Here is a 144,179-nt window from a genome sequence, read left to right as displayed (position 1 = left end):
TCTGTAACTATTTCATTGACAATAGGTTCTTTATTGGTAAGCGATCTAATGTTAAGAAGGCCGAATTTTAATATTCGAGGTTCATCTGTTAAAGTATTGTTGTCTAATTTTATATTAATCAGATTTGTACCAGATGTGGCAAGCGGTGCTCTGTATTTATTTGTTCGGGGAACAGATACAGTTGAAATGTGTTGATATTCTGGTAAGATTGACTCGAAGTGCTGGGATATAAGTGATCTTGACATATCACGGCAGCTAATAGATGGACGGTTAAGCCGATCCGTCTGTTGTCTGACTTGTACCCTGGATAGTCAGACTGTATTCGAAGTAAGACTATTGGTCAGATTTATAGAGAGAATCGCACTTCCTTCCTGAGATGGATGGAGGCCATCTCTCTTTAGCAGGTCAGGTCTCCCCCGAAAATGCTTCCAATTGTCTATAAACCCTACGTTATGCTGAGGGCACCATTTTGACATCCAGTCGTGAAGAGACAATAATCTACTGTAAGTTTCATCCCCCCGGTAGGCGGGGAGGGGACCAGAGCATATTACATTGTCTGACATTGTTTTAGCAATTTCACATATCTCTTTAATATTATCTTTGGTGATCTCCGACTGGCGGAGTCTGGTGTCATTCGTGCCGGCGTGAATAACAATTTTAGAAAACTTACGCTTAGCATTAGCCAGCACTTTAAGTTTTGATCTAATGTCTGAAGACCTGGCTCCCGGTATACAATCGACTATGGTGGCTGGTGCCTCAATGTTTGCGTTCCTAAGTATCGAATCTCCAATGACCAAGGCACTTTTAACAGACGTCTCAGTCGGTGTGTTGCTTAGAATATCGAACCTGTTTGAAATTACCAGGGGGGTCTTGGGTGGGCACCGGAAACGACTTTGCCGCCTGACAGTCACCCAGTTAGTCGGCCCCCTTGACTCAGATGATGGAACCGAGCTATGTGTATTACGTTTAACACTAGGCGCACCCGAAACAGTGTTTGTAGCATTAGCGGTATTAGCGTTTGTAGCATTAGCGGTATTAACGTTTGTAGCATTAGCGGTATTAGCGTTTGTAGCATTAGCGGTATTAGCGTTTGTAGCATTAGCGGTATTGCTGTCATCAACTAGCGTTTGGATGCGCGCTTCTAGTTCTGCAATCTTCTCCGTCAGCCTTACTACTTCAATACACTTAGCACAAGTAAACCCCTCTGTGCTGATGGAAGAAGCTAAACTGTACATGTGGCAAGTAATGCAGGTTACAATAACAAGCGGAGTCTTACCGCTTTCATGTTGGGTGATGGCGTCTTCGGTCACCTGGACGCGGTCCGTGAAGCTACATCGCGAGGGAAGCTCACTCGCAGCACGCCCCGATCGCTTGCGGACGTCTGTGGTCAGTGTGATGTGAGGCAAGCTGAATCTGCGACGGCCGGGCAGCGGCTCCTCCACGGCTTCCCGATCGCTTTCATTCTGGGCGATGGCGTCTCCGTTCCCTCGAGCGCGGTCCGTGAAGCTGCACCGCGTAGGGTGTTCGCTTTTTGCACTTCTCGGCCGCTTGTGGATGTGTGGAGCCTGGGTGAACTGGGCGCTGTACTTCGCGTAGGATCTGCGATAACCGGGTATCAACTGCTCCACAGCTTCCCGCTCAGGTGAGGACAGGTCTGAATAGCATACAGTGGATGAGTCCGCCATTAGATCGGCTGTTTGTTGATGCTAGCACATTTCCATATCAACTGCACATTTCCATATCATTTCCCCACAAAACTAAACAAATTGAACAGCATAATGTCTTGCGTTAATAATAGGGGAGAACCGGGACAAAAGTAACAAAGCGATTTTCTCAGAAGACTCATAACATTTGCATCCCAAACTATGACAGCATCTTTACAACCCTTGACGGAGCTGACAAATATGGCATTATTTACTCACAGTTTTCCGTGTGTAGATCCAGAAAGGTGTTTTCAATCATAAGTAAATTCCTAAAGCGGTCATTTCGTTTCATCAATCTTCAGGTTATTTAGTGCTCTAACACATCCTGAAGTTTGACTTATCAAGAGTTTTTCAAAATAAAAGTAATTCGGGTTTAAATGTGAGGAGATCCTGTCGGGTTGAAAGTAACACTTACTTTTGTCCCATTTATATTATTCTAATTTTATTTAATTTCATTTTCATAGACTTTAAACTGTTGAATTTAAGTTTGTACTGTCGGGTTGCTTTTGAAACATTTCATAAAACTGAAATTTAAAATGAAAATGTAATTTTATAATTTTTTACAAAGATAAATTACAAAATATGTTTGCAGTTACATATTAACGATGTCATAGTCATGTATAGTTAATAAAAACAAGTGAAACACAAAAATCTATCTTTTGTTGTTGTGTTAAAAAAATGAACAATTCACCACTTATGTTCAAAGTGAAATTATACTGAAGTCATTTTACATTTGTTCAAAATTACACCTGGTATTGATAGACCACACTTGTGAGTTATTGACCACAGCAAAAATATATCTCTGTCTGAAACATTAACTTTAAAAATGAAGTTTTTCTGAAAAATTGTACTTTCACCCCTTCACATAACCGGACACCTTACTTAAGTGTAGAAAATACATACAAAAATAAAAAGTGGATTGTATTTTATTTAATTCTTTCCTAAAGAATCTATATAAAAATAAAAGAATAAAGTATGTTTTTAAAGAAACATGTATTATATATTATAATAAATATAGAGATGCTGTCAAGGTTGTTTTGTTAACGTAAAAATAAAGAAACCGTTAACTGTCAGAAAACAGTCCGTGTGTGTTTGAGATTTTTTTTTAATGACATGTTATGTGATGTTGCTGGACTGAGATAGACTGCTTTCTTTAGGTTTATAAGCAGAACAATGAAACTTTCAAGGAGAGGTTGGTGAAAGCCCTCCAAGTAATTCAGTGTTTTTACGCTTCTTTTCAATCAGATTGGAAGTAACGAGTAACTAACTACTTGAGTAGTTTTTTCATCTAATACTTTTTTTACTTTTACTTTTGAGCTTTAAGTAAAAGTAGGCAGCCATAGGCCATTCAAGATAGCCTCGAATGACTCAAACATCTGTCCAGAGGCGTTACAAACATGGTTGCTGAGTGGTGCTATTTTTCTAAAGAGACTTTGGTGTCTTTAGGCTTGTTCAAAACTATACTAGCCTGCCATCCGACTGGTAAGATCTGCTGGTTGCAGGTGAAGTAAAGACACGGCTATCAAGACAGACACTTGCTGCTTGCCGTTGTGACGGTTGTGCTGATGAAAGTCAAACAAATGATCTAACCAAAATGCATTGCATTCATCAGGCAGCTGTCAGTTATTGGCACATAAATGTTGATTGTTTAATGTCCATTTATTGACAACAGCACCACCTGCTGGCAGGAACAGGAACTTCACAGCTGCATTTGGTAGAATGAACATGTAAGATAAATGGTATTTTCCTGTACTGAGAAAACAAATGAAAAGTGATAATGATCAAATCTTTCAAGATTTCAACAGATCAGGAGAAAGAAGCTCAGATCATCTCATGCAGTAATAACTGAATGAATGAATCTTCCATTAAGTTTTTTATTTAAATATTTAAATAAGTGTCTGTCAGAAGATGACATCTAATGCAGGAGGTCTCACATCAGAGCAGCAAACAGGGAGAAACCACCAAACCCTATAGACTCTTTAAAATAATGCGAGACATTTTTGTCTGCATGCTTCCATAAAAACAATTAACATCTGAATAACCTTTCTGTTTAACACAAGCTCTTTGGACAATAAAACTACTAAGAAAGGACCTTAACCTTTAACTGATTAGATCATTGATGGCAAACAAAAAAATTGTTCTTCTATGGCATTGTATCATAAAAACCTATACTGATATAATTTAATGAAACATTTATGATTTATGTTATTAGCATAAGAAAGTAATCTGGTCAGGATGCATGGTTACTTTTAAACATAGATAAGAAAATAAGAGGATATGCATGTAAAGCACACAATAATATAAAGTAGTGACCTCTGCTGGTGAACTCTTAAAACTACAGGACTACATTTAAACTACAGGAGTTCGAGTATTAGTTAGTACTGTGTTAGTTGTGTCATCATCTCATCAATGGCAGGGCTGCTTAGTGACATTTCTCTCCTGGTACTTCTGAAAAACATTCCCATCGGATTGGATTTTCCATGTCATTGTGGCATTTTCATCCAATCCCTTCATCTTCAGGATCTGCTCCATCTAAAGATCAGATTGTGTTACTGCACACTTTCAAGGCACAGATTGTGTATTGTTGTTAAAGGCGGAGTCCACAATGTTTGAAAAACGCTTTGGAAAAGGAGACGAGCCAACTACCAAAACACACTTGTAGCCAATCAGCAGTAAGGAGCGTGTCTACTAACCGACATCCTTGCCGGGTTGCGTATGTGTGGGGCGGGTCTATCAACAGAAGGTCCAGATTCTATTGGGGTAGGGGCGTGTTTGTTTAGGTGAATTCAAATATCAACATTGGATTTCAAACATCGTGGACTCCGCCTTTAAGAAGAGAACTTTTTAATATCTTTCAGTTTGTAAACTATTACTCTACACTGTAAAAAAATATTTGCTGCCTTCAATTTTTTTTGTTCTCTTTTTATCACCTCTCAAATATGGGTAGGTTTTTTCAAAAACAGCAAATTTAAAGCAAAAAGCTGAGATAAATTTTTTGTAAAGGAGTTTTGATAGAGATCAGATTCAGAGCGATGATCAAAACATAGAGAGACATACAGCTGTTTGCCCTAGGGCGATACTTCTGGGTTTTATTTGTTGCAGATGTACCTGGTGGATAATAGTGATATTGCGGATTGACGAGATAACTCGTCTATGGCGGGGAAAGGGTTAATATCTTCTCAGTAAGTCATGTAAGCACTAAGTCAATACATGTTGCACTATTGTTGGACTGTGCGGAGACTGTGTTAGTTGTCCAATCAGAGCAGAGTAGGCTACTGAAAGGTGGGGTTTAAGCAGACTGAGTCGTTGAACGGCTTTGCACGAATCACTTGAGGATCTCAGAGAAATTCGGTAATATTAAATTTATATTTTGCGAAAATTACAGTGTTTTTTTTTACCTTGCATGCATTTATACCTGTTGTTGCGGACTCCTTAACAATATGAGCTTAGAAATTGGACCTGAATGGCACTTTCACAAAAACATTTAAGACAGCAAAGATTGTTTTAAAGTGTATCGGCAAAAAGTATGAGATTCACCTTCTCTAAAACCTCTGTCATCACTCCAGGATCGTTCACATTCTGATCTGATTTCACCTCCAATCTCAAGATCTGTCTCTTCTTTGTGGAAGCTGTGTGTTTAAAGTTGTGTTTAATTCACCCACAAATGAAAATTCTTACATTAACCTCCTAAGACCTGGATGTCCACACAATAAGCCCCTTGAAGCAGGGGAAAAATGAGTTTTAAACCGAAAAATTGTCCCTTATTTTCTGTTTCCCCACTTCTTAAACTAAAATAACAGAACACATTTATGTGAAACTAGTTAATGTGACTACAGAGGTATAATCTTCAGTTTATAAAACAACAAGAATATTTAAAACCCCAAAAAAACCCGACTTTACTTCAAACCAAAGGTGGTGACAAGTCACACATGGTCAAGTCCAAGCAAGTCTCAAGTCTTAATCATCAAGTCTCGAATCAAGTCACAAGTCATAGTTCAGATAAATCAAGTCAAGTCAAGGGTTCACCCTAAGCAAGTCAAGTCACTATTGAAAGAAATCAGGGTAAATTTTTTGATAGGTCTAACATTAGCATTTGGTACAGAAATCGAATCAAATGAATAATAACACTGTCATTCGTACTCTTTATTGTGCGAATTAAATATAATTATTATTTTTAGAGCTACAGAAGTGATATCCCTTGATAGTGGAAGATTTTCTTTTTCCGGGTGGATCATCAAGACTATTGGTCATCCCAGTTGTCAATCATTCTGATGATATGTTGACGTAAGGCCCTAGGTTCGCTTTCTGCACATGTTCAATTTCAGGTGTGGGCTACGGCTTCAGCCATTCATTAAAGCTCGCGTTCTCACCGTGTTTTTTTTAAATGTCTGAGGTTCGCAAGAGGAAAGTGTCTACGAATTGCATGACAAGAAGAGAAAGGCTTTTGAAGAAAGAAACAAGACCAGAGTGTTTTTGGGAGAATATTTCACACGCTGGCGTGTGCTGAAAGCACAGGTTGGGCTTCCCACGTGAAGTTTCTACTCGACAAGTAAAGTTTCTCATGCTATTTAGATTAAGATCCATTTAAAATTACTGCTAGTAAAAGTTGATGTAAGCTATGATTAGCGATGCTAGCCCTGGCACAAGTCGCAAATTGCACAGACATAGTAAACATCTCAATGTATCAGCCATGCCAACAGCAACTTGTAAACAGAGCGAAGAGAAGATCTAGGCTTTGTGCATGCTCTCTCTCTCGTGCACACGTTTAATAGGCGTTCCCTCTCGGGAGCGGGTAGAGTGTTGCGTATTGCATTTTTATAAGTGGGTCTGGCGATTTAACAATACTGACTCAATTGACTCACACAACCCGGATCACTTTAGTGAGTGACTTACAATAACCCAGATCCTTAAAAGGAATTGAGCTTGCCAGGCCTATAGTCTACACATCAAGCGTTCTGATCGTTAGTGTGAGCGCATTGCGCAGTGTGAGCGGAATCACACCAGAGCGCGTTTCAAAAGGAGAGACGTCAACTGCGCGAGCACTCACCTTCATCTGCCTTCGTTAAAACCTTTTAATGCGTGCAGCAGGGCTAAGTGAATATCTATGGTGCACACGCGACAGATCAACCAAGCGATATCATAGGCATGTGAGAGGGCTTCATAAGGCTCTGAATAAAAAACACAGACTTTACATTATGATGGGTTCCTGTGTTAAGAGAGTGCTTTACTTTACCTCCTACTTTGCTCAAAACAAATGCATTCTAATGACGAAAGCGCGCCCGGGCTCAGATTGATCAAAGTACAGTGTGAGTGCGTGCATGGAGTAGGGAGGGGGGACGATTGTGCTGGGGCATGGTTTGGATAATGTGAACGTGGTGTTATCTCCTTAAAGGCAGGGTAGGCAGGAATTATCTAAAAAACTTTTTTACAAGTTTGTTTGGGCTGTCTTTGTATACAAATACATAATTAAAATGCTCTGAAAAAGAGAGTGTGGGACTCGAGTGTCTGTGGACCTCTCATGACTGTGTTAAACACAGTTAATTATTTCCATCCGGGACGAAACATATGATTAGCTTGCTCAAATATCACTCTCTCTCGCGACCATGGCTCCACCCGTTGCTATGGGATCTGCCCAGACATGCGCACACCCGATTGATTTGAACGTGCACGAGGCAATAGGAAGAGCAAAAGTACAGCAGAGAAATAGCATTCACAACTCACAGAAACTGCATTCACATCTTACAGTACCTGCATATCCAGTCAGCGAAGGCAAAAAATGAATAAATGAAGCAATCAAACGAGAGGAAATATCGCGTGGCTTTTCCTCGAGTCGATGATGCGGTATTGTCTCCGGAGTGTAGTCCTCGTCAGAGTCAACAATGCTTTCATCACAGAAACTCTTCCATGCAAAACACTGGCTGAGTGAGTGAGTACTAAAAGCCATCCGTTTATAAAAGCCATCTGTTTATATTCCTAGTGATAAAGTTAGGTGTATTATTACATGTGATTGTGACTTGATGTTATTACATGCACCGCGCTCCTTCCTCTCCGCTTGTCTGAGGTAATTCGCGCGTTCATGTGTTTTGGGGGCGTGGCTTAAGAAGAAACCCAGAAGGGAGGGGGTGGAGTGAATGGAAAAGTTAGCTGTGTTTAAAACAGTGCTAAGAGGTCTACAGACACTCCATTTTTATACTCTCTTTTTCAGAGTACTTACATTTTACTTATGTATTGATATATAAAGTCAGTTTAAACAAATTTGTAAAAACGTTTTTTTAGATAATTCCTGCCTATCCTGCCTTTAATGCATTCAAGTTCATCATAATGCCAATAGATGTCAGTAGCTACATTGGATGGGTCTCATTTAGACCTAGTGACGGACTTTTCAACAACCTTGAAAAAAATATACAGTTAAAAAATGAATGACCTCTATTAGAGCTGGGTATTGTTAGGAATTTCACAATTCGATTCAATTTCGATTCTTGAGGCTTCGATTCGATTCAGTTCAATATTGATTTACTTGCTTCAATATCGATTCAATAATAAGTAAATACACAAGCAATTAAGTACCTGAGTATATTTTTAAATAATGTGTGTAGTATTACTAATGTTTGATCACGTTGATGGTGAAGGCTTGAAAGAAGTGCTGCTGTTTGCCATCTTTGATCTTTCTGTTTTAATAAAGCGCGTCTTGTACAACGCTGAACGCAATCACTAGAGTGTTGCCCACAGCGGTGCCACTTGCCGGGGGGGGCTGAATCGATTCATAGAATTTGATGAATCGATATTGAATTGAGAAACAAATAATTGCAATGCATTGATGATTCGATATTTTTACCCAGCCCTAACCTCTATCCATTAGAACGGTATCCCTTTTAATTTAACGGCGAATTTAAAACAATTATTTATCAAACAGATGGAATTTGAAATAAAGGCCTGGCTTTAATAAAAGCCTGCTTCAAATAAAAGCCTGTTACCTTCTGCAGTTTAGGTGAATAAAGGCCCCGGTCTTTATTTGAGGAATTATGGTATGCAACCAAGGCCAAATTATGACAAACAGGAAAGATTAACATTAATTTAGTGCATTAGAAAGAGATGACTTTCTTACCTTTCCTTGTGGTTCTTGACATTGTGGTTATCCTGTTGGATATTCTTGCATTGCATATTTTGCATCTGGCAAATCTTTTTTTTTTATTGGCACGGTATAGTCAAAACAAGACTATTTGTGGAGCTCGACTAACGTTACTGTCTGCCATGTTTGGCGCGGTTTGAATTATGCAGCGTTAAAGGCACAGACGCTGATTAGTGGATGCTGATGTCACAATAATAATTGTTTTTTTATTGATTTTATTGCTGTTTGTTTATCATAAGTTTAAGTCATTGTTGAGTCTTCCCCTTCAAAACAACTCTCAAGTAACTTGTTCCCAAGTCAAAGTCAAGTCATTTTCATACTTTAATCAAGCAAGTCCTCTAAAATGCGCCCATGAGCTTTCTGGTCTGAAAACGAGGTGTGTTCAGGCGCATTGTTGGTGCATTGCTATTTTGAGGCAAATAAAATAGACTACGCCACTGACCAACTAAAACCTGCCAATGAAGAAATATTACTTTTGTTATTTAATGAGCGCATATGCGCCTATAAACGGCAACGCGCATTTGCTTATTACAATTTTTTTAATGCTACCCCAAAGATTTATTGTATATGATGACTTTGTACCTGTGGATATGATGAGAAAACCGTTTTTATGTTATGCTTAAATTTCAAAACACCCACGGCGCTCTTCTTGTGCTGAAACGGCACATTTATAAATGTTTTATCTCCTGTTTGTTACAAATAAACTATTTTAAAGTACAAACCTTTTCTTGCATATTTGTAAATTATTCTTTGAGATTACTGATCATGTAAGCTATCCATACATTTACAACAATTAAAAGCCTGCTATTTTAACTTCCATGACTGAAAGAAAACGACTTTTAAAGGTTTAAATGAAGAATTTTGTTGCAAAACGAGAGAACTCCGTTTTTAACATTTTTGTCAAATTATTATGTTATCATGTTATTATTTTGTTTTATAGTGCTACTTAGCTGTATTTTTTAAGTTATAAAGGTTTAAAAACAAACCAACTGCTGAATTGATATTAACTGGAATGCACAACCAAAAAACGAGATTTCTGAAAAAAACTGAGTTATCTCATTTTGCAACGAAACTCTTTAAATACCAACAAATTAGGCTACTATTTAAAGTATTTTTAAAGTTCAAAGCTTTTCTTGCATATTTGTAAAATATTATTTGAAATAAGACTGATCATCTGGGCTATCAATACATTTACAGCAATTAAAAGCCTGCTATTTTTACTTCCATGACTGAAAGAAAACCACTTTTAAAGGTTTTAATACCAAAAAAATAACAATTTCATTACAAAAAAAAAACAACGCAATTTTTAATCTTAAAATGGTGGTCTTCTTCCTCCGCTTAGTTTTTAAGTTTACAAATTCTGCCAAAATATGGAATCGGGATGGCGCCAGCGCAACTGGCTTGTAAAGGAGATGAGACTCTTACTGGTTTATTGCACATTGCGCTTAGATGGTTAAAATATGGCCCATACAGGCTTTTGTTCTTATTAAACAGTGATATATTAAAGCTGGTGTAGTTGTGTGTTTGTATATTTTGATAACAGATGCATTTTTGGTTAAGGCCCACCTGATTTTCTCTGGCCCACCCATATTGTGAATCCTGGCTACGCTAGTGATGCAAACCCCTCATTTTAAAGAGCTGAACCATAACTTAATTGTTCTGATGACACGCACGTCCTCACTATAGCATGAACTAGCCCTTTAATTTGATTATTCTTTTAATAAAATGTTAATAATATTTTATGACATTACACACATAGGCTGTAAGATAACTATAAAATACATACATTAAAACTATTTATAAAAATATTTGTTATAAATGAACAATGACACGTTATTGCTGATGGTTACATTTTGGATGCATTCATGAACATTAACTATAATCTAAAAAAAAGTTTATAAAATGCAAAAACAAATATCACACAAACCCACTTTAAGTCTTACTGGAAATACATCAAATACATTTATTGTATTTATTTAAATAATATTAAAGGATTTTATTGCAGAGAAAAACAGACAATTATTTTTCTCCAGTGAAATACATGATAAATACTCACCAATGTAGCAAATAAAAGGGTACAGATCTGTACAATACCGGTCGTACCATCCCACATTGGTAGATGCCACACACAATGGAAAGACATCCGCATTCGGCTGTCCAGCAGCCCACCTGATGAATGTGAGCTGGCTTTCATCAGACCAGATCCAGAGATTATCATTAGTCATCCGATAAAGTCCAATCCAAACCCTTTGAGTTCCTCCAAGTGATATCACCTTTTCATGATCTGTCTGATCTTTAATGGTGGCTAAATCTGTGTAATGTTGTCTGCAGTACATCTGAGCATCAGACCACTTCATTAATGAAGGCACAAAGATAAACTGATAACTCTGTGAGGATGAACCATCAAACAGAGCTGAAGAAAGAAGAAACACAACAAATATTCATTTACACACCTCGAGATTTCACTTTAACACAAATGCTTCAATCAAACATCATTCACATTTTTAAAAAGTTAAATTTACTGTAAAAAACACACACATTGGTTTGTTAATTTTTGTTATTATAATCACACTGATCAAGTTCTTAACAAATAAAATAGAAAAATGACAAATGAGGAAAAATGACAATAAAAGAAATGAAAGTCCTTCACCTGATAAGAGGACAAACAGTAAAACAATCTTCATGATGAAAATAAATGATCACACAAATCCTTCAACTGCTGTAACTTCAGATAGAAGAACACTCGTGTGAAGTCTGTTCACTTTAAAATCTCTATTAGCATGTTGACGTCAAGTTTTACATTGAAAATATTATTCAAAGAGTCTCACACATCACAGTCTGACACTTCACAAATCTGATTTTATAAACACAAAATTATACATAACACACATAATATATTTCAATCAGTGGCATTGGGAAAATATGATAAAATGAAAAAACTGAGCTAAAAATCAATTTCAACATTTTTACAATTTTGAGACGAGAAAAGAAAAAATCATCATACTGAACAAATGAATTTTGACAGCATAAAATCTTGTCCTCTGTACAAAATGAGATGAAACAGATTAAAACATTTCTTCCTGTTATTAATTTACTGCAAGAGTTTTTGTATAAACTTTTACTTACAGTAAATATATATTTGTGATTTATGCTCCTTCATTTCTCATCTTAAAACATTCAGGTCATCAAATTCAGAATGAATCTGAATATCTTAATATTTGAAGAGTTTGGTTCCAAAACGCAATAAATCCATTTTGACAAATTTTGGTAAAAACGTGTTTTCTATACCAAGAAAGTGACAAGATGAAAACAACTATTTTCTGTCACAAACTTTCACACAGCATCTTTAGGTTATAAAAACATAAAAAATTCAAATCCATAAGTTGATTTTCAAAGATTTATTATAAAAACGGATTATTTTTTCCACAAAATGCAATAAATCCATGACAAGTTTTTATTCAAAATGCTATAAATCTATTGAATCAATAGTCTATATAAATGTGCATTCATCTTTACCATTTTATATTCATTTAGTTGACTAGTTGTACACACTAATTAAAAATATAAACATTAATGTTATTAATCAAAACACTTACTTTGTCATATTAAGAACCCTGTCATTGCGGTTACTTGACGTCTTCGCTTAACGTCTTTCACAGCGATCGACTGTAAAATGTTTTTGGTCCTGCTCGATTTTCGTTGACTTTGAGTAAAATTATGTACAGTTTTTCATAAGATCCTCCGGGGTCAATGTGTTAGCATGAGAAGCTTGATGCTGTCGGGAGAACAAGCACCCGTCTCCCGAGTGCCTCTCAGGGAAAATATTAGATGTTGATGGCTTACGTTTCTTTCCCATCACAGAAAACCATCACAGGTTTAGCGATGCAATTAAAGTATTATTTTGTTTTGTTTGTTGATCACGTAGTACAAAGTAGATGAGGAAAACCAGGACTCCGTGTACTACGCGCGTCCGCCATTGTTTTTTTACATTGCGTGAACGGTGGGCTGTAATATCAGAAATGGATTTATTGCATTCTGTAAAAAAGTGGGAGTGGCGTTTGTCGCATTTTGGGAAAAAAGGGAGACAAGATGACAGAATAACACGGCGGATATTGGATTTTGCCTAAAATTAAGAATTTACTTTTAACTACTGACCTGATATAATACTGATTTTGGCAGTAACTCATTTTTTTCAAAAATGGCGTTTATTGCGTTTTGGAACCAAACTCTTCATTTACTCTTCATTTTATTAATATGAAAACATTATTCAACATTTATTTTCCTTTCATGTACAAATATATAACGCTGTCTTCCAAGAAATGAGTTAAACATTATTTGACTGATGGAGAAAACAAATGATTTGTTTAAGATTTAATGATGCATGAGGTGTTTGTGAACTGACATGAACATCAGACATCACAATCTTTCATTCTTAAATATGAAAAAAGAGATTTCATCATTGGTCATGTGAATGAAGATGTTAAAGAGATCCTACATGTGAGGTGAAGTTTTAGTTTTTATATTCAGCAGTTGTTTTATATTTTCGCTCATACACACATATAGGATGTGTCCTTCATTTAAATTAATCTTCTTAACAAATGAGTTTAAAGCAAAACATTCTTTTACATTTCAGAAAACAAATGATCTGTGTCTAATGTTTAATGGTGCGTGAGGTTTCCAGTCACGTTAGGTCAAGTTTATTTACATCACCCTTTAAAACAATGTTGTATTGTAGCAGCTTTACATGAAAGAAGAAGAATTCATAGGAAACGACACAAGGATTAAAGGAACAGTATGTAAGAAATGTATATCAATTAATCATAAAATGGCCCTTATATGTCACAAGACATTAAGAAATAATTTTCATTTCAAATACTTATATCACTGACAACAGTGGTCTGGCCAGGATATTGGCATTTAAAAAGTGGAGTTGCAGCCCTCAACTGATGTTTATGTTGTCATTTTGTGTATTGGTCACCAGTTGTGTGATTGCAGTATCAGTTTTAGCCACAAGTTTTGTGATTGCAATACAAGTTTTGCCACAATCCTACATACTGTTCCTTTAAATGCAGTGCACTCATTATTTTCTTGCACGGATGTTTCAAGTGTTATGTCATATTTCTTGAGGAAAATTTCCTATTTAATTTATTTTAACATTTAGCATTGACCATAAAATATGTCCGTAAAATCTTCTGGCCTGAGAGTCTGGAAAGATGTCTTTGCATCCCAGTGTTGCCACGAGTTCATCTTAAAGTGTGATTTATACTTCAGCTACGTCATACACTGACTGTGTGTAGCTCTCCGTAGCTTGATGCGCACCACTTCAGAAATGTAAAAAACGTTTCCATACCACCTGACCGCACGCACTCTGATTGGTCTAATACAGGGGTTTTCAAATTGGGTGAATGTGAGCCTCCCCTTTGAGTAGGTAAGGACAGCCAAGCCCCCCCTCCCCAAAATCCCGTCCGCCTGCCCTAACTCACACATTAAAAAAAAGATTTTTAAAGGTTGTTTGTTTTGTTGCAATTGCAAGGCATAATACTGACATACATAGGTAACTCTTTGACATAACTCATCCAATTAGTTTTTTTTTTTGAGTGCACACACCTCTTCAGTAATGCCATCTTTTGTGTGTTCCAGGCAATGATGACATTCAATATCTGATTGAAAACATTTTATTTCCACAACTTTTTTAAAAAGTGCATTCATAAATTATTCTTTGCAACAGCAAATAATTTCCAACTTCATGGAGGCCTAATTGAGGCTTAAAATCACTGAGCATCAGTTGACAAGTCAACAAAACATGCTTAAAAATAGAACAATACAACAAGCGCCAAAAATACAACTAACGACACTCCACGGCTGCAATCGGTGCGTGTTTCTGCACATATTTGAAGGAGATTGTCTCAAACAAAATCAGCACAATGGACATCTCTCTGATCAATAAAAAAACAACGCTGTTTGTTCACGGAACACATAACATCTAACAGTCAACTGTATTGCAGGTATATCAGATCGAACAGCTTAACATAGTTTCATCAAAAAAAAATTTACGATTTCAGGCACATAAAACCTTAAAAAACAAACAAAATGCCATTCATATAATGTGTGCTAGGAGCGGCATCAACCCCATGGCCCAACCAATTTATGCATTCAACACAACATAACTTTGACTTTCAATTTTATCGTCAGTATCAGTGGGAACAATGAGGCCTCGCTTTTGATGCGCAGAGGTGTTCGATGCGGGGCTGCACTGCAGAGAGAAATAAACGCAAGTCGTCCTCCACCTGCAGCATTGATCTGTATTTGTTTTTAATCAGTGTCAGTGCGGAAAACCCACATTCACACAAGTAGGTGGAGGTGGAGGTGAAGGGGATTAGGACTTTCATAGCCTTCGTGGAGATCTGGGGGAACTCGCTCTCCACAGACAACCAGAAACGCATGATCGGCATTTCTCCCAGTCTCTGCTTCAAGTCCATATTCGAGCTGAGCTCGATCAGGGCCTCCTCCTCTTGCAGGCTCAGTCCATCACCGGGTGTGTGGGGGAAAGAGAACGGATTTCTTACCCACTGATTTCCCAATGCGTCCTCTCCGAAATACTCGCCAAACTGGTCACGCAACCCATTTAAATGCGCAGCGATGATCGGTTGTACAGAGTTAAGAGGCAGCCCTGTCTTCTCCGCGACATCCTCCAGGGTTGAAAACATTTCCAACGAACCTCGTTCAACATGAGCACACCACAAGTCCAGCTTTTTCCTGAACCCAGACACTTGGTCGTGTGCTGAAAAGACGTGGCAATCTTTGCCCTGGAGAGAGGTGTTGAGGGAGTTGATCCTATCGAAGATGTCGGAGAGATAGGCCAACATAGCAAGCCAGTTCATGTCTGCCAGATGTTTTGCCAGTGGGGAGTTAATCTCGGTGAGAAAGACGAGGACTTCTTCACGCAAATCGCACAGCCTGGCGAGGACTTTGCCCCGAGAAAGCCACCTGACCTCGGAGTGGAAGTGAGCGCCCATCTCATTGCAGAGGATTGAGAACAGACGGGCATTTAAGGCACGCGATTTAATTAAATTTACAATTTTGACAGCATCATCAAGAACGGCACGCAATTCGTGGGGCATTTTTTTTGTTGCTAATGCCTGGCGATGTATAATGCAGTGCTTCCACACAGCCGCGGGGGCAACTGCCTGAACCCTTTGTACGAGACCGCTGTGACGGCCAGTCATTGATCTTGCGCCATCAGTGCATATCCCACAACACCGACCCCAGTCAAGGAAATTAGCCTGGTAAAAGTTGTTCAAGGCTTTGAAAAGTTCGTCAGCTGTTGTGCGGGTGGGTAGGGAAACGCAAAAAAATCTTCCTGCACACTGAGCTCTCTGATAAACCGAACATCACAAGCCATGTCTGATATTCGTCGCTGGATGGTATTATCAGACATAGGGATCGAGTCAAGTTTAGCAGCAGCTGCTTCTCCCAGCATCACTGAACACACATCTCTAGCTGCAGGGAGTAGTAATGTTTCGCCAATGTTATGGGCTTTGCCTGCCTTTGCTATACGTAACGCAACACGATAAGATGCTTCTGTCGCCTTCATGTTAATAGTGCCAAATGACTGGATCATGCTTTTTTGTAACTGCAAATAATCACGCTTCCTCTCAAAAAACTCAACAGGCTTGTTCACTAGATTTGTGTGTTTAGTTTCAATGTGACGCCGAAGTTTGCATGGTCTCATGCTATCATTCGCTAGCACCTCCTTACAGACCACAGACTGCGGCAGCGGTGCAGCCTCAGACCCCGACCAGGTAAAACCTAACTTTAAGTATTCAGGATCATATTTCCTTTTTGCTGGGTCCTGTCTCCTCCCTTAATGCTGACTTCTGTTGAATTGGGACAAGGAAACGATGCATTTTAAAGATAATACACGCACGCACAATTACAGAAATCAATAGAGCTGAATACAGATGTGTACAGATGTGTGCCGTTATTTTTTCTTCGCGCATCGCGCCTCCCTTGTGGCTCTTTGGCGCCCCCCTGGGGAGGCGCGCCTCACCTATTGAAAACCTCTGGTCTAGTAGATCTAAAATAACTGTCCAGAGGAGTTGCAAACATGGCTGCTGAGTGGCATTACTTTAGACTTGTTTGAGTTATACTAGCCTGCCACCGACTGCCTGGTAAGATCTGCTGGTTGCAGGCAGGAGAGGAGTAAAGACTTGCTGCTTGCCGTTGTGATAGGTGCGGCAATGAAAGTCGGACAAATTCTTGCCACATAAAGTTGAACTCACTTTTAGTTCATGAATGCCGACTGTTAAGTGGCTGTTTGTTGAAAACAGGAACAAAAAGTGTTTAACTAATTGACACTTTACAGCTGCAGTCATGTGACTTTAGTCTCACAATGCGCTTCACAACAGAACCAGAAGAGAAGACAATGCTGAATAAAGTCGTAATTTTTTTGGCTTCAACACATTCTAACTGACCCACTGATTTCACATGAACTACTTTAATGATGTTTTTATTACCTTTCTGGACATGGACAGTATACATAGATGTTCAATGAAGGGTCAACAAGCTCTCGGACTGAATATAAAACAACTGTTTTCCGGAGATGAACGGAGGTCTTGCGACTTTGAGCGACATGGGGCTGAGTCATTGGTGACATTGTTTTCATTTTGGGGTGAACTATCCCTTTAAAAGTGATAATGATAAAATCTATTTCATTTGTGAAGTGAAACCATTTCAATATTTTAAAAGATCAGAGGCTTTGACAAAATGTAAGGGGCTTCAAGCCCACAAAGCCCCACAACCCCACAGATTTTTTCCACCACAGCTCAGGACATCTGATGCAGTAATGATTGAATAAATCTTTCATTAAGTTTTTTATTTTCATATTTAAATATGCGTCTGTCAGAAGATGACATCTAATGCAGGAGGTCTGACATCCAAACAGGAAAAACCAAACCTCATACACTCTTTAAAATAGAAGAAACATTTTATCTGTATGCTTCCTTAAAAAATCTTTAACATCTAAATAAACGTTCTGTTTCACACACAGTTCTTTAGACAATAAAAACTACTAAGAAAGAAATCAAACCTTTTACTAAAATGATCTATCTATGCCATTGATGGCAAAAAAATGTATGGCATTGTAACATAAAAACCTAATTTAATGAAATATTTATGCTTCATGTTACTAGCATACGAAAATAATCTATAAGATGCATGGCTACTTTAAAACAGAGCAGCCTATTAAATAACACAATAATATACAGTATAGACCCCTTAAAATAATCCACATTGCTAATCATAGTTAGCCCATGCAGCAATAGTTTACATTAGACAATAAGCCTTGACGAAATTCCCCAAACCACCCCAAAGTAAATCATGTGTTGTCTAGAAAATATCCAAATCCTGGTTAAAATTGAAAAATTAACAAAATCAAGTTAATTTACAAAAATAGCTGATACAGGCAGAGTCAGTGACTGTACATATACAGTTCCTAACCTTCTTCTGCATCCATGTTTAATAAATCTGGTACTAAAATGTGCTAGCACTTTTTTTGCCTCCAGCTAAGCCCCGCCCACCCAGAGACTGTTTACAAACTTTTAAGAGGTCTATAATATAGTATATATAGTTAAAACAACAAGACTGCATTTAAACCACAGGAGCATTAGTTTAGTATTGTGTTAGTTGTGAGTTGTTAAAGAAGTATCTTATCAATGGCAGGGCTGCTTAGTAACATTTCTCTCCTGATACTTCTGGAAAACATTCCCATCGGATTGTATTTTCCATGACAGTGTGGCATTTCCATCCAAACCCTTCATCTTCAGGATCTGCTCCATCTAAAGATCAGATTCTGTTACTGCACACTTTCAAGGCACAAATTGTGTATTGTTGTATGTTTCAGTATATAAACTATTATCTATATAAATATAAACATGTAATTTAAAAGAAAGTAAAAGTGTGAGATTCACCTTCACTAAAATCTCTGACATCACTCCAGAATCATTCACATTCTGATCTGATTTCACTTCCAATCTCAAGATCTGTCTCTTCTTCATCTCTGTGAAAGTTGTGTTTAAAGTTTTGTTTAGTTCATTAATTATTGTTTTATTATTAATTGTTAATTATTCACCCTCGTTTCATTCAACACTTGTAAGACCTTCAGATGAATATATTATTGATAAAATCTGAGAGCTTTCTGACTCCACAGACAGCAATGAAACTGAAAGTGTCACGGCTCAGAAAGACATTCATGTGTAAAATAGTTCATGTGACTACAGAGGTTCAATCTTCAAAGCAACAAGAATACTTAAAACACAAAAACAACTACTTTATTTCGAACTTTTCCTCTCTTTAGTGTCAGTGTGTGTTGTGTTGATCTTGTGAAGATGAATGAAGATCTTACAGGTGTGAAACACATGAGGGTGAGGAATTAATGACAAAATCATCATGTTAGCATGAACTAACACATTGATTTGTTTTTGTTTGCATTTGTATACTTTTGCATCATTTATGACCTTAAAAACACTGCAAAAAATAATTTTCAAGAAAAACAATTCTTAGTATTTTTGTCTTGTTTTCAGTAAAAATATCTAAAAATTCTTATATTAAGATGCTTTTTCTTGATGAGCAAAATGACCCAAGAAAATAAGTCTATTTTTTAGACCAAAAACATCAAATTTAACTGATTTTGTGCATTAAACAAGCAAAATAATAAGCCAATGGGGTAAGCAAAAAATCTTGAAAATTTTTCTTAAACACTAAATTCAAGAAAAATTCATGAAAAATTTGCTTACCCCGCATTGGCAGATTTTTTTGCTTAAAAGCATCTTAATCTAAGATTTCTTGAAAATCTTTTTATTTTGCAGTGCAGAGGCTGTAAGATACAATACATACATTACAAATTAAGTATCTATGTACATTATCTATTCATAAAAATATTTCTAAGAAATTAACAATGTACGGAAGCTGAGAGAGGACATGCACTATTATTATTATTTTTGCTTGCTTGTTTTCTCGTGATCTCAACATAACAAAAGTCTTATTCTTGAGATGTGATTAAAGCTTACGTGTACTCGATAGAACGTGTTGTTTTGTTTGTAAACAGCAAAAGCACATTTTGCTAAATTAGCATGGATGAACAAATCAGATTTTACTTGGATCAGAGATTCGCTCAAGCTGAAATAGATTTGTCAATATTTACAGTTATATTTTACAGTGGTGAATTTAGGGACCGTCTTTAAGTTACTCAATAATATACACGTTTATACTTTTAACAGCATTTTAATGGAATTACTGAAAGTCAATAAACAGTCACAAAACCAACGTGTTTATGTGGTTGTCAGCTATAATGCACACTTTTTAGATTTTTGATATTTATTTAAATAAACTGTTAAATACTATTGAAGATACAAACGCGTACAGTAGTACTTTAGAGATGGTCCTCTCTCGGCTTCTGTAACAATGAGATGTCATGGCTGATGGAATGTTGAATGCATTCATGGACATTAACTATATTCTAAAATTTAAAAATCAAAAGCAAAACAAATCTTAACAAGCCACTCTTAGTCTCACTGGAAAAACAAGAAAAATCCTTTTTAAAAGGTGTTTAAAAGCATATGAACCTTTTTGGTTTCCTCAAACTAAGAAACATTCAGTAAAAGATTTTTTTAAAGATCACTGCCTTCTTTCTTTCACGACAAAGATCCTTTTGTCAAACAGAAATTTCAATTTTAGTCAGGACGACGTCACGCTGTAACCGAAGAATTGGGAATGCACTTCGCGGGACCAATCTACTTTGAGAAACTTGTAAAACGGCAATGAACTTGGCACAGGTATTTGGGAAATACCTGTGCTTTCACCATTTCTGTTCACCCTGTACACTTCTGACTTCAGCTACGTCTCTGAGTCATGTCATATGCAGAAGTTTTCGGACGATACTGTAATTATGGGATGTATCAGGGACGGTCAGGAGGATGAGTACAGGAACTTGATTAATGATTTTGTCCAGTGGTGCAGGTTAAATCATCTACAGCTGAATGCAACAAAGACTAAGGAGTTGGTGGTAGATTTCAGAAGATCAAAACCATGTAAACCGTGCTACCTGTCTCCATTGAGGGAGGTGGTTAGCACTTACAAGTACCTAGGGGTACACTTGGACAATAAATTGGACTGGTCAGCCAACACAGATGCCTTATATCGGAGAGGTCAAAGTCGGCTTTACTTCTTGAGGAGGTTACGGTCATTCAATATCTGTAGTAAATTACTCAGAATGTTCTACCAGTCGGTCATTTCCAGTGTTATGTTTTATGCTGTGGTGTGCTGGGGGGGCAGTATTAAAAAGAAAGATGCTAAGCGACTTAATAGACTGGTACAGAAGGCGGGTGCTGTTGTTGGCATTGAGTTGGAGTCACTCACTTCCATTGCAGAGAAACGGTCTAGTCGCAGGATGTTTGCGATCATGGATAACGATCGCCACCCAATGCACAGCACTTTTATGAAACAGAGAAGCATGTTCAGTGGCAGACTGCTGTCATTGACATGCTCTACAGAAAGGCTAAGGAGGTCTTTTGTCCCTAGAGCCATCCAGCACTTTAATGCTACGCAGGGTGGGAGGGGAGAGATGGACTCTTAAGCAGGAGCCTGTATCTCTATTCTATCCTTGTGGTATTGGGACTGTTGTGCTGGCTATGTTATGCCCTCCTATACTATATGGATTGAACTAGCCTTTCTTATATTTGTGTACATATATAGATATGTTTCTTTCATGTTTTTTAATACTTTTTTATATTTTTAATTATTTGTATTGTATGTGTGATATGTGGAATTGTGTTGTTAGAGCTACAGGATGTCTTAAATTTCCTTCGGGATAAATAAAGTCAATTTGCATCTGCCATGCCGCACGAGTATTTAACGAGCAGCAGGTGCAATACCAAATCTGCTCTTTTTGCTTCGAACGGCAACAGATCAACTACTATTAAGCAGGGGCGTGTCTAGAGGGGGGTATATGGTGGCACAAGCCCCCCTGGAATATGATTGCCCTCCCCCGTTGCCCCCCCTCCAATCTCATTGGGCCAGCTAGATTAACTGTCAACCTGAAAATGCCCACCGCACCATTGGACCAGAGAGCTGTCAATCGCTGTTTTATTTGAGACTCACGAAAAAGGAGGGCGCCACGCCACAGACTCAACACTGCCACAAATCAACACAAATCAAATAGATTTTTCATGATTACATTTACATTTTATTTTACTATTTAAAACAAATCAACACAAATCAAATAGATTTTTCATGATTACATTTACATTTTATTTTACTATTTAAAACAGCTTCGTTCGCTTTTGCAAGCGCTCAGCAGCGCCTCACTCTCTCGCGTGCACGCTTTCTCACTGCTGCGTGCGGAACCTCGACAGTGACTCTCTTACATGACACTCAGTGAAGGAGTTAAAAGTTGGCGGTGTTTTCCACCTGGGTTCCTCCGTTGTCTTTTTACGTAAAAGTTAACAGTCAACAGATGTTACTGACAGAGAAGACAGTTGATCGAGTATCATGACCTAACGAAAGTTTAGTAGTGTTTTCCCACACACACACACACACACACACACACACACACACACACACACACACACGCACACACACACACGCACACACGCACACACACACACACACACACACCAGTTCTCTGTGCACAAGCTCTCTCTCTCCCTCCCTATGGTGTGGTATGCGCGCGCACCGGGTGTGCCTCATAAGCCTTGAAAAGTGAAGCCTCTGGCTCTTTGATCGCCCCCTGGTGGCTGGCTGCAGTACAAGTCATAACCCCGCCCTCTCCATTCAAATGAATGGGACTAGGCTCTGAATAAAAAAAATATTTACACTTCCAATAAAAGTTTTCGAAAGATGGTTTTGGTCCTTTCAAGTAGTTGTTATCACGCTGATATATGTTCAAGTGTTCATTTTTGTGATAAGTTTCATTTTAGCTTGTAATTTGATGCTATAGAAACAGGGCGTGTCGTTATGATTGGAGTGGTTGAATTGGCCGCGCGAGCGTTTGGGCGGAAGTTTCATACCGCGGCTCCGCCTCTGGCTCCACGGATGATTCCTTCTGCGCATGCCTTGGCTCCAAACTGACGTCATTACAATGGTGGGAGGCGAAGTCGCGTCGTCCATCTTTTTTACAGTCTATGGCGTGCACGCGTAACAGTATTCTCTGATATTTTTGAATATGCGCTGAATTGTCTGCATTATACGTGATCTACAATAAAACTATCACTCACATTTAAAAGCGCTCATAAACACAATCAGATGAGAAGAGGAACACTGCATGAGACACACATGTAATCCGAAATCATCTCGTATCAGCTCTTCAATGTAAATTGTATCAGACAATGTCGCATTTAAATCAGGATTTTAGCAGTAGTTAAAGTAACAGCTGGTTGGATTAAACACGAGGTGTTATTGGGTCGTGTTTAGTCACTATTTAAAACTCTTTCTTTATGTCTGACAACAGAACAGATATTATGTAAAAATAGCATTCATTTGTGTTAAAATACAATATATTAAACAATGAAAGTCAGATCAGACAGAGTAGAAAAACACATTTTTAAGTAGGCTAATATTTTCCCAAAATCCTAATATGTAAGAACATTAACTAATACCAGCTACATGCAATTTAGATAGCCTACTTAAAGGAACAGTTCACTTAATTTAAATGGTCATATAAACTTGTTTCAAACCTTTATGAGTTTCTTTTTTCTGCTGAACACAAAAAAGAAAAGAGTTAAGAATGTCGGTAACCAAAATCAGTTGATGGATCCCATTGACTAACTTCATATGTAAGAACAAAATAACATGCAGTCAATGGGGTTCATCAACTTTCTGGCTACTAAGATTCTTCAAAATATTTTATTTTGTGTTCAGCAGAAGAAAAACTCATACAGGTTTGAAATAACTCTAGGATGAGTAAATTATGGCAATTTATTTAAAGTGAACTATTCTGGAACAGAACTGTGATTAATACCATCTATATTAGAGGACAAGAACCATGCTTAATATTTTCTAAACCAGTATTTATTTTCATTTGAATTTTCTGATTGGCCCCCCTGACTGGTTCTTGGTCCCCCCTGTGCCCCCCATTTATAAAATCCTGGAATCGCCCCTGCTATTAAGTGGTCTCTCTATGCGAAGTCAGGGCGAGTGCGTCTTTTTAAAGATGTTATTTCGTCCATGGAGTCCTGGATGTGGCAAATATATGGGTCTTAAAGATGGTCTTTCGTGCTTGGGCATCCTTGGGCTCTCCGCCTTTCATTTCGCAAAGGTTTTTGTGCGAGCTTATTTAAAGGGATAGTTCGGGCAAAAACGATATTAAACCCATGATTTACTCACCCCCAAGCTGTCCGAGTTGCATATGTCCATCGTTTTTCATACAAACACATTTTCGGATATTTTAGAAAATATTTTAGATCTTTCTTTTGATTAAATGTAATGTTACGGGGTCCAGCAATAGTCCACGACCTTCAAGTCCAAAAAAAGTGCGTCCATCCTTCACAAATTAAATCCAAACGGCTCCAGGATGATAAACAAAGGTCTTCTGTGGGTAATCCGTGCGGTGTTGTTGTAGAAATATCCATATTTAAAATGTTATTAACGTAATTAACTACCTTCCGGTAGCGCCGCCATCTTAGACTCAGGAGAGAGTATTAGCGTAGTGTACGCACTTTTCTTAGTGACGTACAGTGATGCCACAGTTACTTTGAAAAAGTAATCTGATTACTGATTACTGATTACTCCTTTAAAAAGTAACTAAGTTACTTTACAGATTACTTGATTTTAAAAGTAACTAAGTTAGATTACAAGTTACTTTGTTAGTTACATTCCAGTAGCTGCCAACACCCCCACTGCCTCAACATTAAAAATGACAACCGGTTTTGCCAACACTCACTTTATTGGAAGTGCATTTTTAACAGTAACGTCAACAATGTATCTCCTGACATTTTAAGTTGAACTGTTGTGTTTTAAAAAACTAATAATATATATATATATATATATATATATATATATATATATATATATATATATATATATATATATATATATATATATATATATATGAGTCTTTCTTGACTTCACTAAACATAAATAGGGGTGAGCAGGGGCCATTTTCAGAAAAACTTAATTTTAAAGTTAATGTTTTAGACAGAGATATATTTTTGCTGTGGTCAATAACTCACAAGTGTGGTCTATCAAAACCAGCTGGAATTTTGAACAAATGTAAAACGACTTCTGTATAATTTCACTTTAAACAAGAGTAGTGAATTGTTACTTTTGACCTTGACAGCAGGGACGAAAGTAACACACAGGTGGGTCAAAAGTAACACAACAAAACATGATAGATTTTTGTGTTACACTTGTTTTTATTAAATATATATTACTATGACCTCTTTAATATGTAACTGCAAACTTATTTTGTCATTTATCTTTGTAAAAAATAATTAAATTACATTTTTATTTTAAATTTCAGTTTTATCAAATGTTTCAAAAGCAACCAACAGTACAAACTTAAATTGCTGAGACTAAAAAAAAATTAAATAGTTTTAACACTATGAAAATAAAATTAAATCAAATTAGAATAATATCAATTTTTTACCATATTATACACAGTATTAGCAGCGGGACAAAACTAACAAGTGTTACTTTTGACCCGACAGGATCTACTTACTCTATAAACTCGACTTACTTTTATTTTGAAAAACTGAGAAGTCTTCAGGATGTTATATACCTTGTAGATTTATCAGTATTGTAACACATGAAACGAGAAAACAACGCGTTGTAAGAAAAAAAGACCGCTTTTGGAATGTACTTATCATGGTTGAAAACACAGTTCTGGATCTACACGTGGAAATCGGTGAGTAAATAACGCGATATTTGTTAACTCTTTCAGAGGTTATGTGCTAATATGCTGTCATAGTGAGATTTAGATGTTATCAGGGCTGGGAGAAAATCGCTTTGTTACTTTCGTTCTTCATCTCTCCCACACTTACTGGTTTTGCACTGAAGTCCAGCTTTTGTTGTTTGGGTTAGTGGATGAACTCCTGCTCACTGCTTCGCATCACCGGGTGGGACTTGCTCTTAGTTTGACGTAGTGTTTTTGTAGCTGCATCTCTCTTCTCTCTCCATTGTACGTTGTTTACGTTTGTGTCGCTTACACGTGACCTGAATTGTCCTCGTGCTGAAAACGTGACTTGTCGCACACCTGACTTCACTTCCAGAGACGCAAGAAGAAATATACAAGAAAATATATATTTTACTAAGGAAAATTTCAAAAATAGTAACGCACAGTGACTTGGATAAGTAACTTTAATCTGATTACTGGTTTGGAAATATTAACGCGTTAGATTACTCGTTACTAAAAAAAGTGGTAAAATTAGAGTAACGCGTTACTAAGTAACGCGTTACCGGCATCACTGGTGACGTATGACAAATTCGGAGGGCGGGGGACAGAGCAGCAGCAGAGAAACCTCTGTCTATGCTGCGTAAGCGCTCATCCTGAATGCGGATGCGACTAAGATGGCAGCGCTACCGGAAGGTAGTTAATTACGTTAATAACATTTTAAATATGGATATTTCTACAACAGCACCGCACAGATTACCCTCAGAAGGCCTTTGTTTATCATCCTGGAGCCGTTTGGATTTAATTTGTGAAGGATGGACGCACTTTTTTTGGACTTTGGAGGTCGTGGACTATTGCTGGACCCTGTAACATTACATTTAATCAACTGACAGATCTAAAATATTTTCTAAAATATCCGAAAATGTGTTTGTATGAAAAACGATGGACATATGCAACTCGGTCAACTTGGGGGTGAGTAAATCATGGGATTAATATCGTTTTTGGCTGAACTATCCCTTTAATCAATTGCTCTGAAATGAGCATATGTTCAGTAACAACACAATCAGCTGATACTGCACATTGGTGGTGGTTGAGGAGATTCCCCCATTCATATGTAAAGCGCTTTGAGCACTGGAAAAGCGCTATATAAATGTAACAAATTATTATTAATTATTATACTGTTATATTAGTTCACGACTGCGCTAGTTAAAACGTGTCATTTTTCCATCTCTCGTCATTTCTCCCATTTGCATTTTAACAACTTAAACACCAAGTGTAAACAGGAATGTGTCTCTGTCATCAATGTGCTTGCCCTTGTTGTTTGTTTATATTGTAAGTTATTGTATTTTATTGTAAATACCCATGCTGCCGTTGCTTGCAAGACCACTTTAGTCTGTTGTTCTGTTATGTTTGCATAAAATGAACAAATTCATAGAAACTGCTTTTGTGGTTCAGTGAATGGGTTCCAAATGCAAAGAGATCACACCCCCACACCTCCACCTCCTATACATAAATGACAAAACATATTATTTGGTCTTTCTGATCTGTTACGATGTTATTAATAATATACAAATATGATTTTTTTTTGGTGGTAATGTGCCTTATTGCTTGTTTTGCACTTTTGATAGGTAGGCACCTTGATTTGGATGACAAAATGGGTCCCTTGAGATGCATTAGAATAATTTTTGAATGCAACATGATAAAAAAAAGTGAAAGATCTTGTTTGCAGTATTTTCTGACACCTGCTAGAATCAAACAAAACTATTTGCAGGTTACTGGTACACACAGGACCCGAATTATACTTTCAAAGACATAATTTAGATCAAAAATCAAAAAGAGCCTTGTGTTCTTTGTATTTACCATGAGATGAACAACTCATACAGCAATGTTTATTGCTTTCAGCAGTGTTTTATGAAAATTTTTCTCTATAAAATTGCCCCAAAATAATGTGAATAATGTATGGTGAGTTTTTAAATTTGGGTATGCCATATTCAGGCAGAAATGACAAAATGACACCTTGCCTCCTTTGAGATGAATAAGTATATCTCTTGAATAAAATAAGCGAGCAAAAACATTCACAACACATACAACCATGTTTAGCACTTTCATAAAATTTGGATGGGTTTTATGTAAAATGACATCCGAATTTTTCCATTTAATTCCCAATTCGTCAGTCACGATGTGACGTCGTAGTGACCGACTGAAAGGGAACGTCTCTGTTACATATGTAACCCCCTGAAAGAAAGGAACGGAGATGTCACGTCCTGTCGCCACAGTTTGCTGTACGATTGCTGAGGTCGGCTAGGCACTGATGCTCAGCTGTCAGGAACAGGAGACGAACCCAAGTGCAGACAATATAACAGATACTTTTATTTAAACAGAAACAAGAAAACAAAACCCATGAGGGGGCAAAAACACAACATGCAAACAAAATACTAAACAGACTTGACACTAAACAGACTATAAACTTGACACTAAATACACTAGACCTAGACTAGACTGTGACTTGGCAAAAGCATGAGCCACATAACAGAACTGGTACAAACGAACGAGCACAGGACAACAAACACAAGGGCATTAAATAAGGGAACAAATCAAGAGGGGAACAGGTGACATGAATCAAACAATGATGGGATAATTAACGAGGAAACAAGGGGGCGGGGTAAGGAGACGAGACAGAAAGCACATGACTATGAAAAAACAAAGCCAGTGCTCTCACACAAAACATTGGGCTGCCATGATCCTGTCACTATGACTTAAAAACTGTGACCTGAAGACAGGACCATGACATCAGCGGTGCTGGCAGATGCAGATACCTGCATGCCAAATTATTTGGCGTTTTACAAGTTTCTTGAAGTCCCACAAAGGACGTTCCCAATTTGTCAGCACGACGTCTCCATTCCCTTCATTCAGGGAGCGAGGGCTACATATGTAACCGAGACGTTTCTTTTAACGTTAAAAGTTCATTGAAGAACCAAAAGGCTTAGCCATGGCATTGAGAAGCACCTTCATATTTAAGACTGTACTTCATACATTAAATACTGCATTTATTGTATTTGTTTACAGGGGTGCAAACTTGTCACCTTTCGGCGAAATTCGCAGTTTTTTGATACAAAATAGGTCATTCTTGTGATTCGTCTAGATCCGATAAGTTTTTGAAAATGAGGGGTGAGGGGGGTCTGCAACATGGTAGCAGTAAATGAAATTATGAAAATCATGTCCAGCTATTGTGGTAACGATGTCAAATTACTAGCCAGTTTGGCGGGTTATGTTTTACAATTTATAGCCACCTCATTTGCTGCCGAAGTTTAACCAGTCTGCAGATTGAGTGCACATACTTAACTCGTAGTATTTTCTCATCTGAGGTTACGCGCCCACGTCACGTTGCTGTGCGCATGGTCATAAAGCTTAACATTTGTTCACGCACCGCAGTTTTAAGTTAAGTGATTTTAAGCCGTTGACAACAGTGCTATATGCGCTATATACCCGTTTCTGTTTAAGAGGAGCGTGCAAGCCGCGTATCCGCTTATATAAGAGCGCTTGTGTCTTGTCACCTTTTTCACCCCTGATGAGTTTGCACCCCTGTTTTTAAGAATATTAAAGGATTTTCTTGCCAAGAAAAGAATGGATTAACAAAATGATTTGCAGTGAAATACAGATTAATACTCACCTATGTAGCAAACAAAAGGGAAAGAAAATGTACATGGGGTGTCGTACCATCCTGCAGTGTTAGCTCTCACACACACAGGGACGGTAGAATTAACAATGTCCGGCTCTCTAGAAGTCCACAGACTGAATGTGAGCTGGCTTTGATCAGACCAGTGCCAGAGATAATCTGTAGTTGTGATATGCAGTCCAATCCAAACATATTCAGTTCCTCCAAATGATACCACATAATCATTATCTGTCTGATCTTTAATGACAGCTAAATCTGTGTAATATTGTCTGCAGTACATCTGAGCATCAGACCACGTCATTAATGAAGGCACAAAGATAAACTGATAACTCTGTAAAGATGAACCATCAAACAGAGCTGAAGAAACACAACAAATATTCATTTAAAATATTTGTTTTATATTAAGCTCAAATCAAGTGTTTAACAAATGGAGAAAACTGAAAATGTCAATAAAAGAAATGAAAGTCCTTCACCTGATAAGACGACAAACAGTAAAACAATCTTCATGATGAAAATAAATGATCACACAAATCCTTCAACTGCTGTAACTTCAGATAGAAGAACACTCGTGTGAAGTCTGTTCACTTTAAAATCTCTATTAGCATGTTGACGTCAGGTTTTACATTGAAAATATTATTCAAAGAGTCTCACACATCACACGCTTCACAAATCTGATTTTATAAACACAAAATTATACATAACACACATGAAAATATTATAAAATGAAAAAACTGAGCTAAAAATCAATTTCAACATTTTTACAATTTTGAGAGGAGCAAAGAAAAAATCATACTGAACAAATGAATTTTGACAGCATAAAATCTTGTCCTCTGTACAAAATGAGATTAAACAGATTAAAACATTTCTTCCTGTTATAAATTTACTGTAAGAGTTTCTGTATAAACTTCTATTTACAGTAAATCTATCTGTGATTTATGCTCCTTCATTACTCATCTTAAAACATTCAGGTCATCAGATCATCCAGAATGAATCTGAATATCTTAATATTTACTCTTCATCTTATTAACATGAAAACATTATTCAACATTTATTTTCCTTTCATGTACAAATATATAACGCTGTCTTCCAAGAAATGAGGGAAACATTATTTGACTGATGGAGAAAACAAATGATCTGTGTCTAATGTTTAATGGTGCGTGAGGTTTCCAGTCATGTTAGGTCAAGTTTATTTACGTCACACTTTTAAATAATGTTGTTTTGTAGCAGGTTTACATGAAAGAAGAAGAATTCATAGGAAACAAGACAAGGATTAAATGCAGTGCACTCATTCTTTTCTTGCATGGATGTCTCAAGTGTTATGTCATATTTCTTGAGGAAAATGTCCTATTTAATTTATTTGGCATTGACCATAAAATATGTCCGTAAAATCTTCTGGCCTGAGAGTCTGGAAAGATGTCTTTGCCGAGTTCATCTTAAGCCCTATTCGCACGGGATTAGTATTACCTGGTGACCTCTAGTGATTTGTAATAATTACAGAGGTTGTCTGTGATCTTAATCCCGTGCGAATCGGCCATGTCTGTAATTTGTAAAGTAAAAATTCCTCCGCAAATGACCTACCATATTTTGATGAACACCGAGGTCCTCTGATAATATTAGTCCCGTGCGAATAGGCATCTCTGTAATTTGGCCAGCATTTGTTACCTGTGCGCCTTTTTATTTATTTATTTTGTCAGTTTCTGCGCCTCTCGCACTGCAGCTGTGAAGCCCACATACAGAGACACATCCCTCCGATTTTTTTGGCTTTCATGGAGAAACTTGAGGACTTTATTAGTATATTTCTAATTTTAAACTTCTAATCAGTCTCTCTCGTCCATCTTGATGATTAAAAATATGCAGAACTGTCAATGAGGTAAAACGCAGGGTGCTATCTTTCCCCTATGAGAATATATATATTATATTAAAGAACATTAAGGCTTGAAGGCAATACATATTAATATAGGACATTTTCAATTTGTATTTATAAAGTTTGAAATTAAGTTGTAAGATCATTTTTAGTCATTTGGCTTTTTTCATCATTTCAGAACAAGCTTAACCACTATTCATAATAACTTATATTATATTCCGTGGGTTCCGGTCGAAAATATGTAGAAATATATGCGAGTAAAAAAGTACAGAACAAAAACATTTAGCTCACGCGGAGCCAACGAAAAGCCGTTAATAAAGCGGACTCTCCGTAGAGGACGTGCTGAAACAGTCGAGTCGGCAGATGATCATGATGTTAATATTTCACGCAGATATATTGTTGATGAAAAACTTGCATATCTAAATGCCCAGGCGAGAGTCAAGTGTTCAGTCAGTTAATATAAAGCCAGACACATTGGCTGCTGCCTCCTCGTCCACGGAGCGGAGAAATTCGGTTTTTATTAAAAGCGGTTTTAATGCTGGTAAGCAATCATATTTTGGCGCCTTGTATTTGTGTTGATCAGATAGATAAAAGTAATTTTAATCTTTAAAACTGCATCTAGAGGCAGAGGACGCTAATTCTGTCATCTCAGTTTCACTTTTTTCCCCACACGTTCACTCACTATGATTTAACGAAATATGATTTGGTAAAGGTATCTTTTACAGCATGTCGTGGTGTTGCGTGATAGTGTTATGCAAAGCCTCAACATTATATCGGGGAGATAGGTCAGTACATTTGAGTGAAATCACAGGCTTTGCTTATCCCGTGCGAACCGGCCACACGAAACTCAGACGTAGGGAGGTAATTTCTAAATCACACAGGGTCCCCAGGTAATACTAATCCCGTGCGAATAGTACATTAAAGTGTGATTTATACTTCAGCTACGCCATAGACTGACTGTGTGTAGCTCTCCGTAGCTTGATGCGCACCTCTTTAGAAATTTAACAACGTTTCCATACCGCCGGACCGCACGCACTCTGATTGGTCTAATAGATCTAAAATAACTGTCCAGAGGAGTTGCAAACATGGCTGCTGAGTGGCGCTACACTCTAAAAATGGCTGGGTTATTTTTTAACCCAAAATGCTGGGTTGAGTCTGTTGGGTTGTTTTGCTGGGTTATTTTTTTACATTTTAAACACTTTTTGGGTAGTTTCAGTTTTCTAGGTGTTGGGTTAAAACTGCTGGGTTATTATGTTGGGTTGTTTGAAGAGGCTCGCGTGCTTCGCGCCCTTGATGTTTGAATGTGCTCAGCAATGGTGGTCGGGAAAGGACAGAGTCACTGAAGCAGTTGTTTCAAGGTAAGTTTATATGCTTTTGTGAACATTTCATGAATATAAACAAGATTATAACATTTTGCGAGACAGCAACGTGTTAATTTATACTGACTAAGACGACGGGTGTAATTTAGAGGAATGACGACTGTTACCTCAGATCGCCATTTAGGCTACACAAATTGACTTGAATAATCGTTCTAAGATGTTTGATATGGCATATTAATAAAATTAATGAAACAGATGTTACAAAATCCCCATCACACGGTTGATTACGTTAACTCATGACAATTTCTGTAAGCCTTTTACCAAGCGAGTCAAAACCGGTACAGAGTGGACCTCCGCAACCCACTTCGGCTTTTTGTGTCACACACGCGCATAGTTTTCCCTTTCCCAGCTTAACAAGCGATAGCGACGCTGTTAAATTAAATTTAGCGACAAACGAGTTGCTTTCTTGTCATTCGATATGTAAAGACAGACCGCGAGGCGCGAGCAGAAGCACATGTTAACTTTACCGGCCGCGCCGCGGCGGAGGATCACGATTCACGGAGCCGTCGTCTACGCTGTCACTGAGGCAAAGACAAGAAGCACATTCACTTCACAGTCGGTACGGCAGGTAACGCGTCGATAAATTAAAACGAAACAGCGTTTCCAAGAACCGGTGTCTTATAGGCTATGTATGCTTGGTCCTCTCTTTTAAAATGGAACAATAATTTAAGTGTTTGTACATGAACTTGAAAACATAAACGTATTTGTCACCAAGACGGAGGCTGCGTGTAAGTGACTATCTGTTAACAAACATGTATATGTGTACTGTTATATGAATTTAGATGTGTTATTGAGTCGTATTTAGTTACTATTTTATATCATTTCATAATATTTTTGGGTTGTCTTCTGTGATTTCAAATTTAAATTGACCAACCCTCTGATCTGTGGCTGATACTGTAACAGAGATGTTATGTTTTTAGCAGAGATCAGATGTGATGTTGTTTTCCAATTCTTTTTTTTTAGAGTGTGCAGAGTTTTAACGTCCATCCATTGATGAGGCTAGCAAGACCTTCAAACAACTTCAGCCAGTAAGTATAACATTTAATAATTCCTATTTAAAATATATTTAGAATGTCTTAATTATCTGCTAAATTTTAGTTATGCAGTACTTTATTCTATATAGTCAGATCAGATCATCATATATGTCAGTCTGTGTGGTTTGCAGCCTTTGTTGTTGGCAAAAAAGTTAAAGGAGTGTAACACCAAAGTCTTATGCAAACTGTAAACAGGCTATTGCATTTTTGGAAAAAAAATCTCACACGTGGTGGTAATGCGGCCAGGGATGCAAATGAAACCCTTATAATTTTTTATAAAATATATAATTCACTTGGCCCACATGGTTTTCTGAATACTTCAATCTGATCATTCAGTTCAGACCACTAAAAGTGTTTTCCTCTTTTGTAGATTGCAACAAATGTGGTGGAATTTCTTCACTGGACAGAATCCTCGAAACCCTTTCCTTTCGTCCTGGCCATGGGAAACATGCAGCAGACCTCTCAATCTTTTTTCTTAATCAGTCTCTCTGAATACGGAAGTGACTTAAACTGCAATTCGGCCAAGATGGCGACGGCACGCACCGCCTATAAGCTTCAAAAATGCTCTTCACAAACCAATGGGTGACGTCACAGACACTACTTGCATATTTTTTACAGTCTCTGGTTTAAAGGCATTTTAAGTGCTTAAAAAAATAAATACCCCAGGCAATGTGCTTCTATGGGAATTCCTGTAGTCTGTCATTTTTCAAATGGATGAATCCTCTTCTGTTCGATTCCTTTGTACATATTTGTTCGCAACGAGTAACTTTAATAAATGAAGTATTTTTAGTCAAATACATTCCATTCTGTTAAACTTTAAACATTTGTTCTGTAAAAAAACTTTACACATCTATGAATGATTTTTTAATTTAACAATTACATTGTTTCTTTTTTACACTGCTGTAGTTTTGTTTATGTACATTTCAGTATTTCATATATATACTGTAAAATTACAAATTCTGTCTTAAATTCAAACGAATTGATTCAACCTGTTACATTGTTACTTCAATGTGCATAATTTATGATATTTTATAAATATATTTATACTTGGGTCAGTAAGCAGTCCTTTAAATGATTTTGCAACTTACAACTGTAAAAATCTAAGAGTTTGTAGTTATTTTGCAATTAAATAAACATTTATTTGCTGTTAACAATGGTCTTGATTTACAATAAAGCACATGATAAAAATAACCCAGCAAGAATAACCCAAAACCCAGAATATTAATCCCATAAATGGTTAAAATGACTACATGTTGGGTTTTCTCAACAACCCAACCTGCTGGGTTAAAATGTGTTACCCAACGTGTTGGGTTACTTTAACCCAGCATGTGTTCTGTCCAATATTTACCCAGCGCTGGGTTGCCAATTGGGTTGTTTTTAACCCAACCATTTTTAGAGTGTACTTCCTTAAAGGGACTTTGGTATCTTTAGGCTTGTTTGAGTTATACTAGCCTGCCACCGACTGCCTGGTAAGATCTGCTGGTTGCAGGCAGGGGAGGAGTAAAGACACAGCTGTCAAGACGGACACTTACTGCTTGCCGTTGTGATGGGTGCGGCGATGAAAGTCTTGCGGCATAAAGTTGAACGCACTTTTAGTTCATGAATGCCGACTGTTAAGTGGCTGAACCAGAAGAGAAGACAATGCTGAATAAAGTCGTAATTTTTCTTATTTTTGGACCAAAATGTATTTTGGATGCTTCAACACATTCTAACTGACCCACTGATTTCACATGAACTACTTTAATGATGTTTTATTACCTTTCTGGACATGGACAGTATACATAGATGTTCAATGAAGGGTCAACAAGCTCTAGGACTAAATATAAAACATCTTAAACTGTGTTCAGTAGATGAACGGAAGTCTTGCGAGTTTGGAGCAACATGAGAGTGAGTCATTAATGACATTATTTTCATTTTTGGGTGAACTATCCCTTGACTCAAGATTATATTGAAAATGAAATATTCAATATATTGTCAAATCATCAATTTAATTACATTTTTAAATTTGGCCGGAATGATGCTTCATCAAGTTAAAAATGAAAATGAAATAATTTATTATAATGTTTTAATTTTTATTTTAGCATTTCATTTTCAAATTTGGGACATATTTTGCGATTTTATTTTTTATTTTATAATTTAATTAATTATTTTATAATTTAATTAATTATTTTATAATTTAATTAATTATTTTATAATTTAATTAATTAATTTAAAAAAGACCAAAAAAACTTCCATACTATCCCTTTAAAAGTGATAATGATAAAATCTATTTCATTTGTGAAGTGAAACCATTTCAATATTTTAAAAGATCAGAGGCTTTGACAAAATGTAAGGGTCTTGAAGCCCACAAAGCCCCACAACCCCACAGATTTTTTTCCACCACAGCTCAGGACATCTGATGCAGTAATGATTGAATAAATCTTTCATTAAGTTTTTTATTTTCATATTCAAATATGCGTCTGTCAGAAGATGACATCTAATGCAGGATGTCTGACATCCAAACAGGAAAAACCAAACCTCATACACTCTTTAAAATAGAAGAAACATTTTATCTGTATGCTTCCTTAAAAAATCTTTAACATCTAAATAAAATTTCTGTTTCACACACGGTTCTTTAGACAATAAAAACTACTAAGAAAGAAATCAAACCTTTAACTAAAATGAGCTATATATGCCATTGATGGCAAAAAAATCTTCTATGGCATTGTAACATAAAAACCTAATTTAATGAAATATTTATGCTTCATATTACTAGCAAACGAAAATAATCTATTCAAGATGCATGGCTACTTTAAAACAGAGCAGCCTATTAAATAACACAATAATATAAAGTAGTATAGACCCCTTAAAATAATCCACATTGCTAATCATAGTTAGCCCATGCAGCAATAGTTTACATTAGACAATAAGCCTTAACAAAATCCCCCCAAACCACCCCAAAGTAAATCATGTGTTGTCTAGAAAATATCCAAATCCTGGTTAAAAGTTACGGTCCCGCAGAGTCAGTGACTGTACATATTCTGACAGTTCCTAACCTTCTTCTGCATCCATGTTTAATAAATCATGTAGTAAAATGTGCTAGCACTTTTTTTTCCTCCAGCTAAGCCCCGCCCACCCAGAGACATTGCAATGTTTACAAACTTTTAAGAGGTCTATAATATAGTATATATAGTTAAAACAACAGGACTGCATTTAAACCACAGGTGTATTAGTTAGTATTGTGTTAGTAAAAAAGCCTCTTATCAATGGCAGGGCTGCTTAGTAACATTTCTCTTCTGGTACTTCTGGAAAACATTCCCATCTGATTGGATTTTCCATGACATTGTGGCATTTTCATCCAAACCATTCATCTTCAGGATACTGCTCCATCTAAAGATCAGATTGTGTTACTGCACACTTTCAAGGCACAGATTGTGTATTGTTGTATGTTACAGTATATAAACTATTATCTATATAAATATAAACATGTCGTTTAAAAGAAAGTAAAAGTGTGAGATTCACCTTCACTAAAATCTCTGACATCACTCCAGGATCATTCACATTCTGATCTGATTTCACTTCCAATCTCAAGATCTGGCTCTTCATCTCTGTGGAATCTGTGTGTTTAAAGTTGTGTTTAGTTTACCAAGTAATACAATTTCTTACATTGATTATTCACCCTCGTGTCATTCAACACTTGTAAGACCTTCAGATGAAGATATTATTGATGAAATTTGAGAGCTTTCTGACTCCATACATAGACAGCAATGAAAGTGAAAGTGTCACGGCTTAGAAAGACATCTGTGTGTAAAATAGTTCATGTGACTACAGAGGTTCAATCTTCAAAGCAACAAGAATACTTAAAACATATAAAGAACGACTTTATTTCAAACTTTTCCTCTCTTTAGTGTCAGTGTGTGTTATGCTGATCTTGTGAAGATGAATGAAGGTCTTACAGGTGTGAAACCACATGAGGGTGAGGAATTAATGACAAAATCATCATGTTAGCATGAACTAACACTTTGATTTAATACATTTTTTATAAACTTTTAAAATATTTTATGACACAGAGGCTGTACGATAACTATAACAGATAAAATAAAAATGAACTATATATGTACATCATCTTTTAATAAAATATTTGTTATAAATGAACAATGACACTTCACTGCTCACCAAAAGACAATCATGCTGATTTTGGGCTGATTTCCTCCCTTCCGACAATCCTAGCTATATCCCGATTATCTTGATGGTTCTACAGATTATCTTATCAGATTTTCCCTTGGTGTGAGGTGTGTTAATAGCCTGACTACATCAGACTTCCGCTCAATTTTATTTTGCTTCTGTACTCAGTCTGAGATTGCTTGCATTGAAACAGTTTTCCACCGCCTCAAAACAGCCGACCCAATCAACGAACAGAGGGTTGGGCTGAGAGCCGTGACGTATAGCGCTAAGCACCGAATGCAAGGTTGTAGTTTACAGACACAGAAAGCTATTCACTCTGTTGTGGAGAATATTCCCGGCATTTGCTAACTGAAGCCCGAACAAGAAGAGTGTTTGTTAAACTTTTTTTAACCACTTTATTTGTACATTTCCAAATATCACATATATAATCGTATTCACTATATTACAAAATAACCACAGAAAAACAATCACAACAAACGAGAGACAAAGACAGATCAAAACCGACCTGACAGACATGTCTTGGACAACAGACGAAAAAACAACAGGTGCACCTAACAATTATTACTACAGGATTGACCAAGGGAAAGTATAAACATTTACAGTTCCAGACCAGGTAATTTGTTCACATAGGTTATCCTATGCTTATCCGCAGGGCTTGACATTAACTTTTTGCTCACCAGCCAAAGTGACTAGTTGTTTTCCAAAGTTACTAGCCACTCAGCATTTTTACTGGCCACAATTATATTGCTGGTAAAATAAATTTTATATGATTAAACTTGCATCCTAAAATGACTTTAATTTGAGTAATTTTACTCGATTTATCTAGATTAGATGCAGATTGACTTTCAAATGCAGACTGACCACCCAAATTATGACAACATTTATTAGCTGGTATATAGCTGGTATATCAGTATAGATCATATCACATTTAGGTGCATGAAAAACATGCTAGTAAGGCATCAATAGATTAACTAATGAATATATTAAAAGTGGAGCGCGATGTAGAAGATTAACTGAAAAGATAAACACAAAAACCCTAGACAAACACTTGAAATATTTATTAACAACAGCAGTAAAATATCTTATGCTTGATCGTGGTTTCTGTCGAAAGTGATTTAAGACTTTTAATGGCAAATGTCGAGAGGGCATTATTGTTGCACAAAGTAGCCTACATTAAAATGATTCTTTCTTCCTTTTTTCTTTGCTTTGTCCTGTTTACAGCAAGCTGATACGGAAGAGGATTAGGGCCACTGGTCTCCACTCTATCCCCTCCACTATAGTACACAGATCTGGAAGCTTTGTTGAAAAAGTAGATAAGTCAACTTATTAAAATAACCTTCTATGTCTGTGTCGCTTTACTGCTGATTCTTGTCATACTTCTGTTGCCAAACTGTGTGCGCATACCCTGCCACATCATTATTGTGTACAAACAGTAAAAGGGTCTATTGTTTTCAATGGCATTTGGATAAGGGTGTTATACGATCTTCCAAACAGCAGGACGCGCTGTCTCGAAAAACGAGGAGTCTGAGAATGTGGGACTGTAGCTGCTAGTGATGGGCATTCCGGCTCTTTTCATAGATTCGGCTCTTTCGGCTCAAGCTCCTGCTCTACATTTTAGTGATGGCAGTCCGGCTCTTTTCATAGATTCGGCTCTTCTGGCTCAGCTTCCTTAGAAGAGCCCGCTCTTACGGTCCCACCCCTGCCTGCGTCTGAAGATTCGACTCTGCTCGTTCGCTACATAGAATCAGCTCTTAGAGCGGCTCGTTCGCGAACGACCCATCACTAGTAGCTGCAGGCTCTGATTCTGTTAGTAAACCTAACATTGGATTCGGACATGCCTTGATGCCTTCCTGTGTTCACAGTCAAGACTTTGGTTGAAAATCTGTTCGTGTGTGGTGTGCTGTCTTTGTGTCATGTGTAACCCCCTTCTTCTGGTTCTTTAACTGTCCGACCACTCCGTAAAGGACCACACAGAGACGTAGGCTGAGCTCACTTATCTCATTTACTGGAATACTGGAATATATGAAATAACACCGCACAGGAGTGAATTATGACTCATCCGGTCACATAACATCCTCCTCAACAGCTTACAATGACTGAGGACCTCAGTTTAACAATCAATAAATCAATTTCTTTCAATAATTGAGCTCTGTTTCTTTTTTCCTTTATCTCTTTGAATATAAACAGCATAACAGTACACAAACATTAGTACATCATACCTGGAATATATGAAATAACACCGCACAGGATTGAATTACGACTCATCCGGTCACATAACTGCCAAAAATAAATATACAATGAATAAAATATACAGAAAATAAGCAATGAGAAAATACAGAGACTGAAACACAAGAAATGCCATGTGCTCCTAAAGCACTCAACAGTGAATTCAGTATAAAACTTTACATTTCCATCAACTTCATCTCTTTTGGCTTATCTACAATATGAAATACCCTTTTAGAGAACAATATTGAACCTTAGCAGAAATAAAATCATCTCTAACAACATTTTACTTGCATTTGACCGGAGAGAGATTTTAAACCTACCATCCTCCTCAACAGCTTACAATGACTGAGGAGAAAATGGCTGACACAATTTACTTTAGTCTCCTGCGGGTGTCGCTATATCCCATCAGGTGCACTTAACACATTGTGTTCAATTAACATTTTAGAATTAATATACAAGATTAATAGACATTTTGGCACAATTCATCATAAACTAATTTTCCCCGTTACATTCTCCCCCACTGAATTTGCCAAAAATGTGGTAAACATAAGTAACAAAACACAAACAAAACCTTTGCACTTTCGAAAACACAGAAACAAACTAGAATTGCTATACTTAGCATAAGCTTTTGATCAGTAATAACTGTTCATTCAATGAACTGACAGGAAAAAGTGCTGCGCATATCACTCCTCCTTGATCATGACCCAAATGAAGTGCCTTTTACATTTCATCTCAGCAATTCTTACATACATAGACAGATTCACATCATAAACTGAATTTAATACATCAATGTTTCAGGCTAAGAACTGAAAGGGACCATTTACTCAGAGGTTGCTTTCTATTCTGAAATAAAGTATGCTGATTCATAGAAGAAATAAGGCGATTCACAGGTTTGAACAATCTGCCAAACTTTGACCTTTGACCCGGTATCTCATTACCATCAACTGTACCATCAACATAAGGGTCAGAATGACTTTCTTCAGGATTTTCCTGAACTGGGTGATCCAGAGAAACATGTACAGGGATCACACTTTGTGATGGAACATCAGGAATTTCAGCAGAGTCATAAGCATTACCTGACTCAACCATCTGAGCATCATCACCAGTTACAATCGAGTCTACACCATCAGGTACAGAATCATCAGAGGAAACAGAATAGTTATCAGAGGCATCAATATCTACTGAAAATACACTCTCATCATCATTTTCCCCCACCAAGTCACTCAACGGGCGGAAATTTACACACAAAAGAAGATTTCTGTGTACCACCTTCAACTGACCAGATTCAGGGTGCTTAATTTTGTAAATGTGAGTTACAGGGTCGCAATCAACTACAGTATATACCACATTCTCCCACTTGTCTGAGAGTTTGCGCTTGCCCCGTTCACGTTTATTGACTAATAGGACCCTATCGCCAATCTCAATTTTCACACCCTTATTCTTTCGGTTATACATGTGAGCTTGATGAGACTGCTCTTTTGAAGTGTTAGACTCTGCAATAGCAAGAGCCTCTCTCAAATCCTTACTCAGGGACTCCACATACTTGGGAAGAGAGTCATTTGAATCATTCCATAGTACACTCTTGAAAACAACATCAACTGGCAGTCTTGGGGTGCGACCGAACATTAGATAGAAGGGAGGGTACCCCGTTGTCTCATGGACCGTACAGTTGTATACAAATGTTAATGTATGGAGCATCCGAGGCCAATCTTGCTTTGGTCGTGGTTCAAGGGCTCTGATCATGGTTCCCAAGGTACGAATGAATCTTTCTGTAATTCCGTTGCCCATAGGATGATATGGCATCGTTTGCGACTTCTTGACACCAGAGAAGTCAAGCAAATGCCTAATGAGCTCACTACAGAAATTGGCCCCCTGATCGGAATGAATGCGTTCTGGGAAACCATAGTAACAGAAGTAATTATCCCAGAGCTTCTTTGCAACTGACTTAGCTGACTGGTCTGGGCAGCGAAAGGCATGGGCCAGCTTAGTAAAATGGTCAGTGACCACTAAAACATCAACCGACCTATTCTGTGAATCTTCTGCCGTCCAGAAATCAATGCAGACTAATTTGAGTGGAGCAGAAGTCTTTATACTCTCTAATAGAGCTTGGCCCTCTGGCTCTGGTGTTTTTGCAAGCACACAACGACCACACACCTTCACATATTCACGGACATCACGGTCAATGTCTGTCCAATAGAAGCGTTGACGAGATAGTTGAAGAGTGCGATATTGGCCTTGGTGTCCGGCCTCATCATGACATCCTTTCAACACATCAGCTTTCAGGGAAGATGGTACCACATACTGAAATCTTTTGTGACGTGACAAGGGGTCTTTTGACACATAATACAAGACACCATCATTCAACAATAGCTTCTCCCACTTCTTCATGAGCTTCCGAACAGCGCTGGGGTCCCCCATGCGCTCGCGTCTCGAAGGCCTGCGTTTTCGGTCAACGTAGAACATTACCCTCTGCAAATGTTCGTCCTCGAGCTGTTTGTCTCTTAGTTCTTGGCGAGAGAAGGAAGGAAGGGCATCAAACCCAAGATCAGAGATTTGTTGTACGAATCCAGCCAAAGGAGTGGCCCAAGTCTGCGTACCTTCATCCCAAGAAAGGTGATTAGAAAAGACAGCAGCTACAACATCACTCGAAAAACTCCCAGGCTCATCCGCTTCTAATTTGGCTGTCAACTGGTCACTAGCATTCGTTGGGATCTCTTTACTGTCAAGCACTCGCTGACTGGCGTTGGACAATCGGAAAACATCCTGGACAGCAGCATAGGAATGGTTATTTGACTCTGCCAACAGCTTGTCATAGGGTTCCCTTACTATGCGGTGACTAACACAACCACTGACAAAAGGTTGCCTGCTCAAGGCATCAGCAATTGAGTTCTTCGGACCTGGAACATATTTGATGTCAAACTCAAAGGCAGCGAGTTTAGCCACCCATCTTTGTTCACAGGCGTCAAGCCTAGGTTTGGTCAAAATGTGTGTCAAGGGATTGTTATCTGTCCAAGCTGTGAATTGATGTCCTTTTAGCCAGTGGCTAAATTTATCACATACAGCCCACTTGAGGGCAAGAAACTCAAGTCGGTGTGCTGGATATCTGGCTTGTGCTCTGGATAGTGACTTACTCGCAAACGCAATTGGTCAAGCCCTGCTTTCACCATGACTCAATTGCGAGAGCACAGCGCCCAAGCCCTCAGATGAAGCGTCAGTGGCAAGAATAAAGAGTCTGGAAAAGTCAGGGTGTGCAAGAACAACATTGGACAAAAGAGCTTCCTTTAAAGGAACACACCCACATTTTGGGAATTTAGCTTATTCACCGTATCCCCCAGAGTTAGATAAGTCCATACATACCTTTCTCATCTCTGTGCGTGCCGTAACTCTGTCTGATGCAGCCCCCGCTAGCTTAGCTCAGCACAAAGACCGGAAGTGAATGGCTCCAGCCAGCACACTGCTCCCAACAAGCGACAAAACAATGCAAACATCTTCCCATTTATGTTCTGTGGTTTGTATACTCACACCGTGTACAAACAACAAAGTCATATGAGACACATCTTTTGACAGTGTTCATACTGGGAACTATATTCTCAGAGGGTGTGGCACTGCTACTTGGGCGGAGTGATTTGCACAACTCTGACCGAACTCTCTGCTCCTCACCAGGGGCTTCTCGGGTGCTGCAAGCAGGTCACTCCGCCCAAGTGGCGGTGCTTCGCCTTCTGAGGAGCTCCTGAACTTCTTTCGCAGTCCAGTGTTCCAATGGCCGTATTTTAAACGTGCGTGCAAGATCAGGGTCTGGGCAATTTCTCACAAACATCATTGCAACTTCAGAATTTAAATTGTCCATCCTTCTGCCCTGCCCTCTCAGGCACTCGTCAGCAATATCTGCAGCTTTATTAAGGCGAAGCCAGTAATCTACGGGATTTTCACCATGTTTAGGCAATGTACTATAAAAGTCTGCGAGTGGCATGCTAGAGTAGGTCACCTCACTGAAGTGTTGCTTAAGTATGCTGTATATAATCTCAGGGTGATTCGTACAGTCAAGCGCAGGGTTGCTTCGTAGGGCTACTTTCACAATGTCTTTTGCCCTGCCCATTAGACGACTAATTATCTCGTCAGCCTGTTCAGGAACTTTGACATTTCTCTTTTGCAAGTAAGTCTGCATCATTTCAATCATAGCAAAGATAATCCAAATCAGTATTCAAATCCAGGCATAGGTCAGGGCAGGCGGCAAACAATCACAAACGGTATACAGGCAAGGGTCAAAAACAACGCAAGATATGGAACAGAATGACTGGTAAACAGAGTAAGGCTTGGTAATGCTGATAGTGTAAACAAGACTTAGCAAAGTGTTTGAGTGTAAGCATGGTTAAATAGTCCAGATAATTGGCAAACAGGAAACAGGTGTGGTGCTGATTAGACTAGTGCAAGGGATGATGGGTAATGGAGTCCTGAGGCAGATATGTAGATGAAACTTCTGAAGGCCAGCAGAGGGAGCCATGATAGCTATCATTACACGTTGACACATCATAAAACGGTTAAATCTGGGATTTTGAAAATCTTTTAAGATGTAAAAAATATTTTGGTGTGTACCCGGCATAAGAAACATTCAGTCAAAGTCAGTGTTGGGGGTAACGCATTACAAGTAATGCATAATAATATTACTTTTCTGAAGTAACGAGTAAAGTAACTGTCAGAATTTAAATGTTGTTCCCCCACATTTATATATTTCATATATTTTCATAGAACTTTGTATATTTCTTTATTGTTATACTCGGATGATTAATGAAGTAATGATACGGTTAATTTATCTTGTATTTACTAAGTTGAGATTGAATTGTGACATTTCCCTTGGGCTGATCAGTCCAGGTCATGAAGTTCAACCAGACTTCCCTGTTCCAATCTCCCCTTCCTCGTTTGCACTATACAACTGTCTAAGCATTATTATTTATGTATCCGTATCCAGATGTTCTTGCAAAGGGACCGATCATGCGATTGTTCTCCAGATATGTTTGCTCAATAGCTGCTCACATGATTCTAGACAATATCAAATGTTTATCAGGTGACTAATGCTTCCTTTCTATACACTATATAATCTGAAGCCTGTCTAATAAACTTTGGTCTATGTTTGAATGGCATTTGGTGTCAGTGTCTTTCATAGCCCCTGATATATATCAGAACTCTCTGCTGCTCACCTCAGACCTCGTCTCTTTACTACAGATTCAACAAAAATCTCATACCTCATACGCAGCAGACGCCAGCGACCAGTAAGGCAGAACATCGCCTTTGTTAAAGCCGGGGAGAAGCCACACCAGCGCCTGAAACAAACAGGGGGGTTGCTTGCAACAGCACAGGATTGGCAGCTGAATGTCGACTAGGGCTGTCAATCTTCCTCTATTATCCCATTAGAATTTAATTCATTATTTTTTTAATATTCGATTTATAATCGATTATTTAACCCTCTAGGCGCCACGGTCGACTTTTGTCGAAAAGATGCGTCACTGAATGTAACTGCCGATTCTGTCAAATAGGGTGTCAAATTTCGTTCATCCTCCCCTCCACTAGATGGCAGACATGTCACACTTTATACCCGACTCAGAAAAACACCATGCTTCTATACAAAATCTTAGAGCAAGAGCGCATTGAATCAGTGTGCGCAAAATCATAGCTAGCGTGCAAGTGAGTCATATTATCAGCGAGTTTTTTCAATACATTATCATAAAATGGCATCAAAAAAGCTTACCTGCAATAAAGTGTTGGGTCTTTTATTCTGAAGAGGAATATCTGCCTTCAGAAGATGACGGTGATTCGTTTAGTGACCATGATTCAGACGCGCCCCTGCTTTGCAATCGCGCAGCTGGACATATTGAAGGTGTAGCTATACACCTAGCACAAATAATGAATCCTTTGCCAAATGTCAGTGGTGAGAAAGTTACACGGGGTCGGGGAATTCATCGGGTTAGCAGGCGTGTTACAGATGTGGGGAATGAGGCTGGAGGTAATGTGCGCGTCCAGTCTTTTTACCGTGCAAACAATGTAGAGTGAGCTGCGTCTTCCCGAGCGGGCTCTGGGAGTCTGTCGGGCGAGCGGCCGACTTCCAGTGCTCCGTCCCGTGCACACAATCACGCCGACAGTAAGAACAATAATCCCAGCTGTGCAAATTCTCTCCATTCGGCGCGCATACGAGGCAGATCTGACCGTGCGGCTCGTAGCAGGAGCAGAGGCGGTGTTACACGGGGCAGAGGAGCCATTATGCATAATGTTAGTCTATCGGCGCGCATGCGTGGCAGATCTGGCCGTGCGGCTCGTAGCAGGAGCAGAGGCGGTGTTACACGGGGCAGAGCCATTATGCATAACGTTAGTCTATCGCAAGATGATAGGAATGCCGGCTTTGAGTACTTGACTAATGAGGAGGAGTACCAAAGCTGGATCACGCCCTTTGATCAGCCAACTGGATATTTGGGGGAAAGAGAACTCACTAATGCCAATTCGCCCCTAGATTTTCTATCACTTTTCCTGTCTGATGATTTCTGGAATTTACTGGTAATTGAGACAAATCGCTATGCCCATCAGTTTTTAGCCTCCCATCAACTCCAGCCACACTCAAGATTTCATAAATGGTCAGACGTAACTGTCAGTGAAATGAAAGCCTTCTTTTCTCTGCATTTGAGTATGGGTCTGATAGAGAAGTCAGAGTTGGAGGATTATTGGGCCGAATATTGGCCAACAGCAACACCTGGATTTGGCAAGGTGATGTCCAGAAATAGATTTGAAATGATTTTGTCTTTCCTTCATTTCACCAATAATGAGGATTGTGTTGAGAGGGGTCAGCCAGGCTATGACAGGCTATTCAAAATCCGCCCGATCATCAATTTGGTCATTCCCCGGTTTTCAGCAGTGTATGGTCCATCTAAGCAGCTGTCACTGGATGAAATGACCATTGCATTCAAAGGGAAATCAACCCTTAAAATGTATAACCCCAACAAACCAGACAAATATGGCTACAAAGTATTTGTTCTGAGTGAAGCCAAGTCAGGCTATGTGCTACAGTGGTCCATGTACACTGGACAAAGTGTAAATGTAAACCCTGATTTTGGTGCCACACACCTTGTTGTCCGTGAGCTGATGGCCCCATACACAGGGAAAGGGCATGAGGTGTACATGGACAGCTATTACACCTCACCAGCCATAGCAGATGAGCTGGCAAGCAATGATTTGGGTTTGTGTGGGACTGTCAGCAGTAAGAGGAAGGGGATGCCAAAGGGCCTCACCCGTGAACAGTTACCATTGAGGAAGGGAGATGACCCTGTTTTCATGAGGAAGGGGAAAATGCTAGCTTGTGCGTGGCATGATACAAAGCGCCTTACAATGCTCTCTACACTGCATAGCAACACATGTGTCAGAAAACGCATCAGGACCAAACACACTGATAGTGGCTATAGGGAGATAAACAGGCCTGTTTGTGTTGATGACTACAATTCTTTCATGGGGGGTGTTGACACAGCAGACCAAAGAATGAAGACCTACCTTTTTCCCCATAGGTCAAGGAAATGGTACAACAGAATTTTTAATGCCATTCTCAGTGTAAGCATGGTGAATGCCCACATCATTTACTGGCGCTGCACTGCTGCTCCTCACAAGCCTTTGAAAGTCTTCGTGCAGGATGTCATCACTGCTTTACTGGAAGGCTTCTCCAGAACAGAGAGCAACAAAGGCCGATATTTGTCTTGTCATCTCACTCATGATCTGTGCCTTGCCGTGGCGAGTGAGCTAAAAAAAATTATAAAAAATAATAAAAAAAGTAAAAAAAAAAAAATAATAACAACATTGTCTTTCGTCTTGTCTCGTCTTGTCTTGTCATCTCACTCATGATCTGTGCCTTGCCGTGGCGAGTGAGCTTTTGAACTAAACAGGTCTTGTCTACTTGTGTTTGTGTGTCATATGAATAATATATATGTGCTAAACATGAAATCAGAGTGCCTACTGTATATAGAAAATGGAAAATCTCTACAGCAAAAGGCCGGCCTACTGCTACATACATTCGGTTTGTTTCTGCCATTTATTAGTAATGATTTACACAGTTTGTTTCCACTTACTATTTACCTGAGCATTCAGTATTGTGCAGTATAGCATACAGAAGGTGAGGGACATTTTTTGGGGAAAAAAGTGCTGCATTTTATCATTCAAACATGTGACTTTTCATGAAAATTCTAAAACCCAAGATGGCTGCCACATATGACGTCATAATATGCAAATTTAATGGGACATTTTATTCCCCTCCATAAACTGTGGGTCATCCTTAATATTTCTCTAATTTACAGAAAGTCTCTATCTCTTATCAGGTTTGAGATATAGCCTTTTGAAATTAAGATGTCAAAATCAAACGTTTTAGGAAAAACCTCTGGCGCCTAAAGGGTTAATGCTCAAATCTGACTTATTAATATTTACTATACCTATCTACACACGTTGTAAACACGGGCTTATGCATTGCCAATGCCACTATGTGCACGTATAGTTGACTTGTTTTAAATTATGTCCACTAGAAGACATTGCAGTATTACTAATAAACATGTAATTATTTAATAACAGGTGATAGCTTTCTTGCTAATTAAAAATTAAGCTTAGACACAAAATTAACCTCTCGACGCACACTAGCTCGTGGACGGAAAGACGTCAGTTTTTGGAATGCTGCTAACAATATATATATAGCCTACTGTGTACAAACAACAATAATAATAATAACATTGCTATACATCGTTTAAAAGGTCTAAGGGTTTAGCATCAGTGTATGGTGTCCGTTTTGAGATACAATTGCTCTAGCATCATAAATATAGTATTTTGTTAGAGAAGTCCAGATGACAACATGCATAAAATAAGCTGACTCCTTAACTTTGTGCTGGTATAAGGAACGCGAATCGAATCAAGTCTGTTTCAGTTGTGTGAATAACCCATAAAAACTCTCCAACAAAGTACATGTGCAGGGGCGGACTGGCCATCTGGCAGACCGGGCAGTTTCCCGGTGGGCCGACGTACTTTTTGGGCCGATCCATCTCATACTATTTTTGTCTCAGCAGCCCAGTTAGCGTCTTTTTTTTCTAGACAGACCGGCCCACTGACATTTAAGCAGCAGCCCATTGGTTATTTTTTTTAAACGAGATTAAGCTGGCCCAATGACGGACCAGCCCAGTCATCGTTCTTTTTTTTCCCTAAATAGACCGGCCCACTCACATTTAAGCAGCAGCCAATTGGTTATTTTTTTAATGACATAAAGCTGACCCAATCACCGCTTTGGTCTCTGTGCAAGCGAGCGTGCAACGTTGGTCAGTTCATGTGTCAAAATAGAGAGAGAGAGATGGAGAAAAAACTCAAGGGAGGTGCAGAAAAACTGCGCGACAAAAAGAAACAGACTCTTCAGGCAGACGCTGGAAAATAACACAACTGTTTTCTTCAACTCGCGTCGCTGGTGATGATGATGATGATGATGGTGGCGCGGTGGCACTGGCAGCACCAGCACGCAAAATGTCAGTGAGGAGAGGGAGAGAGAAACGAGGGAGAAGTGAGTTGCGGTAAGCAGAACTGCTTTCAAAACACAAGTTTAGATAGATACCCCTTGATAAAACCAAGTCAAAAACTCACAATTATGGTGATAAAGCTGCAATAAAATAATTGCACTCTTTGCTCTGTGACTACAACCCAGACGAACTGGGGACTTCAATACTATTACGTCCGTTGCATTCTCTTCTCCTATTTTCTTACCATTTTGGCGTCGGTTTAGGGTTAGATTTACATAATGACATCCCTACCCAAACCTAACTCTAACCCCAACGCCAGGTGACAACTGTTTCTAACCCCAACGCCAGGTGACAACTGTTTAATTTCGCGTACACTGTTTAATTTCGCGTACACTGTTTAATTTTGCGTAATCTAACCCTAAACCGACGCGAAAATGGTAAGAAAATAGGAGAAGAGAATGCAACGGACGTAATAGTATTGAAGTCCCCAGTTCGTCAAAAAATGATGCGAAAGGTATACCCTCCCCGTCACATATTGACGAATGGTCAAGTGTCGTCAAATATTGACGACATGGGGTGAGACTGTGTAAGTGACTACGAGAGTGTATCTGATTCGTAGATTTTTCGTTGATTGTCTGTTTCAAAACGTGTAATTTCTCTTCAAGCAAAATCAAACAATCCAGGACATCTGCTTACAGACAAAATATATGTTTATTGTATATAACAACACAATTGACAGATAATGTTAAAAAGCTCTATTACTGTAATCACACAAGTTTAGTTCAGTGAATGTAGTAGTGAATACTTTCCTGTAAGTACTGCAAGTAATAATCAGTTTTTAATATTACTGTAAGCAGCAAGTTTGTATTTTGTTAAAAGTCAGCAATTCAATGGCAAATTTTGCCAATTGCACCATCTCTGGTGTCCTGTTCTTCATCATAGGGTACTCTTCATCTGCCTCTCAGACTGTTTACAATCCACACAATTGGTAAAGAATACCATTAGAAAAAAGCGTGTACAATTTTGAGTTGTTGTGTTTGCTTGATGACAACTGAGTTGTAGTTGTGTTCATCTTTAGCAGCCTGCCTGTGTTTAGCATTTATAAAACAAGTTCATTGCAGTGTAAAATGTGTGTTTTACTCAGAAGTTTGTTTAGAGTTTAGCCAAAAGAGTGCATGACAAATGTGTTTAGGCCGCTATGAATTTGGTTCAGAGATTGGGGTTTAGTGTTTTAGCAATTCAGAAAAACTGTAATCCACATATAATATGACAGTTAATCAGATAGGAATATTTTTGTTGTGTTCATTATTTATTATAGGCTGCAGTGTGTATTGAATAGTGTATTTTAGGACCTAACAAAAATGTTTACAAATGTTTTAAGGATGAAGCTTGTTTTAGGATTCATGTGGATTATACAGTTTTACTGCATTAATAAATAACACGTTCTAGAAGTGTTTGTTGTGTCAACTCTCACTCTTTTCTACCTGCTATTAATTGGGCTTAGTGCTTTTATGGAATTGGAGTTGCTATTGCTTAAAGGCGTGCAAAGATGGGTGGTATTTGTAAATATATGTAGTGTGGGCCGGTTTGGGCCAAAATGCCAGGGCCGAATTTTTGTCCCAGTCCAGCCCTGTACATGTGTATGTGTATAATCCGTGAAATATAATATATTGTCCATTGTTTACATCAGATTTCACATGCACGTCTTGTAATAGATTATAATATACACTCTGAGGACTATTTACATCGTAACACTTGTATATGAGATTACACTCGCGTTTAAAACCAGCAGTCAAACTTGTTTATAAAAGTAGGCGGGAGTATAATACATAATATCCAAACAGCGCTGTCAAATATCGTGACGTCATCTGATTCGCGCGTTCCTCCAATGACTTCAGGGAAAATATTGATAGACAGAACGTGTAGCCAATTAGATAACGAATTCAACGATCTTTGTATGACGCTTTATTTCCTTCAGCCTCTCTAACTTTTTTCTTACACACAGCACACACATCCCCTGGCCTTCAATGTCACTATTCTTTTTTCATTTAAACACACCTTAGAAGTATTTTGTCACTGGTCGAAAAAACAAACTTATCCAAACAAATTAGCATTAAAGACATTCCCAAAACGGTCGTCCATAGGACTGAGAGTGGTTTTCTCCTGACACTGTCCTCTTCACCTTGGCTGCTCCATTCTCGTCTTCCTCATAACCTTCCTCCGCAATCGCTATCAGCTCCGCTTTCTCTTTCTCACGTACCTCCTGCTGCTGGTCTTGTTTCAAATGAATTAGCCGATGGAAATGCGGGTCGAGGTAGCTAGCGGTATTTAACAGCATAAATGCATTAGATAGAACACATAAAAAATATTTTTAAATCTATTTTTTTTAAATCCCATTTGAATAGTAGTTTTAACATTCAATTAGTATTATTTTTTTAATATTTAAATTATATTCGATTACTGAAATTCGTTTCAACAACCCTAATGTCGACCTAGGGAGACAGCTCAAATTCCCAGAGAACATCGCAGTGACCACACTCAGGCCAGACATAGTCCTGGTGTCGGAAAAAACAAGGCAAGTGGTCCTGCTGGAGTTGACGGTCCCCTGGGAAGACCGGATGGAGGAGGCTTTTGAGAGGAAGAGGGACAAATACGAGGAACTGGCAGCCGAATGCCGAAGCAGGGGGTGGAGGACAAGATGCAATCCCATCGAGGTTGGGTCTAGAGGATTTGTCGGCCAGTCACTCATCAGGGCCCTCAAGATGCTTGGAGTGAAGGGACTGCACAGTAGGAAAGCCATTAAGAACATCACAGACATCGCTGAAAAGGCGTCAAGATGGCTGTGGATCAAGCGAGGTGATCCGTGGATCATACAAGCTACTCAGACACAAGATCAACCCTGGCTCGGTCGCCTGGGCGAGGGTGTATGATGTTGTGAGACCCGAAACACCAAATGAACCCAGGATACATCACTGATAATGTGTCTGAGTTGCACCAGAGGTGTATTTCAAAACAATATATTTTTTTTTTATTTACTTCCCATCTATACATTAATGCTGTGTTTTGGGAGATATGAAGTACTTTTATACCCGTTTACCACTCAATTCCTCAACTACACCATAAGCTTGCCTGAAAAAATGTCAATTTTTTATGAAAAATTCACATAAATTATGATCTAAATTTGATTTAAATTGTTTTTAGATATTGATCTAGATGTTATGTGTTGAATTCAGCCATTTGCTGTTTAGAAAAAAACAGTTTTATGGTTACAGTTTAGGAAATAATTCACTCGACCAGCAGATGCCCATAGAGACCCATTCATTTCAATGGATATGGCCAATTGCGCAACATCACTACTTTAGTGAAACATTTTGTGAATTTATGTTTATATAAATATTAGAAAGGACATTAAAAATAAAAATGATTTCAAATAGTATAATTTTTTGTAGATTTTGATGCATTTTGAAATGTGTGTGTGTGTGTGTGTGTGTGTGTGTGTGTGTGTGTGTGTGTGTGTGTGTGTGTGTGTGTGTGTGTGTGTGTGTGTGTGTGTGTGTGTGTGTGTTTGCCTTTATGTGTGTGTGTACCTGGTAATTATCACGTTGTGGGGACCAATTGTCCCCATAAAGATAGGAATTCCAGTATTTTTGTGACCTTGTGGGGACATTTTGATGTCCCCATGAGGAAACAAGCTTATAAATTAAACAAAATGATGTATTTTGAAAATGTGAAGCGGTAAAAGGGTTTCTGTGATGGTTGGAGTTAGGGAATGGGGTAGGTAAGGGGAGTAGAATATACAGTTTGTACAGTATAAAATGCATTATGTCAATGGAATGCGCACACACCTGTGTGAGTATTTTACATCTTTGTTTGGCATCTGTGGCTGTTTTTTTTGCCAAAGAAGTGCTCTTTGTGGCAGTCATACCTTTGTGTGTTTGTGTGTGATTGAGCAAGTATTTTCTATGTAACATTTGCGCTCTAGTACCAGGGCTACCTTTCTGTGTTGAAATTTTCAGATTTATTCCACTGAGATAAAGGGAACCATGTTTTTAAACTAATGAAAAGTGGCTTGGGGGTAGAATTGACAACCAGGGTTTTATTAGGGTTAAATGTTAAAAGTTTTTTGTGGAACCAATTAGCCAATAAAGAGTTAATCTATGACGCACCTTAATTTTAAGAGTGTAATTCATACATCTAGTAATGCATTTATTTTTTTAGTTTTAAGGATATTAAAATATTTTATTGCCAAGAAAATAACATATTAACAAAATGATTTTCAGTAAAATACATGATAAATACTCACCAATGTAGCAAACAAAAGGGTACATATCTGTACAATACCGGTCGTACCATCCCACATTGGTAGATGCCCCACACAGAGGGGCGAGATTGGTGCGCGGATGTCCAACAGTCCACCAGCTGAATGTGACCTGACTCTCATCAGACCAGATCCAGGGATTATTAGTAGTCGTCCGATGCAATCCAATCCAAATATATTGATCTCCAAATGATACCACTTTATCATTATCTGTCCTATCTTTAATGGTGGCTAAATCTGTGTAATGTTGTCTGCAGTACATCTGAGCATCAGACCACTTCATTAATGAAGGCACATAGACAAACTGATAACTCTGTGAGGATGAACCATCAAACAGAGCTGAAGAAACACAACAAATATTCATTTACACACCTCGAGATTTCACTTTAAACAGAAATGCTTCAATCAAACATCATTCAGTGTCAGCTGAAGAGTTAATGAGAGAGATTTTGATGTGTATCTTGTATGTAATTAATGCTTAACATTTTAAAAAGTAACCTTTACTGTAAAACAAATATTGGTTTGAAAATTTTTTTTATAATTACGCTGATCAAGTTCTTAACAAACAGAGAAAACTGAAAATGACAATAAAAGAAATGAAAGTCCTTCACCTGATAAGACAACAAACAGTAAAACAATCTTCATGATGAAAATAAATGATAACACAAATCCTTCAACTGCTGTAAGTTCAGATAGAAGAACGCTCGTGTGAAGTCTGTTCACTTTAAAATCTCTATTAGCATGTTGACGTCAGGTTTTACATTGAAAATATTATTCAAAGAGTCTCACACATCACAGTCTGACGCTTCACAAATCTGATTTTATAGACACAAGTAACATTATATAACACATGCACTGGAAAAATATATGTAAAAAATCCTAAATTTTTAACTTAAAATTGAATTATATATTTTTTGCAATTGTTTTTAGTTCAAGGTCTTTAGAGTAAAAGAAAGAGGGAGAGAGAGAGAGATTTAGAGGTTTAGTAACAACAAATCTAACAACATTAATTAAGCTCAGCAATGATATTAAAGTAAAATTTAATTAAAAGTAAAGTTAATAAATACGTTTTAACAGCATAATATTTCATGACCTCTGTTATTGTTTTACAAAATGAGATGAAATTGATTAAAACATTTGTTTGTACAGAAATGTCCCTGTTAAAAGTTTACAGTAAGATTTTAAAACAATAAAAACTTTTACTAATAGTAAAATATTTATGCTCCTTCATTTCTCATCTTAAAACATTCAGGTCATCAGATCATCCAGAATGAATCTGAATATCTTAATATTTTCTCTTCATCTTATTAATATGAAAACATTATTCAACATTTATTTTCCTTTTATGTAAAAGTATATGACGCTGTCTTCCAAGAAATGAGGTAAACATTATTTGACTGATGGTAAAAACAAATGATCTGTGTTTAAGATTTAATGATGCGTGAGGTGTTTGTGAACTGACATGAACATCAGACATCACAATCCTTCATTTCTAAATATAAAACTTCTCAAAACTAAAGAGATTTCTTCGTTCAAGTCAAACCTGTAGAGGTTATTGTACATTATTCATATTAAATATGTAATCAATGTTATTCTATCAGTATGATAACCTTGGCCTAAGGAAGAAGAATGGTTAACATAGTTAATATGTGTAGTAAGTTGGACGGATGTATTAAGATGATAGGACTGAATCAACCGCTGCTGATTTTATTGTGGAGTGTAAAACAGGTCATGTGAATGAATATGTTAAATGGATCTTACAGGTGAAGTAAAGTTTTAGTTTTTATATTCAGCAGTTGTTTTATATTTTCGCTCATACACACATATAGGATGTGTCCTTCATTTAAATTAATCTTCTTAACAAATGAGTTTAAAGCAAAACATTATTTTACATTTCAGAAAACAAATGATCTGTGTCTAATGTTTAATGGTGCGTGAGGTTTCTTTGAGATTTTGATGTGCTCTCCACAAGTGGTGATGCACTTTTTCAGGATCTGGCGGCGGCAGGTGCTGCTGCACAATCTTCCATCCTGGAGAACACAGCTTCTTCAGTAGCTGGGGGCTCTAGTGGGGAGTCAGCTCATTCGGGGCAGACTATGTCCTCCAAGGATAACACAGTGGCTGTGCTCCAGATGGCAGTCGCACACGCCTAGGGCTGGATGAATCGCCAACTAAGCCAGCACAGTCCAGCGTCTTTTTAAGACAGACTGTGGCTGGATCTAGCTTTGCTATGCCACCTTGCAAGGACTTCATTGCAGAGTTTTCTAACTCCCTTACGAGTTCTAATGCTTCGAAACGGCGACCAAGGACAGCCTGTACTCTGGCATCTATGGTGGGGGCAGATACTATCGGAGTAGACCGTGCTCCGAAAAATGAACAGGCGGCCGCTGCCCTGGTGGTGTCGCCCGATGAGGCCCTTCGAGGCAATGTGCGTTGCCCCAGTGCGGCCTCACGGACTCGTTACTCAAGAAGGCATACGAGTCTACTGCATATATAACCCGGGCAGAGTGCACAATCTGTCAATTACTCCTCGCCACTACAAACCCTCTCAAGTCAATAAAACCTGACCCCTAAGTCTCGCAGTTTCTTCAAACTGCCCTTTTGACTATGGGCCATGTTATCCGTGAGCTGGGTACCCTGACGGCCACACTCCTGGCAGCTAATTGACAGGTATGGCTCGCCCAAGCAAGACTGCCCGAATACTGCAAGACATTACGTGATCTTTCAATTGTTCTTGGTCACCTGTTTGGACCTAATGTTTCAGAGCTTCTGGAAAAGAGTTTAAAACTGTCTGAGGATGCACCGTAATCCCGTCTTTAAGGTGCCGGGCCCTCAGGCTTGTCATAATTTTCCTACCCATGATCAAAGGTTCTGTCAGCGTCCTAACCCGCAACCTCAAGGGTCACAGAGGCCCCGTGCTGTTGAGGACACTCAAGGTTTTCGTCCACATCAATGACAGTTACCAGGGGGTCCACATCAGCGCTGTGGTTTAAACAAGTTACTAAAACATCTTCTTCTCTTCTTCTTCATCTTCTTCTTATAGTTTATTAACCTTTATTTAACAAAGTAAGTCAATTGAGAACCAGTTCTCATTTACAATTTACTCTCTCCAATGGTGGAACAACAGTCTTTGTTTGAGCTCTGCCAGACACCTTCATCGTCTGATGGTTGTCTCGCAGTTATATGCTGGCATTAACACAGTGGAATCGTCAGGATTTTCTGATGTCAGGTGCTCCTCTAGGAGTCATTCCTTCCCGTCGAGAGGTGGTCACAACCGATGCTTCCCTGCTCGGTTGGGGAGCATCTTGGAACCACAGGGGTGTTATGATACGGATGATATGGCAGCGTTTCGGGAAGGCAGAGGTGGATCTTTTTGCAACAGAGGCCAACATTCACTGTCGCTGCTGGTTTGCGAGAGTAGAGACGTCCAGTCCATTGGGACAGGATGCTCTATCCCAGGAGTGGCCAAACCGTCTGCTTTATGCCTTTCCTCCACTTCCGCTTCTGTGGGAAACACTGCACAGGATAGTGCTGGGCAACCACACAGTGTTGCTTGTGGCTCCCCGTTGGCCACCAGCCCTTCATTCCCTATGCCTTTTTCCATGCTGATGGGCAGACCATGGCAGCTTCCACTTCAGAAGGATCTGTTGTCTCAGATTGATGGAGCTGTTTGGCACCCCGATCTAGCCCGTCTACAGCTTTGGGTTTGGCCTCTGGGTTATACTATCCTTTAGCTTATCTGGAACCTGCTGTTGTCCAAACTATTACTAGTGCTAGAGCAGCATCTACTGTTGGGTCAGCATCTACTGTTGGGTCATCCTTCAGTAGGGTCTATAGAGGTACAGTGGTTTGTGTAGAGTGAGAAGAGCAGTGGGGAAAGGACACACCCCTGTGGTGCACCAGTGCTGGTTGTCCGTGATCCAGATGTGACGTCCCTCAGCTGCACATGTTGGCTTCGATTGGTCAAAAAGCTAGAGATCCACTGACAAATTGCAGGAGATACAGTAAGCTGAGAGAGTTTAGCATTGAGTATTTCAGGTATGATGGTGTTGAACGCCGAGCTGAAGTCCACAAACAGGATCCTGACGTAGGTCCCTGGCTGGTCGAGGTGTTGCAGGATGAAGTGAAGTCCCATGTTCACTGCATCATCTACTGACCTGTTTGCCCTGTAGGCGAACTGCATGGGGTCCAGCTGATGACCTGTGATGTTCTTGAGGTGGGTCAGCACCAGGCATTCAAAGGACTTCATGACGACTGAAGTCAAGGCCACTGGTCTATAGTCATTCAGTCCAGTAATGGGGGATTTCTTGGGGACTGGGATGATGGTGGAGTTTTTGAAGCATAAGGGAACCTCGCATAGCTTCAACGATCTGTTAAATATTTGTGTGAAGATCGGTGCTAGCTGGACTGCACAGGCCCTGAGACAGGAGGGTGTCACACCATCAGGGCCTGGTGCTTTCCAGACATTTTGCCCCTGAAAGAGATGACAGACATCCTGTTCACATACAGTGAGTGTGGTTTGAGGGGCCGGGGATGGAGGTGAATTAGCCTGATTAATGGTGAAGGCTGTAGTTGGTCTGCAGTGGGGGAGTGAGGTGAGTGTTTCCCTCTCAAACCTGCAGTAGAAGTTATTCAGGTCATCAACAAGGCGTTTGTTAGCCTCAGGAATGGAGGATGGTCTTTTATAGCTGGTAATGTCTTGAAGGCCTCTCCACAATGCTGCAGAGTCCTTGGCTGAGAACCGTTTTTTCAACTTTCCTGAGTATCTCCTTTTAGCTGCTCTAATTTCTTTGGTCAATGAGTTTCTGAGTTTTTTGTACAGGTTCATGTCTCCTTTGCTGTAGGCCTCCTCCTTGGCATGGCGGAGTTGACTCAGTCTTGCAGTGAACCATGGTTTATTGTTATTGAAAATGCGAAGGTCTTTGTTGATACACACGCCCCTTCACAAAAGCTAATGTAGGATGTCACGGTGTCAGTGAGTTCGTTCAGGTCACCTGTGGCTTCCTCAAAAACACTCCAGTCTGTACAGTCAAAACAGTCCTGCAGCTCCTCCTTCGCTTCATTTGTCCACTTCTTCACTGTTTTAATTTCAGGCTTTGCAGATTTTAATTTTTGTTTATAGGTGGGAATGAGGTGAATCAAGCAATGATCCGAGCGACCAAGAGCCATGCGAGGGACAGAGTGATATGCCTTCTTAAGAACTGTATAGCAGTGATCTAATATATTTTTGTCTCGGGTGGACTAATGTGCTGTCTAAATTTTGGTAATTCATGACTTAAAGGGACACCATGAAACTTTTTGGCCACTAGGGGGTGCTAGACACGTATTTTTCACTTCTAGCGCCCCTAGAGCCCACAAGCGCCGCAGCACTGTCGCAAAGGAAAGGAACTGGCCAACCTTAAAACTAAACTAAAAACTAAACATTTAAAACGCTAAACGATCAACATTTTGAGACAACAGGGAGAAACGCAGTCATGTTACAACTTTCTGATGAGGAACTCGTCGTGGCAGAAGCCATTTCTCAATCTGAAGGTTGCAGCCTCCGGATGTCGTATTTCTAAGCTGTATACGTCATCAAGACTGTCTTATTTCACAATATTAACAATTACAAAGTTGACTATTATACTTAGTTAATCGTAAATTGTTGCAGTATGCTTATGACTTGCGAATGTATTGCTCAGTTTACCTTAATAAACCAGGCTTGATGACGTATGCAGCCTGCATATTTGACCTCCGGAGGCTGCAGCCTTCCAATTCAGAAACGACCAGACGTATTTCCTTGCCTTTTTCCAAACAAATATTGTTGCACCGTCTCTCTCTCCCTCGCCACCAGGATTTTCCGCAATGGCGCTCGTTATTCCTCTTTTTTGTGTGAAAATCGCTCCAAATCCAAGTAAACCGATGCGTTTAGGTCTGCCGCTTTGTAATACGTCACGCGAGTGACAGCGGAACGCAGCAAATGAGGAAGAGAGAAGAGAGAAACGCTCGGATCTGATTGGTGAATGAATAGGGTTTGGTTTTACACTGTGTGAGTTTGAGCAAGTTTGAGTGCTATAGCATCCTGGATTGTAATGTAAATACCATAGACACAGTAAGAGAAAGGTAAATACGTGAACACAGCATCTGAATACAGGGAACTATATGCAATATAATCGCCGTAATTTATAAAGAACATCGCATTTATGTATGAATCAACAGTTTATATAAAAAATTGCCTTAAAGGGTAATCGAACCCGGGTCGCCCGTGTCATAGGTCCGTGTTACTAAAGACTGTGCCACAGAGTCACATACTATAAGTTGCTCTCTACACTCCTTAAGTAGCCTCCAGCAAAATTCACGTTAAAAACAAATTGTGTGGAGGAAGTGACGTATGCCGTAAAGCAGTCGAATTTTGTAGTTTTTTTTTGTGCTCTGGTTACTACCAGAAACCCTAAGTTTTAAAATACGAGTAAAAGTGATACAGACCCCGTCAGGCTATGGTAGACATGTCATTCAACCTATTTAAAGTCGATGTACTATCACAAGGGTCTTGAAAATTTATTATGAAGGTTGAAAAATTACATGGTGTCACTTTAATTTAGCTCTATTGAAATCTCCCATAACAATGAGCAGTGAGTCCGGATATTTATGTTCTGAAAAGTGTATCTGATCAGCGAGAGTTTGCAAAGCATCACACACGTCGGCTTGAGGTGGAATGTATACGGCGACCAAAATAAATAAAGAAAACTCCCGCGGTGAATAAAACGGCTTACAATCCAGAAAAAGTGATTCCAAATTTGAGCTGCAGTATTTACTGATAACTGTGACATCTGTACACCAACCTTCGTTTATGTAGAAGCAGATTCCTCCACCTTTCGTCTTCCCTGATAGCTCTTTTTCGCGATCTGCGCGATATAAACCAAACCCAGGTAGATGAAGTCCATTCTCAGGTACGAGTTCGCTGAGCAAGGTTTCGGTAAAGCAGAGGACAGCGGAGCGATTAAAGTCCTTGTTTGTTTTGTTCAGAAGCAGTAAACTCATCTATTGTGTTCGGTAGAGACTGAACATTCGCTAAGTGTATTGCTTGAAGAGGCATATGGAATCCCCGCTGGCAAAGTCTCACCAGCACACTGGCACGCTTTCCCAGACTGTTTCCTTCTCCCCCAAACAGCGGCTGCTCCTCCGATCAAAAGTTCCAAGTAACTTTCTGGATTGATGAGGTTTAGTAAAATTGTTTCTGGAGTTTCATGTCTGATAGAAAGCAGTTTCTCTCTGCTAAAAATAATCTGGTTTGCATGGCTAGTTTCCACAAAAATAAACAAAAACAACACAAACAAGAGAGAGCATAGCACCGAGGCTGCCATCCGCGGCGCCATCAGTTGGTGGTAATAATCCGCCTTTGCCAATTGCAAGAATACAAACAAAGTTCCCGGTGCAGAGTAATACCGTACCTCACAGCACATCTAATACAAGTCAATGGAGTTGGACAAAACTACGATAAAACCTGTTGGAAAGCATCTTTTGCAGCGATTTCCGTGTGAGCAGATCAGTGAACACCCCTGACTAGAGGTCTTCTTGGGTCCAAAGAAATGTACCCGACCCGAAATGACCCGAATCACTTCATACCCGAACCCGACGTGCATAAATAAAAAAAAATTTAAAGAAAGACCCGACCCGAGACAAACCCGAGAAAATTAGACCCGAGTCCGACCCGAACTAGTGAAATTTTTTTTTAACCCGACTGGAACCGAATGTAAATGGCACTGACGTGTGTGCATTCTGCAGACCCACGCGCAGCAGTCAGACAGAGAGAAACTCTGGTGGCCTTGCAACCAATTTGGCGAGCTGCTCCATTCGTTTTACTTTGTTATCTGACGACGACACCAACGTAACCGCTAAAATGTATATTTTTATGTATTGACTGACAAGTTTGTCTCAATGAAAATGAACCTTCCGACAACCACACAATGTCGCAAGCGCTCTTGGCAAACAGATGAGAGGTTTGAAAAGGACATTGACGCACACAGGTGAGAGAGTTCGGGTCTTCTCGGGTCCGTTCAGAAAAAACACATTCATTTTTAAAGTACCCGAGACCCGATGCCGCTATTATTGTACCCGACCCGTGTCCGAGGCACATGTGAAACTTTTAGACCCGAACCCGATCGGGTCTCAGGTCGGACCTTGGGTTTTCGTATCTAAGTGGACCCGTGAAGACCTCTACCTGTCTTTGTCTTTGTAAACGAAAGTTTAATGCATTTTAGGAAGGACCGTTCCCGTGCACCTATAAACCCACTATAGAGGTGGGAGGTGACACAAGAAACACCCGAAAACCCTCGGGCCAGCACCATATGTCCAAATTTCAGTCAAAACCATTCTATTTCATCACAAACAATCTGAAAACAGGGCTTTAAAATACGAACTTGTCCTTTAACTTCCTGACTCCTGAGATACCTTTATCATGATTTTGTACAACAATTCTATGCGTGGCCATGCACAGGGAATGCAATTGATTGAGTTAAAAAAATTAAAATGGCGGCCAAGAAAGTGGCTGGAGCACAATTTTTTGGTAAGTAAAGTTTTATTTACCAAAATTGCGAGAAATAAGTATTGTAGTTTTCAAATATGGGATTAGTTATCAACAGAATTCCATTACACTGCCTATGAAGTCTGAATGCATTTCCCAGATCTGCCTTTATGATGCCGAAGTCATTGCCTCACGAGGCAGCGAGCCAACAAGTCAGCTGCCTGAGCTTTCAGACGTAGCCATTAATTCACTAAAAAGGAGACAATTACAAGAGACAAGACATTATTTAAAATAGGACTTTACAAATCCTTGGAAACTTTTGGAATAATGTAACTACACAACTCGAAATATCTCTCACCATCAAAGTAGTTTTTGTATATTTCATTACAAAAATCTTACATTTTGTGGCCTCAAGTGTCCAATCCCAGATTTTATGATGTTTGTGTGAAAACTTATTAAGCATGTGTCCATCCATCCTTCATATATCAAAGTTGGAAAAATCCAACACAAATATGAGTCAACAATGAGTTGTTTTTATTTCCTTTAACTTTTATTTAAAAAAAAAAAAAAAATTGATTGAACAATACAAGACTACCAATCTAGAACAAAAAAAAAGTATTAAAGAAAACAAAACAAAAGAGTATGTTTACACTGAGTGTGTTTGTCTCAAATTAAAAAAAGAAACCAAACACAATCAATATTTACTAATGTAAAAGCGCATGAACAGCCCATCAATTTATTTCCAAATAAGCAGAACAAATGAAGTCTTATCTAACAATCCAACATTGTACCACAACTATTGGTTTAGAAAAACTCTCATACACGTGCACACACGCACGCACGCGCACACACACACAGACGTGCACATACACTTGATGATATTTACCGGAATGAAGAAAAAAACAGAAAATACAGACAAGATGTGTGAGAGATCAATGCTTTCATATAAATGTAAATCACTCATCAGCATGAGCCAATGCTATTTACACCAAATACAATGTGTGCGTGTGTGTGTGTATACGTGTGTGCGTGTGTGTGTGTGCGTTTGTGTGTGTGTGTGTTTGTGTGTGTGTAAGACACAGGAGGGCAAATAAAAGAGGATTGTGGGAAACTGATTTGGCAGTGTGTGTTTAATGTCTCCTCTTCTTCTTGCTGCTGGGGGGCGGGGCTGATGAACGACCCTTCCTCTTCCTGTTTGAGGTCTCCTCTGTCTCCTCATATTGACTCTCTCGATCCGCTAACACAAAGTAAAAACACACAATCAAACCACACAAAAACAGCTTAAAATGAGATATTTAACAGAAGTCATCAGGTTTAATTAAAATACATTTAGGGGCGGTTTCCCGGACAGGGATTAGACTAGTCCTAGACTTAAACACTTTTAAGAGTTCTCCAAACTGAAAACAACTTGTATTTTAAGATATGTAAGTGCATCAGTGCCCTTTGTTTTACCTCAACATGCAAACAGGTAATGTTTTTAGTAAGGCATTTGTTTAAACTAGTTAGGTTTCCTAATTAAACTAAGGCCTAGTCCTGGATTAAGCTAATCCTGGTCCGGGAAACCGCCCCATAATATCATCCAAGAAATTAAGACATAATTTCCTCCAGAACAGCAGAAAGTGTTAAAATGAGTTTTCTCCTGACCTTTCCGGGCCTCTTCCTCCAGCTCATCCCAGTCTTTCCCGCTCTCCTCCTCGCTGCCGAGAGATGCGCTGTAATTTGAAACATCACAAATGTCAAAACTACTGAAGTGTCCAAAAAGTGATTTAATTATTTAGCCCAAAATGTTAACAGAATAACAAATACAATTTTAATTTCAAATACAGCAAAGTGATGGTCGATCTGCATTAAAACGTTTAAAGCATCATCAGTCCAGCTTACTTGAGTCTTCTGTTTCTGAGGAATAATCTTCATCACTGTCCTCCTCTTCCTCCTCCTCTTCATCAGCTGAAGGATTAAACGTCTCATCCTCCACCTCGGACTCTGAATCTTCCTCTGCTCCGCTTCCCTGACAGGTGTCAATAAGAAACGCTCATTTATAACAGTATAATATAATATAATGTCACTCGCTCTGGAGCTAATGTGTGATTGTATTCAAATTGATTAGTCCCAGAATAAATGTAGTAAACGCTTCATCAATGACACCCAGCTTCAGCAGATCGCTCTCACCTCACTCTCAGGGTCCAGAAAAGACCAACCGCCCTGCTCGAAAAATCCCTCAGGGTCGTCAACGATAGTCTTCATGATCTTCGTCCAGTTTAAAGATTGGACACCTTCTGTATATTTAATATCACAGGAGCTGGAGAGAGACGGAGGATCAATTCAGTCACATCTACATCTGACTAACTCTCAAAATCTACACGCATACATGCGTGCAAAACAGGGCTGCAGCAACTAATCCATTAAAATCAATAATGAAATTGGTTTGAACAAATTTCATTATCGATTAGTTGGTCTGTGACATCACATAAAAAGGTAGACAGCGTGGTTAAAGGTTTAATTTTGTCCTTTTATACAAGCGAGTTTATATTTTCATAAAAATTGTATTGTATTTACAAAGTAAGCATCTGTTTTATAGTAAGGGTGAATTCCAGATTTTTATTACAACACATGTATATCATATGGATTATTTATTTTGTTAATATAATAAATAATTTCTTCAATTTCTTCAACACATCCATGAAGACTCAATTTTGTTAATTTATAGTTTTACCATTTACATGCTGCACAAACCGGTTTATTTTAGGCTTAATATATCAAAATAAAAAATTATGTTAGTAAAACTCTCTAGTAGTGTCTGGGTTTTACAACTTTTAAAAGTACACTTTTACACGTGAATACCCTCATTTAGTGCCTTATTTAGCTTTAATAAGTGAAAAGTAAATATTTAGTTTTTCCCCAATTACTTTTTTTTATCCATCAATTAATCAATTATAAAAAAGAATGGTTAGTTGCAGCCCTAGATTCAAACTTTGTGTCGCTATACATTAAACCACAAACACATTTATTTGAAAGGCACGGCTCTGTGTGTTAGGGGCGGAGCTTACTTGAGCCATTCTTTGATTGGGTCGAGCGAGTTGACGGGCACGGCGTTGATCATGGTGACTTTCTTGTTGTAGTCCTTATAAACGATGACGACATCAAAGTTCTTTAGATGAAACTGGACTCGCTCGAAATGAACCAACTCCACCTCGTCTAGGGTCACCACAAACGGAGGCCACAAGAAACACAGAGATAGTGAGGTCATGGGTCACGGGTACAGGTGTGGGGTAGTGTTGTACTTCTGTATGGAGTGATACTCACCCACTCCGTAACATTACAGAGAGAACTGGACGTGGGCTGCAACAAGCACGTGCTCCTGTAGGGCGCTCCCTGAAACCTAGAACACATTAATGACATCACATCAAAACCAGCAGAGACCGTCACAATATAGTATCGTTTGTTATGAATAAATGAAGGAAAGTCTTATTTAATATTTTAGGTCTCAATGTACTTACCCGAGGTCTCTGAAAGGAACCTCAAACTCCAGCTCCTCTTTGGTGAGGGACTCCACTTTTTCGATAAAGTTTTTAAAGGCAGATTTGAGTTTGTGTCTCATTTCTCGCTCCATCTGCTCGGCGTATAGGTCGTCACGGTCGTGCATGTGCTGGTGTTTGCCCAGATCTGTCGTGATCTCGCCCACCTCCGTGTAAAACTGGACGTCCGTGTGTCGTTTCTTACCGAACATGATGGCGTTCTTGAGAGAAGAGGAATCAAAAGTGTTAATTTCTGAAAACTTCTGGTCACACGTTGAGTCTCTTTTCATCACGCGTACCTTGAGATGGAAGTGCAGTACGATGATCATCTCTCCATCGCAGGGCTGGAAAACGGCGTGCTTGATGTTGTTGTACAAAATGTCGACTTTGTCTCCTCGCACTGACGTGAACCGAAACCCTGAGGAGACAAATTCATCGAACTTCACATGAGCCAAACTATATTTCCTATAAGAACACGCAAGCAGGGAGAAGACTCGAACGCTAACCGTTGGTGTGCGCCTCCAGCGAGCCCTGCATCCTCTTCTGGGCGATGTTGGGTCGGATGTAAAGGTCTTTGAGTTTGGGGTTGCTGCGGTTCAGGTTAATGACGAGCGAGTCCTGTTTCACGATGCCTTCTTTCTCCTTCTCCTCCGCCTCGCGGGTTTTGTAGCGTTTCTGCACCTCCTTTATTATGCGGAAGGCGTTTTGCAGGTTGGTGGAGGGAACGGAGTGATCGCCGGGGGATTTGAGGTTAGACGCACGGTACGTACTGCAAAAATTAGTAGGTGACACTGTTATATGAATGTTTCATGCATGCATACACTTTCAGTACAATTGTGGTCAGCAAAAATCTATTTTAATGGTCAAGCAGAAATCTTACATCTCTTTGACAAACGTGGCCTCTGGGTTGGGGAAGATGTTCCCCTCGTGACGTCCCAGCGAGCTGCCCGGTACAAAGAAGTTTATCCTCAGGTATGTGTAGTCTCCTTCAACAGACATACTGATGTTCTGCACACACAGGCAAATAAACAGAAGATTTAGTTAGTGCTAGTTTTGGGGGTTTAAAGGCTAAAACAGACCTTTAAAGTTGACATCATATTTGCAGTAATGGATCAAAATATCTAGCAGACCAATAAGAGACATTTATATTTATATATTTAAGACATTTGCACAAGCTGTTTGCAATAATTTAACACACAAAAACATATAACCTGTTTGGGTGCATGATGTAAATAAACAGAAAGCATTTATGACAGACTTCATAAATTTTAGCATCTCACAAAAAAAAAAAACTTTCTCAGATCATTCCTAAAACGTTCTGGTCAAATGACAGATCAAAATGGTTTGCCACAGAAAATCAGTCTGCTATGCCAGTTTACTGACAATAAATAAATATTTTTATAAAGACAGATAAAAGATCACTCACGAGTCTTTCATACCTTGATGGTGGCGATGTGAAAAGGTGTAGCGATGCCAAACACGGGCATCACGACGGTCTCATATTTCTTATCAATAAAGATCTTCATATCTCGAATATCTTTTTCTCGAGGCATCTGGGATACGTTCTTATACGACACGTTTGACTTCCTGGCTTTCTGATGAGACAAAAGACATTGTTGTTTATTTAGACATGACATTTTATTTTATTTATTATCTAGTATTTCAGCTCTCTCTCAATCACATGTAATTAACTGATCTTTGGTGTCGTAATGCTGTTCAACGGTCTTACTTCTGAATCTGCTGTCCTCCTTTCTGCTCTGTAAGACGACGCTTGGCCTCCTCGTTCATTTGATTGGCCAATTCTTTCTGATGAGCCCGCCTCTTCTCCTCCGCCGTCATCTCATTCTAACCAATCAGACGATGGAGACGGTACATGTGTAAAACAGTCAAACTGCATTCCCTTTACGATTTCACAATTATATTAGCAGGTAAACCGCACATACCCTGGTTCTGTCTACCAGCAGGGCGGCGCTACGGGCTCCTCTACCCAGCAGCTCATCTGCGTTGTCGACGTCTTCCTCATCGTCATCTTCGTCGTCATTCTATGGTCGTAAACAAGATAAATAAAGTTGACACATCAAATGCGATCTCGACATATTTGTGTGAAGTAAAGTAGAGTTTTATAGCTGACCACCCAACATAATGCCTCAGAAACAGAAACCAGATGACCGACGGCACATCCTGAGTAAACTGAAATTACCTTGAGGAATATTCCCACGTTTTTAATCTTCTTTTTGACAGGTGTGAGAATGGTTGCTTGATCGTCCTGTGAACACAGTAAAAACAGTCATGTGATGATTTATTTCAAGCAAAAGTAAAAGTGTGTGCGTGTGTGTCCGTCTCACCTCATTGATCTGTACAGAGTCTCCGACGAAGAGCGCATATTTCTTCTGTTCGTCCTTCTTTCCCTCTTTGTTGATCAAATCCGAAAGTCCCAGACTGATACTGAAAACCATTCCTACATACACACAGCATAAGGTTTCAACATCAAACAAAATGCGACATCAATTTATTTTTTACTTTGGGCTCAAGTACATCAGCAGAGAAGCTTCATGCAAATGAATGACTTATTAGTTAAACCTGTTAAAAACACGCGTGTTGAAACAGGTATATAGTTAAGAAACACTAACTCATAAAATAACTTGCTTTAGTTTGTGTCTTGAGTCTAAGGCGGTCAATCCTGCCGGCACTGAGAACCGAACCTGCCACCTTCAGGTTAAGTCAGAATCTCTAACCAACTATTGAGATAGGAACACAAGCCCGCTAACACTTCAACGCTAGTATAGCTTTAGTTAATCTATATCGATAGACGCGACAGTTTAATAGCAGATTTATAGTAAATGTTTCTGAATGGAGTGATGAATTACTGAAGGATTTGCACGTACCTCTTTTGAGTTTGTATTGATTTTTTGCATTCAGTACAAGTGATCCTTCTCTGAACTCGATCCCCATCGCAAACCTGCAGCACAAAGCAAATGTCTCATTATTTATTGTGTTCAGACTTCAGACAAGTTTAAAAAATAAATGTGGTTCTTTGACAAGATGAAGGCAGTGTTAGGGCTGGGATGATTAATCGTGTCGGCTATGCTTCACAATGAATTATGGTGAAATGCTGCTACATGCAAAAGCCAGAGGGCGCTCTCGTGCAGAAACTCAATATGCAAGAAGCACCATTTTCACACACACAGCTCCAGGAAAGGCCTATAAGCATATTTATATCACTGTTCTTTAAACCTTTTCAGGTATTTTCATGATAATAAAGAATATATGTATAACGAATATGTTTGACGAGTGTTGTTGCTTTTTCAATCAAATGTTATAAACGACTTTCTATGATCAAAAAGACAGAATTAAAAGGGTGTGCATAATATCACTTTTGTGATTCAGAATCAATATCAGACAGACATAATTAGTATGAATCACGATTAATCGTCCCAGCCCTACCCCACGTTGTAGTCGAGTTCAAGTCAAGACCAAGACCTGAAATCAAGTGTCAAGTCTTTATCTGGACTTGGTCTCGACTCAGACTCGATCTCTGGTCTTGACTCGGACTCGACTACAACACTATAGATGAAGCTTTAAATGTAGTTTTACAATTATTCTTTAACATCATGCCGGCACGTCGCTAAAATAATCTTGCAGGGCAAATTATATAACATGTTAAAAACCAGAGACCTAAACAACACATCTGCTTTAAAGCTGACGTTCTCCTAAATACTCATATTTGATACGATCACACATGTATATGTACTGGGGCTGTCAAAATTAATGCGTTAATAATGCAATAATAAATTAATTTAACAACACTACTTTTACTAACATGCAATTAAACCAACACACATTTTCTGTATGACCCTTGTCGTAGCCCGTTGTTGAATAAATGGAGACGCAGCCATAGATAGTAAATCAAACGTCTAAAATGATCTTTATTTGTAAGTTTTCTGAGAGCTGTACCGTAATGCTTAACTAATACAAATGATGTGTGTGTCCATAAAGTGCAGGACTTGCATGATGTTTAAAGAGTTATTAAGAGAGATAAGACTCAAAAACGATTTTCTGCGCACTGACTGACAGATCATGTGGCTGGTTGCATAAACATAGCCGCGACATTAAGACTGTGTCTTAAGAATGATTCTGACTAACTAGCAATTAGTTAGGGCTAATCAGTCTTATTATTTGTATTTAAATTAAACCTTTCCATGTAACATACTTAAAACAGGTATGATCAGTCTTGAAGAAAATTATTCATGACTAACTTTTAAGACTAGTATTTAAGGCTTATGCAACAGGCCACTGAAGCATGCTAGCCATGACCCCAATATATGCATACATAGACAGAATTACAGTTTTAAAAATATTTGTTTTGACAAGAATTTACGCAAATATAATCTGCTATGTCTTAAGTGAATGTTTGGTTTGGTGAATGTTTGGTTAACGTTAAGGAAAAATATCTGATGTGAAAGATTATATTAGATCCTTCCATTACAGTACATCTTAAAGCTGTCTGTCAATTAAACAAAAACAAAGAAAAGTGTTAATTCAAGGTAAATAAAAACAGATAAAAGTGTGATTAAGTTGCAATTAATCACGAGATTACTCATGACAATCAAGCGATTAATCTAGACTAAATATTTTAATGGTTGACAGACTTAATATATACACATGACCACACACATTTCTGAGCCCACTACACACTGCACACGTACCCAAGGTTTTTGGTGAGCTTGTTGACCAGCTCTGGTTTCTCTTTCTTGACAAACTCCATGACAGTGCTGTACACGTCGCAAAGCTTCACACCTGCACATCATAACACAGATTAAAATTTCGTTTGTGGAAACACTCGCATGCAAACGCACGCATGCACCGTGGCCTTACCGTGTTTGAGCTCTTTGAGAAGTTCCTCTTCCACCTGTAACAGGAAGTTGTAGTTGTCCTGCATTTCCTGCGGCGGGTCCACCATGAGCGTACGCACCAGATTCGAGCAGTAGGACTTGTAACGGATGCCCATCGCACAAGTTATCGCTCCGAAGTGCATGTGGTTCTTATCGCTGAAAAAAGCCCGAGATATTCAGAGGATCATGAAAACACGGCTCTTATTTTATACTGTATCATTAAAAACACCATCACTCACTGTAAATCTCATGTCCCATCTTAACATTGCGACGGCAACATTTAAACTATTGAAGAATGTCGTCACACAGTTTACTTCCATACTACGATCTCACCTGACGACGCTGAACTTGAGACTGTAGTTGCCTCCGCTTTGAATGATTGGCGGGTAGCACATCTCAACTGTTGAAGGATCGACTCCGCCCAAATACTTCCTATCCTCGATGGCCTTCTCGACCGACTCCGCCAGACGACTGTGTTTTACTTTCTGTTAAAGACGTCACAGCAGTTAGTCGAGTATTATAGACTGCAGAAAAATATTGTACTGTAGCTGTCTGAATAACTTTAACATAGATCACTCAATCATGACAGAAAAGTTATTCAAAGTCGGATATTTCTCAGTTTGTGATGCCACAGAAAAATGTAATAACATTTATTATTCGTTTAGAAAAACTTCAGCTGACTTTTTTGAAAGTGTGTCCGTATTTAAAATCATTACCTCGAATGTTAGGCAATATCTTTAATTTACTTAAACGTCTTTGTAAAAAAGGCTGTGATCAAACCTCATCTGCATCCACAATCTCCATGACTCGCTCTTTGAAGAACTTTGTGAAGACGTCACTGGTGATGGCAGCGGCCTTCTTCATGAGCGCCATCTCACCGTCCTCCTTTACTGCCATAGTGTACGCCACGACCGTGCTGATGTCCACCTGACCAACACAAACATCACATCAATCGCCATGTAAAGAAATACACCAAAGCACAACCATTGAAAATCTGACTTTGTTTAAATGCTATAATTGGATCCTCAGTGCTTTTATCAACCTAGAAAATAAAAAGATCAACCCAGTAACTTAGTTTTGGTAAACCATTTTTGCTCACACCTACAAAGTGTCCATTTTAACATGTTATAATAAATTATCTGTGGGGTATTTTGAGCTAAAACTTCACAAGACTTATGTGACATCTTAAAAAGAGTCTTGTGAAATGTCCCCTTTAAAACTGTGTAAATGTATCTCTCGTTTCATAGATATGATGAATATCAGCACAGAGAAAATTTAATTGCGAGTTTAAGAAACAATTGCTAGAGAAGATGAATGTGAATTTAAAGCAGTTTAACATGCACGACTACTTCGTTTCCCAAAAATAGAAAAGAAATGATTTTGGAAACAGGCTTTGTTTTTGTGCAAGAAAACTGAACTTTATTTTTAAAGATGGACTGTTTTTTTAAATTGTGACCCATCCTAAAGGTCACTTTAAGAGCTGATGTAGATGTTTTCACATCACTCACCCGCTGCAGGCCCTCAGCTGTGATCATGTCACTCCAACTCTTCATGTATTCTCCTGGGAATTTGTCCTTGATAAACACGCCCACCGTTTTACCTTCTTTACTGCCACGGATGGCTTCAATCATCTTCTCAAAGTTAGCCTTGTTGCTCTCGTTCTGTCAAAAAGAGAGAGAGAGAGAGAGACAAAACTTATGATGTCATGACAATGATAATTCTGTTATAACACGCTATATACACGCACTACTAGGGCTGTGATGATGGAAGTATTTTACCATCGTGAAGGTAAAGCACCAATTCACTGCAGTAATGGGGAATAGGTGTGTGTGGGCACAGGCACACTGATGCATATATAGGCTTACATATAATGCATACATATGTTTTGATATAATTTTTAATATAAAAGTGTGAATGAGGATCAGATATACATTTCTTAACACACATGCACACCATAGGCGCAGATTTATTTTCTGCCGGTGGGTGCTCATCATTAAGCAAAGCTTAGGTTACTTAGCAATGGCAGACACTCATAGCATGTTGAAAAGAAGCAAAGCAGAGCAATTCGTTTTCTTTGCATAGTTTTAGATACAAAATGATAAGCAAATGAGTATATGCAGGGCTTTAAACTAACTTTTTGCACCTTTTTCTTAGGTGCACCAGCACAAAAGTTAGGTGCACCCACATTTTTGGCCGCATCGCATTTATAGTTCACCCAAAAATAAAAATCACACTTTCGAGCCCTGATATGTGCTTGGCCATTTCGGTGGGTGCTCGAGCAGAATCAGGTGCCTATGTGCACGCTTATTGTAGCACTTTCATCCGTGAAACAACACACGGTTCAAGTGAGGAACTTTATTGGGGTTACAATGTTTACAGCCATGCTGGAACGCGTTATGATTGTGTACCAGCAGCACAGATTGATACTTTTCCAAACTTTGACAGAGAGAAAATATCTTGCATCATTGTTCCGCCCTTCATCGCTGATATCAGTTGCCTCCCCTTGCAAATAGCGCACAAACTCTGAGTCTGTTGGCTGTTTGCGTTTACACAAACTTGAAGAAATCTCGCTGGGCGATACTGTACTTTATATATTTTTGTAGTTTGTGACAGGCACACCACTGCAATGGTACGGTGGTTATGACAACCATCACAGCACCACATACAGACCGCTTATCACAGCTGTGTGCATGGTAACTACAGGTTTACGGTTGCTAAGCAACAGCTACACAGCAACAGCATCACCGTACCTTCTCTCTGACCAGCAGTGTGATGGGAGGAACTCCATTGGCGTTCTCATTGCCTTTAGTGGCCACCACCTGCTTGAGGAACTCAACTTTCTTCTTACTGGCCAAGAAGATGATCTTAGTCTCACAGAAGACCATTATAGTGTCCGTCAGCTCGTATCCAAACAGCCACGTCTGCCGGAGGAGAAAAATAAGAAAATGCAAATCATTCACACTTTAAACTTAAACGTATACCCTGATGAATGCCACATACCTGAAGGGCTGTAGATTTAGCATAGACGATTTCTTCATCGACACCGACAGAAACCACGATGGCGTCCACCTTCCCAAACTCATCTTCACCTTTCTGTAAATCAGTTACATATTAGTGCTTTTATTTATCAGCATCACTTTGTCATTCATCTGTTAAACTGCCAATAAAATGTTATTATGGACATTATATTGATTGTTAAACAATAACTCTTTATGTGCAAGACAAAATGTCTTTTAAAATGTCTAAAAACAAGAAAATAACATAAATGAAATATGCATCAGTGATAAAAACGAGATAATAATAATAATCTCTCCTGTTTGTTCTCAAAGCATCAAATGCGCCATTTTGTTTGAAATAAATGTACAAGGATTAAAAGAAGTCTCTCATAACTGTTTCTCTCACAGCTAAAGCACGCTGTTATAAGAGTTAGCTAAGAGCTACATCAACATCTCACACAACACAGTTACATCAAACTCAAACATACATGACAAACCTTCATATGGAACATCACTACAGCTTTTAAGACTTTATTTTTGACTATTAAAGCTGAAGTAGAATCGACGGGAAACGGCGTGAAACAGCCCGTGCTAACATGCTAACGCACTAGCCGCTGTGCTAATCACAAATGACGTTATTAAAATCATCACAAACATCACACATGCGATTAAAATATGAAGTTTATCACATTACTCACTGACACTTACACATAAAGCCGTTCAATGAGATGAGTTTATATAACGGCATTATGGAAATGAGGCCTGAAGAGTGCATGTGTTTAATGCTTTTCAGCATCACACACACATTAACACATAAAATCTGTTAATATATGTATTAATATCGCATATAACATACATTGAAAGCGTTTATGAAACACAATGAGATGTCAGTACCTTCCAGTTGCCGTAGAGTCGCTTGATGCGGCGGTAAAACGCGTCTTTATCCAGATTCACCGCCATAATTTCACATCAACACACACACATTCACACACATGCAGTCATACAATCAAACAGTTAAAGTAGCAGCAACACACACACGCACACACACTGACTCTACACTACACGTAAGATCAACAACACATGCAAGAAAAAGACGAAAAACATAAACGCTAATTATTTATAAAAATGAAGGATAATATTCTTTTAAAAGTGTTTTTGTTGTGTGTAAGTGCTGCTGAGTGTGAATGATGCAGAGATGTAATGTGTGTGTGTGAATATATGCTGTAAAACACCCATGAGTCTGTCTGATATTTAGCCCCTCCCTCACACTGCATATTATTTTTATATTTAACAGTTCTCTTATCCTGTTTATTTAGAGTCTTTATTTTTGTTTGTTTATTTACTTTAATTTAGGCATTAAACATTGGATTATACATTTTTTATTATTACATTACATTTACAGTACTACATTTCATTAAGCATATGCATTTATCGTAGACCACTGTTTGTTTTTTTTAATAAGCATACATTCATTTTCATTTTCATTTTTTTATTTATTATATGCATGTATTTATGCTGCCATTTTGAAAGTATTAAAATAGTTATTATTTTAATTTTATTAATGAGTTCATAGTGCATTCCGCACTGAACAGGATACACTTTAGTGGTATATTTGCTCCGTTATTAACTAAAAATAAAATCGTTCGTGCATTTATTAATTATTAAAATATTATTGCCTTTGTTTCAGCGTTTCCCTCTCACACATAAACTTCCGCCCTGACAGTTACGTCACGCAGTTTATAAAATCCCGCCCTTACGGTCACGTGAGAATTTTTCTCCCTTCTTATCCCGCCTTAATGATTACGTCACAGCGAGCACGACTTTTTCCCGCCATTTCGTGCCATTGAAAAAATGCGCGAAGGCGTCCGAGCACGTGGGTTACCAAGAGCGCTCAGTTTAAAGCCATGTGGTGAAATTAAACATTATAAACCAAATGAGATGTTTACTGAATAAAAAAATGTTTTATTCTATATAGTGTTAACTAAATGAAATGTTTAAAGCTTTTTAGGAGAAGGGACGTTTCCAGTTATAAACAGTAATCAATGATTCTGTGATGTCTGTGGTTCTCAAACTGTTGGCTCTGGCACTCGGGTGGGGGGGGGGGGGCTGAGATGGTGCCAGGGCCAGTGTTATGACATTTTATAAAATAAATTAATTTATCATAAATTCTGTGTAATTAAATCTCAGATAAAAGGCTAATCAACAGCTCTATATTGTATAATTTAATGTGTTTTGTTCCCATACGGCAAAAAATAAATATATATACATTTATTTGGTGAAAAAAGTGTTACTAATTAAAAATTTTGTTTATATTTCAAAATGTTTTTCAGGGGCAACAAATATATTTCTAATTGTGCGATCCATATGACAAAATTCCTGGACAATAGGCTATATTAGTTTATATAAAATGTATAAAGTATAAGATGTATAAGTATGTATAAAATATAAAATTATAAGTATATTTTTTGCAGTTGAAAATATATTTAACATTTCAAACCCGTTGGGGGGACTAGGGATTAGACTAGTCCTAGACTAAAATAAATGTAAGAGCTGTCCAAACTGAAAACAACTTGCACTCACATATCTTAAAATACATCAGTGCCCTTCGTTTTGCCTCAAAAGGCACACAAGTAATGTTTTTAGTAAGGCATGTTTGTTCAAACTGGTTATGTTTCCTAATTAAACTAAGGACTAGTCCTGTTTTAATATAATACATGTCTGGAAAACCACCCCGTTATGTTTACAGGTTTGTAACATACAAAGTTTTTCTTTCAATGCAATGTGAATGTTTCAAAATAAAAAAATGGCCAAAAAATATATTGGTGAAAAAAATTTTTGTAAACATATTTCAAAATATATGTATTTTTAAAAATGTATTTTTTGACATATGGGACATAAAATACATAAAAGAAAACTGTGTAAATGGCCAAATATTCAAAATGTTCACAGTTTATTTCATTATTTAGAAAACAATAAACATTAGTTTTTAATAAGGACTAAATATGGGTTCTACTAGAGTGCTTTAATAAACTTTTAAAAGACCTCAAATAATTTCCAGCATGTTTGGTTATTTTTATAACTAATAAACATCTTTCTTGTGACGTAAAGCTGTTTTATTTGGTATAGAAAAGGTAATTTTGAGGAGGAGCTTCAAATACTGTTAAGGACAAGGAGTAAAAAAAGGTTGAGATAAACAACATTGGTCTCAATACCGTATAACATGCTAATATAATATATCCCATATAACACACTGTAGATTATATGATTAAATGACTTTAAACTGAAGTGATGTTTCAGAGGATTGATTGTTTTACAGGTCATGTAAATGCATAAACTGCTTTGGGAATTCAGAAAGTTTAAATAATACACAGTTAACTACAATCTTAAAACATGTAACAAGAAAGAACAATTCAAACTTTATCCATTTATTTCATTATTCATTAAAATCTGCACATTTGCTAACATAGCAAAAAGTGAGGTTGAGACAAAAACATTTCTGCACAATTCATGAAAATTAAATTATTTGATGGGTATTTTTAATGAAGATAAAAATATCTATACACAGCATAAAAGTTGGCATCAACTATTCATTATTATACATTAGACATAGACATATATACATTTATGTATATACGAGACACAAACACACTTTAAAATTTTGTTTATGTTTGGTTGTTCATTTCACGATTTACTCATCTGAATAAGAGACATTAAACTTAAAGAGTCTAAACACACAACAACAAATGAATGAAGTAAATTCATCCTCTTATAAAATCCATAAATTAATGAGCAGTTAACAAAAGTATAACATATTTGGGGAAGTATATCTTTACCAGTTTCCAGTTATTCACTTTGCATTCTCTGACAAAGTTGTGTTTCTATCTAATAGCTTTGCAAGATAATAAAACACCTTAAATGTTTCTTAATTTTCAGAATATTTCAATTATAATATTAATATTTTCTACAGTCAGTGTTACTACAGTAAAATGATAATAAATCAACATGTGATCACATTAACAGTGTGGCAAACTAGAGAAATTTGTTATCATTTAGTTTAACGGGATGCAAACAGAACATTATCAGTTTTACAGTAATGGTAACAAGACCAGTTGATCATAAACTATTGTTACCATAGTACATCTTGTGTGGTATTTAAATCACGCACTTATTCAGATTAAAATATACTGAACGGCATCAAACGCAGAAAACAACAATCCTGTATAAAGTCTTTGTTTCTTCAGTCTTTGCATTATTAGTTGATTAGAAATCGCTTTCTTAAAGACAGAATAGTAATGTTGAGCATTGATGCTTGTGTACTTGCATTTGAGTAGACTCACATAATCACACAGAGAAAGAGAGAAAGAGAGATAAACAACTATGACATTATAAAATATATAAAACTTTTTTTTACCATAAATTGCATTTTAGGTAAGTCCCATGATGGAGTTTTCATGTTTCTTATTCTTGCTGATCATCAGGTGTTTCATCTGTTCCTCATAGAGTTTATAAGCTCTTGATGGTCTTTCAGATATTTGAATGTCAAAGCATAAAGCTCTTTGTCTGTCTGTGATGTTTCTATGTAACAGTGGTTGAGTTTTGTCCTCTGATCGCACACCAGGCCATAAAGACATCCCTGCAGATGAAAATAAACAAACATATCAAAATACAGCGCAGCTAAAGCTGAAACCCAATGAACTGTGCCTTTACATTTCATTGACTTCATGTGAACAGTGTCTCTTTGTTCAGGTGGTTGAATAGGAGAGGTTTAAATACAAGACTGGTGAGATCATCAACCAAAAAGTAGAGATTGACCGATACTTATTTTTTTAAACCGATAACAAATATTTGAATGCTTAATGTTTATGTTCTTACATTGTGTTGAATGAGAAGCACAAGTTACTGCTGCTGTCGGATCGCGTGAAGCTTGATGTGTCGCCATAAAAACTCAAACAAGGCGATTAAAAATTGCCGTTTAAAAAAAAAACTCACACCAGGGACAGTTGTGACATTTTAAACCATCACCTGAAAAGGTTAAAACAAGAAGTCTCTGTATATTCCATGTATTAAACACTCGACTGACTGTCCCACTGTAGAGATACGGCATGTCTCTGTGCTTTTATATTTGCTCATCGAAGACCCCCGAGGAACAACATGTAACGATTGAATATATCTTCATGTGATGTATCAGGACACTTCTTAATTTCATCCTCACACTGGCTCATTCATGAACTTATGACCGTAATCATCATGGAAAACGCTGGTTCCGGTTCTGTGACAGTACGCGTCGGAAGTCGCACCCATAATTTGCGCAAAGCGTCATGGGGCGTAAGAATAGTGTGGATAGCGGAGTTGGCTGCATATTGTACATAGTTTATAAAGTAAAACAGGTGGATTAAGTGCCTTTTTTGAGATATAATATCGTTGTCTTGACCAGCAACTTGTAGCCTTCAGCAATCCAACCAGTACTTAGCAAAGAGATTTTACAAATAATATCACTGACTGGAATAATACATTCAGGAAAGTAACAAACAAAACGGCTTATATATCATTAAATTTCTTAACTGGTAATGTTATTTGATTTCAGAATAATTAATATTTTGTTGTTATAGCTTATGAAATGGCAGTTGACAGCGCTGTTTATCTATGCACTTACTCATGGATTAACTCAATCAAACTGTGACCGCTTGCAGAGGTAATAAATAATTAATTAATATCCACAGACATTTATTTTGATTTTTTAGCAAAATAATATTTATCTGGTAAATGTTAATACAACTTTGTGTAAATCTTGTTAAAAGTTAGCTACATGTGGTGGCTGTGCTTCAGCCTTCAACCCGGTAAGTGAACAGCAATGATTTTACTATGCTAACGATAAGCATAAATAACAGAAAAACGAATTTCATTTAGAGTTTTTAATTCCACAAAGCATTAATTCATGGCTGTTTTATTCATGCAAAGCTACGTCATTATTGGGACCGGATATGGTTCAGCGTGACTCTGAGAGTTTGTCTCTATTCTTGGACAAGCAGCATACATTGCTTTTAATAAATCAACTTATTTAACATAACATACATTAATGCACAGGTGAGATGTGTTATAAATGCCTGCAAATATACAAAGTAAGTATACTCAAAGTCCTTTTAATGAAGTCGCGTCACTCCGCCTTCATATTTGCTGCTGTGAGCTCCTCTCCTCAGATGCGTCCAGCGCGCAATTCTCTCATTTATCGGTCAATCCGATATTACAAAACCGATATCCGATCATCGGAAAATGCTCAAATATTGGGGAAAATATCGGAAAACAGATATATCAGTCGATCTCTACCAAAAAGCTAAGGACATTTACATCAAAGATGAAGTCAAAGAGCGCCTTTCAATGTTTAATTCCTTTTCAAGCAGCAATAATGGCTTATATTTCCAAAAACCTGCAGCAAAAGTGTGTACATCCACTCAAACCCTGACATAGAGCTAAGCAATTTTCCACCATAAAGAAAAGACCTTGCTGTGGATTTTTGCACTTTATAAATGAGTCCAGAATTGGAATTGAATTTGGATTCCCAACCCAACCCTAGGTGTGAATGTTTGTGTACCTGCAGTGTGTAGCCACACACTCATTACTGCAGTATTCCCTGTCCCAGTCTTTACTCTCAATAGAGGGATTGTTACAGCCGGCACGGATGCAAACACTGGGAGCGTCTGACGGAGTCACGTCTGGACCTGGAGAAACATTTAACTCCACCTCCATCTGAAGAACAAACAAACAAACAAACAGATGATGATAAACACACTTTACATTTAAAGAGACACTTCACCCATTTGCATTAAGCTTTGTATGGTTAGAACCCCAGTCATTCCCTCAGTTTCCTCTGAGACGGGAGAAATAGTGATTTAAGTGTTGCACTTCCTTCTTTCAATGATGTAAAAATTGTAATTTTGCGTCATTGAAAGAAGGAAGTCCTGTATCTTTGTCGAGGGTGAAAGACTACAGGGGTGATTCTCACGAAACCATTGAAACACCACGGCACTAATGATTTTAGCTTTAAAATGTGTAATATAGTAACATTAAAAAGCATCAGAATTAATACAATACTGTGTTCTACCTTGCACAATGTGTGATTTCAACTTAAGAATTTATAATTGTAAATTTTATCTCATTTTCTGCTGAAATTCTCATTACCGCAATGTGTCCGGCTGTGTTTGAACATGCGTTATGTTGTAATTTAATCAAATTAAGAAAAAAATAAATGGATATTTTGCTAGACTACTTTAGATAACAGAAAAAATATTTACTGAATATTCATGTATAATAATAATGAAGAAAAATTAGGAAAATGATGTGTCCATGCCTGATGTTCTCATCCTCCGCAACACTTTTTGAGAACAGTTTAAGCACACATACAGAATTTTAATAAAATTTGATTTTGAGTGACCAAGCACATGGACCAGTTACTTCAAGATGGCTACCAGGTAAGATCATTTTTTTACAGTTAATTTGAAATATTGTCTTGTCAGAATGCTTACACGACATTTTGATTATCATTACCGCAACAGATGCTTATTAAATGTTCATTTAATTAATAGAAGCATAATACTGTGATTTTAAATGCATGTGCAGAATCTCCAAATTATGTTCTTTCAGGTTTGTCATGTCATTTTGAAAATATGTCAGTGTTGATGTTTTCTGACTGTTGCGGTAATGAGATTTTTTAGGACTAATTTTTAAAATTATGTTACAAAAAGTGTTAAATGATAAATAAAAGTTTTTAAATTAATGTTCCCATTTACTCCAGAAAAAAAGTAAATTTAAGCAATTTTTACATTTTCATGCTTGACATTTTCATTCCTCATTTTTCCAAGTTGGGGGCTATGGGTGGGACCAACTCACGCTACAGACTTATTACAGATCAGTGGGTTGGACTTATGAAAATATATGAACACAGACAAAAAAAAACAGTCGGCATCTTTATGCTAAACTAAGCTAACAGACGTTGTGGAGCGAGACAGACTTCATGTTACAATAACAATATTGTAATATTGATATAATCTATCAATATTCACTATAGTGAAATAAATAAATGAATACAAATGAATAAAACAATAAACAGCTATGCATATATGATGTAAAGACCACCAATATATTGTTGGAACTAACATATTAACAGATCCAACACTCAAAATCGGTCTGAAAATTACGCATCTGTAGACGGTCAGCACCTCACGCAGCCCCTTTGTGACTCTCCATAGGGAATTAATGACGTCCGGTTTATTGGCTGTTGTTTGTCGCGTACAGTGGAAACAAGCCTTTAAGGCTCACGATATGTCATTACCATGTATAGAACTCTTATTATTCATCGACATAAACACAGTTTATCATTTTTCGGCACTCATGTCATGCTGATCTAAAGTAAGGGTGAGAAAACTGATCCACTTAAGAGTTTAAGAAGAATCGGACTCACCCCTTCTTCTGCGACCTCCTCTGTTGCTGATGGTGATAACGCCTCCACCATAGCAGTAGACTGTAACTCCTCCACTGCAGTGGAAGCGATCGGTGTCGTGCCGGGAGTCGTCACTATGATCTGCGAGTTCAAATCCATCTGCACGGGGGCAGGAACTATCTTTATTTTGAGAGGAGGCGGCGGCGCCGTGGCAATGACTTGTCCTGCACCGGCACTCCCGCGCGGTTTTGCCAGGAGAGGCGGAGGGGCCGGCGAATGTACCATCTGTTGAAGACGTGGAGGTGGGGGCGTGTTCTGCATCTGCTGGAGTGGAGGAGGCTGGCGAGCGGTCGGACGTGCGGCGGCTGATGGCGAGGACTGCGCCTGATGTTTTGGAAGTGTTATTTTAGTAACGGCGGGCAGGGAGGGAGCGATAGCGGGCGGGGCCGTCGTCGCAGGTTTGTGCGCCCCCGTGCGGGAGCGCGTGGTGACCTGCGGCAGGTCTAAGATGATGTTGGAGGTGCAGATGTTGGTGATGGTGTTGTTGTCCGGTGCGTGCAGCGGGATGCGTGAGGAGCGCGTCGGGGTTGCGGTCGGTGGGGGTTCAGGGGCTGCGGGTGGAGATGGTGCGGTATCCATCACTTCAATAGTGGCCTGGAAAACAACAACATTAGAGTAAGCTTGATTTGTAATTATTACTCATAACAATTGTTAGGCTAATGTGTATGAGCAATAAACACTGACTGACCTGAGACAGCTGACCCGCTTTATAAGCAGTCAGTGCTTTCAGATATTCCTTCTTGGCAGCTTCCGTTTTCCTCTTGTACACCTGAGGGAGTAAAAAAACAGTAAACAAATAAACAAGATAATGAAAAATGTCAGTATCAGGTGCATGTACTTCATTAAAAACAGTTCAGATGTGCCTACCTGTTTCTGCTCCTCCCCCAAACTATCCCACATGGAAGCAACTATCTTGGAAACCTCTCCGAACGTAGCGTTGGGATTCTGACCCTTGATGGCAGCTTGGGTGTCTCTGAAGAACAGAGCGTAAGCCGAGACGGGTTTCTGCGGCTCGTTCGGGTCTTTCTTTTTCTTGCCTTTTTTTCCACCCCCTCCGGTGGCTTTCCGTACAGGAGCAGGGGAAGGCGCTGGAGCAATGACGGGTGGATCCAACACGGAGGGAGAGAGAGAGACGACGCCTGAAGACACGGACAGAGAGACGGGCGAATCCATCAGCATGCTCTTCTGAAGCAGAGAGAAAGACGGATGAGAGAAGAAAGAGAGCAGAAGAACAGCATCAGAAGTTTACAGAGAAGAGTCACTTGGCATCAGTCTTTATATAAGAGAGAATAACAAACACCTCACCAGGGCTTTCTTTTAATAACACGGGGGATTTAGCCTTATTGGTGGTTACTATATTTACTCATCTTCATAAAGTATATGAGATAATGATCATTTGGAGGCACTGTACAGCTAAATTCAAATCTTGATGTCTGTGGTTTAAAATGTTATATATATACATATAATATATATTATATTTCGCTGTCACTCTTTAAATTGCATTTCAATATTGGGCTGCATAGCGATTAATATTGTCGTTTGCAGAATAAAATCATATGTGTGTGTAGTGTGTATAATAATCATCATCTATATATAAACACACACACATACATGGTATAAAAAAACTACAACTTATATTTATATATTAAGTATTTTTAATTATATATAAAATAAATTATATAAAAATGTAAATACACATAAAATAATGTCTTTAATATGTACATGCATGTGTGTGTACTTATTAGGGCTGTCAAAATTAACGGGTTATTTAGCAATTAGCGTAAAATTATTTTTAACGACACAAATTTTATTTGACGAGTTATCTCGTCAATTAAGAGAAAACTATAGAAGTAAATCTGTGCCACTGGACTTTGAATACCAATTCCTAGCACTGACTTTTTTTACATTGAATTTTTAACACTGAATTTTATTTTGCATTTAATCAGACTTTGACTTTTAAAAGCCATCAAATTTCTAGCACTGTTTTTTGCCTATGACATTTTTTTCAATGTTTTAAAAAAATTCAGTGTAAAAAAATTCAATGTCTCAAAAAATTCCGTGCAAAACAACTAAACGTCTCAAAAATTCAGTGTAAAAATATTCAGAGTCAACATCCGGGGAAGCAAGGAGAAGCAATCGATCCCTGCATCAAACCACTCAACATCCAGCCAACCACCCACGCTCCACCGGTCATGCGACACCGAAACGGGAAGGGTGTCACATAATCAATGGAGTTGGCAGTTTCTATCTCATTTAACACATTTTAGGTTAAACACGTACAAACCATAATAACATTAACCAAATACATTTGTTCAGTGTTGGTTTTATGCAAAGTAAGTTACTTAACGTTATACCTAAATGTGTTTGTAAATTACATTACATCACTTCTTACGCACTAGACTAGAGGGAGACATGAACCGGAAATTTAGGAAATTGTTAGCTCTTTTATATAAATCATATTAAACTTATCATAGGTAACAACAGTTTATGGTTGATATAGAAATATGTGAGTGAACAAAGTAGGCTACAGAACAAAAACATATAAGTTCAGGCAGAGCCAAAAGCCCGTTATTAAGGCAGAAACAGTGGAGTCGGGATGGTCATCCTAATGTTTCACACGGATTTTGTTGTTAATAAAAAGCATGCGGGTGAAAGTCAAGTTCAGGTAAAGTTACACCGGAGCGGATGCTGCAGATAAACAAAGATAAAACCTTTAAAGCTAAAAATATAAAGCTTAAAATGTGAATCACGGTTGTTGGAGTTGCTAGTTATTCTCTGCTGTTTGCTTCTCAGTAGAACTATACAATACTGGAGTGCAGTTACCGCGACAACCCTGAATCATATGGTTAAAGCCAGTTGTAGCCATTTGTGATTGAAAGCTATTCATCCAGCGTGTCTCCCCGCACAGGATCGATCACACATCCAGATACAGAAGCCACTTTGATGTTGATAAATGTAAACGGACTGTGTCCTGATATACTGATGATACGATCTGCAAGATGTGAAAAATGCGCGATTTCGTATGTTAATGCAAATAAACCCTTTGCCTGAACTTCACTGCCACTGAATTTTTTATACACTGAATTTTTTTTACAACATTGAAAAAAATGTCATAGGCAAAAAATAGTGCTAGAAATTCGATGGCTTTTAAAATTCGAAGTCTGATTCAGATGCAAAATAAAACTCAGTGTTAAAAATTCAATGCAAAAAAACTCAGCGCCAAGAACCACAACCCAAAATCCAACGGCACAGTCCCACTTCCATAGAAAACGCTTCCCCCGCCAATGATGAGAATTTCCGTCTTTCCTCAATATCGCTATTATCGCATAATTCCGCAACTTTTACAACCCGGAAGTAACGCCTCACATGAAAGAGAAATAACTTTTTGAAGAAACCTACCCAGGTAAGAGCGTCTCTTTTATCATAAACCCTTTAGACGCGTCTGCAGCAAGCACTTCTTTTGACAAAACACGTGAAGCACATAGGTTCACTCGACGTGCTGAACACATATTTTGAAATCACAAACCACACACATGACGGGCTACATACATGTTGAGACGAACATTGCATTGCTGGCTGCCACTGGTAAACAAAAACTTTTATTCTGCAAATGATAAGTCACGATTAATCATTATGCAGGGGCCTGGCCAATTCATTTCAAATTCTTTCACTGATTTCAACAGTTCTTTTATAAATTCTGAACCTTGCCAAACTCTGACAGAGATCCCGTAAAGGGAAAAATGACACAAAATACTCACTCGTCTAAATTCGTCCATGTCATCGTCCTGAATGGAATCAGACGGCGAGTCAGCGGCTGACAGTGATTGATCAGGTGACTGTGGGTGGGGCAGAATGGTGCCGCCACCCAGACTCAACCCGAGCTGAGCGCTGAGTTCTGATTGGTCAATAGTGGTTAGCTGATTGTGTCCCAACAAGCTGTGGCTCATGTCACTCAGGGGGACATCGATGGTCATTGGTGAAGAGTTACTGAACTGCGAACTAATGGGATGGCCAAGATCCTGCAATGAGAAATGCTTTCAAATTAAGCTGTAAAGGTTTTCAGTTCCTGACAATGTGAATGCATGCACGCTTTATTAATAAACATTGATTTCTATATCGCACCATTCCCAGTGTGGATCCCAGTATGGGCTGTTGACTTATCAGACTGAGATGTTCGAGTCCCTGTGAGGGTGCGTTCACAAATGTGGAGGCAAAAGAAGGATCGTTCCCTCCGACCACAGCATTCACAGGAACGCCAGATGAGGAACCGTCACCCAGTTCTCCAAAAGTAGCAACCACATCAGAGACACCAAGCGTAGAGTCGGGGTCCAGTGAAATTGGTGGGATCTCCAACTCCTCATCGCCCAGGCTTGGGGTGTGGAACATCTACAGAGACATTATCATTAACATTATCACTTGCTTGTAGTGAGAGTAAACATACTGTACATACATGAAGAGTAATTATTTAATAACTTCCTCATTCCCCCGTGTGTGTGTGTGTAGCAAAAGGATAGTGTTCACTGCAGGTGTGTGTGTGTAATGAAAGGTAAGTGTTCACTGCAGATGTGTGTGTGTCTAGTGAAGGGTTAGTGTTCACTGCAGGTGTGTGTGTGTAGTGAAGGGTTAGTGTTCACTGCAGGTGTGTGTGTGTGTGTGTGTGTGTGTGTGTGTGTATGTGTATGTAGTGAAAGGTTAGTGTTCACTGCAGGTGTGTGTAGTAAAAGGGTAGTGTTCACTGCAGGTGTGTGTGTAGTGAAAGGTTAGTGTTCACTGAAGGCGTGTGTAGTGAAGGGTTAGTGTTCACTGTAGATGTGTGTAGAGGTGTTCACTGCAGGTGTGTGTAGTGAAGGTTTAGTGTTCACTGCAGGTGTGTGTAGTGAAAGGTTAGTTTTCACTGCAGGTGTGTGAGTAGTGAAAGGTTAGTTTTCACTGCAGGTGTGTGTGTAGTGAAAGGTTAGTGTTCACTGAAGGCGTGTGAAGTGAAAGGGTAGTGTTCACTGCAGGTGTGTGTAGTGAAAGGTTAGTGTTCACTGTAGGTGTGTGTAGTGTATGGTTAGTGTTCACTGCAGGTGTGTGTAGTGAGCGGTTAGTGTTCACTGCAGGTTCTGTGTAGTGAAGGGTTAGTGTTCACTGCAGGCATGTGAAGTGAAAGGTTAGTGTTCACTGCAGGTGTGTGCAGTGAAAGGTTAGTGTTCAATGCAGGTGTGTGTGTGTAGTGAAAGGTTAGTGTTCACTGCAGGTGTGTGTGTGTGTGTGTGTAGTGAAAGGTTAGTTTTCACTGCAGGGGTGTGTGTAGTGAAAGGTTAGTGTTCACTGAAGGCGTGTGAAGTGAAAGGTTAGTGTTCACTGCAGGTGTGTGCAGTGAAAGTATAGTTTTCACTGCAGGTGTGTGTAGTGAAGGGTTAGTGTTCACTGCAAGTGTGTGCAGTGAAAGGTTAGTGTTCACTGCAGGTGTGTGTAGTGAAGGGTTAGTGTTCACTGCAGGTGTGTGTAGTGACGGGTTAGTGTTCATTGCAGGTGTGTGTGTGTGTGTGTGTAGTGAAAGGTTAGTGTTCACTGTAGGTGTGTGTAGTGAAAGGTTAGTGTTCACTGCAGGTGTGTATAGTGAAAGGTTAGTGTTCACTGCAGGTGTGTGTAGTGAAAGGTTAGTGTTCACTGCAGGTGTGTGTGCAGTGCAGTGTTTACTGCAGGGTGTGTGTGTGTGTGTGTGTGTGTGTGTGTGTGTGTTGCTTTACCTCTGATGAAAGGAAGTGATGTCCATCTCCACTGATGGTCAGGTAGTTATCACTTCCTCCCGGGAACTGAACAACAAAGACATTTCAGACAGGTTTGAATCTCTCCAGTATACACAAGTTATTTTAAGTTCAGTGTGATCCAAATGAACATCTTATACAGATTAACACCATCATTGTATTCAGGGTTTCCACTATTACCAGATGTGTTTCAGTGAACTTATGACTACTGGATACGGATTTGTAAAAATGTCTAGAAATAAAGCAATAATAAACATATTTCCAATAAGACATTTTAGAGCTACAACTAGAAATATCAAAACAAGGATCAGGACATCAGGGTTATATTTATATCCATGACTGTCGATGTTGGAAAAGAAAATTCCCTGATGTTTCCAATATTTCCTGTAGGAACGGTCACCTTCTGAACCGCGTCAAATCCGTTAAACGCGTGAGGATCCAGAAACTCAGACTCATCGGACCTCCCGTTTCCGTCTGAAAGATCCGAGTAAAAATTCAGATCCATAACGAAACTCAAGAGCAACAGAAGAGTTGAACGCGAGAGCTACACATCTGTCAAAGCTCGTGACGTCTCCAAGATTAGATCAGACACACGCGTCCGATTATCAGGCCTGCAGCACACTGCGGTACCGATCAAACACATACACGTTACCCTCATAACACATACAAAAACACATATTGCGCTACTTAAATCACAATGAAGAACTAATTCAGTCCCGTTTGATAATGACGGCTCCGATCCGCATCGATTTGACTGACAGCACTTCACATGGAAAAATGCGCCATATGTTCTCGATTTACAGAGGAAAATATCAGACAAAACACCACGTTTGTCAGTAAAAAAAACAACCAGATGTTCTTGTAAAAATAATTAGAGGGTATCGGGAAAAAAAATGATGTCTATGCACAGTCTGATCTCAGCACAGTAGGAGCCGCAGTCGAGGGGAATGGATCTGTGTGGATGTGGGACTTCAGGAAAACCTGTCACAGGGTGATCGCGACTCATTATTATTATTATTATTAAATGACGCACATATGTCATAAGGAAGAATTTCGCTTAACCAAAATACAATTTAAATGTCATCAACACGACCACACCAGTAAACCAGTCCAGACTCGAGTGTTTTATTAACTGGAAACACTTCAGCACACACCCCTCTCCACAGGTCATAATGGTATGATCTCAGACCTTTTAAGGAGAACAGAAATTAATTAATTAAATTATTATGACAGTAAACTAAATGGCTCTAGTGACATTATATTTATTATATAATATATTACACTTCGAGTAAATGAACTTAAATTGTCAATATTTGCAAACTGATTAAAAAGACGAACCCTTGTGTTTTAACAGCTAGTCATTATTTAAATCATTATAATGCACATGATAATGCCTACGTTACATTAGTTTGTGTTTATACATCTATAAAATCACGTGTTTGGCCATTTAAAGTGGCAGGAGTGCGTTGGGACTGAATGTAAGTTATATTGGGAGACTGTTGAGTTTTACTGGGTTGGGGTTTCTACACACATTAACCAGCTCTACTGCCGACGGCGTCTTCTTACCTCCATACCGCCCTGAAAACCACACGCCTTTCCTCTCTGTATGTTTGTGTCCGATCAAAGCGATTCTCGAGGAAAAAGCAAAGATCGCACGTATCATAACACGCGAATTTCCGGGTTTTGCAGATGAGTGGAAGTGACGTACAAACTGCGCGACACGCCCCTCCTCCATACGCCGCATCGGCCGCTGAATCGTGGGTAAAACAACGCCGCCATATTCGGAAGGGCAAGTATTTATATTTGATATCTAAACGTGGGAAATATGTATAGTCGTGGGGAATTCTTAATAAGTGTTCTTGTCTTTGTTAATAACTGTGGAGGCATTCCTAATGTAATGTAATTGAATGTACGTGTAAGTACTTTATTGCAGAAATTTGAAATAGTTACCCTTTGTTTAAATACAAGAATTACTGTATCAAACTCATTGTAATGATAGTTTTAAAACAAAAATTTGCTACTTAAAAAATATTACATGATGCTAAATTCAGGCAACCCTGTTAAAAACCTGGTTTCTGTAAATGATTCCTCTTTAATTTTTCTCAATTATACACTTGACATTTTCAAGAGAGAATGTTTAGTGTAGAAAAATCATTCTATGAATTTAAAAATGTTTTGATTCCTTTAGGTCAAGCAAGATGATGGTAACCAGCTTAAATTAAGTTAAATCAGGGTTGTCTGTCCTGGTAGTCCACTGTCCTGCAGAGATCTTGAACTCATTTTAACACACCTGCCTGAAAGTTAGTATGTATAAGAGTTTAATTAGTTGATTCAGTTGTGTTTGATTTGGGTTTAAGCTAAACTCTGCCGGACACTATATCTCCATGAACAGGACTGAACCATCCAGAGTTAAACCATCAAAGTTCAGAGTCTGTTTTATCCACTTTTGTGCTGGTTTACCTCAAACATCTGTAGACAGAAATAGACCAACATTACTTTTATAGCCAGTTATGACCGATAAAACATTTAAAGGTCAATTTACACTATTTTACTTTATGTTGTTCACTGGTTTCTGTCATTTGATTTATGTAAAATGTCAAACATAAAAGGTCTTCTGCTATTTTTCAGCATCTGACTGTAGAAATGATCAAGTGCTACTTGAAATTAATCTATGGAAAACCCCAAATAATTATTTTTACAAGAAACACAAAAATACAATTACGTTTAAACGAGATTTACCTTCGTTTTATTTGTGATAAAAACAGCAGATGACACTTGAGATGTCCAACATGAAAACAAATAGTTTTTAGGAAATGAACAGCAATCCCTGCACATAGACATACAAGCAATTTGTGCTAAAAATAAAACATTATATCCTCCACTACATTTGACTTAGAACTCATATAAACAAGGCAAAGCCTAAAACTACAATCGTTTGAGAAAGGAGGAGCACTGCAGAGAAAAACAATTAAACACATCAGAGCAATGAATTATTGGTCTTAAACAGACTGAACGTAACACAGCCTTTAAATGTATTGCTATGATATTATCAGACCCCGCTGATTTACAATCAAATTCTTCATGCAGAACATACAGTACAGTATATGAAACAAGATGAATCGCATACACACACATACGCGCAAGCAACATCATTTAAAGAAACATTTCCTCGTGTCATTCCAGTATTAGTTCATCTTTCTGTGAAACACAATATAATCTTCATGTGCACTGCAAGAATCAATGTCACTTATTGTCAATGAGCTCAGACATGAAGTTTGTTATTGATATTATTAGTCAGGTTATTATTGAACAATGACCTCAATTGCCATACACTACAAACATCATCCCAATGATTCATCAACTAGATTTCAAATCTTATGAGAAAAATGATGAGAAACAAACAAACCTAAATTATGCAAAGTTACAGTGAATAATGACATTATGTCTTTCTCATACAAAGCGTTGATATGCAAGGATCAGAGTTTAATCTGGAGTGGCATAAGATTCATTAAATGTTAATTTTGGAGTGAACTAATCCTCTTAACACACTATTCAACCTTAAACAGCACTGTTCTGTAAACACACACACGCACGCACACACACACACACACACAAAGGTCCTGCATTACAAACAGTCCTTTAGCCCTGAGTCAGTCTGTGCAACACACCAGCGCTGTAATCCATCGCTGTGCTAACCGCTGGTCCAGTTCATCACATACACGTGTGACATCATGACCGTCACACTTCTACATTCATGACACACAAGAACATAAGTGCTCATATATACTAACACACATATTGCCAAATATTGAAAATCAAACACTGCTTTTGGTCAGAGTGGTAGATTTCACAAACTAACCTAAAAGAACAGACTAGCTGTAGACAGTCAATGATAATCATAAAAACATGAGTCAACCATAAAGGAAAGAAAATGTAATTGGCCACTCCCTTTTTAATACTCTTATATGTCAGCGGATCTCACTGGATATCAGGAGTAAATGGTGATGACCTCACTTCCTCCACCCCTGACCAATAGGACGCGTTCCAGCCCCTCAGTTAGGACTTCCAGAAACTCCATATCTGTGAAAACTCTGAGTTAAAAAATATAATCACTTTACATAAAACATATGCGTTTAAAATGATGAATATGTCATTATTTAAAATCAGGCAGAGGTCAATCTTACTAATAATTGTACTAATCATTTATTATTTCCTAGAGGAAATTATTGTTTTTTTTAAATTATGGACCTCTACAGCAGGGGTCTATGTGACGCGGACCAGACCTTTACCCCTATTTTTACCTTGTATATATTTTTATTTTTACATATTATATATTATTATATATGTTATAACGTATGTTGTTTATGTTACTTTTTGTTATACATTAAAAAACATACATTTTCAAAAAAGATGCATACATCTTAAATCCAGTATTTTGCCTTTTTATTACTAAAAACTTTTTTTAAACAATTGCAGTTTAACATTGCAAGAGCCAAATGTTAATAATTCAACTATGGACAATGCACAAAAAAGTACAAGTGTTTTTTGTAATGCAGAGCTCTTAAACTTTTTTTGTCTATAACTCTTTAACTTTCATAAATTGTTTTATTTCAAGTATTTACAACATATAGCCACTCTTGTCCTAATGACTTAAATTGCACTTCATGTTTTCTTTTTTAATATTTTATAGGCTAAACCGTCTTTCCATTGTACACTACATTCGGACACGACGGTCGAAGTTCGCCCCCTAGTGGCAGTCGTAATGAAATTTCAGTTTAATAGTAAATCCGTGTCAATATGGGAGAGAAGCTCATTTCAGCGCATTAGCCTTTCATCTACTAATATATTTATACTTAATGATTTACATATCAGTAATTAATCGTTTTAAAGGATTTAAGTGTTAAACATAAAAGGATTAATAATTTTCACCACATACACAGTGTTTTAATTGGAACCCACTGAAATATGTCACATGCGGTGTAGTCGAAGAAGACCACGAGCCACCAGTTGACTAGCCCTGTTCGATCATAACCACAGGAAAACATTTTTTACTATAAACACTAGATTTTTAAACAGTGGACTGTAATGACAATTGCTCATTGGTTCACTCGTTTAAACAACGTGTTAATACGCAGATGAAGCTCGTGTTCATTGTGCTTTTGGCAGAACCTTTAGTAAATGATGTTATTTTGTTTAGTTGGCATTGAGAATCGCGGGAGAATCATGATCTTTATTTGAAACGAAAAAGATCGTAATTCTCATTATTCTAGTTTATAACTAACGTGTCCTTAAATCAATTCAGTGTAAAAGGATATAGTTCTCATCTCCTTCCGGGTTCCTGGGCGGTCCGGGCATGTTGAGGAGGACCAGCCGAGCATCGTGGGATTTATTGACGATAACCTCATTGAGTTTAACAGCTGTGTGCATGCGCCGAACGTTTGAATGATCTCTGTAAAACATGAACGTCACAAATAAATCCCATCCTATACTTCTGCGAGGACAAACCAGCTGTCATATTTACAGGTTTATTATGTTGCGGTTTATCGAATCAGATGGATGTATAACTCACGGTCGAATGTTCAGCATGTCTCTAAAGCCCTCCGGCGTGCTGCAGCATGAAGCGGCGTTGGTTTGTGTGTTGGTTATCATCTGAAGAGCTTTCTCTTTAGTCCAGGTCATGTGAACGCGCCGGTGTTCTGCGCTCTTCTCGGCTCCGTCGGTTTCATCGTCATCATCCGAGCCGATGCTGGTCAGTCGAAGCATTGAGTTCCTGTCTTTAACCAGTTGTGCCTGCAGAGGACACCGTAACAAATAACATGAAGACATCTACTGGATCAGTAAACATTGGAATCCTGCCACTTAAATCATCTTTGTGAGTTGAGGAAAAATGATCTAAGAAAAAGCCTAAAAGCGCTACAGGTGTACTAAAGCTGCATTTACATTGCATGTTTGAAGTGACTCAATTACGATTACGGTTGCTGTTTCTTCTTCGTTTGAGGGTTAACTTGCCAAGCTTCTTCTTCTTTGACGGTCACGCTGCTACTGTGGTTACACGCGGTCTGCGAGTGTGTTTGCACGTTGACACGGACAACGACGCACAAGTATAAATGAAAACCAACGCGGAACCTACGCCGTAGGACCTATGCACAACTATAACGAGCCCTTTAGGGGTAGGATTAGGATGAAAAACAGCGGTTCTGTCTAAATAGAATACAGCTACGGCTTCAATCCCATGAAATGTTGGGGTGGTTTCCCGGACAGGGATTAGACTAGTCCTAGACTAAAATAAATGAGCTGTCCAAACTGAAAACAACTTGCACTGACATATCTTAAAATACATCAGTGCCCTTTGTTTTGCTTCAAAATGCACAAAAGTAATGTTTGTAGTAAGGCATGTTTGGTAAAACTAGTTATGTTTCCTGATTAAACTAAGGCCTAGTCCTGGCTCAAGATAATCCCTGTCTGGGAAACCACCCCGTTGGGTTTAGGGTGTGGATCAGGATAAAAACAGATTTGGCCGTAGCTGTATCCCTTTTAGCCGCAGCCCATCTCAAGAAGTGTCGCACGTCTTTGAAAAGCGACACTGGCAAATGACGTCCACTCAGGTGGACACCACCCGTGATCACATGACTCTTCTTAGCAGCGCAATGGAGGACAACTGCTCTACTTAATGGAGTAATGTTGAAGTTTTATGTCTTGTTTCAGAAATAAAGCTCTATTAATGTTGTATAATCATTAGGGGTCAAGCCCTGGAGAGACGAAGACCCTTACTGTAATTGTTAGGTTTTTTTATTATTCTGTTGCTGCTTCTTATTCTTCTGCCATTGCGTCTATAGCAGCCCATAGAAGCGTACGTAGGAAAATAATGAAATTTAGCACACAGATACAGAGTCTCTACGTCAAACCCTCTAGCACCACAAACAGAGTTTTTGTCCAATTTGCATCAAAAGCTGTATGCAGTATCTAGAGGGAAATTTTTTTTAAGAATATGTGTCGATTGGCCAAGCCGCTGTTGTATACCGCGTCAACGAATTTAAAGTAGAGTTCACAAAAACTTATTTAAGGCTGTTCTTGCATTGCTGAACTGAATTGTGGATCCGTCAGCGCCGCGTCAGTGCCGTTGCTCGCGGCAGAAGTTGAACATTTCTCAACTTTTCAAGCAGCAACGCGTGCTTGAATTACCTAGGCAGAGCCAGCCAATTACGTTTATGGAAGACTGGAGCATAGGTTGCGGCCACTGTGATTGGCTGTTGGCCACGCTTCAGACAGGCTTTCGCCCCGTGTGAATGTACAGTGAGGGTGCTTGCACAGTTTCATCACAGCGCTACCTAGTGGTTTTGAGATGTGAAAAATTGCCATTTTTGCTTCTATCCACTACAAATATAAGCTTAAAATCATGAGAGTGGTCTTGGTGGATTGTTTGACGCATCTTAAAGGGAAACTTCACCCATTTGCATTAAGCTTTGTATCGTTAGAACCCCAGTCATGTTTTTGAATGGTCGTGCATTATTCCCTCAGTTTCTCCTGAGATGGAGAAATACTGATTTCAGTGAGGCACTTCCTTCTTTCAATTATGTAAAAATCATCATTTTGCGTCATTACAAGAAGGAAATGCTATATCTCTGTTGAAGGTGAAAGACTACAGACACTCATTCCTCATTTTACCAAAGTGGGGGCTATGCTAAAGACCTATTACAGATCAGTGGGTGGGACTTACGAAAATATACGAACATGGACGAAAAAAACGATCAGCCGCCATCTTTATGCTAAGCTAAGTTAAACAGAAGTTGTGGAGCGAGCCAGACTTTGTGTTACAATAACAGCGAAGTTAATCAATATGATATAGAAGAGGGTGATTTTGCAAGCGTGATGCTCTAATCTGCTGTTCATTGCACCTTTATGAGCCACAATACAGCAAAGAGCTGAGACAGATGAAGGAACAGAAGCCCGAGGAGAAGCTGGAGCCTGGGCGTCGGCTGGGTAGAGGAGCCCGTGGAAGATGTAGCAACCATCGGCCTCTGCTGCGTAGAGAAGCTTGGACAGACTACTGCCTGTACTCTCGCTGTGTGCCTTCTTTATAACATTTCTGCATCAGATAAGGATATGGGCGTTTGTTTGGTGAATGTTTCCAGGCAAGAGAGCAACTTTGCGCGCGTTTGGATGTGTTTATTTCACAGACGTGTTTCGGCTTACGAGCAAACGCGCTGTGGAGTATATGAGCTTGGACGGACTCGCGATTTTTCCATCAGATAAGGATATAAACGTTTGTTTTGTGAATGAAATAAGCATACGCCCAGAAACAAAGACGTGTTTCGGCTTACGAGCACAAAGCTGAGGCAGCGCGTCTGTGGAGATATTGTGCAGGGGACGCGTTTGTGTGGAGGATGCAGGGATAAACGGACGTCTGACTAAAGTGAGTGTTTCTATTTTCTTTGTTATACTAAGGTGGCATTTATGTACACAATAGGATATCTGAGCGGTGTTTTATATGTCTATGGAAAGCAATGAGGCTGATAATACACAGATGTAATTACAGTAAACAATAGACAAAATGAAAATTGGTAAAACTAAATAAACATTTAATATGCATACCCTTTTATAAGTACTTGGAAAGACATTTGTACTGCGGATCTGACACCTCACGTTACTGTTTGAATAAGACTTTGCTACACACCAGACCAGAGTGTTATTGTGTGTAACACAATGTAACATCACGTTTAAAAGTAAGTCATGATTGGTGTCTGTCAGACACAGTGGTGGTGGCTATTTTCTTTGTTTTACTAACGTGGCATTTATGTACACAATATCATATCTGAGCCGTGTTCCGATTAATGGGAGTGGCTTGCAGAGCTGTGCATTGATGGAGTTGTAGTTTTTCATACAAATGTGCCCTAAAGTCACATTCTGTCTTTTCTCGGTCAAATAGGCACAAAATTCTACATTTATGTTACAATTCGACTGCAAATATGACCCACTTTTAACAAAGATTAATGTTCCTATCAATGAAATGGCCCTTTAAGTCAAACAATACTAAAAAAAATATGTTTTTTTGGTCAGCCATTTTAAAATATTTGAAAAAACTTCTTTTTCGCATTTCTCCTACAGTTTTTGTCCGATTTGCATGAACATGGTATGTAGCATCTATGATGATCACCAACCGTGTGTCTCAATTCGTTTTCTAGCTCCCGAGGTCGTGAATCAGTATATCGTGTACACAGGTTCGGGCACTGGTAAGGACCCTAGCTCACTTCACATTGGGACGATGTTCACTTATTTTTCTGTCACGTGGCTGCTTAAGCGCGTTGTAATCACTCACAGCTGTTACTCATCAACAACCGGCAAAACCAACATCTCTCTGACTTAATTTTAAAAACAGTACATTGTGCAAAATGCTGTCATTATTCTCTTACATATCTGTGCATAAAATTGGAGGTATATAATTACATTTTAAATTTAATAAATATATTTACAATTTTAAATAAATATTATTATTTTAAATATTGAGCAGATTGTGGTCCCTTACTGTGTAGCAATGTGTGTTTATATTTACAACTAAAACAAACGTTTGTCTTTATAAAAGTTCTGTAACATTTCATAAAGTTTATTGAGTTGGATCACGTGATGTTCGGTTGGCGAGCTTCAGAAAAGGTCACGTGATTTCCGGTTAGGGAACATAGGGACCATTAATGCTTACTGGTTTTGCGTTGCATTGTGGGAATTTTTAGGGAACGAACGTTCCAGTGCACTGAACGGATTTTGCGATTGAGACAGCCCTTAAAATGGCCGACTCCCTGATCAGTGCCCTGACTACTGAACAAGGGAGCTGATTGAGACACACGGCAACCCTCTTCCTGGAGATCTACTTTTCCTGCAGAGTTCACCTCCAACCCTCATCAAACACACCTGAACCTGCCAATCATGCATTTCATGGCTATCCAAAAATTGGTGGCAGGTGTGCTGAAGCAGGGTTGGATCTAAAGAAGCAGGAGGGTAGATCTCCAGAAACAGGGTTGTGACCACCGATCCAGATGCACTCAGGACAAAAAGTTATGGAAGTCAATCCATTGTCCTATACCACATCAACAAATTTTACACAGAGTGTGCAAAAGCGGCCTTAAGGCTGTATTTTCGCCAAACTCATGCGTACTAACACGACACTTAGTAATCACAGTTAACTTATATCTTTGGAAATCGTCAGTTTAAAATCATGACTTTGTTTTAAACTGCTTTCCCAAACTTATCTTTTTGTCCATTTGTGTCCTTGATGGGCTTGACCCCGTAATTGCTGCTTGCAACTTTACTGTGCATTGCATATCTTGACATTTTACTTCCTCTGTGGTTTAAGCTGTTCTGGGTCAGTATGTCTACCTTGAATTGTTTTGTCAAGTGTTTAGTGTAAATGCCGATAGTCACTTTAAAAAATAAATTATGTAAAAATCAGATACAGGTAACAAATCGGAATTTGGGCATCAAGATTTGCAGTGTAAATTCAGCCTAATTCTTTGCTTTTAGAAACTACTCACAAAAATACCCAAACTTTATTTCTCTCTAACACAACAACAGTGCTGGATGTTTCTGAACTAAGCAGCAGGAACTACTGAAGATTTGAACTCACATCATCCAAACTCCAGCGTTTTCGCTTTAGATAAACACATGAGGTCACATGAGGTCCTGAAGTTGATCTCTGTTATATCAACAGCATCACGTCTCTCTCTCTCTCTGGCATCACTCACCTCTTTCTCACGGTCTGATTTGGACAGACGCATCTGACGAAGCATTTGAGATCTTTGTTCCATCATCAGTGTCCTCTCATATGTGTATGCACTGATATCACTGTCATGCTGAAGAGATTTACAGTCAGACACACTGAGGAAAATACATTTACACTCAAAGCAAGTATACGTGCATTGCTAGAATCAGATGCTTACCATCTCAACCACCTCCACTTCAGCATCTATACGCAGATGATAGAGGAAAGTGGCCAGGTCCTTCTTCATTTGAATCGAGTTGTCCTCCATTTGAGCCACCGTGAAGATACGCATGCTACACTTACGCCAGACCTGAGACACGCCACGACATTAGTTAACGGACCGCTGTAACAGGACGGACTGAAGGAGAGTATCGCACAACAACGTTACGCACCTTGTGTTGTTTGAGCAAGAAGGGCAACAGCATTAGCATGCCACCATCATGGACGATCCACCACACGTCAATGTAACCCTCCGTGAACACCTCATTGTTGCTTGGAAACAGCGAGATGTTTTTGGGTACCAACAGAGCCAAATGGGCCGTCGTAGTGACTCGTACCGTATCTGTAGAGGAACGACACAGAAATGTTTGTTTAAAACAGACTGAATCTTTTCAAGAAACCTCCTACTAAAACTCTACAAATCAATCTGAAGTCACACAACGTCATAACACCGCCACATGTAGACATGTCACACCTTTAATAAAGAGGACGTAGTGGCACAGGTGCTTGAGTAGGGACTGATTTATGAGTTATGGGTTGTGCACAGCAAAACTTTTAAATGCGGCTGAAAACGCCTCGACAATGCCGAATGCCGAGTGCTTTGGTAGCTCTGATCTGTCAGCTGTGAGACGGTTGGTTGCTGTGGTAATGTCCCGCCCCTCCTCCACTGTGATTGGACAGCCGCGTGAGAACTGACATTGACGAGTGGAGCTTTTCACCCAAAGTTGAATAGCTGAGCGTGGGAAAAAATGCGTGGAAGAAAACCGCTAGCTGCTGGCTTATTTGAAAAACATGTGCCAGCCGTGGGCATAAAAGTTTTGGTGTGCACACCCCCTAAAGGTTTCAAGTACTTTCATAGATCTTTACATCCTCTGGTCATTAAATTAAAGATTATAAACAATCACAGTCACTCACTTAAGGAATGGAAAGTTTGTGGTCAGTTGCTAGAAACTTAATCTGTGGAATTTTGGTTATATTCTAAATTGGAAACTTAACAGGAATTTATGGGAATTATGGGAAATTTATATAACTACATTATATAAAAACATGAATAAACATTTAGTTTGGTCATAAGCAGACATGCACGCAAAGTTTGAAGAATCCTGAAACTTACGCTTATCAAAACTGGATTTATTTGATCCTTAAGAAATCATTCTAATATTAATAATTTCTACTGAAATTACATTACATCTTGTTTTAAACAAAATTATTCTTCAAGATTTTTTTACTACATTTAAGTTCCCTGTTAAAGTCATTTTCCAGCTCCCCTAGAGTTAAACATTTGATTTTTACCGTTTTGCAATCCATTCAGCCGAACTCTGGGTCTGGCGCTACCACTTTTAGCATAGCTTAGCACAATCCATTGAATCTGATTAGACCATTAGCATTGCAATAAAAAATAGCCAAAGAGTTTTAATTTTTTTTCTATTTAAAACTTGACTCTTCTGTAGTTACATTATGTGCTAAGACCGACAGAAAATTAAAAGTTGTGATTTTCTAGGCCGCTTTGGCTATGAACTACACTCTCATTCTGGCGTAATAATCAAGGACTTTGCTGTCGTAACATGGCTGCAGGAGGCACAATGATATTTCACAATCGAAAATAGTCCCCTTACTAACTTTTAATAGCAGGGTAAAAATTGTAAAAATCAAATGTTTAACTCTAGGGGAGCTGGAAAATTAGCATATTTAAAAAAAAGTGGAGTGTCCATTTAAAGGCAACTCGGTAAATCTTTCAAATTCTCAGTTTATTCCCATTGATTCACGTTAATTCTCATTATTTCCCGTTCATTTCCATACATTCCCATGTAAAGTTTCCAGCCTTGAAAATTCCCCGATTTGTCACCGTACTCACTGATAAAGGTTTTCCAGCTCTGTGGATCTTCACTTTGTCTCCAGGCCTGTGGCCAGCCCATGACCACAGTGTTGTGACGCATGCCACCCAAACCACTGGACTGAATCATGTGACTGATGCCCTCACGAGGCTTCTGTGCCACGATGCACTGAACAAAACCCTTTACACGCTCCTTCTCCATTAAATGCCTCAAAGTCTGAAAGAGAGACAGATAGAGACTAGATGTACGTATACATGATAGTTGTTAGCTACTATCACTGTAAGAAAAATAAATAACAGACCTGCTCAGCAGCGAGAGCCTCGCCATACGTCTGCAGGAAGTTTCCCGGTATGACCGTTCCCACAATGGTTAAACCTTTTCCCGCTTTCAGCTGACAGGCAAACGTCAACAAGCGTGGAGATTTAACATGAGCGTCCTCGTCCAGCTTCAGAAGAACCAGCAGCTGAGGCCTGTGAGGAAAAAAACAGTTAAACACACCAACAAGAGCATGTGAAAGTGCACAACTATGCAAAAGCATAAGGTTTGAAACTGTTGGAAAGTTGATGAAAAACACAAACACAAATAGACACACACATAAACACAGTGTATGTGTGTGTGTACCTCCAGTTTTTTGTGTGTGGTGGTCCTTCCTCCAGTCTCAGCAGAGCGAATCGTGCCGCACTAAGAGAGAGACCTCTGATGCCATCACCCCACTCCTTCTCTGCTCTAAAACACACAAACACACACACACACACACACACACACAATACTGAAGAACATCTCTCATCTGATTGAGGGCCTTTTTGCGCATGCGTACATATGACACGTAATGTTATAACAAGATGTAAAGGCGTTGCAAACATGGCGGCGCTGTGATGCGACTACTTTAAAAAGACTCTGTAATAATCTATAGCATTATTCGGACGGGATTAGTTTTCCAAATGACGTTTGAGTTTCAACGTGTCCTCCACGACATCTGTGATTTTATGTACCGATTCGGACAGGATTAAAATTCTCAGGCTATTCCAGAAATGGGAGTGTCTGTTTCATGCGTTTGGGCGTTGCAGAAGATCACGTGCTCTGGACACGCGTGTTTATAATGTTTGATATTATGCTTTAAATATAAAATTATTACAGAACATGTCATTTATTCATTTAATTTTAACAAATCAAAAGAACTTATACAAATCCTACTAAAATATACGTGTTTTTATAACTGGCTGCTTATAATAAACCCAAAGAAATGAAGAAATAATGATTAATAACAATTTATTATCTTTATTAATTAACATTACCATTCCGGTACAAAATACAAAATAAGGTTGAGATTACCTTATACTGACCTTACAGTGTTTAGTCTTAACAGTGTTTGATATTCAGCTCGTCTTGGTTTAATTGTTTTATTTCGCGGAAAGTAAAAAAAGACATTCATATCTGAATGAATGGGACTCAGAAAGTACAATATATACGCGTTTGTACGACCTTACGGCAGACCAAAACATGACAAAAACAGCGTTTTCAAAAGATATTGCGGGCAAACACAGACATTTGCATCCGGACGGGATTAAATTTCTCAGAGGACCTCCGAGTTTGGTGAAAAACAGTAGGGAAATTGCTCTGGAATTCTTACGGAGGTCGTCAGAGAAAAACACAGACATGGCCTATTCGGACGGGATTAAAAACACAGAGGACCTCTGAGAGGTCCCCCTGTAAAACTAATCCCGTCCAAATAGGGCTTAGTACTCATATGAACAACAGACACACTACAGCATTCAGGACGGTCCCATGCAACATACCCATGATACTCGATGTACTTGTAGATCATTCCGGCAATCACCATGGCAACGATCGCATAGTACCACGATGATATGAACATAAGAGCCAGACAGATAATCATTCCTAAAAATGACAACGTCCTGAAATCAAAAGGAAGAGTTGACAATCTCCACCATGTCCACAGAAAGATAAAAGTTATAAAGTAATAAAGTTGTTGACATTTCAATATTTTATATCAGAATGTAACTAGAAGAGATACATTGATATTCACTATAAAGTGTCTGTGTGTGTGTCTGTGTGTCTGTGTGTGTGTGTGTGTGTGCGTTTTACCAGTGGTAATATGAAAACCGAGGTCTCCAGTTTGGAGTTCTGAGGAGCGTCTGCAGTGCACAGGCCAAATTCACAAACAGGTAACACATCAAGAAAAACCTACAGCCAGAGAGAAACACTTACGATTCGTGACAACATGTCCCATGTATGCAGTATCGTACATCAACTGTGTCCAAAATTGCCCCCTAACCTCTACATTAGTTCACTAATAAAGTTCACTTGAATGAGTGAATGAAAACGAAAATGTGCCGGAAACGCTGCGGGTGCCATCTTGTGTTGAGACGCGAGAGTTCATTTGGTACGTGCCTCCCATTGATGGGGTAGCAGCTAGTCACTAAGATTTGATCAGTTGTACACTCGTTACATTGCGATGCATTATGGGATTGAATTAGTGCAATCAATAAAGTTCACCATAACAGCAACTGTCTCCTTAAAAAAATGCATTATTGACACAATGATTGACTCTAGTGGTCTTACATGGAGAGTATCGGAGCGACCAAATCCAACGAAGCGATGAGAATTCCCAGTTCAGCCAGTACAGCTGTGAGTAACAGAGCCCAGGTCGGTTCTCCATTGGCTTTACCGTGACCGAACACCTGCGATACAAACACTTAACAATGAACTACAACAATACACTTCTTTCTCTACTTTATCTTCAGAGGTTTGTATGGTGTGTTGTTAGCGTATGTACGCTGATGTTCAGATCACAAACATGAACCAGAGATCATGTAAACTTGTTTCATCTCTGATTCAGGTTGTCTCACCCGCAGGAAAGGAATGATGTTGTCTTTAGCGATGGCCTGCAGCAGACGTGGAGCTCCTGTCAGTGACTGAAGACCGGCGCCGCACGTGGAGAAGAAAGAGCCGATCACGATCACCCACGGCGACGGCCACGACAGCGTCCCCACCACCAGATTTCCTTTTACAGAATCGCCAAACCTGACAGACGTTCACAGAAAAACCACGTTACACTTAAGACAGAAAGAAAGAAGTGAAGCAGAACTGACAGTAGAAAGAGAGACATAGATGTGAATGATGAGACTAACTTATCCCGAAGCACAACTCCTTCAATACAGGCTCCAAATAACAGCACACAGCTGAGGTCTGACAGTAGTATTCAGGAAACATCATTATTAATAATAAAACCTTCATGCATCAAGTTTACATATGAAATCTTTACATACACATATGTTGTAGCTGTCTTAAAGAGTTTCAGTCAATCAATCTGTAGTCAGTTCAGTTCAGTTCAGTCGATGTTTAATGGGTCTGGTATGAATCTGTCACTATTCATTGACTATGTTTACATGTACACCAATAATGTGATTATTTCCAATAATCAAAGTAAAGACTTAATGGCAGTGATGTTTACATGCAGCTTTATTTTCTGATTATTCACACATTGATCAATAATGAACTTACATTATATACTGTCTACTGTTTTTATTTACTGATGTTAAATGACAAACACATATTAATGAATGTATTTTATTATTCTGTGCTGTGATGAAGACAGAAATATTATGGCAGTGTCTGTAACCGTTTTATATGCTGCTCTGGTGTTATTTGAGCCGTTTCTGCTGACAGCGAGAGCTTCCTAATGTCAAGTTTAAAATTAATTCACGCTTAAGGTGCATTACAAAAGCACACACTTCAGTTAGTGCGGTATAGATGCCATTAAAGTGTTTACATGACTGCATACTGTGATTAAAAGCGCCGTACGCTACCCGTTTTAATACAATTATACTTACTGCCATTATGAGCTTAATCACATTATTTTTATTGAATTATTGTGTTTACATGAGGTAAAGTATAATCGCAATATTGCCAAAATCCAAATGTAATCGCATTATGAGGGTGCATGTAAACATTGTCTGATTTTAGTAGGGTGTAGAACAGATGTGTCCAGACTTTTCTGTGTAGTGATCTACTTTTAAAATTATAAAGCCGACAAGATCTACATGCTAAAAAACACAATTTAATTTTCTAATAACACTTTAAAAAGCATGTTAAGGCCCGGGTATACTTTTTTTCCGCGTCCGCGTCCGGCTCGCGCGCGCACGTGTCCGCGCAGCTTTCCGAGTATAGTCTCCGCGGCTACACGCGGATGGCCGCGTTCGACACTATACGCAATACAAATGATTTCTTATTCAAATTATTAGTCTAAAGCTGGGCGTACACGGTGCGAATTCTGACGGTCGGAACGTCGTGAGCTCTCGCACACGACACGAGTGAGTTTATGCGAAAATAATTCGTACGCAGTCACACACGACAAGATTTTAATGTAGGACTTGAGGAATTCTGACATAAGCAATTTCGCACCTGTGAGTGGCAGAATGTACAAAAAATAAAACAAGAAGAATACGGCAAAGATATTGGCTTTTGTGCAGAAAACTGTTTCTGTTTTTTTGTATTTCTGTTTATGCATTCCGAAATTGCAATATAGGTCTAGTGCTGTGGCGGTGAAGGAATTTCTCTGGCAGTGGTTTTTCTTGCTAGCGCATATGCGGTTTTATCTTCTTAATATATCATGATTGTAGTGCCAAGTAAATATCTATATTGGTATTATTAATGTTACATATATTGTTGCTTTTTTATAAATATGACGTTTAAAAACAAATTCAGTGGGCATATTTATTTATTTGTAAATGCAGAATGAGGAGCAATTGAGGTAAAACGCAAGGTAAGATAACGTAACACGTCTTTCCCTTTATGATTAAATTATTTAGACAATACATCTACAGCCAAATATTAATTTGTAAAACGAAAATCATTTAATGTAATATTAAGCACATTGTCTAGGCTTGTTTGCATTGTCTAGTGCAAATGTACGCGGACCCTCGGTCAATGCGGGGTCTTGAAGTAAAAGTGAGCATGCAGCATTTGTGCTCATGTAAATGTACAAAATAAATGCCATACAGAAGGCATTGCATATTAATATATGGCATTTTCTCAGTAGGCCTATGTAAATTAATACATAGCAATACAAATATAGTATGAAAACAAATTAATCATTATTTAAATAGTTTCAGAGATAGCCTACATTTTTAGTCATTTAAATATTCTCATCATTTCAGAACAAGCTTAGGCTACCATAACAACGTACATTGGGCTATATCATGTGTTCCTTTGGTCGAAAATATGTAAAAAAAAAATATATATGGGTAAAAAACACCGAACAAAAACGTTTAAGCTCTTGTTAAAGCAGAAGCTCCATAATAATCTGGAAAACGTCGTCTCCGCGTATGATTATCATGTTTAATATAGTCTCTTGTTCATTGACAATTTATTTTGCATTTATTATATGAGTAAAAAGTGTAAAACAATAAATGCATATCTTATTGCCTATTAAACATGGACATTCCGTTGTTTTTTTATTCTCTGTCGCGACAGCCCTTTTAATATCCATTCATTTATGAAACTGTACTACAGCGACTTTGGCACAGCTTGGATTACACAAAATTGCGACATTCTTTGTCCATCCTACTGTTTAAACCAGTGGTCTCTGCACGGAGTCTAATAATTTTTATATTTATTTATTACATATTTTAGTTGGCTTATTTTATGTTTAGATTGTAAATAATGATAAACATATTAACAAGTAAAGAAAAATCAACAGCATTACAAAGTAAAACAAAAAAGTTTTAATATCAAAAAGTAGCCCTCGTTTTATAGCTTAATCTACACTCTCTCCTGTTTCCGCACACATCCAAAGCTGTGACCGGACATCACAAAAACACGTATGACAGGTTTTTCAGGCAAATAAGCTGATCAAGAGGTCGTCACTGAAAGGACCTGTCATATTTGTCATGATGTCCGGTCACCGGAGTGTGTGTGTGCGCGAAACATATAGCCAGCTATAAAGTTGTCGTCCAGATTTGAGGTAGCAGTGCCACATTTGTCTTTCTTCTTCTGTGTTTTGTACATTCTGATTGGTCAACTTCAAGTGCTTTGCCAGATCGTCTCGTTCACCCGCACCAACACTACGAAATTATACCGACAGCTCCCGAATTTTTTTGACATGTTTAAAAATTATCGGGAGGTCGTAAGGTGCTCGTAACCTGCTCGGCTCGTAATTCCTCTCACACGGTGCGAGCCGCGACCATACGAGCATGAACGATTTGGTCCCGAGAAAAAAAAAATCGCATGCGAGCTCCTACGACAGCAAAAATCGCACCGTGTACGCCCGCCTTAACAGGCTGTCAGGGCAGCACTGATTTGGAGACATTTACAGTACATTAAAACATTAGGATAGGTGAAGAAAAGTAACTGATCCACCATTGCAAACACAGTTTAGAACAAACAACAAGACAACAAAGTCAGGAATCAAACAAACATGCTCCACAGCTTTCTGTTCTTGGAAGAAGTAAAAGTTAAAGAAGAAAAACGATAGTGTGTGTGCAAATGCTGTCTATTTCCTTTGTACAATTGTTTATAGTGGAGTGTCCTGTCTAAATATTTTCACGCGCATGCGCTGTCATACGCGGACTGTACGCGCACTGTCCGCACGGTCTCAAATTTTGGGCTGCACGCGGACGGTCCGCGCGGACGGCCGCGGACCCTCCTGATGACGAAAATGACGTCATGCGGACGGCGCGCATACACGGACGTCCCTAGTATACTTTCGGCTTTAGAACTATACTGCATATATCACTACAATGAACTCTATTCTTTTTGAGGAGTTTAAAACAAATCCTTGAGTGCATGTCCAGTACTCCTTAAAATAGCGGAGATGCGGTTTAGTGAAACAAACTAGAAAATGACAACAGTATCAGAAGCACACCGTGCGTGTGGATCAGCTCCTGCATGAAGGCAAGAATGCTCATCCTGGTAAATTTCAGAAGTTAGACGACTGAGCTACAGCGGGCATGCATAAGATTTATACAAACACATTTGAGAAGAAAGGCGCAGCAACTCAAAAAGACTTGCATGTTTCACAATTACTCTTAAAACCATTAATCCGATTTCGCGCTCTGTTTTCAGAAGTTTGTGGAGGCATGGAGCCGCATACACACAGGGTTCCCACACCTTAGTTAACTTTAAATTCAAGGACCTTTCAAGGACTTTCCAGGACCAATACCCTCAAATTCAAGGACTAAATATGGAGACACATTTTAAGTGAGAGCAAGGTTACATCGTGTTCTCTTTTAAGATACATTGTTACAGTTATCTTTCGTGGGAACTCACGCTGCGTCACTGCAGTGACACTTTGGGGACGCCTCCAGGGGTAAGTGCGTCTGAATGTGTGTATCAAATTTAACCAATTGTGAGACTTAATGACAAAGACAGGGTGACGCAGGAGCCAGGAAGTATATCACTATCTAAAATATTGCCAAAGACGGCGTTACAGGGACGCAGGACGTATGACAAGGGAGACGCAGCGTCTCATTCCCTTCTCAGGGAACAACAGTTATAGACGTAACCCGAGACGTTTTCATGTGTCAAACACAACTATGCAAAAAAGCATTTTGTTATGAATTAACATTCCCATACAGAAGATATAAGCGTTTAAAGGGAACAGTTTAGCAAGTGTGCTTAAAAAGTCTGGAATTTTTATGATATTATCCTAAACTACACAGGGAATAATATGGATTTTTTTCCAGAAAACTTCTTGCATAAAAACGATTCAAGCACTTTTAATGACTTGTATCTATGCATGTATATATATATATATATATATATATATATATATATATATATATATATATATATATATATATATATATATATATATATATATATATATATATATATATATATATATATGCATGTACAAACTTTTTTAAGGACCCGTGGGAACCCCATATAATAGAGACGTTTTGTGTCTGTTAGGGCTGCATGTTTTCAAGTTTTTAATTAACCGTTAACCGACACCCTTAGCGGTTAATACTCGGTTAACCATATTATGCGCAAGGCAACCCAGGGATACAGACACACAAGAAAGGGGTAGTTATTAATTTTTAACACCTTTAATAACTGGTTGGACCACATTTAAAACAAAATTAATTTATAGAAATAAAACGCAGTGGTAAGCACAGAGCAGCTTAAGTATGTCACTGACTTTTGCGTTCGCGTGCATGGTAGTCTGGGCGAAGATACTCGCAGGCTCCGCGGCCGCCTCTCTATGATGCCCGGGTGTTGGCTGGGTTTGCCGCGATAGTCGGTGAAACGGTGATTGCCGGTGCTTCAGCCTCTCACCGGTTAGATCACTTGCCCACCCCGCCACCGTCTTTCACCGTCGTGTTGATATTTTCTTGTAATTAAATCATTTAGCTTCTTTAGAGAGAGCAAAAAATTATAACTGAATGTGTCTGCTGCCTGAATTCACAGCGGAGCTGAACGCGTGTCACTTCACAAAGCAGCAGGTGTCAGATTTCATTTATTTCTGTCAGAGTTTGCGAGGCGAGCTGAATGACCAGACGATAGCAGAAGCTGCGTGCTTACTCGTTTTTGTTATAATGCACATATATGATGTTTAATATAAGCGAGATAGTTTTGTTGTATTTTTTATCAAGAAAAATAATAAACCCATCATTCAAGCAGCGCTTTATGGAGGAGTAGCCGGTTGCTCTGCTTGGAACTGGCGAGTTCTGTGAGAATTACCTGCGCACATTGACTCAAACACTTAATTAAACCAGCTGTTTATTCATAAGCACACAAATTCATACGCGATTTAATGCAGCTTACCCAAGCGCTGCATTTAAACAATTGCGTAATTCAAAAGTGAAAGTAAAATGCGCACGTCTGCATACATTAACCGGTGGGAAAATTCTGTCACCGCAGCAACCCTAGGTTGTACATGAAGTATATAAGCACTGCATTGCAATACTTGCATTTTGCCCTGTCATTCTCGATTTTAAAGTGCTCCCACACTGTGCTTTTCTTTGCCCGCTTCATATTAGAAAACTGCTACTATTTGTGGACATTACAAATGTCTGGGAGCGCTTTGGCGGTCTCTGGTGGTGCAAAAATGTATTACAACTAAATTCAATGCACGCCATTGATGCCATTTAACCGAGCAAAATGTTTCACTCGGCTAAACAATTTTTAACGGTTAATCGGTTAACCATGGACACCCCTAGTGTCTGTATAAGCGTGTAAGGATACAGACGAGAGACGTGGTGAGAATGGCGAGAATCGTCCCGATAGGAATCGACCGCTGAGCATCCTTCAAATCTCCAGATCTGTTAGAGCCGGCCATGATCCCTGAAACACACACACAATTTAAACATCTAATACATTTTTTGTTTAAACTCAGAATTAATATAGCTTCCAGTTCATTCACTGTTCAGTTTGTGAAAGATCAAGTGCATTGTGGGATATAGCATCTCATACATGTGCCGTTAGTTATATTGGCTGCGTCAGAAAACTCTAACTTGCTGCCTTCTGCGGCAGCTTTCCAAGGCAGGAAGGCATCAAGGCATGTCTGAATCCGATGTTAGGTTTACTTCCTGACTCCTGAGATCTTGTCCCACAATTCTATGCGTGTGTGCGTATGGGGAATGTGATTGGTCGAGCCTGGTCGAGTTTGAAAAAATAAAATGGCACCCAAGAAAGTGGCTGGAGCACAAATTTAGTGTAAATAAATGTATATTTTCTCTTTTTACACCTTTTAAATGCATTTCTAGCGAGAAATTAGTATTGCAGTTTTGAAATATGGGATTAGTTCTCACAAAGGCGCTCTCTGTTTATATTTCAAACACGCTGCCTTTAAAGTCTGTCCAAAAGCATTTCTCTGAGCTGTCTTCATGGCTCCGAAGCCTCATGAGGAACTTTTCGGACACAGCAAATGACACTTGAAATGCTGACAAGTGTAAAAGATCATTCAGGTGTTTCATGCATTTAAAAAACTGCATTACTGCTATTGTAGTATCTTTAATGTGCCACTATCAAACTGATAAAGTGATTGATAAAATGACAGAAAGGAAAGATTTACCGGTCACAGATGGAAAGAAAATTCCAATCAACAGCGTAAAGGATGTTGTGATGTCAGCGAACACATAAGAATAGTGATTGGACACCGTGGGTCTGTGGGCGGAGGGATGAGGGCCACGCTCCAAAACATCACCTTTACTGGAGTATGAACTCCATATGTTCTCTACAAACACAGCAGATACACAAGAGTGATGATTATACACAGATAACATAAATCTAACTCAATCTGTACACACGTTTGTTTACCTGTGATCACGCCGCTGGCGAGTCCAGGGATTCCCTGTATCTGTGTGAAGTTATTTTGGACAAAATATTCATTATTACAGACTGTGTTTATGTCTGAGCTGTTACAGAAATGTTTCCACAGATCTGTCGCCTTCTCCACGGTGAACGGGGGAACGGTTTGAGTCTCTGTGCCGTTCATGGTGTCATTGGTAGAGATGTTAAACGCTGGAGCTCGATGTATCAGCATGGTCTTGGCACACCGGTTGTCATTAATCACGTGCTGAGAGATGCTTCGATTCCCCAACATACAAACACTAAAAGTGAAACGGAGAGATCGATTCTGTCAATCATTGACCAGGGGATGGTTAGCAGGAGTACAGTGTTTAGGTGATGATATGGGTTTGTCAAACTGGTTAAAGATGATCAAACCATAATACCCATGTCTTCCTAACCTAAAAAACAGCTTAATGGATAATAAACAATTCATTTAATTCTCCTTCACAGAATTCAACTGATAAAAGGAGATCTATGTGCTGTGTATGTCTATGAGCTCTTTCATATGTCCTGCCCTAACTTCCTGTTTTAACAGGAAATGTATCAGCAAAGCAGCATGTCAAGTCAACTCGTGGCACCTTTTAAGTAAACATGTCTTGCGTTTTCTCATTTAAATGCAGATACTCACGGGAAATCTGGTGGGCTAAAGGCAGACACCAGCGCTCCAGTGTAGATGGACAGAATGGAAATGATAACACACGCCAGAAAAAGAGACGCCAGCTTATTGACATATTTGACTCCCACAAACACCAGCAGTGACATCAGCACTAAGAAGATCGAACCGTACACACGCATGTTATTCAACATGGCCGCCGCCTCGTCATCTGGGTTGCTCGAAACAAAGATGGCGGCCTTAGGAACGATGTACATCTGTCAACAGATGGAATACATAAAAAAACCATAATATAATAACATTTCATTTCCTATAAACTTCTTATTGTAAAATATTCTGTTTATGCACATTTTCCTTAAAATAAATAAGAATGCTGTATAATGCAAAAATATTCAGATTTTTAAGTGTGTTTTTATTTGTAACTAACAGCATCTAATAGAAATCTGATGATGAAGATGATGAAGTACTCGCACCAGTAAAATCTCGATGGCACCGAGGATGTACATGGACCCAGCAAAGGTCGTACCCAAATAGAAACATGAACCCACGGCCCCCCCAAACTCCGGACCCAGAGAACGGGAGATCATAAAATACGACCCTCCCGCTGGATGGGCGGAGAGAGAGAAAGAGAGAGAGAGAGAGAGGTTTGTGTTAGTCACTATGTTAACATGACTACAGATGAAACACTACAGAAGAGACAGATTTATCACATCAACTGCATTTAACAGACCTGACACAAATTATTTTTTATCTAAACACATTAATACAACAACAACAACAAACATTCATTTTTGAAACAAACTTATGAATCTTTTTGCTGGATAATTTATATACCACACACACACACACACACACACACACACACACACACACACACACACACACACACACACACATTCGCATTGAAATGGATAAAAAAAGTTGCCAAATAAAAAGAACAGGTATTGGTTTTAAGACAACTTTAATTAAGGGTTTTGATCCACTTCAAATGTTGACGTACACAGTAGTGGCCAAAATTATTTGAACACCTGACAGATCTTTTAATATTTTCAGTTAATAAAAACGGAATTTGGGAAAAAAGTAAAACGGATTTCATAGGGCCCAACAAATATTAAAGTTAAAAGTGGACAAAAACAGTACGACTCACTTCGTCCGAAATTTGTTGTGCTCAGAGTAACCATCATTATGAAATGACATTTGAAGGCAAAAAAGTCAATATTTTCAGGTGTTGCAATCATTTTGGCCACCCTTGTACTGTATACTGTATATATACACATATCCATCAGAAAGTTCTGTCGGAAAACTGCATGCATTGATCTTTATTAAAGTGAAGTGTTCAAATGTTACCTGGCACAACTCCATTAGTAGCTATGGCACTCATAGATATCGCTGTTAACAGTGTCTGTTGAGACAAAAACATGTGCTTATACACACTAGTATAGTAATGATAATAACAACTATTGATCAACTAATATGAACTGATCTTAAGATAATAATTATGGGTGCAAATCAAACACAAAAATACACATTGAAGTTATTTACATACACAGAACAAAATTATAAGAGCAACACTTTTGTTTTTGACGCCATTTTTCATGAGCTGAACTCAAAGGTCTAATGCTGCGTTTACACCAGCGCGTTTCAGGCGTCAAAATTGTGTCTACCGCGCCTAGTTTGCCGCTTGAACAGTTTGAATGCATTTGCACGTCTAGAGCGAAGTAGACGCGCAGAAAAAGCAAGCATTTGATTGAGGCAAAATCCGCTTCTTGTGGGAGGGGCAAGTGCTATGCAGTTGTCTGTTTGCACGATAGATGATTGACGTTGATTGTACATTTATCAAGAGAGTTACCAGTTTGTATTTGGTAACCTTACTATAGATGGGCTGCTTGGCGACGTCATCACTGCTTGCACACGCAACCAAGAGGCAGAAAGAAGAGACCTGCATTGTATTGTAGGCTAGTAGCGGTCTCTGTAAGTCAAAATGCCAAGGAGTTGTTGCATGGATAATAGTACAAACAGAGTCAGTGCTGGGTGCCTGATGTTAACATACCAGTAGATGCGACTATTAGGTTACTAGCCTAACATTATAATTTATACATGTATCACAGTAACACTGCAAAAATAAAGACAGAAAAACAGATCCAACTAAAATCAACATTTATTTATATACAAACAATAAAGAATGCTTTAATAATTAAGGTTGTTGCAGTAGCGGGCGGGGCTGCCGCCACAGCAGCAAGCAGGCTCCTGATTGGTTAACGCACTGCGAAATTCAGCCAAAGTTCGCGTCAAACGCAAAATGCACAAAAAGCACCATTCGCGCGTACTGCGCCAGGCGCTCAATTCGCGTCATCCATGCGAACTAGACCCACGAATGAGGCGGAATCGCGTCTTCTGTGCCACGCCAAATTCCTCATTCACGCTGCAAGACCTCCAGACGCGCGTCAACGCATCTTCACATTGACATCACTTGCTTGGTGTAAATGCAGCATAAGACATTTTCTATGTACACAAAACTTCTCTCAAAAAAAGTACACAAATCTGTCTAAATCTGTGTTTGTGAGCACTTCTCCTTTGCAGAGATAATCCGCTTAAACAGCATGATTATTGCACAGGTGTGCCTTAGGCTGGCCACAATAAAAGGCCACTCTTAAATGTGCAGTTTATCACGCAGCACAATGCCACCATAAGCCGTCTGCAAAGGCGTTTCAAAGAATTGGGCAGTATATCCAACCTCACAACCAGAGACCATGTGCCCCCAACACACCAGTCCAGGACCTCCACATCCAGCATCTTCACCTCCAAGATTGTCTTAAGCTTAGCCACCCGAAAAGCTGCTGCAACAATCGGTTTGCATAACCAAAGAAATTCTGCACAAACTGTCAGAAACCATCTCAGGGAGCTCATCTACATGCTCGTCGTCCTCATCGGGGTCTCGACCTGACTGCAGTTTGACGTCGTAACCTACTTGAGTGGGCAAATGCTCGCATTCGATGCCGTCTGGCACTTTGGAGAGGAGTTCACTTAGCATATGAATCCTGGTTTTTACTCTACAGGGCAGATGGGAGACAGCGTGTATGGCACATGTGTGTGGGTGAGCGGTTTGCTGATGTTTATAATTTTGTTCAGTGTATGTATATTTATCTTGGTATCTTTTGTAAATGGAAAGAGATGCAGAACTTAACCATCAGAGTTATGACCTCCAAATCAGAGTCATTATCATTGTCATAGTTTTCCTCACTGTAATGAGTTTTAGATAAAAGCATTTGTTCAACGTTCAAATTTAAAATTTCCCAAACATTGGCTGGTCTATGAGAGATTCTAACATGAAGATGACCAAATACAAACAGGATTTGTGTGCGAGAGACTCACACAACAGCAGCACGTGAAGACGATAAACAAAGCTTGCAGGATTCCAGCCGTACCGACGACCCACGTCAATCTGAGGAAGAGAATCACTCCAAAGATGTTCTGAAGACACGGCAGATAAACGCCCATAAACGTGCCCATCTGAGGAGACTGAGAACAAACACAACCAATCCTCACAAAATGCTCAAACATCACATCAACACTGAACTTACATGAGTAAGAGTCTTACAAAGTGTGGGTTATTATAAGAAATGGTTTATAATCAACACTGTGCTGGGAACATTTTTGTAAAGCATATGTGGTGGTGCCTTACAATTTGAAAAAAAATCCTCAATTTTACTGCCTAAATAGACCACACCTGACATCTCAATGATCATCTGAACCAAACCAACAAAATCTCTATGCGTGTTACCTTGCTGGGTTTGCGTTTCCCGCCTATGATCTCTGCCTCCTCGTGCTCTTTAGCACCTTGTGTCAGGTTTGTGTAATTCGCCAGACGACTAAGCAGAGACGACACTTTGGGCCGAGTGTCCATCTCTTCCTACAGAAGAAGAGAGAAACAAATGTGGTGTCCATCACAGGTGAGAAATGAGACTGCAGTCATGTATTCATTGTAGCTCACAAGATAAAAAGATAAATTATATTGTGCATAACGATTATTATCCGTGAGTGAAATTATAATAAGATGTTACACAGGAAGCATCTCTATTATACAGTATCAGACTATCAGTAAATATCACTCGTATCTCTGTGATGTGAGACAGAATCGTGACCACCATCTGCTTTTGAGGTTATGAAGTTTGTGAATCACAGATTATACACATCAAGATAAGTCTGACTTTTAGGAACCATAATGGTCCTAAAAAGAATCTTCATTTTATTTTAGCTTATTTCTTTCCATGTTAGGCTGAGATGTGGCCTGAGCTTTTAGTGAGATTTATGAAAGGAAGAAGAACGAACCTCAAAGAGAGCCAAATTCTTGTCGTAGAAATCATCATCATCCACACTATGAGAGTTATTGATGTAAGCACTGGACAGCTTTACATCACCTGACAAACAAACAAAACATTTTTTTACATTAAATGTGTCACATGACCACACTCAGAGACCTCATGCCCACTGAAACCGGGCATGTGCCCCCTCGGATTTTTCAGCCAAGTGGATTTTGCATGCAGGCTCAAATAAATTAAGCATCTTTTCATGAGTAAAATCTGAGCAGTTCACTTTTCTGAGATTTGTGCTGCTTTAATTACGTGCTTGATTGTGCACGATGGCGGATTAACTGTGTACAAAGATGACAGTTCAAAGTCCATTTCTTAATGTTTCTAAATAGATTCATCGCTAGAGGGGCTGCAAAATCATTATGTGCGCTGACTCTGAGGTTAAATATGATGCAAAAATGCATTCCTAAAATCATTTTATATAAATATGTTGGTAACAATTTACAATAACAGAGCTCAACAAATAGGACTGCTCGGTGGCCAGGGGCAAGCATGAGAGACGTTCAGGCCAGTAAAAAGTATTGTCACTTGCCCGATCGGGCCAGTGCTTGACCCTCAGTCACTAAAATATATTTTCATCAATGTATATTATTTAACATCTTGGAAGCAGACATTTACTTGGGTAGAAGACGTCGAAAGACACAATACAATATTTGGCACAATTTGCTGTCTGTTTACAGGTAAAGCAGAAAAGTTGGGAACATGTCTGTTGTATATGTATACAATTATATTTGACTTTTGAATGATTATTTTTAAATATGTGACACTGACATTTTGATATTGGGTGAACATTTTGGCAGGGTAAGTGAAAACCTGAACCACTGGCCTAACCGGGCCAGTATAAAAAACTATTTGCACTGAGCCCTGCAATAAGGTTGTATTTTTTTAACAATTACTTAATGCATTACCTAAAATGAACTAATAATTATCCGTACTTCTACAGCATTTATTAATCTTAGTTCATGTTATTTTCAGCATTTACTAATACATTTATAAAATTAAGTTTTGTATACGTAACTGTTAACATTTATTAATGCACAGTGAACTAACATGAATATCTGATTTGACAGTAACATTAAAAAGAATTAATTCATGCTGAAAAACTGTGTAATAAAACAAAAACTGTCGATAACAGCATTACTGTACATTTAGATCTGCTTACATTGCATCAAAGGTCTCTTTTTACTTCACTGTTTTGTAGTGTTGTTCATTACAACCAATCACAGACGTGACATTTTTTGTAACATACAATTAAATCATTCATAAACACTTCTCTGTCTGTGTAGTCTATAAGAATATGGCATATAAAAGGTTTTGATGTTTAATTGATGTTAATAATTATGATTACAGTATGAAGGGTAGCTTTGCACACCGCGCCCCTCTTAAAAATGTTTGGTGACCACACCGACGGCAGACACACTTTTCACTTCCCCAACACACAAACAGACAAACTCAGCAGAGCTACTTCCTATCTCTTAATGCCACACCTTTACCAGTTCCTCAACCATCTAACGAAAGAAACTGAACTATATCTACATGTATGAATGAATCATTATCCTATAAAGGGCATTTCTGTGTCAACAGGGAGATGTTGGCAGATTGCATTTGGAGACAAATTTATCTGAAACTACACTCGAGATATCCACCACCCATATATACTGATTTTCTTCCTGAGGTGTGACTACATAGATTCTCTGAGAAACTTCCTGTTTCACAAGATGATCTTGAAGTTTTGTTGTGTGTGTGTCAGCTCAAATCAGAATGATCACATGATTAGAACTCTCAGAAAACATTAACAAACATATAAAATAAAAACAAAAATTAGTTCACATGAATGTTATATATACCAGCTTATTGTCTCACCATGTTCCACACTGCTGGGGTCCGGCGAGTCAGCCCCCGCGTACGTCGTGAGTCCTCCGGATGCTTCGCTGTAGGGTTCACTGCGGTACACGCTTTCTCTGGAGCCGAACCGAACCTTTCCACTGGAGCGCGAGCTGAGGTCCGGGGATGTGTCGGACGCGCCCGGGAGATCCTCGGCTTTAGTGGGCGTCACCGTGAAGCGCACGGACGATGCCATGGTCTCCCGCACCACAGGCTGCTGCTGAGGGTCCGCCAGCGTGGTGGTTTAAAGGGTCCTACAGCGATGATGACCTGTCAACTATCAGCTGAGGATGCTGGCTGACACGTCGCCATGGAGACGGTACAGTGAAGCAGAGAAGGGTTTTGATAAATCTATGTGTGAACGCTTCTATGATTTGAACAAACTACAAGAGTCTGCTATCAGGTCAATATTAATAATGATTGATCCAGTAAATATTGGTTTTAATTGATATGGATGCTGATCATATGGATGAATAGTACACTTATTGATGTACTGAGGGAGCTGTGAATTTTTCAGCTTGTTTCATGAACCTGTTTTTCGTCTAGTCAGCAAATACTCAGATCAGGACATTATATTCATCTGGTCATAATGAAACATTCGCTGTATGAAACCATCTGACTCATTACAAATAGATGTACTTCTGTTATCCTCAATGACACAGACTGATGTCATACAGAAATTTAATGAATAAAATGTGTACGTCTGCGTGTATGTGTAGAGAAAAGACAAACAACACAAAAAGAAGCACAAGAAAAAAAATATCAAATATTTCTAGCAAACATAAAGTCTGGCTAATCCTAAACTAAAACACACCTTTGAGCTGTCTCAACCAAAAATAACTTGAACATACAGATAAGGTGGCAAAATACTGGGAATTTTCAAGGCTGGAAACTTTCCATGGGAACTAACTGGGATAAATTGGGAATTTGAAAAACTGCAGTTGCCTAAAACCGCATCATTTTGTTTAAAACAACGAGATTTAATCCAATTTCAGTTAAATTTCTACCCTGCACAATGAGCCCAAGGACTACATCAAGTCAAGTAAGTTTTAATGATAAAACTTTTCATATTTCATCTATAATATTATATACTAGTCAACATTTGAAGTGGATCAAAATGGTTTATCAAAGTTGTCCTAAGACAAGAATAGGTATTAGGGATTGGTTTTATGTAAACTTTTATTAAAGGTTTTGATCCACTTCGAATGTTGACTAGTGTAGTTTAACTAGCAAATACCAAAATGTGTTATACAGTATCTACCTAGCTAGCCAGTAAATCAGATATCTAAAAGTAAGCTAGCACTATTTGGTTGAACATTTATGAGGCTAGTTATCATGTAGCTGTGATGCTCTTTCTTCTACATTCTTCGAGTTAGTTTTCTGTTATACAAAATATATTTATTGAAAACACACACAATTATTAAGTTTATTACGTTTATTACAAGCATAATAAAGTTTATTATGCTTTTGTGTTTCTCAATAAAAGGATAAATTAAGTTCTGCTTACAATTAAATCAGTCAAGACCCATTTTTTTTTTTGGTAGTTTTACCATGCATGCATGTCTGCTTATGACCAAACAAAATGTTTGTTTGTTTGTATATGATATAGTTTATATAAATTTCCAAATAATTCCCATAATAAGTTCCAATGGAAAGTTTCTGGAAATTTACCGTAAACTTTCCACCCTATAGACTCTATAGTTTCCAATTAGGAATATTTCCAAAATTCCCCAGAATAAGTTCCAATGGAAAGTTTCTGGAAATTTACCGTAAACTTTCCACCCTATAGACTCTATAGGGTGGAAAGTTTACGGTAATATAGACAGATCTTAAAATATGCCAGTGCCATTGATTTGTCTCAACACACCTGTGACGTCTTTATCGAAGGCATGTTAAAAACAATGCTGAAACAGGGCTCAACATAAAGGACTGCCCGGTGGCCCAGGCAAGCGTGAGAGACGTTTGGGCCAGAAAAAAGTAATGTCACTTGCCCGATCGTGCCAGTGCTTTGCCCTCAGTCACTAAAATATATTTTCATCAATGTAGATTATTTAACATCTTGAAAGCAGACATTTACTTGCTATTTTGCACAATTTGCTGTCAGTTTACAGATAACGCAGAAAACTTGGGAGCCTTTTTTCGTTGGAACATGTCTGTTGTACATGTATACAATTATATTTGCCTTTTGAATTATTGTTTTTAAATGTGTGACACTGACATTTTTTTATTGGGGCCAGTGAAAATGTTGGCAGGACAAGTAAAAACCTGAACCACTGGCTTAACCAGGCCGGTATAAAAAGATATTTGCGTTGAGCCCTGTTAAAACATATTCATTTAACTAAGGCCTGGTCTTGGCTTTAGCAAAGCTTTGTCTGTGAAACCGGGTTTATAGTTTGTTATAAAGCCGGTTTATATTATTGGGCGGATGATACAGGTTTTGGTCAGGCTGGTTAAAAACTGGTTAACCACTGCATACCACCAATAAACTAATTACTATTCCAACCACCCAAAAGATATAAAGCAGGGTCCTTTTAATCGGATTATTATTCTTTAATCTGTTTGAATAAATAACTAGTCAAACATATCAACTACTAGAGAAAACTGAAGATTGCATTAACTGCGCAAAGACAGACAGGTGTTCATTCAAGTCTCTGACAGCTGTCAATCACGTCACTTCCTGCTAATAACAAACCTGACTAAATACAAAGAAATAGCTCAGATGTGTAAACGGATCCAGATCAGTGCATAACAAACACACGCGATTTCTACATGTATGATGAAGCCCAAAAACACTTCAGATACGTTAGGCAGCTAAAATGCTATCTAGGTTGGCAGCTAAACCCAAAACGTTGTCTAGTTTGACAGATCATAAGGATTTTAAGATTGTAATCCCTAAAATGAAGCATAGCTAACCGGAAGACGTTTCATATTTACACTTTTATAAAAAATACCCCAGTGCGTAAATATACAATCATTCAGTGCCATGTTACGACGCCCATAAACACCGCGCTGGATCCTGCGACACTTTCTGTCAGCGGGCGCGCACACCTGAGTAGCTCCATTAAGCCAATTAAAATCACCCTCACACTCTCACGAAAGTGGGTCAAATGTCCAAAATGTGCACGTAAAGTGAAAAGCCGGTCACCTTAACACAAACACACGCGCGTCTCTGTGTCACAATGTTCGTCGGCGCGTATAAACACGCGCGCATGTTTTAAACCAGTATGAACCAGCCTCGTCGTTTACTTGCGATCAACGTGAACGATAGATTATAGTTAAAAACTCAATTACCTGTTGTCACTGACCCTCTTAGATCCAGATCGACACGTCGGTTCCGTTCATCTACATCAATCTCCGGAACCGAATCAAATCAGAACGTTTAACTATCTGACTGACTGCGGAGAAATACGCGCTCCCGACAGGCGCGTTCTGTTACGTCACCGCGTGTGCTTCGTCACTCACGCATAGAGGGAAATGTAGTTCATTGTAGTTTTTGTTTGCATCTAGCTTCCAGGACACATTTTTTGTCAGCTTCTTTTTTCAATGTTAGCAAAATTATTAACTTTAATAATTCCATTCACCGGCGGCGTTAAAATCCAAAAACAACATTTTATTTCATATGAAGGTTCGTGTTAACAATGATAACAAAAACATTCTTGTTGACAAATCTACAAATAGAAATAATACCATAAATGATAGATGAATAAGTAAACATTATAAATGTAATGATTAATAAAGGTCCATTGATGGTCAGCTGTGTTTAGAGGACGGGTCGCGGTTGTTGTGTCAACAGAAGCCCGAAGCGTTTCTTTATGGTCACGCGGTGTCTGGAGAATTTGTCATCAGGAGAAAATCGGGCCGGATGAGCCGAACTCGTGGGCTGACCGGACGGATCCACTTTCTGCCAGAAAGGAAAACAGATTGTAAAATGTTAAACATTTATCAGGGTTTCTTTTTAATTTTCAAGTACCATGGAGTACAACATAAATAGCATGACTTAGAAACAATAATGAAGCTCTTTCTGACCCAATAATCACTTTTAATCACCGTGGTATTGCAATGTGATTATACCACCTTAGGCTAACGTTACCATGATATCGCTGCAGTACTTTACCTTCTAATCATGCTAACAAACAGTAATAACTAGTCACTTGTCTATACCTAATCTCATATTAATAACTCAGGAATGTTTATTATATACATGCTTAGTGGATATAAACAGTGTTCATGCTGAAAGAAAAATGCGGACTTACCTTCAGAGTATAAACTCTGTCACCGTTCTCATCCAAAAAATACTGCAGGAACATGATCTCGCTTTCTCTGTCACACACAAGATTATCAATTAAATAGTAACACAAAAACATTCATCAAAACAGAGAGAAAACATATAAATAGCAAAGAAACTTACGACCACACGTGTACAGCTGAACGCACTGCTAACCGGATGTGTGCGGGCGTGGCGCAGGGGATTATGGGAAATTGAGTCTTTCGACGCTTAGATGTTAAGAACGACTGCCCCCTATTGTAAGAGAAAATAGAACCTAAAAAAGATTACATGATAACATTAAATAAAATTAAAACATTATTTAAACTTTAAGCATCATAAATATAATATAATAACGCGTGATAAAAATACAAATTAATAATATCTAATATTAATATTAAGATAACATATAATTCATATTAATAACTTTTAAATGTATTTTTTTATGTAGGAACGTAATTAGCAGTATTAAAAAGTGTGTTTGTGTTACTATATTACTGTCTAATATTTGCTTGTTTTTGAAATTGTGCTGTTTTGAATTTGTGTTTGTCAAGTTTGTTGGATCTCTGTCCTGTTCAACAGTCTGCGATGAAACAGGTTTGATCAATTCTCGTGTTTTGGTTATTTACTAATTCCTTTCTCGAGTTACTAATGTTGTATGTATAAAACACAGAGGTAGTGAAGTATTTTTACTCTACTCAAGTACATTCTTTGAGTATATATAATAAACTTCACTACTTCTTTATTCCACGACATTTCATTCAATTGCATTTAATTATATCCAAATCGAGTCCTTTTTGACTTGTACTTAAGTAAGAAAGTTCTAGCCTTCTTAAGTATTAAATGTAAAACAACAAGTGTATTTATAAAGTGTAGTGAAGTAAAGAGTATGATATTATGCTATGGAGTGTAAAGTATGTTTTCAAAAACAAAAACAAAAAAACTCTTTCAAAGTACAGATAGGCCTGCTTGAAAAATGTACTCAGGCAGAAAGTCAAAAAAACTGTCCACCTTTGATAAACTGTAAAAGTATGTAAATCAGACCGATTTTTGCTAATCAAAACTTAAAACAGTGAACAGTGAAAAGAACAGTTTGGAGTAAAAAGTGTTTGTTTAACAAATTATAATATTTAACTAATTTAACACATTCATTATGATATTTGTCTTATAATGTCATGGATGAAAAGATAAATGGTTGATTTTATATAAATATGTGAAAGGCTGTCTGTATTCAGATGGACACAATATGCAAACATATAAATATATTATTTTAAATACAAAAAATGGCCAACAAAAAAATTCTGAAATATATTTTAAATATGTTTACAAGAAATGTATTTTTCACCAATATATTTTTTTCTGTATGGGTTGTAAAATTAGAAATTTATTTGTTGCCCCTGAAGCATTTCGAAATATATGTTAGGTTAAAACTAAATATATTTTCACATTCAAAAATATATTTAATTAAGCTTTACATAAATGTATATTTAAAACATATTTTTGGCCAAATAATTTTTTGCCATATAGGAAGTATTTTTTCCAAAGAAAAAGACATTTTTGTGAAAAACACATTTTTGTAAACATATTATAAAATATATTTGAGCACATATATGTTGACCATTTTTGTATATTTTGAAATATATTTAAAATTATATTTGAAAATGATTTTTTGCTGTATGGAGAAAGTGTTTATTTAACACATTAATTATAATATTTTTTATTAGATATAATGTTGTGCATGAAAATATAAATGGTTGATTTAATATCAATATATACTCTTTATTAAGATGTACATTATATATATATATTTATACCATGGGTCTGTTGAATGCTATATTCTGATTGGCTGAGAAATATTCTGGGGGTGTTGATTATTTTTCTGTAAACTGCACACCTGACCTTTCAAATGTCTTAAAATAACCACCGGAGCAATGTTTGTGGTAACCGTGGTATAAGAGGAATAATTGACTTTGGTCCTTTGAGTTATTTGAAAATAATGCACACCCGTGGTGTAACGGTTGGCATTACCACCTTGGGTGTTCATTATTTTTTTATAATTCAACGGCTCGTCGTCAATTATTCCTTACATACATTATGTATCTGTCATTTCAATAAATATAGAGACATGGTAGTGCTGGATATACCACAATGGATCCAGATCTGATTTGATAATACAGTATATGTTTTATATTCTTGCAGTTTTCTTTATTACAGTGTATTCAAGGTATAGGCCTATACATTTTTATCACTATGTCTGTTCCTAAGGACCTTTTGTACTCCTAACCAAATGCACTTCCAAATGAAGTACAGTAGCACATCATGTTCATATATATTGTGTGATATATCATTTTATAAACTTTTTCTTACATATGTATAACCTGTTTTCTTTAGATGGTGAGCCTCCAATCGCACATGAAACATCAGAAGTCTGGAGATGATTCTGAGAGTTTAACTCCATCAGCTTTACTGGATCTAACAGATCAATCTCATAGAGATTTCAGTTCAGAAATGTCAAACACTGAACATCTCAATGCTGAACATCCTTTCCCTATAGATGATGTATCATGGATAGAAAACTATTCACTACTTGACTACCTGACTTCAGATCAGTCTGATGACACGTGGGACAAAAGTCTGAATGCACTGGGGGTCGCCTGTAGTCCTCTTCATCTATCTGAAGTTTTACAACCACTGTCAAGTGAAGAGACACTAGATGTTGATCTTAATGCTGCATTGATCTCTGATGAATTATTTCAGCTGTTTGATCAGAAACCTGTTCACATATCAGAAGAGCATCAACAGATTTACCCATCAGCAGATCTCCAGCCACGTCCTTCAGAAGTCCCTGGATCATTAGTCTGGATGGAGACTTTTCCTAATTGTCCTCCTTATGTTTTTCCTCATCCTACTCCAGCCATGCCTGTACTAGCAGCCTCTTTTAACCCACACTACCCAACTCCAATGGAGTTCAACACAATCCATAACCATCCTCAGAATTCCCCTCACTTCATTCACATACCTCAACTAACATATTTCCCAACAATTCACCAGTTAAACACTAACTTCAACGACCCCCTAATATATCTCGTCAAATCAGACTGCACCTGTCTAATGCATCAACCAAACCCGTCCTATCCCTTCCATCCTCCACATGTCAATGTCAGCTTTTCACCTCATCTGTCTGTTCTGAATCCTGATCCCCCCACATCATCATACCTAAATACAGCCGTCCATCAGCCAATGAATGCTGTCCGTCATCCAGAAGTCATCCAAGCCCCTCACAGTAGTCAGTCCTCGTGGGCACCGTTTAATACTTCATTTCCTCATGACGTACACCAGAACTTCAGACTGTGGCAGAGATTTTGTGAAACAGCTCGAGATTTTTACTCCAGCACTCCAAATGTTGAAGCTTTGGCTTGTTTCTTCATGTAAGTACATAAACATTATCAACATATTTCAAATTAATTAAATTAACCAGTCAAAGTTGGTCAGACTGGTCTGGAACGATGGTTTTCGAGGGGTTTTTGTACAGTTAAACTGGGAGACCTGCTTAGTTAGGTGCAGCAATACAGCAAAATTAAATTCATTGACCAAAAATATGTTTTAAATATATGCTAAATACATTTAGTAGAAAATAAAGTTTAATTAAATATATTTTTGAATGTGAAAATATATTTATTTTTAACTTTTATATATTAGCATATATTTCAAAATGTATTTCAGGGGCAACAAATACATTTATAACTTTACAACCCATATGGCAATATTTTTCCTGACCAAAAAAGAAAAGTTTGTATAAAATGTATAAAGTATAAGATGTATAAGTGTGTATTAAGTATAAATTATAAGTATATTTTTGCAGTTGAAAATATATTTAATTTGAACCTTTTATTGTAACAGGTTTGAAACAAACAAAGTTTTTTTTCCAGTGCAATGTGAATATAAATGCTTTAAAAATATTTTTCAGCACATATATTTTTGGCCAATTTTTGTTTATTTTGAAAGAAATTTAAAATTATGTTTGAAAATATATATTATAAAAATAGAATATAAAAATATATTTTTTGCATATGGGCTGGGTAGTCTGATCTGGTTTATCTACAGGGTTAAACTGTATGAATGTTCTTAATCTGCATTGTCTTTTTTATATGCATATATTTGTGTGGATTTATATATCAGGGGTCTCCATCCTTTTTGTGAGCAAGGGCTACCACAATGGATAAAATAATCTGGAGGGCTACTTTTTGATATAGTCTACTCCAAACTTTTTGGTTTTACTTGTTGATTTTATTTTATTTGTTGATATGTTTTATCATCGTTTAAAATGTTAACATGCATAAAAGAAACAAGCGGATATAAAATATGTAATAAATAGTATAATGTGCTTCGGCGGGCAACTCAAAGACACTGTGCGGGCATTATGTTGGAGACCCACTAATAACAGTTTCGTGAATTAATAAATGTAAATTAAACTTTACTAATGCACAATGAACTAACACGAATAACTCTACTGGCATTAACTAAAATTCATAAATTATATTGTTCACTGTTAGTCCATAAAGGATTTGCTAAAGTTATAACAAACACAACCTTATTGTAAAGTGTTATTGTATCATTATTAAATAGAAACAATATTTCAGAATCGTTGAGATGTATCATGAGGAAATGTGATTTGTTTTCAGACACGTGATTGGCTCTCTCACACATCTTCATTCAGATCTTTTGTTTGATACAGCGGTGAATGTGGCCATACAGGAGTGGAGTAAAACCTCAACATACGAACGAGAAAAATATTACACAGCTGCCAAACAGTGAGTTCTGTCCATACATCTATCAGGAGAATAAAACAATCATCAAACTTTTATTCACTGATCATCCTCTCATGTGTTTGTGTCTTCACAGGTTTATTGAGTTAAGAAAACAGCACAGAAGAAACACAAGAGCAAAACATCTCAAAACCAAACACAGCCATAAGACTTCTGCTCGGACCTATAAACCCAGAGGTCAGAAATCATGAAAGTGAATTCATAAATCCACCCAATCTAGCAAACAAAAACATATATTATATGCAAAAAAGGCCAACAATATATGTGCTGAAATATATTTTTTGCATTTGTTTAGAAAAATGTATTTTTAATTTTGTTTGTATATTTTGAAACATATTTTAAAGCATTTATATTTACATAAAATAATAATAATAATAATAATAATAATAAGTGTTTATTTGACACGGACAAATGCATAAAACATTGCTTTATAAAAAATACAAAGTAGATGCCATGCATACAGGTTTATAGCCAAGACTAATTTGCAACCCCTGTCCCTGGTTAAGCTTGTAAGGTTAAAACAGAGATTACAGAGTATTGAAGCACACATTTATAGCTATTAAAATATATACAATAAATACATCAAATAAGATGTGGGCTTAAACAGATGTAGTAATCACTATAAAACAGAATCTAAACAAATTTAGCATACAATTGAGTTGTAGCCTGTATAGTCAGTGTTCACGAAGTTGTTTCAGTTTTAGCCATTGCTTTAAATGTGTATTAAAAACCTTGAGTCCTTTCAGTGTTTTAATTTCTAATGGTAAAGCATTCCACCATTTTATGCCTCTTACTAAAAGTGATGTCTGACCAAATGTTGTTCTACGTTTTGCGACTATACAGTTTCCACTTATCTAGTTCTTATTCTGCCCTTTTGTTGCACTACTAGTTGACCGAATATTTCTGGTACAAGGTTATTTATACACTTAAAAATTTGTTTTAAAAATGAATAATTAAAAAAACTGTCAAAACTGAATATATTATGCTTCCTAACGATTATGCAATGGTGCCATCTTATAGGTTTCTGGTCCATTACTTTTAATGCTTGTTTATATAATTGGTGTAATTGTTGTTTGATTGGCCTGACCCCAAACAGTAATGCAGTATGATAGATGAGAAAATATCATAGAATGCATAAATTGCTGTGCTGCCTTAATGGGTATATATTGTCTTATTTATCTGAAGCAGTTTAAGTTTGTCTTGACAGTTCTGCACAGTCATGACTATCAAACTTAAGATGAGAATATAAAGTAACCCCTAAACGTGTAAATTCATGTACCTCTTTTATCTCCTTCTCGTCAATCTTTATTCTAAAATTTTCATTGATCTTTCTTTTTATTGAAAAACACAGAGACTGTCTTATCATAGTTCAGGGTCAGATGATTATTTCGAAGCCACTGTGATACACCATCCAGTTATTTTGAAAGCATCTCAGCTGCAATCTGAGGAGTTTTTGCTGAGACATATATAATTGTGTCATCTGGTACATTTGGCATTTAGCCTTTTTGCAACTGTCCGGAAGATAATTTATATATAAACTAAAAAGTAAAGGGCCTAAAATTGAGCCTTGTGGAATTCCGATTCGACAAGTTTGAATAGATGACTGGATGGAATTTATTCTAACACACTGCTGCCGGTGTTCTAGGTATGATTTGGTCTGATTTATTTAAAAGAATTTTGTGGTTCACAGTGTCAAAGGCTTTTTTCAAGTCCAGAAATACTGCTCCCACTACATTACCTACATTGCATTAGAAGAAAAACTTCTTTTCAAATCTGTTGTTTACAAGTTTGTAACAATTACAATTAAAAATATTTTTTCAATTGCAAAAAATATTTTATACATTATATACTTATTCTTTATACATTGTAAAACAAAATGCAGCATGAAGTTAAAACAACTTGATTTTGCAAGTCAATTCAACCTACTATGAATAAAAATATATATATGTTGATTTGACAAAAATGCTGCCGTTTTTACAGTGTACATTTTATACAAACTTTAATATTTTGCCCAGGAAAAATATATTTTTTTGTTGTATGGGTTGTAAAAAGATAAATGTATTTGTTGCCTGTGAAATACATTTTGAAATATGTGTCAATATATGATGGTTAAAACTAAATATATTTTTGAATTTGAAAATATATTTAATTAAGCTTTACTTTGTACAAAATTTATTTAGCATATACACTGCTCAAAAAAAATAAAGGGAACACTTACACAACATGATAGGTGTGTTCGACTTCATGCGGCGCCGTAAGAACCTTCAGCCGGATGACGTCAAAGTACAGCGAGAGCGATTTAAAGGAGATTCCTCCGTATGAGTTCGCGGTACTTTGACGTCATCCGGCTGAAGGTTCTTACGGCGCCGCATGAAGTCGAACAAGCCTATTGTAACTCCAAGTCAATCACACTTCTGTGAAATCAAACTTTCCACTTAAGAAGCAACATTGATTGACAATCTATTTCACATGCTGTTGTGCAAATGGAATAGATAACAGGTGGAAATTATAGACAATTAGCAATAAAGGAGTGGTTCTGCAGGTGTTGACCACAGACCATTCTCAGTTCCTATGCTTCCTGGCTGATGTTTTGGTCACTTTTGAATGCTGGCGGTGCTTTCACTCTATTGGTAGCATGAGACGGAGTCTACAACCCACACAAATGGCTCAAGTAGTGCAGCTCATCCAGGATGGCACATCAATGCGAGCTGTGGCAAAAAGGTTTGCTGTGTCTGTCAGCATAGTGTCCAGAGCATGGAGGCGCTACCAGGAGACAGGCCAGTACATCTGGAGATGTGGAAGAGGGCATAGGAGGGCAACAACCCAGCAGCAGGACCGCTACTTCCACCTTTGTGCAAAGAGGAGCAGGAGGAGCACTGAAAAATCACCTCCAGCAGGCCACAAATGTGCATGTGTCTGCTCAAACGGTCAGAAACAGACTACATGAGGGTGGTATGAGGGACCGATATCCACTGGTGGGGGTTGTGCTTACAGCCCAACACCGTGCAGAACATTTGGCATTTTCCAGATAAAACCAAGATCGGCAAATTCACCACTGGCGCCCTGTGCTGCTCTTCATAGATGAAAGCAGGTTCACACTGAGCATGTGATAGATGTGACAGTCTGGAGATGCCGTGGAGAACATTCTGCTGCCTACAACATCCTCTAGCATTACCGGTTTGGCGGTGGGTCAGTAATGGTGTGGGGTGGCATTTCTTTGGGGGGGCCACACAGCCCTCCATGTGCTCGACAGTGGTAGCCTGGCTGCCATTAGGTGTGGAGATGAGATCCTTAGACCCCTTGTGAGACCATATGCTGGTGCGGTTGGCCCTGGGTTCCTCCAAATGCAAGACAACGCTAGACCTCGTGTGGCTGGAGTGTGTCAGGAGTTCTTGAAAGAGGAAGACATTGATGCTATGAACTGGCCCGCCCATTCCCAAAACCTGAATCCAATCTGGGACATCATTCACCAACACCATGTTGCACCACAGACTGTCTAGGAGTTGGAGGATGCTTTAGTCCAGGTCTGGGAGGAGATCCCTCAGGAGACCATTCGCCACCTCATCAGGAGCATGCATAGGTGTTGTAGGGAGGTCATACACACACTACTGAACCTCATTTTGACTTGTTTTAAGGACATTACATCAAAGTTGGATCAGCCTGTAGTGTGGTTTTTCACTTCAATTTTGAGTGTGACTTCAAATCCAGACCTCCATGGGTTGATCAATTTGATTTCCATTGATCATTTTTGTGTGATTTTGTTGGCAACACTTTCAACTATGTAAAGAAAAAAGTATTTCATAAAATTATTTCATTCATTCAGATCTAGGATGTGTTATTTTGGTGTTCCCTTTATTTTTTTGAGCAGTGTATTTAAAACATATTTTTTGGCCAAAGAAATGTTTTTGGCGTATGTGGAGTTTTACTTTATTCTGCTTTAAAGTGTCAATAATTATGAATTTACATTTCTCTCAGTGTTTATAAGAGGATCAGTGTGTTACCCAGCATGCTCTCTGATGTTTTAAGGTGGTGTCCTGCGGTACAGCTCAGGTAAAGAGAAGATCTGTCAGGATTTACCTGCTCATGATCTGACACAGAGAGCACTGGAGGAGGTGATGAATGATCTGAAGTCAGAGGTCACTGAAGGTCATCAGGTGAATACTGAAGCATGTGTGCAGTACCTCAATGAAGTCTTCAACCAGAATGAGTTTATTTCTCAGGTAAATCTGTGTAATACAGTCTGTAAGTTTGAAACGGTATCTACAAGTAGAAAGCGAAACAAAACAAAGTTGAAATTAAAGGATTACTCCACTTTCATAAAAAAATCCTAGGATCTTCTTTTATCCTTTAAGAGCATTAAATGTAGTTTTAGTAAGTAAAATAGCGTATGATATATATAATTGCAGATTAATCTGAATGTCCTCTCGCTCTCTCAGGATCACAGGATACAGAAAGCTCATCAGGTGTCCATCACTCCACCTGCATTAACAAACAGCCTCCTGCAGGAGATTGTGAAGAATGATGGACATCTGATGCAACATCAGGACCACAGCCACCATACTGAGTTCCAGATGTTATCTACACTTTCTCCGTCTTTCTCACCTTTATCAGGGAGTTTTGATCAAGGCGATTGGAAGGATCACAGCTCATTCATCAGGGACGGCGTTCAATCTGCTCCTCAGGAGATCAGTCTGGATGTTCATGATAACACTGCAGGCCAGACGGACGAGTCCAACTCTCAATCGGTTTGCTTCAGCCTTCAAAACCACAACAAACAAGCAACAAATCACCTCACCATGAAACATTGTTTAGGAGAATCTTCAAACTCAAACACAGTATGGAAGTGAAACACACTGCACCACGATGGACATAAAAACACCTGCAATGAATCACAGTGACGTGGATTAAAATATTCTCACAGCCGGACGATGAACCAAATGAAGTTCAGCAACTGTACCAAACATCACACAGAAAGAGAGAAAGAAGAAAATGAATAAATGTCATAAAATGATAAAAGTGTGTTTTTTGGTTTAACTCTTGGTCAATACTTGGGCAATTCTACTGAATCGGTGCCATTTGCATGTTGTAACTCGTCAAAATTGAAGTTCATTTTTTATTTTTTTATAACACTTAATGTAATAGCACACACATTTTTTCTTTTCAAAACGAGTATTGGTCTATCTCAGGTAACCAGCTTATTTTTTAACATGTTTTTTAAAATGTGCTATTTTTTAAAATGCAAATGAGCTGATGAAATGCAAACACTGATCCCCATAATGGCGGTTTGTTGAAATTAAAACTTAATTGTGCTGTCAATTATTTTCTCTTTCTCTCTGCATTAAATATCAGTGCTGGGGTTGGATAGTGCAGATTATGCGGTGGTGTTATTATAATAAGATCCCCTTCTGACATCACAATGGGGGCCAAATTTCAATGACCTATTTTTAACTGAAGTCATTAAGATAAACATTGCATCAACATTATAAAATAAACAGAAAAGAAAATGAGAAGTGACTTTTCTTCACATGACCTTCAGGAGATCCAGATGATGTCACTTCTTCCTGAAAATGTGACTTGTGAGATTTCTAGATTTTCAGAGGGGGGGACGTGTTGGGGACATGACTAAAATGTGCTATTTATCTAAAATATTATGTTTTTAATGCTAATTTTAAGCAATAGGATATGGACCCACACAAAAATGCTAAATAATAAAGATATCTGATGAATTTTATGCTTTAAAGGTAAAATGGAGATAGAGAGCAGGGGTGGATAAAAATGCTGTTTTATGTAGTTCTTATGTTTTAAATGATATGGTTTAAATTTGATGTTAGATTAACATTCAGGACTAATTTGAGAATTAGTTTTCCTTTATTTTTATACATTTAATGTCGTGGGAATGATTTGGTAGAATGGCCCACTTATATTTAAAGGAACAGTATGTAGGATTGTGGCCAAAACTGGTATTGCAATCACAAAACTGGTGGCCAATACACAAAATGACAACATAAACATCAGTTGAGGGCTGCAACTCCACTTTTTAAATGACAATATCCTGTCCGGACCACTGTTGTCAGTGATATAAGTATTTGAAATGAAAATTATTTCTTAATATCTAGTGACATATCAGGGCCATTTTATGATTAATTGATATACATTTCTTACATACTGTTCCTTTAAATCAGGTAAAAAGTATACTACACTATATTACATTACACAGATAGACCGTTTCATCAGAAGCACATGTGGTGACACGGTAAGCGTCTGGTCTGAACTTTACTTCCGGTTTCTGTTTGTTTAATGGTCTGACTAGTTGCTGAAACTGAACTCTTAAACAAATACCTTGTCGAAAATAACAAATGTTTTGCATTCCTATGTAATCTACGTGTTGTTTATTTTGCTTGTTATATAAATAAACTACTTTAAAAAGGACTTTGTTGTTATTAATTCTTCACAGAGTTCACCGGAAGTTACGTGAGGACCACGAAAGCCGCTCGTTTATGTTGTTACTGCTGAAACCGTGTATATATGAAAGAAACAAACGGAAACATCAGATTATTATTTAAACATTTTAATATATTAAAGTATAAAATATGACATCAACTTGTCTTCTTTGTTAATACAAAATATTTTACTTAGCTAAGTAAACTTAGCTTAAAACAAGGCAATATTTAAATACAACTATACAAACACTTCAAACACTATTCTTTAAAAATACAGACTTTAGTTTTAAGGCACATACAGTAGTGATACATTCACAAAATCTCTAACCGCGCAGCTCTTCATAAAAACAGAAATACGAGTAAATAAAATAAAATGACACACTTATCCTGAATTCTCATCATCTTAAAAATACATGACTGAAAAAATACTAACGCCTGTCTGAGTATTACAATACAGTTACTGACCGATGAAAGACTTCTCTCTTAGTTTAACTTCTTATAACCGTTATTAATGCCATTATTTTTTCCATTTAAAATCCCATTATGATTTCCATCAGCGGTCACACTGGAGGTGTTTAGATGAATCAAGAGTTTACTGTATACTGGATCTGTCATCAGTAGGTTATGAAGAGAAGCTTTAAGAGAGACAAACACATAATTAATAACAATCATCAAGACTAAAACATCACCATTATAAACGCAATGAATGAATGATACCCTCGGTGGGTGGAGCTCTGCTGGTCAGTGTAGTGTACATCTGTGTGATGTCATACTGAGGGACGCCCACTAATGCCTCCATCAGGCCAGACAGATCATCTGCATTCAACAACCCATCCTGATCGCTGTCATACCACTGTGTGTACAGAAACATGCAAGCACAAAACAATAAATATAGATTGACATCCTCATAATGATATATTAACTAACACTCATTACATCATGCATTGTACAATTATTCTGTGTATGCATGTATATTTAAACACGCAGAGATGTGCACGCAGAGATACGCACCGTGAATGCTGTGTGTATGAGAGACTCCAGACTTCTAAATCCACAAACAGCAGAAACACTCAAACAAATGTGTTTCAGATCGACTGTATCATCCTACAAACAAACAATTCAGCAATTCATCGTGTATTGATTTCTATGTCAACAGTGTTCCTCTCAACTCATTTGTGTTGTATGGTTAAAGATTTCTTCTGTTTAGTTACAGTACACATTAAACATCACTCATTACCTTTGAGTAAAGTGAGCAGATCTTTACTGCCGTCTTTCTGTCAGTGAGTCCCAATAGAGAGGTCAGGTGATCTGCGGTTACCATAGTGATCTGATCTGACTGACAGCTGTCAATCATAGTGTCCATCACCGTTTTCACATGCGTGTCATTGAGACTGCAGATGAAAACAGTCACATAATATTTCGTTGTTTAGTATGATGAGCTGTGATGTCATTGGATGTAAGAAGATGAGAGAGCGGTACCCGTGCTGACGGAGGAGTCTGAGAGTTTCCTGAGCCGGAGATTCTACGGGCAGTGACAGACTTCCCAACTTCTGAACAGGAAAACGTCCCTCCATCACATAATCTGTCGCTGGGAGACCCAGAGCTCTACAAAAGACACAAGATAAACATTATTACAATGAGTCAATGTAACATTACAGGATTATACAACATGAAGGCATGTTTAAAAACACCCTATAAGTCACTGGAGGGATTCATGCTGATACAGATCAATAAAACAAAAATGCAATGAGTCTACTGACTTACTTTGCCATGAGCTTCTGTACATTTTCAGCATATAAATCTGGATTTTTCTTCTCTTCTTCTGAAGGTGTATAGACGGGCAAAAACTGAAAGCAGTCAGAGCAAAGAGAGATGAAGTACTCTGATGGATATGATTGGCTGTCATTCATGTCAATCACACAACAGGATGACTTACTTCCACAGTGACACTGGTGTAGAGCTGAGACATTGTGTGCAACAGAGTTTCAAACCTAAAAATAATACAAAAAAACCATACAATTTTTAAGTTAAAAATTGCAAAAAATAAAAATAGGTTTGTGTCAAACTTTCAGTGGTTTTACCAACAATGGCCACTAGGTGTCAACAGTCTGCTGCATACTCATCACAAATGAATAAATGACTGTTATTATGCTAAAAGGTTTTCCAACAATATATAGTTTGTCAACATTTTTAAAGATTTATAATAGAATATAGTGTTATGATTAGAAAAGAACTCATATGCAAAACATTGAAGTAATTGTAGGCGTCCCACAGGTGGGACAATGACATTTAGGAGGATTATCAATATTTTGAGGCACACTTATCAGAAATTAATCGCTTACTCTCCCATTTTTTAATTATTCCATTTCAGCAATAATCTAAGTGTCTTCTTTCAAATGAAAATCTTAAAGTTTCTATTCTAAAGCGTTTATGAATTACAGCTATTTAACTTTGTTTAGTGCATTTTTATGAAAAAGGGGCTGGCAGTTTGGAATTAAATGACACGCATGACACATTGACAATAATTTAGATTTAAACCTTTAAACTCTAAGGCAGAATTTTAGATGAAATATTTAGATTTACATGAAGCAAAACAACTCCTTACCAAGCCGTTCCCTTCCAAGTCCAGCGAACGGTGTCCTGGAAAAATATATTCAAAAGAAAATAAATAGCTGTGTTTCCAATACCACTTTAATTATGCAAATGGACAATGTGAATTGAAAATAGTCACTTTGCAAAAACTCAAATATTGCAAAAAGTTTTTACGCTTGCATGTATTTCACAAAACTGCAATGGAAACAGATTATTGGCATTTTTAGGTCACCTGATGTAAATAAGTCACATAATAATTATTTGAAGATGACCCGGTCAAGTAAGAACTAAAACCTCTCAGAAACAACTCAATACGTTTCTGCTCACAAGTATAAGAGGCTTCTCTTGACATGAATGTTTGGATAATACTCTTACGTTACTTCAGTTAAAAATAATACCTAGTGCGGTGGATGTGATATTAGTTAACCTACCAACATCAGTCGACGTGATGTATAACAACTTATCATGAGAGGAAAAACAAAGTTTTAGTCACATATCATTGGTTAATGGAAATGCTGTCATTTCGCAATAGTCATTGTGGACGTTTAGAAAATACTGCTAAAGTTTTGCGCAAATCTACAATAGAAACACACCTACTGGTTTTAGTATGATCACATATAAAATACAGTGTTGATGACTTCTGTTAGATAAACACACACACACACACACACACACACACACACGTCTGTCTCTCTTTACACTTACAGGATTACTAGAATAGTGAAGTAAGACGGGCTGAATGGGAACTCCTGCCAAAAAAGCACCTGGAGAGAAAGAGACACACACACACACACTTTGTTTCAACCAATCAGATGCTTTATACAGTGAGAAAGCCACTCCCCCTTAAACCATTCATTTCAACAGCAAATAGAAAATCATGGTTCGTGTGCCTGATGTGAGCTAAAGCTGATTGGTTGTTTAAAAGCAACAAGTTCTTGGATATACAAAATATCAAAAATGGGGATCCAAGGCACTCTTCGTACCCTGAAGGCCGCTATCTGTGCCACAACGTGTGCCTAGTTTAATTTTTTTTAAATGTAATATAGCCATGTTTAAATAAAGGCTTTTTATAACACTTTTGAATACAAAGAGTGCCTTGGATCCCCTTTCTTTGACAATTTGTATACCATATAACAGAGCACCTTCAATTTTTTCTAAAATTTCTTCTGCTATTTCTTAGCACTTTGGATTTTTCCTTATTTCAAGTTCTTGGATATGTTTACAGTGCCAAACTTTACTGTTTAAATAGTAAATAATTCATCACAAGTGACCTTCAGTTCATCTCTGTGTGTTTTAATTTGCATAACTGGCTTAAATTTAATCAGCGCTTGACCATTAGTCGTCGTTCCTTCTGGAAACATCAACATCTACAAAAAGAGACACATGGAGTCACTCTTCAGTCATATCAGTATGTGTATGTGTGTGTTTGTTTGTATTATACTTGAAAAATTCTGGGAATTTTCAAGGCTGGAAACTTTTCATGGGAATTAACGAGAACAAACTAAAAGGCAGCATACCTTGCAGCATGATTTAGTTTAAAACAATGTTTTCATGTTTTTAAGAGAAGTCTCTTATGCTCATCAGGTCTGCATTCATTTAATATAAAAAATGTGATCAAATAAATCCGTATCAGGTCAGTATCAGGATTCTTCAATATTTGTATTAGCTTGCATGCATGTCTGCTTATGTCCAAACAAAATGTTTATTTATGTTTGCATATGATATAGTTTATATATTTCTCTAATATTCCATAGATTCCTGTTCAATTTCCAATTTGGAATTTTCCAAAATGTCCCCAGATTAAGTTTGTATGTCCTCATCATCAACATCTGAGGCCAGCGGCCGTTAGACGTCACCCTCTCTCGGATCTGAGAAACGCACTTCTTTCTGGATTCAGGATCTTTTCTGCTCACCAGAACTGATTGGTTAAACTCCAGTAATGCTGAAACAATGACAGAGATGAGCAATGGTGTTTGATAAGTGCAAAGGGTCAATTTATACATTCAAATACAAACTATTCAAACATCAATTTAAATCTGAGGGTGCAAGAAAATTTAAATGAGAAAATCAATTGAAGTTTACCAATTGATGTCCTTTACAACACATTACTAACGATTAATACATTTTAGATATATTTACAGTATATAATCATTTTTGGCATAAAAGAAAAATTGATAATTTTGACTAATACAATTGTTTTGCTGGCTATAACTACAAATACACCCATGCGACTTAGTAGTAGTTTTGTGGTCCAGGGTCAAATTTATCCTTTTAAGTACTTGAAACATATTAACAAGACATACTTACATATACACAAAAAAAATATTTACGAGACCATTTCAATATTACAAGCAGTTTTTTTTCTAGATTTAGTCATGCGGTTAAGTAAAATGGTAATTTTAATAAAAACGGTGAAAACATGGTCAAAATAACAAAAAGGATGCAGTGTTTTCCAATCTGGAATACTGCAGAAAAAAACGTGTTTATATTTATTCCACAAAACAAAAAACTAACGTTTTAACATGTATTTGAGGAAAATTTGTTGTAATAACCCTGATTTTTAGTTACATCTTTCATGGGTTTTGTCATTTCCTTAGTTTTAAATTTGCATTGGGTGATTTTATGTCACTTTTAAGGTTTGCTTTTGTTGTAATTCAACAGACACTGGATTGAAATGATCACAATACATTTAGAAAAGATGATTTATGTTATAACTGGAGTGGTCTCTTCATGGGATTTTTTGAATATCAGTACCGGTCATGAAAAACCCCAGAATTGACCACTAGCTTAAAAATGCCCTGAATTTTTCTAAAATGTGTTACTATTAGCAAATCATAAATGCCAAAATTAACAAACAAATTTCTGCATTCTCAGCAGGTGCTAGTCTGAAATAAGTTAATGTATAAAATCCATCATTTAAAGTATTTGTTTGCTCATTTCTTAGAATAACTTTGGTAAGAAGGCTGATGAATGCACTTAACATTGCAAAGATTGAAAACTGAATGAAATGTCATGTTTTTCATAAATCAAGAAACAAACGCAGCAACCTTGTAACCTAACAGCCACGAGACCACGACATGATCAGCATCAAAACACTAAAAACATCCTACAGTAGACTGATCTTCTTCACAAGACAAATCATCTCTCTTTGTAAAACTTTGACACATCAGCACACCAGCATTCATTCATTCATTCATTGAATGGTTTTCATCTCACCTCCTATCACAGGTAATTTGGCGTTTTCAGATCGAGACACGACAGTCGGCAGACCGGTCATGGGCAGCACCAGCATGTCTAAGAAACTGCTGTGAGGAGCGATGGCTAACACAGGAGCCTCCTTTAACCCCGCCTGACGCCCTTTCACTTTAATCCACAGGAAACCGGTGCAGAAGAAAACCGCTCGACTGAGGAAGACCATGATGGGATGAAAGAACCACCGACGCCATCCCTGCACAGGCACTGCCCGCTCCGCCTCAGATAGACCGGCCAATCGCAGTCGAGCGACGGGCCACATCAGCAGGAAGAAGAGGATTGAGAGAGTGATGCGGATGGGAAACAGTACAGATCCCAGGAGGATTCCCTGAAAGAGACACGTTTACAGTCACAATCAGGTTTTACGGGATGTCTTATTGTTATTAGCTCGATTACAAGGTGCCTCAGCTTGTGTATGTATCCTGGTCAAGCTGGTTAGTCAATTTAACCAACACCTAGAGTCGTGTGAAATGTTGGCCCCCTTCCTGATTTTTTGCATGCTTGTCACACTTTAAATGTTTCAGATCATGAAACTAATATCAAAGATAACACAAGTAAACACAACATGAAGTTTAAATGAAGGAAAAATAAATCCAAACCCACATGGCCCTGTGTGAAAAAGTGTTTGCACCCTAAACCTAATAACTGGTTGGACCACCCTTATCAGTAACAACTTCAATCAAGCATTTTTAATAACTTGCAGTGAGTCTGTTACAGTGCTGTGGAGGAATTTTGGTCCACTCATCTTTGCAAAATTGTTGTCATTCAGCCACATTAGATGTGTTTTTGAGCATGAACTGCCTTTTTAAGGTCATGCCACAGGATTGAGGTCAGGACTTTGACAAGGCCACTCCAAAGTCTTCATTTAGTTTTTCTTCAGCCATTCAGTTGTGGACTTTCTGGTGTGTTTTGGTTCACTGTTCTGCTGCAGAACCCAAGTTCACATCAACTTGAGATCACGAACCGATGGCCGGACACTGTCCATCAGGATTTTTTGGTAGACAGCAGAATTAATATTTCTATTTATTACAGGAAGTCTTCCAGGTCCTAAAGCAGAGAAACAGCCCTAGACCATCACAGTATCACCATATTTTATTGTTGGCATGATGTTTTTCTGACATGCTTTGTTACTTTTATACATAATGGGACACACACCGTCCAAAAGTTCAATTTTGCTCATGTTCTCCGGTTTTGCATAAATGTCACTGGCTGGCTCTGCACTAGGTTATTTGCATAAGCCAGAGGTGACCAACCCTGTTCCTGGAGATCTAACCTCCTGCATATTTTAGTTCCAACTCAGCATCAACACACCTGACTCTAATTTTTAGGTATCCCTGAAATGCTTGATTGCCTGGTTCAGGTGTGTTTGGAGCTGAACTCTGCAGGACGTTAGATCTCCATGAACAGGGTTGGTCACCACTTTCATAAGGCAATCTGATGGGCTGATGCACGTGTTGGCGCATGAGGAGTTAAGAAATGTTCAACTTCACTTCGAGCAATGGCAGTGACGCAATGCTGATGGATCCACAACAACAATCTCGCCGCTATAGATGCAGCTAAAAGTCCCACATTGCACCTTTAATACAATGATGTCATCACTTGAAAAGACAGATTTAACTGAGGTCTCAGCTCTAATATCACATGTGTATATCCTTTCCTTTCTTTTCTTTTAAACCCCATACCAGCTTCTAAGGCTATATTCATGGAGAGAATAAAGTATAATTAAATAAAGGAAGATTAAAAAAAGATGTTTAAAATTTATTTCCTCTAGAAAATCTTAAAACCATATATGGATTCACTTGATTAAAAACCTTTTCATAAGTATCAGAGTAAAAAAGATTTCTCACAGGGGCAAAAGTAATGGATTTTGACAAGGTGAACATTTTGGATGATTTTCTCCTGAGAGTAAAAATTGGTGTGTCATTTTTGTATGTCCTATTCTGCATCTTGTATAAATAACTGGATTCCAACGTTTAGCAAAATAGGAATTATGTTATTTTTTCCTCACATCAGGATTTATTTCATGTAACTTACACTGCAAAAATGATTTTCAAGAAAAAAATTAGTATTTTTGTCTTGTTTTCAGTAAAAATATATAAAAATTCTTAAATTAAGATGCATTGTCCTTGATGAGCAAAACGACCCAAGAAAATAAGTCTAGTTTTTAGACCAAAAATATCATTTAAATTCAATTTTGAATTTAGTGTTTAAGGGTGTTTTCACATATAGTTCATTTTAAAAGAACCAAACCCAGTTCACTTAAAGTGACCAAGAAAAGGAACTAGCTGAATGTGACGTCAGTCCTTTTGGTGTTCACAATATAGTGGACTCAAAAGAGGACCCAGTTCTTTTTTTGGTCCTCTTCAGAACTGAAGTGATCTCAGACCCTTTCTTGTTCACATCACAACTTCATAAGAACTCAGACCCCAGCTTTCTGTACAGCAGTTTATTTTGATTGAATGTCAAAACCACACGCGAAAAGGACCGGGACCTCATTGATTTCACATATCAAAAAGAAATCGAACCACAAAAGAACCCAAAAGCGAACCGTACTCAGACCACCTCCAGAAGTGGTCTGAGTTCGGTTCGCTTTTGGGTCCTTTTAGGGGGGTCTGAGATCACGTGGTTTGTTCACATATACACCCTGAACTGCTCTGAGAGCGTTTGGAGGGCTCAAACGAACTAGGTGTGAAAACACCCTAAGAAAAATGTTCAAGATTTTTTTGCTTAACCCATAGGCAGATTTTTTGCTTGTTTTATGCACAAAAATCACTTAAATTTGAAAGTTTCTGTCTAAAAACTAGACTTATTTTCTTGGGTCATTTTGCTCATCAAGAAAAAGCGTCTTCATATAATAATTTTTAGATATTTTTACTGAAAACAAGACAAAAATACAAAGTAAGAAAGTCATTTTGGTCAGTGTAATGTAATAGATCACACAGATGGGATGCAGTCATTACTGAATTACTGCCATTATTTTAACTATAACTGAATAAGTTAAAATAAAATGTGATATTTACCTGATTACATACAATTACAATAGAAAAGACGTGTGATTAATGCAATAGAATTTAAGATTAAGAGAGTCCAATCTGAGAGGAAATACTACGCTTACTTTGGTTACCATGGTATTGTGATGTATCAGATGGTAAAATCACGACACTTTATCGTCACCGTATTCACACACAATAGTATTACTATGGGTGCCATCAACAGAAAGATGTTTATAAGCGGTTATATCGAGCAATCACCATGGGATCTCTTTCTATGGTAACATTTAAACAGTATAATATACTCTTGCCGCCATGTTTAACAGATGACAGTGCTTATATAACAAAGTTTACACAGTTTTACTGCGTACTTCGTTTAAAAGTCTGTGTAAAGTCATTTCAGAGACAGCGGACACGCCCCCCGCGTTACGAGCGGAGAATGCTGCCAGATTTTAATACCTGGTTTTATTTACTTGGCACTCTCTATCATTCCAGTTTGGCTGGGTGGTTAATAACACTTTTTGCTGTGGTGTGACAAACTCATCACACGCATTTAACATCACTTTACACGACTTTAACAATAAAATGACAGCTCGAGTTCTTCCTTAAAAGGACTTCCGGTTGCTTAAGCGTCAGCTGGTCAGCTCGCAGAACACATGGCGCAAACAGAAATAAACGCGTGAGAGTCAAATCTTACCTTGATCTTCTGAGCCGATGTGAGACCCATTGAATGAATAAACGGGTGAAGATTGGGGCCATCATACTTAAACATTATCACTGATAGAGTCCTGAGAGAGCAATCCCAAAAACCACAGTCCTAAAAGACGAAGCCAAAAAGTTCGGAAAGAATGACTTAAAAATAAAACGCAAATCAATAAAAACAGATTCCACGATGCCAAATAACGAGATAAATGTTTATGTAAAAGTATCACTAATGTGTGACCGAAAACAGACGAACAAACTGATGATGAGCACACGCAGCACAGTGACCACGCCCATTTAACGACTACAGCACTGCTGGCCACGCCCCCAATTACGACACCCCATTGAAACTCAGTAACTGCGCACACACCCTTTAAATGACTGTATTCAAGAAAACAATGTAAACAATGTTTGCAATTACAAGTTACAACAATGCCTTAACCTTAATAAAAAATGCATACTATCATTTAAAGTCATGGAATATCAATTTCTCTTATAAATGTACTCTTAAAGTCAAATCTTTTTCTAAACTCTTGATTTCTTGGGCAATGAGACATAAAAACTCATCATACGAGAGAGAAAGCTGTCAGTCAGGTTGTGTTAGAGTCTATTACTCATTGTGTTGGGTTTTTTGGGTGTAGACTCATTCATTCCTGGACAACTTTACTGCTGTATAAAAATCTCAGTATTCAGCATTATTTTTTTTTTAGTGTATTTACATAGACCTCCTTTAAGATCTCATCAGATAGACCTTCTATAAACTCCTCAAACAGGTCATCACATCTGTCAAGTCTCTGAGAGATCTCGAAGATATTTGGACTTTTGTTTGACAAACTTTCAAAATGTTGTTGAACTTGTTTCTTTAGTTCATGCAATGTTTGGGCAGATCAGTTTCATTGGCACAGTAAACAGTAAAGCTTTAATGAAGAATATCATTTACAACTTATCTTGTTTTCAGTACAAATATCTAAAAATATTTAAATCAATATGTATTTTCTTTGATGAGCAGAAGGACCTAAGAAAATAAGTCGAGGTTTTAAACATAATTGTTTTACAATTTAAGTGAATTTGTGCATAAACAAGCA

The 144,179-nt window shown here is 38.2% G+C and overlaps 6 protein-coding genes across 10 annotated transcripts; 1 reads left to right on the top strand and 5 right to left on the bottom strand.

The window, feature by feature from the left end:
• Positions 1-62,918: 62,918 nt before the first annotated feature.
• Positions 62,919-74,999, bottom strand: LOC129453779 (FACT complex subunit SPT16). The gene is made up of 23 exons (XM_073859620.1): positions 74,688-74,999; positions 73,798-73,890; positions 73,548-73,718; positions 72,306-72,458; positions 71,578-71,724; positions 71,131-71,282; positions 70,781-70,953; positions 70,612-70,702; positions 68,791-68,864; positions 68,251-68,363; positions 68,106-68,171; positions 67,849-67,947; positions 67,641-67,750; positions 67,345-67,504; positions 66,786-66,913; positions 66,412-66,674; positions 66,205-66,323; positions 65,888-66,126; positions 65,698-65,769; positions 65,438-65,611; positions 64,560-64,689; positions 64,035-64,398; positions 62,919-63,627 (listed from the first exon to the last, which is right to left on the bottom strand). The coding sequence occupies exons 1-22, from the start codon at positions 74,751-74,753 to the stop codon at positions 64,258-64,260; spliced, it is 2,934 nt and encodes a 977-aa protein (XP_073715721.1). The 5' UTR covers positions 74,754-74,999; the 3' UTR covers positions 62,919-63,627; positions 64,035-64,257.
• Positions 75,000-77,202: 2,203 nt separating this feature from the next.
• Positions 77,203-89,751, bottom strand: tox4b (TOX high mobility group box family member 4 b). Of its 3 annotated transcripts, none has more exons than XM_055218145.2 (9): positions 89,607-89,751; positions 88,023-88,088; positions 86,410-86,673; positions 86,046-86,306; positions 83,155-83,472; positions 82,976-83,056; positions 82,249-82,881; positions 80,383-80,537; positions 77,203-78,426 (listed from the first exon to the last, which is right to left on the bottom strand). In XM_055218145.2, the coding sequence occupies exons 1-9, from the start codon at positions 89,610-89,612 to the stop codon at positions 78,369-78,371; spliced, it is 1,842 nt and encodes a 613-aa protein (XP_055074120.2). In that variant the 5' UTR covers positions 89,613-89,751; the 3' UTR covers positions 77,203-78,368. The 3 variants fall into 3 exon arrangements, with proteins under 3 accessions (XP_055074120.2, XP_055074114.2, XP_055074105.2); XM_055218139.2 differs by lacking the exon at positions 89,607-89,751 and adding an exon at positions 88,441-89,059 and having other exon boundaries at positions 83,155-83,469; XM_055218130.2 differs by lacking the exon at positions 89,607-89,751 and adding an exon at positions 88,441-89,052.
• Positions 89,752-90,763: 1,012 nt separating this feature from the next.
• Positions 90,764-121,468, bottom strand: LOC129453708 (solute carrier family 12 member 6). Of its 2 annotated transcripts, none has more exons than XM_055218049.2 (25): positions 121,320-121,468; positions 118,008-118,731; positions 116,104-116,192; positions 115,556-115,684; positions 115,147-115,293; positions 113,122-113,176; positions 112,248-112,378; positions 111,790-112,031; positions 111,129-111,421; positions 110,884-111,045; positions 110,055-110,153; positions 103,997-104,054; positions 103,715-103,889; positions 103,428-103,546; positions 102,951-103,049; positions 102,641-102,760; positions 101,466-101,570; positions 101,146-101,314; positions 100,865-101,060; positions 99,183-99,352; positions 98,969-99,100; positions 98,774-98,881; positions 93,610-93,830; positions 93,356-93,489; positions 90,764-92,120 (listed from the first exon to the last, which is right to left on the bottom strand). In XM_055218049.2, exons 2-25 carry the CDS (start codon positions 118,222-118,224, stop codon positions 92,029-92,031), a joined length of 3,462 nt encoding a protein of 1,153 aa, XP_055074024.2. In that variant the 5' UTR covers positions 118,225-118,731; positions 121,320-121,468; the 3' UTR covers positions 90,764-92,028. The 2 variants fall into 2 exon arrangements, with proteins under 2 accessions (XP_055074024.2, XP_055074031.2); XM_055218056.2 differs by having other exon boundaries at positions 118,008-118,325.
• A 149-nt stretch (positions 121,469-121,617) lies between these two features.
• Positions 121,618-122,531, bottom strand: nop10 (NOP10 ribonucleoprotein homolog (yeast)). Its single transcript, XM_055218123.2, has 3 exons — positions 122,437-122,531; positions 122,282-122,348; positions 121,618-121,929 (listed from the first exon to the last, which is right to left on the bottom strand). Exons 2-3 carry the CDS (start codon positions 122,333-122,335, stop codon positions 121,789-121,791), a joined length of 195 nt encoding a protein of 64 aa, XP_055074098.1. The 5' UTR covers positions 122,336-122,348; positions 122,437-122,531; the 3' UTR covers positions 121,618-121,788.
• A 240-nt stretch (positions 122,532-122,771) lies between these two features.
• LOC129453727 (uncharacterized) lies at positions 122,772-132,532 on the top strand. 2 transcript variants are annotated; one of them, XM_055218084.2, is made up of 6 exons: positions 122,772-122,889; positions 124,684-125,720; positions 126,975-127,103; positions 127,195-127,295; positions 131,145-131,272; positions 131,555-132,532. In XM_055218084.2, exons 1-6 carry the CDS (start codon positions 122,881-122,883, stop codon positions 131,963-131,965), a joined length of 1,815 nt encoding a protein of 604 aa, XP_055074059.2. In that variant the 5' UTR covers positions 122,772-122,880; the 3' UTR covers positions 131,966-132,532. The 2 variants fall into 2 exon arrangements, with proteins under 2 accessions (XP_055074059.2, XP_055074055.2); XM_055218080.2 differs by having other exon boundaries at positions 131,145-131,338.
• Positions 132,533-133,670: 1,138 nt separating this feature from the next.
• lpcat4 (lysophosphatidylcholine acyltransferase 4) lies at positions 133,671-143,396 on the bottom strand. Its single transcript, XM_073859619.1, has 13 exons — positions 143,090-143,396; positions 139,367-139,730; positions 137,982-138,092; positions 137,461-137,519; positions 136,856-136,918; positions 136,164-136,198; positions 135,495-135,549; positions 135,323-135,405; positions 135,038-135,163; positions 134,796-134,949; positions 134,570-134,662; positions 134,276-134,411; positions 133,671-134,193 (listed from the first exon to the last, which is right to left on the bottom strand). Exons 1-13 carry the CDS (start codon positions 143,162-143,164, stop codon positions 134,042-134,044), a joined length of 1,506 nt encoding a protein of 501 aa, XP_073715720.1. The 5' UTR covers positions 143,165-143,396; the 3' UTR covers positions 133,671-134,041.
• Between the last annotated feature and the right edge of the window lie 783 nt (positions 143,397-144,179).

This window comes from Misgurnus anguillicaudatus, chromosome 21 (assembly GCF_027580225.2).
Source record: "Misgurnus anguillicaudatus chromosome 21, ASM2758022v2, whole genome shotgun sequence".
In the NCBI taxonomy this organism is placed as follows: domain Eukaryota; kingdom Metazoa; phylum Chordata; class Actinopteri; order Cypriniformes; family Cobitidae; genus Misgurnus; species Misgurnus anguillicaudatus.
The sequence above is the reverse complement of the archived record's forward strand: the minus strand, read 5'-3'. Positions and strand labels throughout refer to the sequence as shown.

Bases quoted from the DNA above. Each gene is read 5' to 3' on its own strand.
- LOC129453779 (XM_073859620.1), bottom strand. From the start codon at position 74,753: ATGGCGGTGAATCTGGATAAAGACGCGTTTTACCGCCGCATCAAGCGA. The intron at 67,948-68,105 runs GTAATTTCAGTT...TTACGACCATAG, and splicing joins ACGTGGGAATATTCCTCAAG to AATGACGACGAAGATGACGA. The intron at 65,770-65,887 runs GTAAGTACATTG...AATGTGTTCTAG, and splicing joins GTTCCTTTCAGAGACCTCGG to GTTTCAGGGAGCGCCCTACA.
- tox4b (XM_055218130.2), bottom strand. From the start codon at position 88,545: ATGGATCTGAATTTTTACTCGGATCTTTCAGACGGAAACGGGAGGTCC. The intron at 88,089-88,440 runs GTGACCGTTCCT...TTTGTTGTTCAG, and splicing joins GATTTGACGCGGTTCAGAAG to TTCCCGGGAGGAAGTGATAA. The intron at 86,307-86,409 runs GTGCGATATAGA...TTCTCATTGCAG, and splicing joins TGGGATCCACACTGGGAATG to GATCTTGGCCATCCCATTAG.
- LOC129453708 (XM_055218049.2), bottom strand. From the start codon at position 118,224: ATGGCATCGTCCGTGCGCTTCACGGTGACGCCCACTAAAGCCGAGGAT. The intron at 111,422-111,789 runs GTGAGTATCTGC...TTTCACTTTTAG, and splicing joins TTTAGCCCACCAGATTTCCC to TGTTTGTATGTTGGGGAATC. The intron at 101,315-101,465 runs GTACACACACAC...TTTTCCTCACAG, and splicing joins CCACACACAAAAAACTGGAG to GCCTCAGCTGCTGGTTCTTC.
- nop10 (XM_055218123.2), bottom strand. From the start codon at position 122,335: ATGTTCCTGCAGTATTTTTTGGATGAGAACGGTGACAGAGTTTATACT. The intron at 121,930-122,281 runs GTAAGTCCGCAT...CCTTTCTGGCAG, and splicing joins ACAGAGTTTATACTCTGAAG to AAAGTGGATCCGTCCGGTCA.
- LOC129453727 (XM_055218080.2), top strand. The intron at 125,721-126,974 runs GTAAGTACATAA...ATTTGTTTTCAG, and splicing joins GCTTTGGCTTGTTTCTTCAT to ACACGTGATTGGCTCTCTCA. The intron at 131,339-131,554 runs GTAAATCTGTGT...TCGCTCTCTCAG, and splicing joins AGAATGAGTTTATTTCTCAG to GATCACAGGATACAGAAAGC.
- lpcat4 (XM_073859619.1), bottom strand. From the start codon at position 143,164: ATGTTTAAGTATGATGGCCCCAATCTTCACCCGTTTATTCATTCAATG. The intron at 134,412-134,569 runs GTGCGTATCTCT...CTGTACACACAG, and splicing joins TCATACACACAGCATTCACG to TGGTATGACAGCGATCAGGA. The intron at 134,194-134,275 runs GTATCATTCATT...TCTCTCTTAAAG, and splicing joins CAGAGCTCCACCCACCGAGG to CTTCTCTTCATAACCTACTG.